Source organism: Manis javanica, chromosome 13, assembly GCF_040802235.1.
Source record: "Manis javanica isolate MJ-LG chromosome 13, MJ_LKY, whole genome shotgun sequence".
In the NCBI taxonomy this organism is placed as follows: Eukaryota; Metazoa; Chordata; class Mammalia; order Pholidota; family Manidae; genus Manis; species Manis javanica.
This window is the reverse complement of record NC_133168.1, coordinates 73,310,345-73,454,523: the sequence shown is the minus strand read 5'-3', so window position 1 is coordinate 73,454,523 and position 144,179 is coordinate 73,310,345. Positions and strand designations below refer to the sequence as shown.

At 43.9% G+C, this 144,179-nt stretch overlaps 1 protein-coding gene across 3 annotated transcripts; it reads right to left on the bottom strand.

Annotated features, from left to right (window-relative positions):
• Positions 1 to 44,143: 44,143 nt before the first annotated feature.
• On the bottom strand, positions 44,144 to 132,055 carry FNDC1 (fibronectin type III domain containing 1). 3 transcript variants are annotated; one of them, XM_037023726.2, is made up of 23 exons: positions 131,747 to 132,055; positions 107,516 to 107,710; positions 105,136 to 105,222; positions 104,641 to 104,709; positions 90,368 to 90,574; positions 85,186 to 85,284; positions 84,303 to 84,420; positions 82,256 to 82,443; positions 81,447 to 81,554; positions 78,447 to 78,632; positions 74,657 to 77,104; positions 72,840 to 72,940; positions 70,202 to 70,313; positions 68,772 to 69,347; positions 61,713 to 61,781; positions 60,182 to 60,325; positions 57,920 to 58,150; positions 57,578 to 57,686; positions 53,395 to 53,474; positions 50,485 to 50,514; positions 49,545 to 49,706; positions 48,094 to 48,216; positions 44,144 to 45,243 (listed from the first exon to the last, which is right to left on the bottom strand). In XM_037023726.2, the coding sequence occupies exons 1-23, from the start codon at positions 131,853 to 131,855 to the stop codon at positions 45,128 to 45,130; spliced, it is 5,667 nt and encodes a 1,888-aa protein (XP_036879621.2). In that variant the 5' UTR covers positions 131,856 to 132,055; the 3' UTR covers positions 44,144 to 45,127. The 3 variants fall into 3 exon arrangements, with proteins under 3 accessions (XP_036879621.2, XP_073075953.1, XP_073075954.1); XM_073219852.1 differs by lacking the exon at positions 85,186 to 85,284; XM_073219853.1 differs by lacking the exons at positions 104,641 to 104,709; positions 105,136 to 105,222; positions 107,516 to 107,710.
• Between the last annotated feature and the right edge of the window lie 12,124 nt (positions 132,056 to 144,179).

Sequence of the window (144,179 nt, the reverse complement as noted above, 5' to 3'; positions counted from 1 at the left end):
AACTCTATGTCTTTTTATTGGTGCATTCAGTCCATTTACATTTAGGGTGATTATCAATAGGTATGTACTTATTGCCATTTCAGCCACAGAAATCAGACAAAACAAAGAAATACAAGGAATCCAGATTGGTAAAGAAGAAGTTAAACTGTCACTATTTGCAGATGATATGATACTGTACATAAAAAACCCTAAAGACTCCACTCCAAAACTACTAGAACTGATATCGGAATACAGCAAAGTTGCAGGATACAAAATTAACACACAGAAATCTGTAGCTTTCCTATACACTAACAATGAGCCAATAGAAAGAGAAATCAGGAAAACAATTCCATTCACAATTGCATCAAAAAGAATAAAATACCTAGGAATAAACCTAACCAAAGAAGTGAAAGGCCTATACCCTGAAAACTACAAGTCACTCTTAAGAGAAATTAAAGGGGACACTAACAAATGGAAACTCATCCCATGCTCATGGCTAGGAAGAATTAATATCGTCAAAATGGCCATCCTGCCCAAAGCAATATACAGATTTGATGCAATCCCTCTCAAATTACCAGCAACATTCTTCAGTGAACTGGAGCAAATAATTCAAAAATTCATATGGAAACACCAAAGACGCCGAATAGCCAAAGCAATCTTGAAAAAGAAGAATAAAGTAGGGGAGATCTCACTCCCCAACTTCAAGCTCTACTACAAAGCCATAGTAATCAAGACAGTTTGGTACTGGCACAAGAACAGAGCCACAGACCAGTGGAACAGATTAGAGACTCCAGACATTAACCCAAACATATATGGTCAATTAATATTTGATAAAGGAGCCATGGACATACAATGGGGAAATGACAGTCTCTTCAACAGATGGTGCTGGCAAAACTGGACAGCTACATGTAGGAGAACGAAACTGGATCATTGTCTAACCCCATATACAAAAGTAAACTCAAAATGGATCAAAGACCTGAACATAAGTCATGAAACCATTAAACTCTTGGAAAAAAACATAGGCAAAAACCTCTTAGACATAAACGTGAGTGACCTCTTCTTGAGCATATCTCCCCGGGCAAGGAAAACAACAGCAAAAATGAGCAAGTGGGACTACATTAAGCTGAAAAGCTTCTGTACAGTGAAAGACACCATCAATAGAACAAAAAGGAACCCTACAGTATGGGAGAATATATTTGAAAATGACAGATCTGATAAAGGCTTGACGTCCAGAATATATAAAGAGCTCACATGCCTCAACAACCAAAAAACAAATAACCCAATTAAAAAATGGGCAGAGGAACTGAACAGACAGTTGTCTAAAGAAGAAATACAGATGGCCAACAGATACATGAAAAGATGCTCCACATCACTAATTATCAGAGAAATGCAAATTAAAACTACCATAAGGTATCACCTCATACCAGTAAGGATGGCTGCCATCCAAAAGACAAACAACAACAAATGTTGGTGAGGCTGTGGAGAAAGGGGAACCCTCCTACACTGCTGGTGGGAATGTAAATTAGTCCAACCATTGTGGAAAGCAGTATGGAGGTTCATCAAAATGCTCAAAACAGACCTACCATTTGACCCAGGAATTCCACTCCTAGGAATTTACCCTAAGAATGCAGCAATCAAGTTTGAGAAAGACAGATGCACCCCTATGTTTATCGTAGCACTATTTACAATAGCCAAAAATTGGAAGCAACCTAAATGTCCATTGGTAGATGAATGGATAAAGAAGATGTGGTATATATATATATACACAATGGAATACTACTCAGCCATAAGAAAAGGGAAAAATCCTACCATTTGCAGCAACATGGATGGAGCTGGAGAGTATTATGCTCAGTGAAATAAGCCAAGCAGAGAAGGAGAAATACCAAATAATTTCACTCATCTGAGGAGTATAAGAACAAAGGAAAAACTGAAGGAACAAAACAGCAGCGGAATTACAGAACCCAAAAATGGACTAACAGGTACCAAAGGGAAAGGAACTGGGGAGGATGGGTGGGCAGGGAGGGATAAGGTGGGGGATGAAGAAAGGGGGTATTAAGATTAGCATGCATGGGGGGGAGGGAGAAAGGGGAGGGAGGGCTGTACAACACAGAGAGGACAAGTAGTGATTCTACAACATTTTGCTATGCTGATGGACAGTGACTGTAATGTGGTTTTTAGGGGGGACTTGGTATAGGGGAGAGCATAGTAAACATAGTATTCTTCATGTAAGTGTAGATTAAAGATTTAAAAAAAAGGAAAAAAAAGAGAGAAAGAAAGAAAAGGGGGATTACTCCTTGATAGGATAAAACTATTGATAAATCAAAAATTAACACATGCTTTAAATATCCTTAATTTTGATCACTTAAAGGGTGTCAGATGATCGGCTATGGAGGTACTTTTTTCTGATAATATTCCTTTCTCTTATTAAAAAAAAAAAAGCAGTTTCTGTGTGCTGACCTCCAATGAGTTCTACACAGTGGTATAGAGGGCATGTCAAAGTGTGGGCAAAGGGTCTGTTTGTTTTTATGCAGAAGATCAAGGCCTAGCTTGGCTACCCAGAAAATGAACTAAGATATGATATGAGGAGGAGCTTCCGGTATCAGCACTCTCTGGAGGACTCGTGCCAGGGGATGATCATCAAAAAGCCTCCACAGGGATCTGGGCAATGCTGCAGTTGAGGCTGCGTCCATCCCACCGTTTCCTGGACTTGCCACTGGAATGAGGAGGGAGATGTCTAGGCTGGCATGTGCATACAGTGAGACAACGAATTTGAGTGGATCTGTACTGTTGGAACTCAACCAGGAGTTGGGAGGGGTGCAAGTTGTAGCGCTCCAAAATCTTACGACTATAGACTATCTACGGTTAAAAGAACATATGGGATGTGAACAGATCCCAGAAATGGGTTGCTTTAATTTGTCTGATTTCTCTCAGACTGTTCAAGTACAGTTGGACAATAACCATCATATCATAGACAAATTCTCACAAATGCCTACGGTGCCTAACTGGTTTTCTTGGCTTCACTGGAGATGGACGGTAATTATAGATTTGCTTAGTTTATGTCACCATATTCCTATTATGTTAATATGTGTGCGCAAGTTAGTTAGTAGTTTAAAACCTATACATGCTTAAGGTACTCTACAAGAAGATATGTCAAAGAAATAATCAATCCTCCTATGTTTTCTTCCATATGCTACCTCTATAGCTTTTCTTCTTCCTTCCTAATTACAACCCTTAAATAGAATTCATGCCTCATATCGAATTTACTGAGCATCATAATTCCTCCAGGTGGTAAAGATACCTCGAGACAAGTGCTGGGCATGGAAGCCACAGGGCATAAATCTGCACAGAACTACAAAGCTAACCTTTTCAAACAATATGGCTTCTCTCTCACTTACCAACTTTACATCTCCCTGTATGGCCCCGGAAGATGACTGGTTAGCCAGAGACAGGTAAGATTCCTCAAGGGAGGAACAACCTAAGACAGGCACAGTCGCAGGGGGGCCATCAGGTGAGAAATTGGGGATCAACAGAGGTGAAGCTTAGAACCTTACCCCCCTGTTTTGAGAGAAATCTTCTGCATCCGTGGATGTTTTATTGCCCTTGTCTAGCTCGGATTAACACATAGTCTACAGGCACACACCTGATCATCTACAATTGCTCTCTTACAACACTAAACTATGTTTACTACCTTTATCTTGCATCTACCTACCACTTCAGCATTTTATTAAAAATAAAAATAATAATAATAATAAAGGGAGAAATGTGGGATCCACATATAAATCAAGTATAAAAATCAAACGAATATTCATATTTGACCTGATTGTTTATAATTCATAATGCATGATCAAAACCAAAAGTTTCTGTGATGACTGCCCTTGTACTGTTCACCATGTAAGAACTTATTCACTATGTAAGAATTCGTTCACCATGTAAGAACTTGTTCGTTATGCTTCAGAAGATTGGAGACTGACGAGAATTAGGCTTGAGATGGATTAATGATTGTGCATTGAGCATTGACTCCCCTATACAGAATTTTATTGTTGTTAACAACCATTTGATCAATAAATATGAGAGATGCCCTCTCAGAAAAAAAAAAAGTCTGTCCTTATACTTGATCTTTCCCATTTTAATTACTATGTGTCTTGGTGTTGTCTTCCTTGGGTCCCTTGTGTTGGGGGACCTGTGGATCTCCATGGCCTGAGAGACTATGTCCTTCCCCAGATTGGGGAAGTTTTCAGCATCTACCTCCTCAAAGACACTTTCTATCCCTTTCTCTCTCTCTCTCTTCTTCTTCTGGTATCCGTATAATGCAAATATTATTCTGTTTGGATTGGTCACACTGTTCTCTCAATATTCTTTCATTTTAGAGATCCTTTTTTCTCTCTATGCCTCAGCTTCTTTGTATTCCTCTTCTCTGGTTTCTATTTCATTTATTGTCTCCTCCACCATATCCAACCTGCTTTTATTACCCTCCATCGTGTTCTTCAATGATTGGATCTCCGACCTGAATTCATTCCTGAGTTCTTGGATGTCTTTCTGTACCTCCATTAGAATATTGATGATTTTTATTTCGAACTCCCTTTCAGGAAGAGTCACGAGGTCCATATCATTTAAATCTTTCTTGGGAGTTGTATTAATAATTTTACTCTGGACAAGGTTCCTTTGGCATTTCATGTTTGTATATGGCGCCCTCTAGTGTCCAGAAGCTGTAGTCTCTGGAGCTCCTCAGCCCCTGAAGCAATGTCGCAGGTCACAGGGGAGCGGTACTGGTGCCTGGGGGTAGGAAAGAGCTGTTCTCCGCCTCCTGGCTGCTGTGCCTGTGTCCACTGCCTGAGTCAGTGGGCCGGTCACACAGATATGTTTTTATTCCAGAGCAGCCAGATATGGATCCCTGCTTTCCACAAGCAACCAGAATCCCAGTCTCCCCAGTAACTCTGCTTGTCTTAACTTTTCAACCTGGTAGTCATGCGAGTCTCATGAAAGCACCATGAAACGTAGGTTTGTGTTCCCAGAGAAGATCTCCGGAGCTAGGTATTCAGCAGTCCCAAGCCTTCCACTCCCTCCTTGCTCTGTTTCTCTTCCTCCCGCCAGTGAGCTGGGGTGGGGGAGGGGCTCGGGTCCCGCGGAGCCACAGCTCTGGCACGTTACCCCGTTCGCTGAGGTCTGCTCTTTTCTCCAGGTGTGTACAGTCTGACGCGTCCTCTTTCCTGTTGCTCTCTCAGGATTAGTTGCACCAATTAACTTTTCTAATTGTATCCAGTTTTAGGAGGAAGCCTCTGTCTTTCCTCTCACACCGCTATCTTTAATCATGCAAGCCCAACATACTTTTTTATAGTATACTGCTAATAAAAGCCAGTTGGAAATGGTTTACTGCACAGAGAGAAGCAATATATTTGACGTCATAATCTTAAATTCTGTATCTATTGATTCCCCCCTCCTTTCCAGTGAAGGGCTTGCTGCTGGTTCTTGGAAGCAGTCCAGCATGTCAGTGTCCCCGGTTTGTGGGAAGGTGTCCACAGCATCTGCACAGATCCCAGATAAAGCCCCTAACCCAGCAGTGGTGGCTGAGAGAGCGGCTGCCATTGAACTAACGGCACTTTTTAGGAAACAGGATGGTCACCAGCTCCATGATAGACACACTAAGACCCTGATTTAACTGGCAAGCCAGAAAGGCCTGGCCCTGTGTGTTCTTTGAGTGATTCCCCTGAAGGAGAAGGCTCAGGACCACGAGGCTTGCATCTGCAGAGGCAAGAATGTTTGTCTGGGAGAAGACAGAGCTAAGGAAGTTTGTGTTGGAAGCTGGAATTGGGACACATGTTTCTTGGCTTTGAGCAGCACCCACAGGAGGGCAGTTACATGAACCAAAGCCTCGTTGGGGCAGCAAGAGCTGCAACCAAAGCCCATTGCTTTGAGGTTCACCTCCCACTGAACATGTTGTCCTCTTGTTTGAGCAGAAGCTTCATGCATCCTGGAGTTGGCAGGACGGTTGTTTGTCTGCTTTCATCATAATTGTCTTAAGGGACCAGTGGCAGATGAGAGATGACCTTCTCCCCTGGACCGAACAAGTTGCAGGAGATGCTGGCAGGTAGCTGGTGCCCGGCTGTGCAGGCCTGATGTGCCCTGGCTCCCGTCAGAGGCTCAAGTCTGTTCTTCTCACCTGCAGAACTGATTGCAGTGCCTGCTACATAGAAGTTCCTGAACATTTTTAGTATTTTGCTGTGCCTAAAAGCCTTTCTTTTTCTATTTTGTGCTCTGAAATACTTAACCATTTTTGAAGATGATGTCTATATATGGAAAGTTCAGAATCCCTGCGCTTCTCTTTGCTGTCTCTCCACAGCCCAGGCTCGTCCTTCCTTCAGGGGAAGCTGCTGTCTGGGCCAGAAAAGTCTCCAGTGTGTGGAGAAATGGACGAATACAGTGTGAAGGCAGCAAATAATTGTAGGGGATGGTGATGTTTTTCCCTTATTTCCTGTATTTTTGCCCATTTCCTCAACACATTTTCAAATTTGGTAACTTTGTAAACATTGGCACAGAATGCTCAACCCCCTTAATTAGAAGTTTTGACATTGGGGTGAAATTGGGCCATTTATTAGAGACCCTTCTCCCTGCAAATGAAACAGATGCCATTGCACAGCCGAATACCACTCCCACTTGAAGCTGGCAGGCTTATTGCCACAGGGGCTGTTTCACTAAGACACAGTAAATTTCCACAAGACACATCAGCTTTGTGGAGCTTTGGAAGAGAAACAACAGCTGAAAGGTGCTGGACCAATTAGGATGCAGAGGAATGCTTCTGCCGTGTGTTTGCTTCAAGGCAGCCGCTAAAAATTATGTGTTGTGTTCCACAAACACCTATGTGGGGCTTACTGTGTGCCAGGAACTAGGCTAAGCCCTATACGAACACGAACTCAATTCTTGAAACAACAGGGCAGGCATTACTAGTATTCTTCCTGTTTTAGGAGAGGAAGTCCAGACACAGAGAGGTTGGAAACCTTGCCCAGGAACACAGAGCTCCTGAGTGGTGGAGCCAGCCAGGTGGCCCAGAGGCATGCTCCTTTCCCCTGCAGCAGGAGGCCCATGACCAGAGCAGCCTGGTATGATGGGGGGTGGGGGGGTGCTCACCTTCTCAGAACACAGACTTCTGGGAAAGGGTCCCAAGAGACGAAATGCAATGCTGAGCTGGAGTCACCCTTGTCAAATCTTTTTATCATGTATTATGAACTGTGACTTTCAATCCTCATCACGGGGTTAACGCCTAGAAAGAAGTATCAGAGGACCAGCAATGCCAGCAAGAGGGAGAGTAAATCTCTGGGGGGAGAGAAACCCCTGGTCTTTATCGCTTTTCGGAATAAAAAAAAGGAAGCACTGGCAAAGTAGGGTGAAGAAGGTTTGGTTTTGTTGCACTCGGAATCCTCAGCTGGAAAAGTTTTCACAAATTGGTTATTTCTTGGTTACTTAACGTGGCTCTTCCTTGGGGGATGAGACTTCCTAGGCTCAAGTTCTGACCACATCTCTGTCATCTGTTGCACATTCCGCACCTCATAGTCTTGCTGATCCCAGACAGTGATGTGTCTTGGGCCGTTCTGAAGCAGAGACAGTCTACACAACACAGAGTGCTCTGGAGCGAACAAGCACCACTGATCAGCGACAGCATCTATTGAAAAGCAAGTTTTAAATGTTGATGAAGTCTAATCTGTCAATTTATTCTTTTATGTCTTGTACTTCAGGTGTTATAAATAAGAAATCATTGCCTAACCCAAGGTCAGAAAGATTTGTCTCTAAGTTTCTTGTAGATGTTTTATACTTTTTAGATGTTACATTTAAATCTATAAGCCAATTTGAATTCTTACATATGGTTATGAAGCATAATTTAATGCTCTTTGGATATCCATTGTTCCAGCACCATTTGTAGAAGACTCTCCTTTCCCCACTGCCTTTGCACCTTTTTCAAAATCAGTTGTCCATACATACATGGGCCTGTTTCTGGATTTCCTAAGTCTCTGTTCTGTATGTTTACATTTTCAACAATACCACAGTTTTAATCATTGTTCTGCTGTAATAAGGCTTGTTAGAAATAGTGTAAGTCCTCCACTTTGCTCCTCAATTTCCAAGTATTTTAGCAATCCTAGGTCCTTTGAATGTCATCATCTTTTTACAATCATCTTGTGAATTTTTATGAAAAATCCTGATGGAATTTCACTGGAATTGCATTGATCAAATTGGGGAAAATTGATGTCTTAATTATGCAGAGTCTTCCAAGTCATGATCAGAGTAGATCTCTCCCCTTATTTGGGTCTTTTAAAATTTCTCTTCGCAATGCTTTGTAGCTTTTAGTGTACAGGTCTTGCACATGTTTTGTCATATATATCCTAAATATTTAATATTTGGATGCAATTGTAAATGATTTCTTAAACTGAGTTCAATTTTTCAATTGTTTTTTATAGTATAAAGAAATACAGCTGAGTTTTGCATATTTATTTGTACCTTTGCAGCCTTCCTAAACTCACTTATTGCTTCTAGTAGCTTTTTGTGTATTATTTCCTCTGATTTTCTGCAGACATGACCATCTTTCTTTCCCATCTGGGTGCTTTCCATTTCTTTTTCTTACCTTATTACACTGGCTAGAACAATGTTGAATAAAAGTGGTGTCTTGTTCCTGATCTTAGGGAGAAAGTGCTCAATCTCTCACCATTAAGTGTGGCATCAACTGTTCTATTTTCCTAGATGCCCTTTGTCAAGTTGAGAAAGTTCTCTTCTATATTAGATGTGAGATGTTTTCTAGTATGTTTTTTGCACTTATTCAGATTATCATGCTTTCTCTTTATTAGTTTGTTAATATGGTGAAATTAATAGAAAGATTTTTGGATGTCAAACCAATGTTATTCTTGTGGTAAAAGTCACTTGGTGATAGTGGCGATTATTTAAAAAAACATATATCGCTTATATAGTTCCAGGTTTGATTTGCTAAAATTTTGTTAGACATTTTTGTATTTATGTTTATGAAGGACTTTTGTCTATAGATTTCTTTTCCTCTAATGTCTTTGTCAGGTTTTAATATCAGTGTAGTGTTAGCCTCATGGGATGAGTCTGAAAGTATTCATTTCTCTAATTTTCAGGAAGAGTTTTTGAAGAGCTATTATTATTTTCTCCTTAAATATTTGATATAATTTACCAGTGAAACCAGCAGGGTCTGTAGTTTCCTTTCCTTTGTGAGGTTTTTAACTAAAAATCCAATTTATTTAAAAGGGATAGGACTTATCAGTTTATCTTTATTTTTATTTTTATTTTTTAGTGAACTTTGGTAATTTGTGTCTTTCAAGGAGTTTTTCCATTTCATCTATGCTATCAAATGTACTGGCATAAAGTTATTCATAATATTCGCTCATACTTTTTCTCAGTATCTGTAGTTTCTGTAGTGGCGCTCTCTAATTCCTGACATTAATAATTTGTGTCTCCGCTCTCTCTCTTATTGGCCAGAAGTTTATCAACTTCATTTATCTTGTTAAAGAATCAACTTTTCATTTCATTGATATTCCATATTGTTTTTCCTGTTTTCATTGATTTCTGCTCTGATCTTAACTATTCCTGATTTCTGCTTGCTTTGAACTTAATTTGTTCTGCTTTCTCTAGTTTCTAAAGGTAGAAGGTAGAAATACCTCTTTTCTAATATATGTTGTTAGTGTTGTTTTTCTCTAAGTATTGCTTTTTTTTGCATTTCCCCAAATTTTGATGTGCTATGATTTTGTTTTTATTCAATTAAAAACCCTTTCTATAGTGGCTGGACCAACTTATATTCCCACCAGGGTTCCCTTTTCTCCACTTCCTAGTCAATATTTATAAATTTTTGTCTTTCTGGTAATAGCCAACCTGCCAGGTGTGAGGTAATATCTCTCTGTGGTTTTGATTTGCATTTTCTTGATGCTTAATGATGCTGAACATCTTTTCATGTGCCTGCTGAGCATCTCTATGTCTTCTTTGGAAAAATGTCCATTCAAGTCCTCTGCCCACGTTATAATCAGATTGTTTGTTTTCTTGATATTAAGTTGTATAAATTTTTTATGTATTTTGGATTAACCCCATATTGGACGTGTGATTGAAAATATCTCCTCCCATTCAGTAGGTTCCTTTTTCATTTTGTTGATGGTTTCCTTCCTTATGCAAAGATTTTTACTTTAATTTAATCCCCATATGCTTATTTTAGCTTTTGTCACTCTTGCCTGGGGAGATGGGTCCAAAAAAATAATTACTAAGACCTGTGTTAAAGAGCTTACTACCTGTTTTCTTTAGGAGTTTTATGGTTTCAGGTCTTACATTCAAGTCTTAAAACCTTTTGAGTTCATTTTTATATATGGTGTAAGATAAGTTTTGTACACTGCTGGGAATGTCAATTGGTGCAGCCACAATGGAAAACAGTATGAAGGTTTCTCAGAAAATTAAAAATAGAACTACCACATGATCCTGCCTTCTACTTCTGGGTGTTTATCCAAAGAAAATGAAAGCAAATTCAAAGAGATATATGCAGTTTTGTGTTCACTGAAGCATTATTTACAATAGCCAAAATATGGAAGCAACCTAAGTGTCCATTGATGGATAGTTAAAAATGTACATACATACACTGGAATAGTACTCAGCCATAAACAGGAATGTAATCTTGCTATTTGTGTCAATGTGGATGTACCAGAGGGCATATGCTAAGCAAAATAAGTCAGATAGAGAAAGACAGATACTGTATGATTCCACTTATATGTGGAATCTAAAAACCAAAACAAATGAACAAAAAATAAAAACAGATTCATAGATACAGGAAGCAAACTGTTGTTTACCAGAGTGGGGAGGGGTTGGAGGGTGGGTGAAATAGGTGAAGAGGATTAAGAGGTACAAACTACCAATTATAAAATAAATAAGTTGTGGAAATGTAATATATACTATAAGGAATGTAGTCAACAATATTATAATAACTATACGGTGACAGATGGAAGCTAGCCTTATTGTGGGGACCATTTAATAATGCCAAATCACTATGACGTACACCTGAAGCTAATAGGATGTCATATGTCAATTATACATCAATAAAAAACTTTTAATATTCTTTTTATTTCTTTTTTGCAATTGGTTATTTATAAGTGTGTTAATTTATTTTCTGAATAGCTGATGATTTTCCAGATGGGTTTCTTTATTGATTCCTAATTTAACTCTATGTATTCAGAAAAATACCTTCTATGATATGAGTCCATTTTAATTTATTTAGTTCTTTTATAGATGAGAAATGGTCTATCTTGGTAAATATTCTGTGCACCCTTAAAAAGAATGTATATTCTGCTGTTTCGGGGTTTCACTTTCTATAACTATCAAATAGGTTGATTTGGTTGATAGTATTGTTCAAGTCTTCCAGTGCCTTCCTGATTTTCTCTCTGTTCTGTATTATTGAGATGCATATCAAAACCTCCAAGTAGAATCTTGGACTTGTCCATTTCTTTCTGCACTTTTATTCGTTTTTGCTTCATGTATGTTGAGGCTCTGTTATTAAGTGCATAAGCATTTAAGATTTTATATCATTTTGATCATTTGACCCTTTACCATTAGGAAATCACCCTCTCTGATTTTTTTTCTTCTAAAACGGACTTTGTTTGATATTAATATAGCCACCCCAGTTGCTTCTGGATGGTATCAACCAGGTTTATCTTCTTCCAGACTTTTACTTATATTTATTCATTTGTTTTACATTTTAAGTGTGTGCCTTGTGGGCAGTATATAGTTTTGGCTTTGTTACTTTATCACTTCTGACAGCTTTTGCCTTTTCACTGAGGCGAGATCTACCCAGTGCCCCAAAATGATGGAGTTTTCTGGACTGGCTGGTGAGGTTACTTACCCTGTGTCAACTCCAGGTACTGTTTCCTCTAATCCTGTTGTTTCTTGCATCCTATATTTTTTTCACATGCACAAGTTGACCAGTTCAAGTGGACTCTGCATCTGGCTGCACCTCCCTCTCTGTGAAGCCCTCTCCCCTGTAGCTGTGAGCTCTACACCATGAGCTCCTGCCGCCTCCGTCTTCCTGACTTTAGCTCCAGCATCTTTACTTAGCCTTTTCTCCAGGCTCTGCAGGTTCCCTGCCTCTCCTGCACCCTGAAGACTCTCTCCCTGTAGTAAGCGGGGACAATTGGAGGCCTCACTTCCATCGTTTCTTGTTTCTCAGGGACCGCTGTCCTTCTCTGTCTGATGCCCTGTGTTTTGAAAACAATCACTTCATATATTTTTTTCTGTTTCATTAAGTGTTTGAGGTAGAAGGGTAAATCTGTCCCTGTTACTCCATCTCAGTTGGAAGCAGAAGTCCCCGAGCCAGGGAGACTCCATCACTCTGGGGTGCCCAGAGGACAGAGGCTGAAGCTGGAAGGGGTGTGGTGAGTCTCCCACTATTCAGTTTTGACAAATGGTATGCTGTTATTTTTGAAGCAAGTCCAAAGTACTTATGAATGGAATCTGGCCACTTACTTGCTGTTTCCGTCTCTTCCATCTCAGACTTTACATCCTTGGTGATTTCTCTGTTCTGTAAAACAGATCTAAAATTGTGAGAAAACAAATTATTTTTATATAATCCCTAATAAGCAAACTAACTAATAAATAAAACCTCAAGGGTATTTGGCAAGAATTTGTACCAATTCTGGGTATATATTTTCCACTTTATAGTATGAGTCGAACCCACTACACGTAGAACTGTCATCACACGTTGCAACAGAATAAGTTGCATCCTATAATTCTGAGGTGAGGGAACATAACTCTGTTGGCAGTTTTCTTTATATATAAGGATTGTCTCCAAGTAGGGAAAAAAATGGGTTAAATCTTTCTGCAGGAATAGTAAAAACTAGATTTGTTGCAGGTTCTCTCCTATCCCTGTTGAAGAAGAATAAAAACGTTCCGTGATTTTGTAAGGACCGCAGGGGTCAGCCTTGCTACCGCAGAAGGTAGTGTGGTCCCTCTCTGAGACAAACCAGGGAGATGTCAGGTTACAGGCACTCAGCAAACCTCCTTGAGGAGGCTGGAAGGATGCTTTCAGTGGGAATAAATGGCCCACCATTAGGAAGATCAAGGATGGAGGAGTTCAGGAAATGGAAATGAGGAGGATCTGTGTTGGGAGAAGTGGCAGGAAATACAGAAAAGCAATGACTTTGACCTTGCTGGCAGTGAAGCCCAGACCTCCAATCTAACTCACTCCAGTTTCCTTTGTTGTTAGAAGTTAGACATGTAAACACAGTGTCTCCAAGGGTGTTTTACTGCTCAGAACATTTGTTTGATTTAACGAGGCACCAGGACACAGACATCTTCCATCTCAGCCTTCCACAGGGCATGATTTTTCATACCACCGATGCGGATCACACATTTCAAAGCCAGATGAGGAGAAAAGATCAGTGGGTGGGACCTCAGGGAGCTCTTCATCTGAGAGGACAGAGACGAAACTCCAGAAGGAAAATGCTTCCTGTTATCCTGTTGTTTATCAATATCCAAGACAACCTTCCTTCCAGCCCCACAAAACACGTCTGGAACTGGACATTTGTAGAGAGAGGCTAGTGCCTAACAGATATGAACAGAGTTTTGGAAGTATGCTTTACCTTGAAATATGAGGGAAAAAAAGAATGACTGCCTGGATCATTAAAATAATGACAAGTAATAAAAAAGATGTTTGGGTAGATTTTCAATTGCATTAGACTTCTAGCAAAGTCTCTTTATGTCCTGGAAGAGGAGTGTGATTCCCATTCCTCTGCAGTTGCAGCACGTCACCGCGGCTGCTCTGGGCTGGGCTCTTCCGAGATGATCCCAGATCCACCTCGCCATGGCTCAGCTCACACCTCGTCTCTCTATCCAGCTTTTGCTCCTGAACGGCTGTGTTTGCAGAAATGGCTCATCCTTAGGCGGCCAACATATCACGACCACGGGAATGGCACCAAAGGCCACTTTACAGCAATGCTGAACTTTGGGCCAGAGTCATGTCCATCTGTTTAAATAATTTAGCTCATTTAACTGAACAAAGCTGAGTGGGTATCATTAGGTGGAACCATACTCTGAGATTGCCCATAACTAGCCTTTCTCTCGATACTAGTTCTTAATCTTCATTGCTACTAACTCAGCACTCATTTCTTTGAACTACTCCAGAGGTGGTTTAAAGGTGTTGGCAGGAGAAAGTGCAAATTAGTATCAAGTACAATCAGACCTAGTGAAAACCTCACTGAAGAGTCATCCTTGGGGTGAAACGGACATGATGAGGTTTGCAAAGTCCTCTGACAAACACGACCTAATTTGGGGTAAGTTCCCTCAGTAGTGAATAATGCCAAAGGAAAGACCCTAGAAGTTCTAAAGTTTGTAGTAAGCATGTAAAAGAATGGGTAACTTGATGTAAAGACCTGATGTAAAAGCTTTTCTCATGTGATTCCCAACTTTGCAACATAAAACACATTTCAGGATATCAATAGCCACCCAGCACCCCAGATGGACACTTAGTAGCTATTCAGTCAGAAATTTGACTGTCAAATAGGAACACTTAAATTAATTTATATTTTACTCATCCTAACAGCACCTACATAACATTTGGAAAATAACTGCAGCATTCATTGTCTCTGTGGTTTTATGGACCCCCTGCCCTCTGCTCATCAAGGAGCCATTGCCCAGGGTCTGGGGACCTCTAGTCTGTTTGATGTAATATGGATGAAACTACAAGAATGGTTCTTGAAGGAAGAGAAGCCTTTGAAATTCACTTAGCTATTGCTTCTGTAATCACTGGTCCACTCACTTAAGTTAGACCTCCAGAGAAAATGAGATATAATGCTTCACCTTTGATAACTAGGTCATCTTGGTTGACATTGACATGATAGTCCTAAAAAATGTCCTCTTGAGCTAAAGATAGCAAGGAAAAGCATATTTTCTTTAGGCTGTTAGTAAGTAACAATAAGTAACAACTTCATTTCTGAAGAATATATGCATGGAGTTTCAAGTATTCCATTTCTAGAAGGAATCCACTTAGTCCAAATCTGAGCAATGTCAAGTTTGTATTTGTCTAAAAATGTTAGGCCCTTCTATACGTAAGGCCATCAGTATATTTGTGTATGAGTTGTTCTGAAATGGGCTTGGGCAATTATTTACATGTTTTTTTTTAAGTTAAGACTTTTTTTTACATTTAAATTTTTGATATCTAATATTTCACATAGAACACCATTATTCAAAGGCCTGAACATGTATATTTATGAAAAAGTCACAGCACACTTTTTTGTTAGTTTGTTTTACAGATCCTAATAAGGTGATAAAAATGGCCACTGTTTGCAATAAAACTGCTCTAGACCCTGTGGACAGAGCCCAGGATGGGAGCTAGGATTGTCTACATTCGACAGTGAAACTGCGCACACTGCCAGGCCACTTGGGGCCACATCCTCTGAGATGAGAGGCCGCTAAGATGGTGCTGGAGCATTTCACTGGGTACAGCACCAAGAACTGGCCTCGGGAGGAGGTGAGGCTGGCTCAGGCAGCTGCATTCACGGGGAGTAGGGACTTGTGGGTGTTAACTGCCCCCATAGACGCGATGTCTTTGGGAACACAGGGAGGAAGATTCCCTGGGCAGACAGCTATGTAAATACGTGTGCTCTCTGCTCAGTCCTTGTTTGAGAGGAGTGGGGAGGAAGTTGGAGATGGCTGGTGGGCAAGAACAAAGCTATCTAGATGCAAGGTGTGAGAGCAGGAGCAGAGAAAGGTAGGCAGAGGCAGGGAGGCTGGTGCAGAGGGGAGATGGTGCCCATTCGTGGTGCTGAGCACACCGTGTGGGCAGAGAGGACCTGAGGCTGCCTGGGTTCTGCAGCCGTGGGAGAGTGGAGGGTGGGGCAAGACGGGAGGCATGTAGGCATGGCCCCCCAGGCAGGGCCCGAGTGGGCAGTGGGGGGTGCCCGTGCTCACGTGCTACAGGGCCAGCAGACGCGGGGCAGCCCCTCCGTCCACCCTGACTGCCACCAGGCTAGCACTCCAGGGTGAGGTTTTGTGGCTGCTGCCGGAGAGCTGCCTGCCCACGGAGCTGTGCCCCCAAAGGCTTCAGCAAGGCGGCCCTGCTGCCCCCCCAGGATGAGAGGGTGTCTTGTTTCTAAGGAGTGGTCAGCTGTCCCTCAGCCACCTGCTCCCACTGTCCTCCGAGGGCTCTGGGGTCTTACAGGGCTGGGGGAGTGAAAAGCCACTGTCACTAGACTAGGAATTGAACAGGACCCCCTTTCTATCATGAAAGCCTAGGACACCCTGTTTGGCAGCTTGGACATCCGCCCAGGGCCCCTGCTAAGTGTGTCGCCTACTCTGTCCTGTTTCTTTTGGGAGCATCAGGGAGGGAGGGGCTCAGAGCTGGAAGGGAGACAGAAGCTTGTTCCCATTATTTCTTTACTGAAATATTTCCCTGTTTCTCACCTGTCTTGCTGCCCTGGCCCTGTGGGTCTAGGGTTACATGGGTCCCCGAAGTAGGAGAATGCCTGTCCTAAGGCTGTTCCTCATCCCAGCCAGGCCTGGGTGGCTGAGGCTCACGGGCCAGGTGAGCCCCCTTAGTCTGTGGAAACAAGAACAGGTCGAGAAGGCGAGCCCTGGGTTGGGCAGGGGTGCTGAGGTGGGGGTGGGGGGTCCTTTTTTATGTTATGCCAGTTCATAGCTGTACAATTACACCCATTCTTCTAAACCCATAGCAATCAGATCAAGAAAATTTAAAGCCCAGAGAGGGTGGCTGACTTCTAGGGGGTGACACAGCTGTGCAGTTGCAGAGCTGGGGTTAGAACATGCATCTCTTGTCTAGCTGCAGGGCACTTTCCACGTAAGCCACAGGTTTCCTAAACTAGGTGAGTGTAGAGGGGGCCTCCCACCCCCTCTCGTGGCCTCAGCAGGGCACAAGGGCCAGATGGAGAATGCACAGGACTCCCGCCTTTCCTGTGCTTTGATGCCATTTACAGAGCTCAGCATCTCTGCCTGCTTCCAAACACGCAGGTTCTGGGTCCAGCTCTGGTTAGTTCTCTTCCCATCCTCCCGGTCCTGGGACGCTTTGCGGGAACATAATCCTGGGCTGGCTATGTTCAGGATGCGGGGCTTGCAGCCCACACGGACTCAGCATGGATGTGGGAGTGTCTGGCGCCATCAGAGAGGGGATGTCTCCGCCTCTTCTCTGCCTCCTAGGCCCGCAGCTGATGCCCTCAGGATCCTGTAGCTCAGACTGCAGCACTGGGAGGAGGGGCCTGGTGGGGACAGGAGGGAACATGGACGTACACTGGTCTGAACAAGAAACCAGTGAGAAGAGGGGCTGTGTGTAGGCCAGGGCCACCTCCAGCACATGCAGCATCTTCATGGGAGTGCGGAGAAGGTGCCCCCTCCAGGTGGGTGGATTATGCCCAGCAGCTGTGAGCCAGGGACCAGGGCTTGGCACAGCTGGGAGTAGGGGCGTGGGCTGCAGCCTGTGGCGTCCCTTGACAGGGCACTCTTGTGCCAGGTGGCGTCTGCCTGAGAGCATGCAGACCCTCCAGTGACGTAGTCTCTCTCTTCCCGCCTCCTCCCAGAAAGTGGGATTAATTAGTGAAGGAAGAATCCAGTAAAACCAGAGGGATACTGTGGCAATGATTTAAAAGATAGCAACCTTACTTTTCCAAATTATGAGACACGATTTGGAAAAGTTTCCACCACTTCAACATCAGCATCCCCTGAACTGGTGGTTATGACAAGGCAGCTGGTTCAGTCACACCGTCACAGGGGACAAGGAAACACGGGGGGCATGCTCCCCTATTCAGAAAGGACCCTGTGAGCACTGCTTCTAAATATTTTGAAGCCCAGTGCTGCCATTTTTTCATGCAAGAATGCCATTAGGTCAATTTATTTTCTTCTGTACTGTCTGCCCAGGCACGAGGTTGCTTCAAAACCACCTGCCATCTGTCCTGCTGGAAAGTTCATTCAGTGATTCAGGGCCCTCTTCCCTTTAGAAACTGGTCCCACCCTTCTCATCCCCTGGACTGCACACATCTTCGCCTTTCCTGGCCAGACGGCCTCTTCGGGTGGGTGTCCCAGCTGTGGGGCGAGGGGCAGCCTCCACACTGGAACACAAGCTCTGGGCTTCCCTTGCCCAGGCACAGTCAGCCAGGAGCCAGTGAGGCCGTCTGGTGGACAGGGCCATGGAAAGTCAGCTGACGAGTGGAGGTGTTCCAATATAAACTTCCCTTTTCACCACAATTTTATAGAACTTTGCAAAGATGCACATCAGCATTTTTGCAAGTAGGGCTTTTCTCTGAAAAGAATCAAGCCTGTCAAAGCTCTAAACTTTATGCTGTTATTTTTAATGGTTTGATCAATTACCCAGCACATTATGTTCCTGTAACCCTATCCTATGCCATAAGAAGAGGGTTGGAATACCAGGGTTTCAGAAAAGTCGGTTGGCCACGTCATCCAGACTTTATGTAACCCACCCCCTGCTCAGGGACTCACCCACTACATTTTCTCCTATGTTCTCAGATACTGACCTTTTTATTTTATGCTGACATCTCATTAGCATTTTTGTAGTACATTGGAGTGCATTTAAGTTCTAACTATACAAGGTAACATTTCCATGAAATGTCTTTTAGCCTCTGTTCTTAAATCAATCTCCAGGAAAGAGGGCTGGCTTGCTTAGGCTGACCTTCTTCCTATAGGATAGGCCTGAAATGAGAAAATGTTAACAAAGTGACAGCCCTAGGGAAAAGTGCAAGAAGTTCTAGCAAATTCTAAAAATATTTTACAGGCTTTTGGTCTCATTATGGTTTCTTTGGTAAAGGAAACTTACTGTGCAACTCCTTAGCTCTTTTGTCCTTCCCCATGAAAACTCAGCACTCACATGGAAAAGTCAGTTTCATTGTCTGGACCTCAACCTTTCAAAGTGAATCAAACAGTAGTGAATGGCTGGAACACACTTCAGAATCCATACTGGGAATTTCCTTAATTATAATGTTTTTTTCATCTATGTGCAAAACAATAACTTGGTAAGAGGAATTACTCTGATTTAGAGGTATGACTGGTTTTACATAACATAAGCTCTTTGAGTGCAGGACTAATGTGTGATTATCTTTTTGGCTGGACACCTCTAAGTGTAGTTTCTGTAACTGAGTGGAGCCTAACATCAATCACTTAACGCTGGACAGCCTCCTGGATCCTACGAGGCCACAGCCTTCCTTGCCCCTGGCCTCGCTTTGTACAGCTGCCCCCTGCACACCCCAGCTGCCCGGGCAACACCTGCTCATCTTTCAAGGTCCACCTTTCCCAGAAGTCTTCTCTGAGGCCCTTCCCTTCCCTGCGCCCACCCCAGAAGATGCATTCAGACCATCCTGTGCTTGGGGCCCCCCTGACCGTCCTGACCACTGTCATGCACCTGACTCTTCAGTGCACTCACAGCTCTAGAGGGGGCTTCCCTTGCTCAGCAGTGCTTCTCAATCGCTGTGCGGTTGACACATTAATTCTGTGCTGTGGGGCCTGTCCTGTGTATTGTGGGATATTTGGCATCATTCCTGGCTTCTACCCACTAGATGCTAGTAGCACATTTACTCCATCCCAGTGACAGCCACAACTTTGTCAGACTGATGTCCCTTCGGAGGCAAAATTGCCCCAGTTAAGAACCACTGTTCTAGATTCTCAGATCAAAGGGTAATGACAGTGTTTTATTTATCTTTAAATTCCTAGCACCTAGCATATTCCCTACTGTACGGTAGGCATTTGCTAAGTATTTATTGAATTTTGAGAATCGAGTGCATCACTACACATTAATATAGTATTAATACTCAATAAATATGTTAACTATTCCACTACTATTATCTGGAACTATCACCTGTTCCCAGTTACAGGTGGTGATGGTAATACCGACTTTATAACTTTGTGGTGAGGGTGTAACTGCATGGTGTGCAAGATTAGCGGACTCTCAGCTTGGGCTGACCTCTGAGATGGGTCGTGATTACTGAAACTCCGGACCCTTGCCCATAAGTTTGACACAGACCTCTGGCAGTCTGGGCTCCTGGACCCTGTTTAGTGACTGGCTGTGGTCACTAGAGCTTGTCTCTGCCTTCTCACTGCAAGCCTGGCCTGGGTCTGCAGCCTCCAGACCTCTCGCCTCTGCTGGCTTCCAGAAGGAGTGGGCTGCTTGCCTGTTGTAGATCTGAACCACACTACCTGTTCCTTCCTGTTTCCATGGCATCTGTGGAGTTAGCCCATGTCCCACAGTGACTTGTTTTGTCATTTTGGGGGCCCTATAATCAGATTATTTGCAAACTGTCAAAACTTGCAAGATCTCTTATATTCACCCTGGCCCTGTGTGTAGCATATTAAAGAGACCCAGTCAACAAGCAGCCAGTTCTGTTCAGCAGTTGAAGCTGGGGCTCTATACCATGTAAAATAAGCAGCCTAACCGACAGTTTTATTATCCGATGGCTTTGGTGCTACGTGAACATTGCTTATGACAGAATTCAGTAATACGTAATCAGCAGTGGTGACTTAATTGACTATTGCCACATTATAAAGTCATTGCCACAGAAACTCCTGAGTGACCCTGATCTCCTTTGAGATCCAGGCTAATGTAAGAAAGACAGTGAGCCTGCCTCGCAGCTTGGGCCTGTCGGTCTCCGCATGACATCTGCTGCCCTCATTGAGCTGGCAAAGCGACAAAGGGGTCCCTACGTGGAAGAGTAAACTGGGATAAAAGTTTATGTAGTCTATACATTTCTCCACTTTGCAAATTCCTTTCTCAACGATGCTGGCAGAGATGAGAAAAGCTGTCCTGTCAATGGGGCTTTCATTCCCAAGAGCACTTCCCAAATTCACTTCCTTGACCACTTACTCACTCGTTCCCCTTTTCACCTGTTCATCCATGTGCTCAGTCAGCAGATGCTTGTTCAATAACCAGGATGTGCCTGGTGCTGTACTACCACCTGGCATGCGGGGCTGAGGGAGAATGACACAGTCCCTGCTCTTGTAGGGTTTTGGGCTAGTGGGGAAGACAGATAATAATAAACAGTCATGCAAATATGTGTACAGGGAACACTGCACCAATTCTATAGCAAAGTCATGGAAGGCTGTGCTGAGGAAAGACAAGGAAGTGTTCACTAGACAGTGGCAGAACCACACAGGCAGCTTAGAAAACATACTTATTTGTAGGAGCTGCCTTCAGAAATCCGAATTCTGGAGGTTTGAGGTGGGCCTGGAAGGTATATTTCCCAAAAGCATGCTTGAGAACTGCCTCAGATTGTGCAACCCTTACAGGAGGGAAGTTCCACGACCTTTCAGAAAGCAATATACGTGGTGCCAGCGAGCTTTAAGCATATCAGGGTGGAGGCCAGGCAGAGAAAATGCAGGTTAGAATAAGTCTGGTATGTTCTCCAGTCCCCAAACCGATCTCCCTAAGCTGGAAGCCCAACATATTGGGACTCTTTTTGACTCCACCCTTTTCAAACATAAATCCCATTAAGAAAAATATTTCTAATGCTCAATCCCTCCAGCCCCAGTGAGTGCTGCTGACATTGGTTTCCAGGCCTGCAACATTGGATGTTGGCCGAGCCTTACGTTCTTTTTGCTACTTACTAGTGTATACGTTAGGCCCTCGGTCCCCATGAGAGATCCAGTTTTTCAGAACTTTAGAGCTTGGAAAATTTGTTGTGAAAGTTTGTCCCAGAAGGGATGTTCCAGAGTTCTCTTCGGTTATTTATGAGCGAGCAATCAAAAAGCAGATTTGATTAAGTGATCTAATTTGCCTTTTTTCCTTGTATGATTCCAACTTCAAATCCAGCAGAGCTGAATCGGCAAATGGTGTGGTGTTACTAACCTGTAAATCTCCCCAGCACCCCCCAGCTGGGTCAAGGCCTACGCAACTCTAGACCCTAGAATGCAGGAGGCAAATCACCAGCTCCTGCTCTGTGGCCATGAAAGCACAAAAATTCCACTTCTCCTCTCTATGCTTTTTTACTCTTCTATAAACCATATTTGAAGAATGTGGCCAAAGGGTAAGTTTCACCGGCCCTAATGCTGACCCTGTGGCTTAAGTAAGTGCAGCATCCAAAGCATCTGTTTTATGGCTTTATGATAAATATAGCCTTTGGAAAGGCCTCTTAATGTGTTATTGAGCTGGTGTCAAGAAGAAAATGTCAAAATACTAAAAACAGACTGAATTTAAAAATCTGGCCTCCAAGCTGATGAGAAGTTGATTCATTCCTCTCATTTTATATACACAGAGGTGCTCGCACCCTGTCACATGGTAGTGAGCAAAGGAATATGAAAACAATCCCCAGACGGGTTGCACAGAAGGTCCAAAACCAGCACCTCGTGAGTGAAGGAGCAAACAGCCCTAACAGAGCAAAAGGCTGTCAGCTCCAGCTGCCCGCGTTCTCCCCCGACGGACGTAATTTCCAGACTGTTGTTGTTATCAATGCCCCGCACAATGGTTTTGAAGCAGACCCAGCTAATTTGCCTTCTTTAACATGTGTGGAGCTGGAAGATAATCTAAAGTATCTTTTGTCTAGGAGTTTTTGAAATGTGTTCCTCAAATTGCTAATGTTCCTTGAAGATATTCCAGGGGCTTCCATAAGACTGAGGTGGAGGCTCAGGGGAAGACAGGGGAGGTCAGGGCCCAGGCTGCAAGCCTCTGCTTCAACCAGGAACATTGCACTTTTGTCTGTTATTTATATTAGGTGATGAAATCCGATCATTTTGAAAAAATGCTTTAAAAACATTACACTCCCTAATCCCATCATGAAGCTCACATGTACAGAAGGGTTGAGAATTGCCCAAGATCCCATAATTAATTAGTGGCAAAGTACCATGGAATCTTGCTCTTCTGGGTCTCAATATATACATTTTGCAGATTTTAAAATTTCAATCTCAATTTCAGATTTCAAAAACCCTCTGATTAATATTTCAAGTGTTTCTTTCCAGTAGTGTATAAATTCATGCTGTGAGTCAGCTGGAAAAAATTCAGTGAGGATTCATGATGCTTTAATTCATTTGTGACCAACCAAGGCTTTTAATTGTCAAGCTGCTTTATTTTCTTAAGCACAAAACTTACAAGCACAGACCCAAATGAAATTCTCCAATTTGAAATCCATCTGAGCATTTATGTAATTTATTATGGGGATGGATAAGAGGCTTGGTGAACATATCAATACTGATCAAATGGTAGTAACTGACCAAGAAAGATCCTGGGGACACCGTTAGCTACAGAGATAATGCAGTGATTAGCAGTACCCGCCATGGACGTGGGAGTGGAGTAGTGTAGGATGATTGCCTACATCTGTCACCCTCAGTCTCTCCTGAGTACCATGGTTAGGCTTACGAATTATCTTGACATTGTCCCATTTTCCCAATTAGATTATGAGTTTTCAAATTTAGGGACTGTGACTGAAATGCCTACCAAGCTGCTCTATATAAATGTAGGTGCTAATTAGTATTAATAAGTGTGATAGGATTGAACTGAGTTGAACTGAATCAAATCAAATTGAATCAGTTTGAATTAAATGGCTTACCACCAAAAGGCCATCAAAGTAAAATATTCAGCAAGGAATACACATCCACTTAGAGGCCAAACATATTTTCAGCAATACCTAAAAACATTCTAGATTACATTTGTGATTCTCTCTCAACAAGTTAAGTTAAATTGGCACATGAGTTCTAGAAACTTTTTTGTCTGTAGGGTATCAAAGCAAGGGGTCTTGGAGTAAAATTAAATTTGAACAAAATTCAATGTATTTTGTAATTGTGCTGTCCTTGGCTCCCTAGTTATCAGCAGTCATAAAAGAATAGGAATGTAGATAATGAAAAATTGATTCTTGGACATTTTTAAAAGAATGATGAGAAACAAGATTGAATTATCTCACAGGAAGGAGCCGACTCCACAGAGATCTGGAACACCATGAGGATTACAGGCTCTCTTCGCTTGTGTTATTTTGGAGCAAACTATCCCGTCCCATTGAGCTTGGTTCCCAGTTTTCCTCAATAGTTTCCTATTCTCAGCACAAAGCAGAGAGGAGAGTATGTCTGAGTCAGTCTGGGCTGCCCAACATGATCCCGTAGATCGGTGGTTTGCACAACAAGCATTTATGTCTCACAGTTCTGCAGGCTGGCAGCTTGTGGTCAGGATGCCAGCATGGTCGGATCCTGGTGAGGGGTCCCTTCCTGGCTGACAGATGGCCGCCTTCTGGCTGTGTCTTCATGCACCAGAGGAAAAACAAGCTCTTTGGTGTCTCTTCCTAGAAGTGCTCCACCCTCACGACTTAATCACCGCCCAAAGTGCCACCTCCTGATACCATCACACTGGGATTAGGGCTTCAGCATATGAATTCTGGAGGGACACAGCATCCAGTCTATTGGAGGGAATGAGAAGAGAGGGGTGTCTAGGGCCCACCTTGGGGGCAGTCTAAGCTTTCCCAACTAACTCAAAGAGGGGACATCAGCAAAGGTGCCCAAGAGACTAGACCACAGAAGTGGGAGGGAACTGGGAGGGCACGGTGTCCCAGTGGCCCTAGAGAAGATGGGTCCTTCCCCTGCCCCTTGCGAGGAGACAGCACTCTAAGGCACCTGCCTGGTCATTCACAAGTCTGTTTACCTGCAGATGTGTTCAACTTGCTTTGCTTGTTTCCTGCATGGGTTTCAGGTATAGAATGTCTCTAGGAAGAAATTCCTACACCTAATAGATACATCTTGCAGTCCAGTATGTGCACAGAAATATAACTTTGATTTTGAGCCTCACTTTCCCAAATTCACTGGGTGACAAAAGCTGAGTCTCAGTTCATTGGGTCTGCCCTCTTCTTTCTCTGGCGTTGTGCCTGAGTTCTGTGGGATGTACACTGAACTGAGCCATAGGGCATACAGGACCCAGACAGGGGACATACTGGCCTCAAATGTTGTCCATCCCAGCAGGTGTCTGCTGATGATATCCATCCTCCCATTGGGTCTGTGGTTACGGATCCATGTGGGTTCCACTGGCCTGGCTCCTTGTAGGCCCAGGAGTGTGCTTCTTACTTCTATCACTCACCCTGGGGCATGGGGATTATTCTGTTCCTGGCTTGGGAAACTTGCCTTGTCTGTCTGTCCACTAGTCCCCCCTGCCAGGTCTAGCCACTTGGGCAGGGCTCTTGTGGAGCCACCACATAGAACCCCCTCAGATTCTTCGGACCTACCCCAGGCTTCACTGCCTTGTTAGGAGGTAGGGTGCATGGCCACCATCCAGGGGAGGAAGAAAACCACCTATGCTCTTCTGAAAGCTCTTGCCATCCAACATCTTATTGATGCTCGAACCACCTGATTCCTCACGGAGATGCTGAAAACACAAATGCAGGAGAGAGCAGGGGCTCCATTACTCACAGCTTGATCATCAGAACCAAGATCCAAGGTAGGCACATGGCTCAGCATGTATTTATGAAATGAATGCATGCCTGAATATGGGTATGAATAGATAAACCTGAATGGATATTAGCTCTCACACCACCACATCCCCTCCTGAGACAGTGAACACAAAACACTAGCCTGAGAGTGGAAGGAAAGAAGGGAAGAAAGAAACCTAGGGAAGGAGGGTGGAAGCCATAGGTTAATATTTCCCAAATATCATCCCACCACATGTACTTTGACCTGAATGTGTGAGGAATTCTAAGACCAATCTCTGCAGCTTAAGATAAATATAAATCCTAAAATATATTAGACCTTGCCTAGAAAATAGTTCCCTGTTGACTAGGATTTATAGTCAGTTGAACTGGGTGCTTCTCCTCTATGTGGTCAATGTATTAAATACAGGAGATTGGGTGAAAATGCCTTTGCCCCTCACCAGTGGTGTGAGGAGCTCCTGGGGCTTAGATTCCTCCTTTGTAGGGAAGAGTTTCCTTTGTTCATTCAGGCAAATGTCGGTTGAGCACTTAGAACTCCAGGCAGTGGTCTGGGCCCGGGGATGATGGCCCCAACCTAGTGAGGGTGTCAGACGCTAAACCAACACCTAATTACAAACTACACTGACGGTGAAAAAGCAGTCCCGGGGATGTGGGATTTCTTAGTGATTTCGACTATTTCCAATTCTGGGGTCTCCGTGTTCTCACATGGGACCTTTTTAGGAACTTGTTGACACCATTAGAGGTGTGAAGAGATCCTGGGGCCCAGTGTCCTGCTGAGATTCCCCCAGGTCACAAGTCATTATGGTCTTTCTTTTTCCTAAAAGCCTCGCAAGGAAGATGCAAGTCAGCTGTATTTAAAACATCTTCTTGGATGAGAATGCAGCAGTTCCTAGAAGAACCTTTCACCATAAATTCCTCCTCTGCTCTAATCTAAATCTCCCTAATTGCATCACATCATAAACCCATCTGCTGCGCTGCAGACGAAGAACACCTGGTTGGCAGCCTGTTATCACCACCCACAGATTCTCCAGGCCGGTCGGGAAGCCACGCCTCCGCCCTCTCTTCTGCAGAGATACTCCCGTTTCTGTGAAACTGACTTGACAGGTTTGCTTGCCTCCTCCTCTAAATACTCTTCCCCCCTGAATTCTTTCCACGTCTCCCCGAAAGGGACAAGAACAGAACTAGACCCAATCCTTTGGAAAGGCTCTCGCCAAAAATAAAGAGAATTCTGCTTTTGGAGAACCAGAATAGCAGCAGAAAAATAGCCATTAATCCAGGTAAACTCAACTGGGTCAGGGGCCAACCCAGGTTTACTCTCTGATTGATGTTGATGTTCTTGAAGACAATTCCTGAACATTCAGGAAAAGCCTGAAGGATACACCAGCGGTGATGACAAGTGTCTACTTTTTTTTTTTTTTGAGAGGGCATCTCTCATATTTATTGATCAAATGGTTGTTAACAACAATAAAATTCTGTATAGGGGAGTCAATGCTCAATGCACAATCATTAATCCATCTCAAGCCTAATTCTCGTCAGTCTCCAATTTTCTGAAGCATAACGAACAAGTTCTTACATGGTGAACGAATTCTTACATAGTGAATAAGTTCTGACATGGTGAACAGTGCAAGGGCAGTCATCACAGAAACTTTCGGTTTTGATCACGCATTATGAACTATAAACAATCGGGTCAAATATGAATATTTGTTTGATTTTTATGCTTGATTTATATGTGGATCCCACATTTCTCCCTTTATTATTATTATTTTTATTTTTAATAAAATGCTGAAGTGGTAGGTAGATGCAAGATAAAGGTAGTAAACATAGTTTAGTGTTGTAAGAGAGCAATTGTAGATGATCAGGTGTGTGCCTGTAGACTATGTGTTAATCTGAGCTAGACAAGGGCAATAAAACATCCACGGATGCAGAAGATTTCTCTCAAAGCAGGGGGGGTGAGGTTCTAAGCCTCACCTCTGTTGATCCCCAATTTCTCACCTGATGGCCCCCTGCGACTGTGCCTGTCTTAGGTTGTTCCTCCCTTGAGGAATCTTACCTGTCTCTGGCTAACCAGTCATCTTCCGGGGCCATACAGGGAGATGTAAAGTTGGTAAGTGAGAGAGAAGCCATATTGTTTGAAAAGGTTAGCTTTTTACTTCTTTGCAGAGTTATGCCCTGTGGCTTCTATGCCCAGCATTTGTCTTGAGGTATCTTTACCACTTGGAGGAATTATGATACTCGGTAAATTCGATATGAGGCACAAATTCTATTTAAGGGTTGTAATTAGGAAGGAAGAAGAAATGCTATAGAGGTAGCAGATGGAAGAAAACATAGGAGGATTGATAATTTCTTTGACATATCTTCTTGTAGAGTAACTTAAGCATGTATAGGTTTTAAACTACTAACTAAATTGCGCACACATATTAACATAATAGGAATACAGTTACATAAACAAAGCAGATCTATAATTACCAGCCATGTCCAGTGAAGCCAAGAAAACCAGTTAGGCACCCTAGGCATTTGTGAAAATTTGTCTATGATATGATGGATATTGTCCATCTGTACTTGAACAGTCTGAGAGAAATCAGACAAATTAAAGCAGCCCATTTCTGGGAACTGTTCACATCCCATATGTTCTTTTAACCATAGATAGTCTGTAGTCATAAGATTTTGGAATGCTACAACTTGCACTTCTCCTAATTCTTGGTTGAGTTCCAACAGTATAGATCCAGTCAAGTTTGTTGTTTTACTGTGTGCACAGACCAGCTTAGATATCCTCTTCTTCATTCCAATGGCAAGTCCAGGAAACGGTGGGATAGATGCAGCTACAACTGCAGCATCGCCTGGATCTTTGTGGAGGTTTTTTGATGATCATCTTCTGGCATGAGTCTTCCAGAGAGTGCTGATGTTGGAAGTTCTTCTTCATATCGTATCTTAGTTCATTTTCTGGGTAGCTAAATTAGGCTTTGATCTTCTGTATAAAAACAAACTGTTTTTTGCCCACACTTTGATATGCCCTTTATACCATTGTGTAGAACTCATTGGAGGTCACCACACAGGAACTGCTTTTTTTTTTTTTATTAAGAGAAAGGAATATTATCAGAAAAGTGTACCTCCATAGCCGATCATCTGACACCCTTTAAGTGATCAAAATTAAGGATATTTAAAGCATGCGTTAATCTTTGATTTACCATTAGTTTTATCTTATCAAGGAGTAATGCCCCTTTTCTTTCTTTCTTTTTTTTTAAAATCTTTAATCTACACTTACCTGAAGAATACTATGTTTACTAGGCTCTCCCCTATACCAGGTCCCCCCTAAAAACCACATTACAGTCACTGTCCATCAGCATAGCAAAATGTTGTAGAATCACTACTTGTCCTCTCTGTGTTGTACAGCCCTCCCTTTCTCCCTCCCCCCCATGCATGCTAATCTTAATACCCCCTTTCTTCTTCCCACCCCTTATCCCTCCCTGCCCACCCATCCTCCCCAGTCCCTTTCCCTTTGGTATCTGTTAGTCCATTTTTGGGTTCTGTAATTCCGCTGCTGTTTTGTTCCTTAAGTTTTACCTTTGTTCTTATACTCCTCAGATGAGTGAAATCATTTGGGATTTCTCTTTCTCCACTTGGCTTATTTCACTGAGCATAATACCCTCCAGCTCCATCCATGTTGCTGCAAATGGTAGGATTTTCCCTCTTCTTATGGCTGAGTAGTATTCCATTGTGTATATGTACCATATCTTCTTTATCCATTCCTCTACCAATGGACATTTAAGTTGCTTCCAATTTTTGGCTATTGTAAATAGTGCTGCGATAAACATAGGGGTGCATCTGTCTTTCTCAAACTTGATTGCTGTGTTCTTAGGGTAAATTCCTAGGAGTGGAATTCCTGGGTCAAATGGTAGGTCTGTTTTGAGCATTTTGATGAACCTCCATACTGCTTTCCACAATGGGTGGACTAATTTACATTCCCACCAGCAGTGTAGGAGGGTTCCCCTTTCTCCACAGCCTCGCCAACATTTGTTGTTGTTTGTCTTTTGGATGGCAGCCATCCTTACTGGTGTGAGGTGATACCTCATTGTAGTTTTAATTTGCATTTCTCTGATAATTAGCAATGTGGAGCATCTTTTCATGTGTCTGTTGGCCATCTGTATTTCTTTTTTAGAGAACTGTCTGTTCAGTTCCTCTGCCCATTTTTTAATTGGGTTATTTGTTTTTTGTTTGTTGAGGCATGTGAGCTCTTTATATATTCTGGACGTCAAGCCTTTATCATATCTGTCATTTTCAAATATATTCCCCCATACTGTAGGGTTCCTTTTTGTTCTATTGATGGTGTCTTTTGCTGTACAGAAACTTTTCAGCTTAATATAGTCCCTCTTGTTCATTTTTGCTGTTGTTTTCCTTGCCTGGGGAGATATGTTCAAGAAGAGGTCACTCATGTTTATGTCTAAGAGGTTTTTGCCAATGTTTTTTTCCAAGAGTTTAATGGTTTCATGACTTACATTCAGGTCTTTGATCCATTTTGAGTTTACTTTTGTATATGGGGTTAGACAATGATCCAGTTTCGTTCTCCTACATGTAGCTGTCCAGTTTTGCCAGCACCATCTGTTGAAGAGACTGTCATTTCCCCATTGTATGTCCATGGCTCCTTTATCAAATATTGATTGACCATATATGTTTGGGTTAATTTCTGGAGTCTCTAATCTGTTCCACTGGTCTGTGGCTCTGTTCTTGTGCCAGTACCAAATTGTCTTGATTACTATGGCTTTGTAGTAGAGCTTGAAGTTGGGGAGAGAGATCCCCCCTGCTTTATTCTTCTTTTTCAGGATTGCTTTGGCTATTCAGGGTCTTTGGTGTTTCCATATGAATTTTTGAATTATTTGCTCCAGTTCATTGAAGAATGTTGCTGGTAATTTGAGAGGGATTGCATCAAATCTGTATATTGCTTTGGGCAGGATGGCCATTTTGACGATATTAATTCTTCCTAGCCATGAGCATGGGATGAGTTTCCATTTGTTAGTGTCCCCTTTAATTTCTCTTAAGAGTGACTTGTAGTTTTCAGGGTATAGGTCTTTCACTTCTTTGGTTAGGTTTATTCCTAGGTATTTTATTCTTTTTGATGCAATTGTGAATGGAATTGTTTTCCTGATTTCTCTTTCTATTGGTTCATTGTTAGTGTATAGGAAAGCTACAGATTTCTGTGTGTTAATTTTGTATCCTGCAACTTTGCTGTATTCTGATATCAGTTCTAGTAGTTTTGGGGTGGAGTCTTTAGGGTTTTTTATGTACAATATCATATCATCTGCAAATAGTGACAGTTTAACTTCTTTTTTACCAATCTGGATTCCTTGTATTTCTTTGTTTTGTCTGATTGCCGTGGCTAGGACCTCCAGTACTATGTTAAATAACAGTGGGGAGAGTGGGCTTCCCTGTCTAGTTCCCGATCTCAGAGGAAATGTTTTCAGCTTCTCGCTGTTCAGTATGATATTGGCTGTGGGTTTATCATATATGGCCTTTATTATGTTGAGGTACTTGCCCTCTATTCCCATTTTGCTGAGAGTTTTTATCATGAATGGATGTTGATTTTTGTCAAATGCTTTACAGCATCTATGGAGCTGATCATGTGGTTTTTGTCTTTCTTTTTGTTGATGTGGTGGATGATGTTGATGGATTTTTGAATGTTGTACCATCCTTGCATCCCTGGGATGGACCAGTGTCTACTTTTAATAAAGACAATCATATCTGTAACAAGGAAGGGCTCTGGACATTATGGACACCCTTCTGTGATGGTCACATGAGCCTTACGTCTCATGTAGATGACAGAGCTTGACAGATCCAGGTCAACTTCTCCAGCCATAGACCAACTCAGAGGGAATGAAAACATGCCAACTGCCAGGTAGGACCTTTCTACTTCCCTCTTCCCTTGCTTTTTTTCCTCAGCAGCTACCCGTGTCTGTATGAAGATTCTCAATGCGTCATCATATCTGAATTTCCTCCTCACTCCAAAAGAGAAAAGAAACTCTGGAATTGACAAGGTCTAAGATTTTCCTTGCAATGCTTCCGTTTGGAGGAGTCCTGTGCCCCACTTGGAGCTCTGGCTGATGAGGCGCCGGCATCTGGTTAGCAGAGAGGACAAAATCAGTTGGTGGTTCTGGGACCGTTGAGTAACTTGGTATGTTTAAAAAGTGAAGTACTTTATATCTTCTGGTATAAATGAAAGTTACAATTTTGCTCCATATTCAGCAACAGGTTTTGATCATTTGCAATATGAGGAAGCTAATAGAAAGCAGAGATTGAGTTCTTAAAAATCATTTTTTAAATAGGTCTTTCCACAGTCCTGCTTAGTGTGCAGCCTATACACTATTATGTGCATAATTATGATAGCTCAGTCCACGTGCTCTGCAGCAGTTTTTATAGACACCCTCAAGCTGACATCATTAAATGTAAGTGCCTAGAAAATTCTCCCAGGGCTCAGACCTGGCTACAGGCTGTGTTTACAATGCATAAAAAAGGTTACACAAGCAAGAGAGTTTTCCTCTAAAAGACACTGTACAACTAACTTGATTTTTCTATTGCAACAGACATATAACTTCTAATTCCTGTCTTATATACAGATATTTAATTTCCATATTTAAGAAATCATTTTATGATGATGGCCAAGTTCAGGCGGTTTTCTTTCAGGTGGTTCTGTCAACAAAATTCAGTCAGGCATTTGGACGTCTTAGAGGAGCTTGGTGGCTTTTGTGGGGGAAATGAATGTAGAGAGATGTTTGTCTTGCAAAAACCAGAGAAAGTGGACTCTTCCATAAACTGAGAGCTTCCCATATTGGCCGAGATCAGAAGCTACTGAAAGTTAGCAAGGTTAGAGTTTCAGATGAATTAAGATTTTTATTATTTCCCAGTTACAAAAATATGACTCTTGCTTTTTTCAAAAGGAAAGGACAGTATTCTTGGCTCCAACTGAGCAGAATTTTAGTCAGTGACAAAGTGACAGTGACAGTAAATGAACATCACTGTAGGAACCCAGTTACTATTAATAGGTGAATGGCCTTCATGATTGCAGAAAGAGGCTGCACAAATGCCATTGGTGCTTTGATCAAATCCAAAGCCTATAAGCAATGGTTGAGAGGGATTCATCCACCATAACATGGCAAGACACGTAGGAAACAGCATGCATTTGTAAATGTGTGGCTTCTCGCGTCGGCCAGAGAACCAAGGGCAGGCTGTTCATCAAAGAGTAGCTGCAATTTGTTGAATGTTTACTACAAGCAAGGCACCGTCTAAGCATTTTAAACAGATTACCTTGCTGAGTCCTCACAATGGTCCTCTGGGTAATGGTCCCCATCCCCACTTCCTGCTGGGTAACCCTGGGAAAGTCATTTGGTTTTAGTGCATGAAAATGGCCAAGTGACATTCATTCATTCACCTGGGTGGCAGACACTGTCCCAGAAACTGGGGACATCACAGATCCCTGCCCTTTTGGAGTTCCCATTGGTGATGGTTAATTTTTTGCATCATCTTGTCCCAGCTAAGGGATGCCCGGAGAGCTGGCAAAACATCATTTCTGGGTGTGTCTGTGAAGGTGTTTCTGGAAAAGATTCGCATTTGAATTGGCAGATGGAGTAAAGAAGGTCATCCTCACCATGCAGGTGGGCACCCTCCAGTCCACTGAGGGCCTGAACAGAAGAAAAGGGTGGAGGAAGGGTGCACCTGCATCTGCCTGAGTTGAGGTCTCCACCTTCTCCTGTCCTGAGATGCTGGCATTTGCGGGTCTTGGGCCTTCGGACCTGAACTGAATTCCACTCTTGGTTTCCTGGCTTTCCAGTGTGGAGATGACAGATGGCAGGACTTCCCGGCCTCCTTGATTGTGTATATATCCTATTGGTTAAGTTTCTCTGGGGAACCCTGACTGATATCCCATTCCAGTGGGTACAGACCAGCAGTAAACAATAAATAGAGGAAGTCAATTGCATGGGGTGTTACCAGGAGGTGGGTGCTGTGCAAAACAGAGAAAGTGGAGCAAGGGGAGGAGTGTATGGAATGCTGGGTGGAGACAGAGGTGGAGACAGCAGTTTACACAGAGTAGGGGCCTATCCAGGGGAAGGGGCCTCCCTGACAAGGGACATTTGAGCAGGGACTTGAAGGAGGGGAGGGAATTAGCCTCCTGGATATCTGGAAGATTGTTCCAGAAAAAGAGACCAGCCGGTGCAAGGCGAGGCTGACCTGCCAAGGCCCATGCTTTAGAAACACACACAGAATACATCTGTTGAACACACAGGAGTCAGGGTCCTCGGGAATGTGGTGCCCAGAGCTGGCACAGGGCTACCCATGGCCCTGAACATCTGCCGTTAGAACCAGTGCTGTTTAGGGCCCCAGGCAATGCTCCTCCATAACTCTGCCCATATGTCCTTGAACCACAGGCAACTGTGTTCCAAAGCCCAGATGGTGGGCTGGACGTTGGCTAACATCAGAGGGCAGAGAGGATTGAATGGCCAAAGCTCGCAAGTAAGAGAAAGACAGACTGATTGGCTTACTAAATCCTTACCTTGAATGCAGGAGATTCTTGCATGATGAATTGTCTTTTTTTTCCTGATGATGTCAAATATCTATTTTCTTCCTTCTCTTTACATTCTAATTTTTGACCTGGAAGTTATCACGAATCAGTGTAGTATTTGCAACAGTTACACATGGCCATTGAAAAATATTTTGCAATATTGAACAATTCATCTGACTCTTAAGTTTGCATATATATGTGTGTATTCAAAATATGCACAAAACATGCGCCAGTTCTTTACACTGACAACTAGATGTTGAATCTTAGTTGCAAAATAGTTAAGTTTTTATTAAAGTATTTATGATGCTTTAATTAAAATTCTAAAACATTTGGCTTTATTTGATTGATATTTATTTAAAATTTTGATATTAATAGTCATGTTTTATATTCTCTATATAGACAACTGAATAATTTAAAAGAAAAATAGCTGTTGAAAAGTGAAAAACTTCAAATTTTCAATTATTTACATTTAATTTACATTTGTGTCATGAAAATATCTTAAAATTTTGTCTACTTTGACATAACAACACATTTTAATTTTTAATGCTTAGTTCATTACTGCCTATATAACACAAATTGTGTAAAAAATCATTGTGACATAATAATGATTTTACCAAAATGTAGGCAAGGAAAATAAACATGATGGAATGAGTATAAGAGAATTTATGAAGGTCTTTATTTTATTACCTATCCAGACATCTCCAGTCCATCAACAGAACACCAAAGCATCATGATGGTTATAAAACACAATCTTCTTTGATATTTTCCAAACTTTCAATCACATAAAAAACATAGCTTTATATATAGGCTTTATTTATATGTATTTATTTTTCACATTTGCCATATTCATTTTTGCATGCTATTTTTTAATTGTGAGGGTATATCTGTCAAGGTAGGAGACTAGCATAGATTTTGTTTAGAGTTAGTTACATTGATTTGTAAGTTCATATTTAGACATGTGGTTTGTGGGCCTCCCTCTGCTGTTGCTCCCTGGGGCCTATGGGTGTCAGTGGACACAGCCTGAAGCTGTGCAGTCAAGCCTGATCATAGCTACAAATACTTTGCCTGGCAGGCGTCCCAGGGAAAATCAGCCTCCCCCTCCACAGCAGACTTGGTGCAAAGCCAGTGCTCCCCAGTCTCTGAGGAGAGTTGCAGTCAAGGACTCAGGCCTCCCTGGCAGGCCATGCTCTTATGCACACCTGCATGCCTAACCCAAGCATCTCCATTCAGAGGCCTTTATCAGAAGCCGTTGCCAGGCCTTCCCCAAGCACCTCCACCAAGATCTCCTTAGTTATGAATTTTTCAAAATTCACTGAAGTGTGTGCTAAAACAAGTGAATTCTACTTTACATAAATTGTTTAAAAGTGAATAAAAATACTGTACAGCAAAGGAAGCCATCAACAAAATGAAAAAGGCAACCTTCCAAATCAGAGAAAATATTTGCAAGCCAGGTATCTGATAAGGGATTAATATCTAAAATACAGAAAGAACACATACAACTCAATAGGAACTAAAAATCTGACTTAAAAAAATGGACAGAGGATCTGTATAAAACTTTTTCCAAAGAAGACATACAGATGGCCAACATGTACATGAAAAGGTGCTCATCACTAATCATCAGGGAAATGCAAGTCAAAACCTCAAACCTGTCAGGACGGCTATTATAAAAATGAAAAAATAACAACGGTTGGGGAGGATGTAGAGAAAAGGGAATCCCTGTGCACTGTTGATGGGAATGTAAATTACTGCAGACACTATGGAAAATAACATGGAGGTTCCACAAAAAATTAAAAATATAACTACTATATAATCCAGCAATTCCATTTCTGGGTATTTATCCAAAGAAAACAAAACACTAACTTGAAAGATATACACACCCATGTTCATTGCAGCATTGTTTACAATAGTCACGATGTGGAAACAACCTAAAAGTCCCTCAATGAATGAATGGATGAAGAAAATGCAATTTTATATATACAGTGGAATATTATTCCGCCATAAAAATGAAGGAAATGTTGCCATTTGTGACAACATGGATGGACCTTGAGGGCATTGTTAAGTGAAATAAGTCAGATAGAGAAAGATAAATACCATATGATTTCACCTATATGTGGAATCAAAAAAAACACTGAACTCATAGATACAGAGAACAAGTTGCTAGAGGTAGTCGGAAAGGGTGGGGGTGAAACGCATAGAGGATCAAAGGTACAAACTTCCAGTTATAAAATAAATAAGTCACGATAATGTAATGTAGAGCATGGTGACTGTAGTCAGTATTGTGGTGCATGCTTGAACGTTGTTAGGAGAGTAAATGCTAAGAGTTATGTATGCTGAGGGATGGTAATAGATTTATTGAGTCAAACTCATGAAAGCAGAGAGTAGAATGGTGGTTGCCAGAGATTTGGGGATGGGGTAATGGAGAGGTGTGAGCAAACAGTAAGAGTTTCAATTACACAAGATGCGTAAGTCCCAGAGATATACCATACAGCGTAGTGTCTAAATTCAACATAGTGTCTAAACTCAACAGTTAATACTGTTGTGTTGTATACTTAAAATTTTGCTGAGAGTAGATCTTATGTTAAGTGTTCATATCATATACAAAAAATGATAATAAAGAGCGGGAGGGAACCTTTGAAGGTGATGGATATGTTGATGACCTCGATTGTGGTGATGGTTTCACGGGAATATACTTAACACCAAACTCATCAAGTTCTATACATTAATTATATACAGTTTTTTGTATGTCAATCACACCTCAATGAAATGATTCTAAGATAAAACTAAGAAAATAAAAACAAAGAATGAATCTGTGCTTGGGACTTAGTAAAACTGGCTGTTATGGATGCATGTATAGATGCATTAATAATATTGACCTTGTATTTGAACTGTGAACCAGAATACAAACTATTTTACAACTCAATAATTACCAATTAACTTAGAAATATCCTGACTACAGATAAAGCCCTGAATTTACGGCAAGGAAATCTTCTGGATTGGGCAGTAAGTTTTGTCCCTCTCAGACCACCATTTGTTCTCATTAACTAAAGCATTCCCAATGGCTACTCAGCCTCAAACGGAATGGAGCCGTTGCCACCAATTAAGTATTTCCTACACAACAAGGCAACTCAGAAATGTTGCAAATGGAATTTAGAGTCTCAAAGCAGCTGTGCTTCACATGGAAATAGAACAACAGAGATGACAGCACACAGAGAAACAAACACAAAATATCCATTATTTAGGTATAATTTTCCCAATATTTTTTAAAAGTCCAGCTTTTCAAGTATTGTTCTCACTGTGAGGTGGGCGTGAGCTGTTGGTATTTATCATTCATTCATACTGCTTGGCACCTATTGCCGTTGGGAGTTCTTTGGATCCAAGGAAGAATGGATCAGTGCCAAGCAATGAAGAAAGTCTGACATTGTTTCTGAACATCCCCATGTGCTGAGGGCACAGGCTGAGTTGCAGTTGGAGCCCCCAGGGTCCCATGTCAGGGTGAGCAGGTAGTGCCAGGGAGCTCGGCTCCACACACATTCATTCCTGGATGAATCTCACAGTGATGAGATCAGGGCTCGCTCCCATATAGAACTTTCAAGGTCCGGCTTTGAATTCCCCAGGGAATTCTCCTACGTCTTCAACCTGAGGCGAATCTGTAAATTTGCAAACCTTCCAAGGAGGTGGTAGTAGGGTGGGACTTACTGGGATCCTGCAGGGTGGGCAGATGGCCCGGCAGGAGAGCTGGGAAAGGAATGTGCCCGGCTTCACGCTGAGACAGCGACAGAGGTGATGCCATTGTCCTGGCTAGGAGGCCCCAGGATGCAGCTGCAGACAGTGCCTGAGAGTAGCCACTCCGGAGCCAGCCTGGACATGGAGGAGCAGCGCGGATGCCTTCCCCTACATTTGACTAAACTTTACATCTTTTCTCCCCTTGGCTTCCACAGCAGCCAGCACAGTGCTGGCCACATAATGAAAGCTTAATGAATCCTTGGCAAATGGAACTGAATGAAAACTTAGTGCCGTTAGGAAGCCAAATTTGTCATCTAAACCAAAGACCGGACCCTGTTGGGTGGAAAACACTGATTAATTCAAACTATCAGTTTTCCCCCTATTCTGACCGCACATCAGGGGCAGTATGTAGAGGAGTAGAAGGTTAGTTCTGGTCAGGAATCGAAAGTAGGAGACAATTCAAGCACAGTGACAAAGTAGAAGAGTGCAGAGATGGCAAGTGGGTTTGGACTTGGCCGCCGGAGCTATGCCACCAGAGAACTGCCCAGGGGTCAGTGACTACAGTGATGCTCTAGTCAAATGCAGATTCATGGGGAAAGAAATGCCCTGATTGATTAGCAATGTCTGTCAGAGGTCAAGGAAAGAGGGGTGGTGGCCCACGTCCTCATACTGTCATTGCCACTGGCGGGAACAGCATGGCCTGTAAGTAGATCTGTGACTTTGGGAGGTTATTTCAGCTCTAAGGGCTCAGTTTCCTAAACCTTAATGATTGAACTCCAGCAGCTCCAGGAAGAGAAGCGAGTTTGAAGGCCCTTTCTATTTAGCTGAGCACTCTAAACATTGTCCTTGACTCATTTTTGCCAATGATATCATCATGTGCTGAAAGTAACTAACAATTACGAGAAACATATTATTAGTTCCCAGATGTGGTGCATGCTTCTAATTTTTCCTCTGCAGATTTTCTATATTCCTTCCATCCTGCTCTCTGCGGCAAGGCTCACCTGCTTCGGTCTCATCCACCTTGGCTTCCCTATGGCTTTGGGCCATGGGGCATACTGGGGAAATAGGAGGGAGGGCAGGAGGAAGGGGGAGGGAAAGGAGGAAGCGTGGTGTGGGCCTCGAGTGAGGTCGTTACTTCTCTAAAGCTGGCCTTCCCCGTGAGACCCTCCTTCCGGACTCTGCTGACCGCTCCTTCCTCCGGCTCTCCACGCTCCTCCAGGGACAGCAGCAGCCCACGGGTGCAGTGTTCCTTGTGCTCCCCACCCCTACCTACATTAAATAGTCCCTCTCCTAAACCTCCTTGCATGATCCTAATTTGAATGAGGGGTCTGCTTCCCGTTGGGGTGCCAATCCACCATCACTGTGCTTCTCACAAGTTAATAAATAATATGTGTTTGCTTAATCAATAAAATATGTATAAGGTCTAGGACTGTGTAGTTGGTTGTATCATTGAAAAGGCCTGGCTAAGGTTGTAGAGAGACAGGACAGGGAAGAATGGTGAGCAAACAGCCTGGACCCCACAAGGATGTGGCCCATGGAGACCGTGGCTCTTCCTGAGTCTCTACTGCTTTCTAGGCCTTTCTCAGTGTTGCTGCTGAAATTATGGGGGTTGTACTCTCTCTCATCTATACCTGTCTCTCTCTTTCTCTCTCACCGTCATCATCATCTGTCTCCCTAAAGGGGATATCCAGTGGACACATCTGGAGTGTTCCTGCAGTCACCCACTAGTCCCAGCATTATTCTAGTCCAATGAGACATGAGCAGGGCAGCCAACTCTTTCTCTTTGACAAAGGTGCTTTTCTCAGAGGGACCACAGGTGGAAATGAAATTGCAGGTGCTATGAGGAGTCTACAAGCGGACTTTGAAGCCATGACAAACAGGCCGGGGAGGAGTGGGAAGCAGGCGGTCAACACAGAGACCTGCCTCTAGTCTCCTTCCTCCACCCTTCCCTGCCCGGGACGCGGCTTCCACCCAGGCCCTCCTACTGCCTAGCGTCGCCTGGCCTTCTGGAAGACCATGGGAAGGAGTAGGTTTTCAGGGGCCCCTTTTCACATGGGTTTTCTTCCCCTGCCCAATATTTTACCCCTAACCATAAGTTCTCTTGCTTCTGGACAAAAAGAAAGAAAGCAGAATAGGCTTGAGATACCAAACTTTTATAGTACAGGTCCTATGTTACAATGGCCTACAACATATTTAGGTATTGAGCCTCCAATTTCTAAATGGAAAAAAAAAATCACAAAAACAGAAAACATTGTCACAGAACTGGAAATAGACTAACTGAAGACCATTGTCAGACACCGGAGGGATGAGGCCTGCCGGAGGCGTCTTTGGGTGGAAAGGCCATTTAGTCCGTCCTTTTCCCTGCTGCTGTCTGGGCTTGAAGATGGGTGACTGCTTGGGTGGGTGGGCTTGGGTTGGGGTCAGCAGGCCCTCAGGTGGGACAGGACCAAGATGCCCTCCTTTACGGTGTCAGGGTTCTAACAACATAATGGATCTTCTGAGTTCCGAGAATAGGAAATGAGTATCACTTTATTATTGCTTTTAAACGGCAAGTCTGAGACCCCATGCATCAATGTGGAGACCCTTCCGTCTCCGTCCTTATTGGCACTCTCTCCCGCACACCCCCTTCTCTCCAACCACTGGCATCAGAGGCCACTTCCTCCCCAGAACTGAGTGTGTGAGAGGCTCTTCACTGTCTCCAGTCCCCACATGCCTAGGACACGATCCGCTGCTCTCTTGTGCTCATCCACATTCAGCAGCTGACATCGGCCTTTGATGTTTTCTGTCTGCTCCAACAGAATGCCATCTCCATGAGGGCAGGGGCCAAGTGTATTTGGTCATCCCACAGCCATGGCATCTCAAAGAGTGTCTGGCACACATTTTAGATTCGGCTGGCATTTGCTGAGGGATTGGGGGCACCAGTGACTCGTCACTAACTCTGCATTAGGCTTCCATGGCTCCTGAAGGCAAGCAGCCTCCTGCACCCATGCCGGTGGGAGCAGGCTCGGGATGGGGTGAGCTGAAAAGCTCCATGTGCCCGGGTGCAGCCTCGTGGGCTCACCACGGCCACCACACAGCACCAGATTCCGGGAGACCAGAGGGATGGCTCCTTGTGGAAGCCCCCCTAGTGACTTCCCCATCTTGGGGGACATGTGTCCTCTACCGCTCAGCTCCACAGCGACCCCAAAGCACCGCCACCCCCACAACCTCTTTTATGTATGCAGGCTTTTGAAAGAAAAATCAGAGGGAACATTGCCTTCAGGACCATCTGCTTTCACCCGGAAATTCCGAAACCCCTTACACAAGGACGAGAAGGCCTGGGTACCATTTTGGGACTGGGAAGGGACAAATCATGCAGAGAAGGGTTCAGAGGCCCTGCTGGTGAATGCTGGCAAGTGCTACCAAAGGTCAAAGCCGGGAAAGGCTGAGCCGTGTCTGCTGGACTGAGGCCCTGGGGAGACGGGCCTGGGAGAGGTCACAGGGGCTGGGCGGCGGGTGGGAGAAGGATGGAGTGATGCGTGGGGGCCTCGGCTTGGAGGGGTAGCCATGATGGCAGTGGCTGAGGGAGGCCAGGGCACTGGGAAGTGTTTTTTAATTTAAATTTTAAAAGTAATTTTAAAATGAGAAAGACTAGAGCGTGTGTGAATGTTGGGGCCAAGTCTTTGGAGGGAGGCCTGTAGTCATAGGTCGGGGTCTGTGCCCTGTGGGGGCCAGCGCTGGCCACGAGGGGCCACCTGTGGGAAAGGGCCCCCACCTGGGCTCTGTCCACCCTAAGTGAGGGGGCCTTGGACGAGGGGACAAGTGGGGGTGTGGAGTTGAGTGTGAGGACCCTGGGGACAGCCTGCTATGCCGTTGTGGGAGCTGCAGGATGCTGAGAGGGAAGCAGAGATGGGCTGGCAGGCTGGGGAACGCAAAACATTCACTGATCACCTTGGATTGAAAAACTGCCTTTTAAATTCCTGTCTGCATTTTTAGTCATACATATACCCACTTGATGAATATTTACTGGGAGCCTGTTCTGTGCAGACTCTGTGATGGGAAGGAGCAGACTGGGGGGCAGCTCAGAGTTTATGGGGTGAGCGTGTGCTGGGGGGCAGAGCACCCTGGAGGCTGTGGGGAGGACTTGGCATTCACCCTGAAGAAGCTGGACTCCTCAGAGCTCCCAACCCAGGGCACCCCCTGGTTACTCCAAAGACACTCCACTCCTCCCCAGTCAGAGTTCAGGACCAGTTACCTAGCAGGGCTTCAAGAACTTTCCATCTCTAACTAATCCACTATATCTTGTTCAGGAAGATTATTCTGATACTGGTTTTTTATTTCTTGGTCTGATAGCAAAGCTGCAGAAAGACTATTTGATTGCTTTCTTATTTCTGTTCAAAATTATGGATTTTCCTAGAGCATCTCAGACAATAAAAGGAATGCACTCATTTTTTTTCTTTAAAAACATAAGTGTAGTAGAGTGAATCTAGCCCGTAATTTAATTATGAATATATGGAAGCCTCCCAGAGAGCACAATACTTCCTAGGGCCTCTGCACAAACAAATGGCTTCTCAAACAGAAACCTGGAAACACAGGATCGCACCCCTCCACGGGAGAGGTCAGGCTAGGCTAAGCACTGGAAATAGAAAACAAATGCAACTCAAGAGAAAAGAGAACAAAGTAGTATGTGCTAGTTTTAAAAGGAGGACTTTGCTTAAACTTTTGAACCCCCAAAAACTCTAATCTATGGATGTGCAAACTTTTTCTCGTAAGTTAAGAGAGTAAATATTTTAGGCTTTGTGAACCACATACGGTCTCTGTCACATATTACTGGTTTTCTCCTTCTGTGTTTGTTTCATTTTGTTCACAACCCTTCAGATGAGTTAGAAACCATTCTGAGATCACAAGCTGAAACATTTCTAGTTACATTTAAGGTTTTCCAGTGATGGACACATCACTGTTTTCCAATGCGGCTTACTTGATAGTTGGGTTCTTCTAAAACTCTTTGTCATATTGAGCCAAATTTTCTTTCCCTTTAATTCCCACTTGTGTCTACTTCTGACCTCTAGAGCTGGCAAATTCTTTTTCCTCAGAGCCTTTGAAATGAATTTCCTTTTTCTATAGGAAAACAGTCCCATTAATTTCCTCCTAAGTTGATACAAATGGTTTTCAGGCTCATGGCATTTCTGAGATGTGGCCTCCAGAATTTACACAGTACAAAACTTGATGTAACCACTGTGGACTCGTTTGAACTATTACGTAACCTAATTTGGACAGAATATTGGTAATGATACCACCTATGCTTAGAGTCAGTGTTTTTTTCTCTTTTTGTTTTGGCTGCTCTATCATCTGAGATTTGTAGTAATTTCCATAGAAAATTGCAAACATTTATTTTTAATAAAAGTTCAGAATTCTATAATCAAATACAGTCTAAGGATCCAGGCAGGGTTTGAAAATCATTGCATGAGTGAATGCCAGTGAATTCTTAGTATTTCTGTGAAGTGAGCATAAAATCCTGTTGAGAGAAATGTGTCCTTAGTATATGAAATGAGCATAAAACCCTTGCTGGGGTTGGGGGGAGACAGGGAACATGACCTTTACTCTATGAAAAGTGTGACTTGCAAGGGAGAGGCTGCCTCCCTCTCTGTGTGACCCAAATCCCCATCTCTTCCAAAGGAGGCCTTGTAACCAATATAGGCTTGTGGAACAGGCCAACTGGCCCTTCTCTTCCTGCTAATGAATTATTTATACCCGAGGAAACACTTTTGGGAAATGTGCAACCTGTTGGTGCTCTTCCCATCGAGGGCCTCATTTTGGCATCTTTCTGTGTTTTCCAACGACAGGCTAGTGGAGGCCGAAACCAGACAGAGCTTTGGAGGGCCAGGTGGGAGAATAAAGGAAGGAAGTTACACACTTATTAGGAAAATGCACTTATATTTAAAGATCTCAACATTGGGTTGGCATTGTGAGGTATGTCTGAATGTTAATCAGTGTGAAAATAGGTGCTTTTAGGCATCCCTCTTAAAATAATCCACTTTTCATGTACGAGAGTCCTAAAAGCTATTAAAGATGCCTGTCCTGTTTTGCAAACTAAAATGTAACATATGAACTGGGTAGCTAATCTGTCCCCCTAAGGAGTTGTAGCATTTTCCCAGGCTGTCAGAATGCTTGCATTTTCTTCACTGTTGTTTACTACGGAAAAAGGACTGTGGAATTTGAGGAAAGTGCCAACTGTCACAAAGACCCTGCCAAGTTACTTGTGTCCTTGTAAACTTTACCTTCACACCTACCAGACACATCAGGGTTACTGCAGTACAGCACCGGCCCTGCAAATAATTGATTCCAGGAGCCTGGACTGCATTCTGCTGTTGAATCAATTACATAGTGGAAGAGCCCGTGGGCCCCAGAAAAGTGTTTACGTACAGCTCATTCCCACCACTGTTTCTCCTATGCTGAAACCTGTAGGAAACAAAACAAAGCCTTCATTCCACAGGGCTGCCTGAGGACACGGAGGAGCCGAGCACACGGGCAGGACACCATGCTTTACACAGAATTAGAATCACATGTTTTATAAACACCTGCTCAGGAGGGATGAGATGCTTAAATTTTGAGAAATAGGTACTGAGATAGGTAGGAAAGGGAAAAGGAGTTTTTTAAAACTGGATTGTCTCCTTGGTCTTTGTTTTGCAATAGTTTTCTGCTGGTATCAGGGCATCCCAGTCATGTCCACAGTTGAGCCGCACTCGAAGGAAGAATGCTTCCGTTGTTGACATATTACGGAGAGTACACATCCTTTGGACACTTCTAAAAGATGTTAATAAATAGCACCTGTGTTCTAAAAAGTCCCATACACATTTGTGTAGTGTACAAGTACAAATTTAGCAATTTTAATCAATGTTCTTGTAGACAAGTGTGGATATGTATATGCATATATACATATATATATATCAAAATTGAGAATTTACAAATAAGATTTGATACATTTGGTCTACCGGTGGCTAAGTCCATAGAATAAGTCTTAAGTAGGATATATTTCCTTCAGTGGTGTTTTTAGTAATTCCGTTCTACTGCATAGGAAGAGTTCCGAAGCTTACATTCAGTTTCGGAGAGTCCAAATTCAATTCTGGAGGAGTCCAGTGAGAAGAGAGAAAGCGTGTGGCATTCTGTGAAGCAAGCGCAGCATGCTTATGCTGCTCCCTGGAGATACCGACACGTCTCCGTGCGGGGCCTCCAAAGTATGAAAATCACACGGAATCAGTGGGCATGTCTCTGCCGTCTCTGTAATGTGCTATTACAAGCAAAACACGTGGAGAGGCAAGGTTAAGAGCAACATTGAATCCTGTGTGTAGTCCGGGCCAAGAAGGACTGAGTTCCAGGTTGAAGATGCCTGACATGTCCGGTGTCCACCTCGTGGCCTTGCTGTCACCCGCGGGAAGTGGAGCTTGGGACACTGTCTTTCTTTTTCTGCTCTCGGCCCCTAGGGCAAGTAAGTCAAGGGGGCCGGGCAGGGCAAGCGTTCAGCGCCATCGTCCTGTAGTTACCACTTCCCTGGAACGGAGACCCCACACTCATACCAGCCCACGTAGTAGTAGGGGGTCCCGAAACCAATGTTACCAAAGCTGACTGGCTCCTGGCGATACTGGCGATAGTACCCTGGGAAGGTAAAAGGAAAGACAGGAAGAGAAAATGCATCTGTGAGATTGGGATTTATAATAAGAAATATTTATTGGGTGTTTTTCCCCATTCCTGGCACAGAGCTTCTAAAACCCTTGGAATTTCCTAAGTGATGAGTATTAAAGGTGTCTTCATATTCAAAACAAAAACCCTGTCAGACCTCACCTGAGTTCATGTCAATGAGCTTACTTTTGGAAAGCAGCCAGGGGTGGGGGCTGGTCACCAGAGGAACCAACCACGTGATTAGAGGTCGGAACTTTTAGGCCCCCCTCTGACCTCCAGGGAGGAGCAGTGGTCTGGAGACTGAAGTCAGTCACCAAGGGCCAGTGATTTAATCCAGCACGCCTATGCAATCCAGCCACCATAGAAACTCAAAAGCACGTGGTTCAGAAACTTCCGAGTTGGTGAACATGCAGAGGAGCCGGAAGAGTCGCACACCCTGAGAGGACATGGAGTTCCGTGCCCCGTCCCCATCTTGCCCTATGCTTCTCTTCTGTTCGGCTGTCCCTGAGTTACATACTTTTATAATAAACTGGTAGTCCAGTAGTAAAATGTTTCTCTGAGATCTGTGAGCTGCTCTTGCAAATTAACTGAACCCTTTGATGGGGTAGCTGGAACCTCCAATCTGTAGCCGACAGGTCAGAAACACAGGTAACAATCTGAACTTGGGACTCGTGTCTAAATGGGTGGGGACAGTCTTGCAGGCCTGAGTTCTTAACCTACGGGGTCTGATGCTCTCTCCAGGTGGACACCCATCTCATGTTGGAGAACCGCTGGTTGGTGTGGAAAAAACCCACACTTGGAAATTGGTGTCCAAATAACAGCATGAAAAGTGCCCAAACCAACAGGAACAACTCTCATCCTGACGGCCTCCATTCAGACAGCAGACTGCTGGTAAGCTGTTCCTATGACAAATGCTACTTCCAGATAAACAGAACCATTTTTGTGGGGTGGGGGGGTGGTCACAGGAGTCTCTGAGGTTCACACCAAGCGTGAATGGTGGGGATAGTTCAGTCCCCACACGTGTGACACAGGTAGAGTCTTCATTTGTGCCCTTTCTATGTCTCTCCCCCCCGAAGGATCGTGTCAGCTGGTCTCTAGGGAGCACTCACAGCACAGTAGGCCCTGAGCCGGGCAAACAAACGGAAGTGAGATTCCCATCTGGTCCTCCCAGAGCTTAGGGCCTCCTGACTTGCCTGGCACCTCAAGCTTCCACGGTTTAGTCCCTGAAATGTGTGGTAGACTTTCAGCTCTTTCAAATACACTTTTCATAAGACAGATTGCTGTAACATTTCTGACCATTTCTCCCTTGAAGTAGAAGTGAAGCCCAACCTCCTTAAAAAAATTTTTTTGGCAACTCAACAACTGCTCTTACTCCTTTGACCCTGTGTACTTCTGCCAGATGAAACGTTACCTGACATTCTACCAGTGTGTATTCTGGATTAACCCATCAAACCATGAAGCTGCAGGAACACAGTGAAACACAAATAATGCATAGTAACCCTAGGGCACGGAAAGATCCTGAAAAAATGAAGAAATGGAATTTTTTTGTGCACTTATTGTGATGGTCAATTTTAGGTGTCGGCTTGGCTCGGCGGTGGTACACAGGCATTTGCTCAAATATTATTATAGAGATTTCTGTGAAAGTATTTTTTTCGATGAGATTAACATTAAATCAGCAGACTTTGTGTAAAGCAGATGACTCTCTATAATGTAGGTGGGTCTCATCCAATCAGTTGAAGGCCCTAATAGAAAAAGACTGACCTCAGCAGAAAAAGGAGGTATTCTGCCAGCAAACTGTCTTTAGACTTAACCCACAACATTGACTCTTTTCTGAGCCTCCCAGACACCATGCAGATTTTAGAATGGCCAGCCTCTATAATTATATGAGCCAACTCCCTAAACATCTCTCTTTTCTCTTATGGGCGCTATTTCTCAAAGAACCCTGACAAATATACTTATTTTACTGTTTTGTGTATTTACTGTATCTTAATTCTTTGAAAATAGGTAACTTGGGTATCAGCCTATGGTACTTTTTTTTCAAACTAAAACAACTGATTGGAACATCTCATTTCTTAAAAATGGCAGATCATTAAGGGTTGAATGCATAATGGAAAAAAGGGCTGGACTTCTTTCAATTGTGTTTCTTTGTTTGGGAGATTGAGGGAGTTAGTAACATATTTCAAGTCATTAACTTTTGTGGTTAATATACTTGTTCTCACCTTGAATGCCATAATCAAATAGTTGATACATCATCTCCTGAACTATATGAAGTAACTATATGGTTGGTTTGCATGTTTGTTTATCTTTTCCTTCTCTGTACTTGTGTTCATGTCATTCTCCATCCATCTGAAAAGGCTCTCCAGTCTTTGCATGTCTAGGTATCTTTATGACTCAGCCCAGATTCTGCCTCCTTTGAAAACCTTTCGGGGCAGCCTCAAGCGGCCTGCCTTTCTTGAACGCAGATGGTGGTATAATCTGCCCAATCACCTGACAATAGGATGATCACATGACACAACTCAACTCTTGTCATCATCTATAACATAAGTTCACTCTTAGTTACTTTTCGTGTATTTATTTTCTCTTCCTGGCTAGGGAGTATGTTCCTGAGAGTAGGGATAAGTCTTCTACTCCTTTGTATCCCTTCATTTCCTGGGTTCACCCCAATTCCAGAACATGGTAGGAGTATTTTGCTGATTCCTTATTTTTATAATCCAAAATGTTACCAACATCCATATTCAAATGGTAAAACAATGGCAAATCTATGGTGAATTTTCTCCTTATATTAGCTTCCTTTCCCACCCCCAGAGACAGCTTTATTTTCATTACCTTGAATGGTAGGCAGGGCTTCTACATAGGTCTGAGGCCCTGTTCTTCCATCCAGGTGTGAGTCCACAAATTGGCAGTGGTCTTCCCCTCTTCCCCAGCTGTCCCCGATGCTATAGAATGTATCTGCATAAAGAAATATAATGGGTGACTGGTCTGAAAATGCTAGTGCTGCTTTAGGAGTTTGCTCAAAGCTTTGGAGAACATTTGAGTTGGGGACTTTCCTTAAACTCTGTGTGTCATACTTTCCATGCTTGAAAAGATGGTGGCAATGGCACCAACCTCATATGTTGTAAGGATTCAGCAAGATCATGTGTGCCAATTACTGAACAAGTGTTCAATAAATAGAAATTATTAATATATGGGCAGTTTCAGTCTAAAAATGGTAGGCCTTTCTTTAATAGTCCTTGATTTTGAAAAAAAAGGAAAAGAGCAAACTGTGATAGTCAGAGAATAATATATTATTAAATAATTATGCAAGGCATGAAAATCTAGAAAACCAGAACCTATTTTCATCTATACCTAGAAGTGGGGTGTGTCTGAAGCATTAGACGCTGTCCAAGGTACTGAACCACGGCTACACAGTTGGTCAAAATTGTTTCTCTTAGCCCTGGAATAATGGAGATGGCTGTGCAACCTCTCTCAGGAAGTCTGAATCAGGTAAGGAAAGATGTGGTGGTGGAAGGGAAAAGAAAGAGAAGAAAGAAACAAATACATGGTGGGTTTAGGGACAGACATATACAGATAAATTGCCAGAGTGGAGGATTGTAAGGAAGGCTTGTTTTGACATTGTCTTTAATGATCACTGTTAGCAGGGGGAACAACAAAATACAGGCCAGCTGAAGGAAACTTTAAAACCTGTGTACTAAAAAACTAAAAGCTGCTGAAGCTTTTAAATAAATAACAAAAGTTTGTGTAGGTGGGTGAGTCAAAGCCAGCTAGTTAGAAAAGGCATTTTGAAATGTTAGTAGTTCAAGGTACTTAAATATTACTCTTTGTTTTAATACCCTACTATGATGAAAACAATGTGATTTTTATGCAGATACAGAATAAAAATACTGTGGATATATGTTCCGTCGTCTACATTTTTTGTGTAATGTGGCCACAGCAGGGAGGGTGGGGGAAGGGGACTTTTCCTCAATACTTTTGGCTTACACTCATACCTATTACTATTGAATTAGCAAAGAAAATTAGCCTTTAAATTTTCAACAAAATTTTGATGCATTTATTACTAAAATGCAGCAGATTTAAAATATATGTATTTCTGGTTACCAAAGTAAAAACCAGTAACTCCCAAGTAAAACCTGCAAAACCGGTTTGCATTTGAGCCAGCATGAGATAGAATGGGTCCACACCTCAAAAATATTCTGATGCCCTTGTTATATCAAGTTAGTTACCTAATAAAATAAAGCAATTCCCATACTTCCCATACCACTCCATGCTCAAAGACCTACCTTTCAGGTTGTCACTGAGGTAGATCTTGTACCGCAGTGAGTTACAGAGTACGACTCCCACGAATTTTCTATACCACGTCCGTTTCACATACTGCCGGCCGTGGCAGTCGGTGTAGCCAGGGTCATGTTTGAAAGCAAATGGGATCCAGATGGGCTCGCCACCTTGACAACATGAAACCCCCCTGAGTCACGGTGTTCCACAGTGTTTATTGCACAAAATATCAGAACACTGGGCTCATTCACTGCAACTTCCCCTCCTCTCAGGGCTTCTCTGAGCAGTTGCCCACCTCCCCAGTGGGCACCCTCTTTCCTTTTCCCCACCTTCCTTGGTGCTGAAGATCAGCAGGGGAGTTCCTTTTATCAAAACATGTTTAAGGTATTTGCATTTCTATAAGGGATTCTTGGAGTAAGAAAAACCCTTTTAAGCCTCAAGCAAAATAAGCTACAGTGGCATATCTGGTCTCTGGGGGCACCCCATCCTACCTTCCCCCTCCTGAAGTCCCCGAGTGTGGAATCCTACTGTTCTTGTCACTCATACGACCTATCCTTGAACTTAAGCAATAGGGTTTTCACATTTTACTTGAAAAGCAAAGTAAAAAATTTGTTGTGCACTTAATACATTTTGCTATCTTTTCAGCAATTTAAAATATTCAAAGGGGTTACATAAATAAAGTTTTATCTATTTCATAGATATTGGCCACTCTTAGTATTTTTTTTATAAATATTGGCTGCTGTGGTCCTATTAAAAAATTCCCAGGTCATTCTTCTCCCTAGATTAAGAAGAAGGGTTCAAGGAAACCATATAATTTGTCAGAAAATTATAAAAATGCAAAAATGGTCCAGCATTTCCACTTGTGAGTAATCATAGCAATTAGCAACTTCATATTCAGTATTCAGTTTGATTACTAGAATGTCAAGTTTATCAAGAAAAGAAACTTACCTGGTGGCCTCACAACAAGCAGAGGATTGTCTGTAGAGTGAAAAAGATATAAATGACTTCATTATCATATTGCACAACTATGCAACTGTTCAAATGTTTATTGTAATTGCAAGAGTTAACAAAGAGCTATCTGGAATAGATAAGGAAAAATGTAAGGTTTTTTGATAGATGCCAGTGTTTTCCTTAGCTTTTACTTTCTAAATAATTTCCTTTTGAGAAAAATCCCCTTTTCTAGTTCTATTGTTTTGTTATTTATATAGAAACTCTGGGTTCTCGAATATAATAAGATTTTAACTTTTTGTGCTACAAAGTAATTCAATACTCATTATTTTTAAAAGGGTCTATCTTGGGAAAACAGTTTGGTGGTTTCTTAAAAAGGTAAACATATACTTATTATGTGATCTGTCCATTCTACTCTTATAGTATTTATCCAATAAAAATTGGATGTTCATAGCAGCTTTATCTGTAATAGCCAAAAAGTAGAAACTACCCAAATGTCTATCAAAGGCAAATGGATAAACAAATGGCAGCCTAGCCATACAATGGAATGGAATTGCTAAGTAATAAAAGAGAATGAACTACTGCTACATAAAACCATACAGATAGATCTCAAAAAGGAAGTGTGACAAAAGAGTTCCTACTGTATGATTCCATTTATGGAAAATTCTGGGAAGAGCAAACTAATCTGTATTGACAAAAACCAGATGAATGGTTGCTGGACACAGAGGAGAAGATGGCCCAGAGGGAGGGGCGGGGGGCTGGGCTGCATAACAGTAGGAAGAATCCCTTGCAGTGGGTGATGGCCGTGTTCACTGGCATGATTGTGGGATGGCTTCAAGGGTGCAAACATACCTCAAAACTTAATCAGCTGTACACTTTCAGTATGTGGTTTGCTGTATGTCATCAATACCTCAATAGAGCAGTTTCTAAAACATGCAGCCCAAATGATGCCACTTAAGACAACATGAAGCTGGCTTTAGGAAATTCTGCTTTAGAAAAAGTTCATTTTTATAAAATGCCATGGGCTAGGTAAACTATGGGCCATTCTCTCTCTTTTTATTTTTGAAAAATGAGCATACAGTAAAATTGTTCTTTTTGGGTAAAATATCCTACGAATTTCTTCAGACATATAGATTCATGGAACACCACCACAACCAGGATATAGATTTCCATCAGCCCAACTCTCCTTTCTTCTGCCCTTTTGTACAGACCATTCATTCTGACAAAATCCACTGGTCACAAAATAAAGTGGCATCCATTAACTGTAAGGTAAGTGCTTGTCTGGCTTTCCACTGGGAAGTTTTAATAGTCTGTTGAAAAGATCCCGAACACTCTGAATGGGAACAATGGAAACAACACCACAAACAACAACGCCTTACCCCTTGTGCAGCCTCTGTCACAAACATACATTTACTTCATACGTTAGTTTTTATGTTTGCTAAGTGTCATCATTCAGTTACTTGATAATTTCCCTTTTAACCTAACCACTCTCATCAGGGTCGTGCAAACTGAAGGAGGGACTTGAGTAAACAGTGCAGGTGGCCGGAGCAGGTAATTGTCACCGCTCCACGTGTGTGTGAGGGTCTCCGGGGAGCTGACTGAAAGTGGGCATCCGTGATCCTGTTCGGAAGTCTGGGTGGGCCCTGGATTTTCATCACCCCTCTCTTGGAGGCCACAAAGGGTAGGCGGGAGTATGGTGGGACTTTTCTTGGGAGGGGGCAGCAGAGAGTTGCCTTTTCAGTGTACAGACTTGTACATTGCAGTCTCAGAGATGACTTTATCTCACTTTCTACTATCAGATAGATTTCAGGTGTGAATTTCTTGATAGCTTTCTAGATTTAGATTTTTTGCTTTTTTTCTATAGACTTTCATCATGTTAATTCTGTTGGCTGCCAAAGGTCCACTCTAGAATGCAGCCATAAACAGAGGCACATGCCTCACTTTAGCAAAGGAACCACTGATAATGGTTTTCTCTAACTCTTCTTAATTCCTAATGAGAAGCACACTTCTAAGATGAAATATGTGAAAATACTTCTGAGGTCCTTTGCCTGTATTTCCAGTATAAAGCATATTCTCACAAGAGATTTTTTTTCCATATATTTTGATTCAGTAGATTTCAAATCATTACCCTGAAAAATACCTTCCAGTAACAAATGTTCTGGGGTCAAGCTATATGGAGGAAATAATCTAACCAAAGAGAAGCTAGAGCTCTCTTAGTGTGGTGCTGGCTCGGCTGGGCTTCTGAGGGTGGCCTGGCTTCAAGCCACAGGTCGCAACTCTCCAGTGTGGCTTCGTATCTGGACAGGCTGCTAATCTGGGACAGTTTCCATGGCCAGCTCTGTGTGTACTGCTTCAGACCATGACCACAGGGCCTGAGACTTCTGTACACCAGCTTCTCCAAGTGCAAGGGCAACCTCTGAGCGATAGTACTTGTGAGACTGAACGGTATTTTAACTAAACTCTCCATATGAAGTAAATATATCTTTGTCTTCTAGGAAGGGAAGTGTCTTAAGAGATTTGACTAATTGGAAGTAGCCGTTTTCTCTCAGGCCACACAACAGTTATGCTCTTCGGCCATTTGCAGTAAAAAGTTCTGTCTGCAACAAGTCTTTTACAGATAGATTTAAACTTATCTGTCCCACGTGGTTGAAAACTAGATTTTTTTCCTTTCATTGGAATTTGACCTTTCAACTTCCCAGACAGTTCCAGTGATGACTAGTTTTAATTTTATTAGCCAAGTTTTAACCTGGCAGAAAGAAAATGTTTGTTTTATAAAGTGATCTCCAGTATGAATTCACCAAGTGGCAAAGTGAGGATTTTACTTCTTCAGCTTTTAGTCTATTGCAGTCATTATTCCAAATTATTTGTTTTTAAGAAAACGAGAGAAATGAGAATGTGAAGGCACCATACCTGATTCTGTCACAAATGAGACTGAAGGGCTGATTGGTCCATAGCCATGAGGGTTTTTGGCTTGAACTTTAAAATAATACCTAAAATTGGAAGAAAACTTTTTTTGAAAGAGGAGCTCATTTAATTTCTGTGCATTCAGATTCCCAAACTACCGACAAGTGCTATGGGTGGTCCTGGAGCTTTAAAAGTCACTGAGTTTGGAGCTTCTGTGCCTCCGGGAAAGGGAAGCAAGCCTGGGAATGGGAAGTGGAAAAGGTCTGGACAGGTTTGGCTGCAGGATTAACCTTTGTTTTGGAACAAATTTCTAGCGAATGTGCTAGACAGCACATTGTCTGAATCAGCTAGTTCATCTGGAGGGACACGGCTAAGTCAAGTAAATGGTTAGGAGTCCCAGAACATGTTGCTTTGCCCTTTAATGAGCTACAGGACAAACAGTGGTGGTTAGAGAATCCTGGTAAGCAAAGCCACAGCTGTGCCCCCTGTTTCCATGACCAATCTGTGTTTTCCTTACCTGGGGGTTTCCAGAAGTTATCTGTGCTCTCTTAGTCCTTAGCTACTTACAGTAAAGAAGGGGATAAGAAAATCCCAGAGAGCGGTGGCTCCCCCCATTTTAGAGAGTTCCTGACAAGCCTCTCCCTGGGGCGCTGGGCCAGCCGGAGTTACATGTCAATGTTACAAATTTATTTATTCGATTAAGTCAGGCACAGAGATTTATTCACAAATTTTTAAAGGGTGAATTATTGACATTCAGAGAGCAAAAATGCATATTCTGTTGCACCACCATCCTGGCACCAACCTTCTGAGCTTCTGAGATCACCAAGGGAGCCCCTGGCCTCCCACTTACACACAAACATCTGATTTGGGGTTTGATTCAACAGAGAACAAAGAAAAGCCCATTTGGTAAATTCAGTCTTCAGTTAAGCCTTCCAAGAAAGTCATTCACATCTCATTTAGGAGAGAATCCTTTTATAAGTTTCAGTTTAAAAAAAAAGAGAGGCGCAATTAAGAACACATGAGTTTCCAAATACCAATTGACTCAGCAGCCTGGGTTTTCCCAGTCATGCATACTTGTATCAGTGTTTGTGAGTTATCTAAGGCAAAACTCTGCAGGCAGTTCAAGCAGGGCGTTTGGCATATGACACCAGTCAAACTTTACAGATACTTTTTTTTCTTCCTAAATAAAAGAAATCAAAACCTAAGGAATGACACTTCCATTCAGAGGCTACATGGAGCACTTCTGAATATTTCTCCATCCGTCCCTGGAGCTGTCCTGATGTGACTTCCCATGCTCCCTTGGAAGGCAAAGGAGGAGACGGCAGAGAGTGACCAGGTGGCCTGAGAGAGACTGTTCCAATTTTTTGTTGCATCGATTTTGTCTCACCATGGAAACCTATTTTCCTAATCTACCTTCCCTGTCCATACAACTATTTTCTCTTCCGCAACACCCACACACCTAATTCCAAAGGTATTTCTGTTTGCACTTCACCTGATGTGTCAAAGTACGCTTAAATATGCTAAGCTGAGGAAACAACATGGAATTATGAAAAAAGTCAAGTCCCTTTTTTCAAAAACCCCATTAAACTTTTTCTACGGACTAAATATCTATTTCATGCCCTGAATGGCCTCTACCTCACTCAGGTAACAAAAGCAATCCATGCTCTGTCTTCTTATATAAGCTTTTGGTACCTTCTTTTGAACAGTGCCCACAATGACAAATCGGTATACTTTAAGTATGGATTAAAAAACGTGGACTCCAGAAAGTGATCTGGGGCTGAGATGGGGAATAAGATGTGCGGTGCCCATGGCAAGTCAAAAACACCATGCAGTGATAAAGAACCAGAGCTGGTCTGTACACCTGGGCTCCTCTCCAGGTCTCCCCAACTGACCTCTCGTTCTCCTGCACAGACCCGACGGTGGGTCCGAGAGGCCCAGGGCCGTGCTGACCCAGCGCATCTCTGAGGAGTAAGGGTGCCTAAGCAGGCCACTGGAGACGCCATGCACTGGGCCACGTGGGGGGCCAAGGAGCGTCCTGCATCAGAGCCGTGCTCTCCTAGCTGTTCAGTGTAGCTGCTGTCCTGATGGGTTTTGAGGAAATGCACTTTGGAGGAGCAGTTCCAGCTCTGCGTCCCAGAGGGCACCCCACATCAGAAGGATGGGGCAGGCTTCCCGGGACGAGGCTACCGTAGCAGCTGCTGCTCCCAGGCATCTACTGGGGTCTGGTCAGAAGCCACAGGGGCTCCCAAGGCCTCTGGGACTGGCCTGACCAGCCTCCAGCCCCCTCTCCCTGTCCCACCATACCAGCCTCCTTTCCTTCCTGGAACCCACCATGCTTTCGAACTTCCTTTCTGCCCGGAACAACTTAGCCTTGCCCCACCCACTTCTCCAGGTTCCCTGCAGCTTGTCTCATTTCCTCAGGGAAGCTGACCTGACTGCCCCTCTCCCCACAAGCTCAGGAGGAAGTCCCCTGTTACACATGCAGTACAATGTGCTTGTCCCTCGGGATACCGACCTGTGAACATTTACATTTATGCTGCTGCAAAGCAATCTGTCTCGACCAGACTGTGAACTCCGTGAGGACAGGGCCATAGGGTATTTTATGCTTCCCTCCCCCGTCTTGCCCCCCAGTGGCGAAGCTGGGGCCTGGTGCACAGCAAGCACTAAGTAGCTGGTGAATGAAGTGTGGGCCCTCACTCAGACCTGTTGAAAAGAGTCAATAAACCTTCATCCTATATAACAATCCCCTGACATTATTCAAAACTCCGCATCAACCTGGCAGCAAAAGCTGTGGAAAGAACATTGGAAGGTGGGGAGTCAGGAGGCTGGGATTCAGATTCTCCAGCAAGGAGATATGTCCAAAACACCTCTAAGGCCTCTTCCTGCGTTCTGATACTGTGGCCGTCGCCATGAAAGCACTGCCAGTCTGCACACAGGGAAAAAAACTGGAGGTTGACTCCGTTTTCTTTCATTTCACTGTTTTTACTTCCTTTACTTTATCAATTTTTCGTCACTATTGAGGAAAAATACAGGAAAGCGCTTTCTCAGTTTCCTGTTTTGTTACTTGTTTTTTATTTACCAAATCCTGAAATTCGTAATAGTTTATGAAAGTTCCATCAGGTCAGCCCACATGGCACATCAAAGTGACCCAAGGGAAGTTCTCAGCTGGTCCTCTCAGCACCCGTGCCTATGGTCCAGTTTCTGTCCCCTTTAGCACTTTTCTGCTTAAGGACAGTATCTTGTTCCATCCCGTCCACGTTCCTCTGACTGTAGAGAAAACAGGAGACCTCAGGCACACAGCCACATCTTTGCTATGTCAGTATAGTGGCTTAATGCGACAGTGGTGTGCCAGAGTTCATTTGTACAGACCTGAGTGAAGGCCCAGGAATTCTGCAGGCCTGCTGGTCACTTGAAATTGGCCACAGTGGGAGTATTTACACCACAGAAACTGGCAAACCCCAGAAACCAGGGATTTTTTCCCCAGAGAGCTGCTTGACTATCATGTGTTTGGTGTTTTGCCCATGTTCACCCACAAAGCAGCTTTCCCAATGACCATTACCATCAAAGCCAGATGGCATAAAAGAGGAAACGCACACTGACCCTCTTTTTACCTTTGGGAACAAGTTTTATATATTTCATGCTGAGGACCATAGACTCTAGCTCCCAGATGGTCCTCTGACCAGTCAGCCACTGCCAAGTTTAGGAAGACATGCTTGTAGCCTTTATTAAAGTATAAAATGCATCTTCCTTGAATGGTCCGAATTTCTACATCATAAGGTTTGAGAACCCATTAACTAAAGTATTTATCAACTGCTGCTCCATTAATAATTACATATGAAGGTAATGCTGCCTGATGCAGCCACATGGGTGGCTGCAAATGGATCGATTCTCTTTTAACACATAGAATGACCTTTCTTTCGCCAAAGGCAGGTAGCATTTGGTCTCTTGAAAATAGATAACAAAATACAAACACAACAGACTAACAATGACAATATATATAATAATTTCTCTATGAAAAATGCTTGACATATAGTAAATGTCCATTGATGTTCTTTGAGAAGTAAACAGAGCATATGGAAGAAATCATGAAAACATTTTGATTGATCCTTTCATTTCCAACCTAAGGGTATCTGTGACCACACACACAGGCATCGGGTTTTTGTTTGTTTTTAAATGACTGACATCGTACCTTGTGTTTGGCTTTAGGTTCTCAATGGGCAAGTGAGTCACTGATGAAGCTTGGGCGGACCACTTGTTCCTGATGAAGTCTTCATAGGATGCACTATAAACCAAGTAACCTACGATTGGAAATAAGGAGGAACCCGATGAGCATTAAGGAACCACATCACACAAGACATAGTGGAGGGTCATCTATCCATCCATCCAAATACCCATCCATCATTCAACCATCTGATCCATCCATAATCCATCCATCCATCCATCCATCCATCCACTCATCCATCCACCCCTTATCGTCTGTATTTCCCACCCATAAGTTGAGGGGAAATGAGAGCGTCTGCCTTGGACACACCTGTTACCACATCTCCCGGGGTGGCTTTGTCCCAGTCCACAATGACAAATGAGTGGCAGCCTTCCATAGCAACCACAGTGATGTTGCGGGGGGCATGCTGAGGGGGGAGGTCACTCTTCCTCATGTCATTTGGGATGATTTCATCCAGGCTCTCCACTTGGAAGTGATCCAGGGCATCAGTCAGAGAACACGGGGCTGAGGGGTCTTTACTTAGGTAGGTCACATAAGGAGCTGGGAGAGAACAGAGACACCCCGTCAGATCGCTGAAAGCTTTCTTGGAAGGCAGAAACATAATACCTGCTTCATATGGTAGACCCACCCTTCAGTCTCTCCCTGACAAGCAGGGGCTCCAGGGCCATTGGCCCCGTTGCCAAAATGAGCAGCCCATCCCTGCCCACTCCTCAATGGGTCCCCACATTCATATCTTTCAATCTGCTGATCTGAAAGATCCTATTGCTCCACAACATTGATGGCTGTGCCCTCAAAGTAATTTTGAAAGACCCCCAAACTATAATCAATGTAGTATAAGTTTGTAGCATTCTGTTATTCCTATGCTCAAATATTTGAAAAAGTGTAAATCAGGCCCAGCTGACTTTTAACAAGAGTCCACACAGTTCATTCCCTAAACCATCTTGGGACCAGAAAAAGAACATACACTGATCAAGGTGTACAGCCTCTAGCCTCCAGTCCTGCGTGGCCTTCCCTAGGGCTGCAGGGGCCTCATGAACAGTGGGAATAGTTGCACAAGGCCAGGTCTGAACAGCCTTCTCCAACATGACTGCTCAGTACAATAAAAGCTACTCACATCTATGGACAGGTTCAAGCTTTCCTACACACATTGTCTTAGTGGATACAAGGGCCTTGGGCACAAGGCAGGATGTGGACTGATATCCCATACTCCAGCTGAGCCTAATGATGCTAAGAGGGTCGATGGGAGACTCTCCTTCATTGGAGGTGCTCTGTGAGAAATTAGCCATGCCGAGGAATCATGGCGGGGAGTCCATACATGCAAGACTCCCAAGTGCTTTCAAGTAACAATTCCTGGAACTTTCTAAATGTTCCATTTTTCTATCTTTTGGTACCAGTTTCTCATTGTCGGTGGCTGTTAGAACTAAAAGCAATTTTTAGTTCCTCTACTTTTTTTATAATTTGTATAAAATTAGGCCTTTAGAGCTCATCCATGGATTGCATCAGGAAGTTTTGGGGAACAATCAACTATGCTTTATAGAGCTACAGACATATAAAAATACCAGATAACAGTAAGCCTTTCAGTCTTCAGAAGAGTTCCCTGGAAGAGCTAAGAATAGCTCTGCTGGCATTTCAATTGCTGTCATGAAACTACAGAGAGAAGAGTCGGAACATTCGGCGAATATAGCCAGGCTGCTGAATGCCAAGGCCAGATTAGGCTTTGCCTCAAATGCTACCTCAAATTAATATTCTTGTTCTTCAAGTTCATTCAGTTTACACACTCGATACTACATCCCAGCCAACTACAGTTGTTCCCCTCTTCTGGCAGAACATTTGTTTTTGGAAACAGAAAAGTGTGATATTAGTTTAAGCTATTGCCTATCTCCACTTAGTAATATATTATTTTTTTCCACTTAATAATGTATCAATCTGTCTCATTAGTGAAGTTCATTAAGGGCATGGGAAAAGAAGACGCCTAAAGAGAATAAAACATAGTTTAGTGAAATAGAATTTCCTCTTAAAACAGTTTTAGTAACTGAGAAAGAAGAGTAAAAGAAATTTCTGGATCTCAAGTTCTTGAAGCTAATGAGAATTACAGGAAATGACTGAAGGAAAACAGCTTGGGTTCTGTGACACTTTCAGAAGTACTAGCAGTTCAGTTCAGTAAACTGCTCATTTGGGGGGAAGAATTTAACAAAACTGTGTGCAGGGAGGCCTAGAGAGAGTCTCATCTTGGAAACGTCAGCTACAATAAAAATGCTCATGTTCGCTGGTTCTGATAATTTTTGGAAGTGTTTTTTACTCTCAGTCTACACAGGCGGCCTCTGTAAAGACTACGCTGTTGGATTCTGAATGTTCCCCTGCATGCTCCCCTCTCCTGACTTCTGCAGAAAGCAAGTTAATGTGCATCTATGCAAGACTGACTCACTGAATCACTCCAAGTGGAAACTTCACTCTGAGAAAGCTTCTGTCCAAACGTGCTTGCAGTGGCCAGGCCAAGAGATTAGTTATGCATGTCTTCAAAGAACAAAAGTTAAAAACCCAGGTTTCTTTGATTAAGGAAGTTCTATTTACCAACAAATCGTTTCTTTCCAGCCAGATCAAATTCTTCCTCAGGAAAGGAGCTGATGGGGCCCTCTGGTGGGATCACCTCGGGGGCGGCCGTGGTGGGAGGAGGCTTGGTAGTGGTCGGTGGCCTCGACGTCTCAAATTCATAATCTGAAAAGATATGATGAAGCTTTTGTACCTATGTATATCCAGAAAAAGGGGCACAGTTTGCAGTCTAAAGGTACCTCCTTAAGATTCAACTCCAGACTAAAGCGGGCACACATATGCCCACTCTGAAATAAATGATATGCCTGAACATAATTTGTTTCCAATAACACATTCCCTCCCCCCCATTGCAGTTCCCTCAGAAAAGCAACTGCAGGTAAAAGGAAGGAAGGAAGAAATGAAACATGTGACTAGAAAAATGAGATTTTTAGAATGAAAGCTGGACAGACTCTTAGAACTCTCCCACCTTAGCTTGTTCCTGTTGCTGGTCCAAGGCCATGCTCTGCCTAAACCATCTTCCCTTTTAGAACTATAAAAGGTACACATTGGAAAATAAACTTGATTTTGTAAAAATTTATCTTCTGTGTATGAGCTTTTTTTCCAGGGTGGGGATGAGTTTAATCGTACTAAGAGAACTAATCCTTTAACATTTAAAACAGAAAATAAAACTGCTCCCTTTTCAACTGCTCAAAGATAATAAGAAAGGTGGTTAGTATTTTCAAAAGTGCTAAGAAACCTTCCTTGGCTTCTGACATCTACCGTTTTTAAGTCAATTTTTGTTTGACTGCTGTGGGACTAAACCACTACATCAACTTTATTATGATTGCACCAAATGGGCCATCATTCCCTCACTGGTGATTTAAGACCACTGGAGCTACAGGTAAGAGCAGGCACGGTGGAGCACGGAAGTGGGAATACCCTGAGTGGGGTGGGCACAAGATGCCTGTGTGAAGTTCTTCACCTGCAGAGGAAATTATAAAGCACGCAGAGCAGTCACAGGATCCTAAGTGGGCAAACAACATTAGTTACCATTCATCAAATAACTGTTCTAGACCCAAGGCATGTTGTAGTCTTGATCTTAAAAGCTTACCCTTACTTAAAAAGATCCTATGATGAAAATTAACTCATCTATGGCATCACATTTTTATGTAATTAGAAAGTGAGAGAAAAGAGAAGAATAGGAATGAGAAAAGCCAAGAGAGAAAGCTGAGAGGTTGGTAAAACCCAGTGGTGTCAAATATGGCTAAGGGGGAGGCCCTAATGGAAGAAGCCCCAAAATTTCTAGAGGAAGGCGGGGTGGGAAGGAGAGAAGGGGGACAGAGGGACTGTCTGCAAGGCGCTCTTGCATATGGAGCTCACTGTTTTCCCTTGAGTCAAATGTGCACAGGGGCTAACGGGGGGGGGTAGGGTGCAGCCACCCTTCTCTGGGCATTACCACCCAGCCCAGAGTTCTGAAGGAAACTGCAGATAAGACCATCCACTTAGTAACTAAAATAAGATCCTCTGATAGGGAAAGAAATGGCCAAAGAATGTGCTTAAAACCCAGCAGTACCTTCATCATAGATCACGTACGCCTCTTCTGTGGGCACTGCTGTGTCGCTCTCCAACCCTGAGAAACCATCTAGTGAAAGAAGAGGGGAGGAAGGTCATCCAGTGCCCCACAGTTGCCTCTGCATTGTCTCAGAAACCTGCCAGGGCACAAGGACTGTTTAATGGGAAAGTTGCCAAGTCCGGAGGGCCTGCATCAGGACACAGAGATGGAGCCCTGGCTTTCTCGCCTTTGAGCCCAAGAGCCCTCCAAGGATCAAAGGACTGGCGCCTTGCGGCACGCCGACCCTCTGGCACAGCCAGCTCTCTGCTCTCCCTTCCCGCCACTCAGGCCCACTGCCCTGCCTGCCCAAGCACACTCGTGCCAATGGAAGGGCCCCTGGGCCAGCGTGTCACAGGCCTGAGCACAGGCATTCTCGGGGCAGCGAGGGGATGGGCGGTTGGTGCTCAGGATCTGGAGAGCCCCCCCCCCCACCTGTGAGCCCGTTCGTGACCCCTTCCTCCTCTCCACCCCCCCCGCCATCCTGTCACTCACTTGTTCTAGAAGCAGGGTGACTTCCTGACTCTCCTACGTCCTAACTCGGCAAACCAGTGACGGGACATGGTGCTTGGGGCTTTGCTGCTACCTTCTAACACCCGCCCTCTCCAGTGAAAAGCCAGCAGCCCAGAGGCCTGTGAGACACCCCCGTGCCTGCTTCACCTTTGAGGTACTGACCCTGGGTGTGTTCTGATAGGGCCAATGAATGTCAACAAGTGAGAAGTTGTACATCACTGTCCACCTTCAGGACAGTCATTTCAAGAAAAACTCTTGGACATAATTTTTCCTTAGGTCATTCCAATGTCAGTGTGTCTAGACCCAAGAGGAATTTCTTCTGGGCTGGTTCAAATCAGACAGTTTTCAAATTCACACCACCAGAAAGTATGAGACTACCTTGCCATTGTTTCCCAGAATACCATCTCATTCCTTTGTCAGTGTAACATTTTTTTCTCTTTTTTCAGTTATCTACATTATTAAATGCTCACCCCAACTAGTGTAGTTACTATCTGTCAACATAAAAAGTTGTTACAAAATGATTGACTATATTCTCTATGCTGTACTTTCTTCATCTCCATGACTAATGCATATTTTATGCTTGAAATTTTGTGCCTCTTTATCCCCTTCACCTATTTCACCCACCCACCCCAACCCCTCCCCAGTGATAACCACCAGTCACTTCTCAGTGTCTGAGTCTATCACAATTTTGTTCATTATTGTTTTGTTTTGTTTTTAGATTCTACCTATAAGTGAAATCAAATGGTATTTGTCTTTATCTGCCTAGCTTATTTCACTTAACATAATACCCTCTAGGTCCATCCATGTTGTCACAAATGGCAGGATTCCTTCTTCTTTATGGCTGACTAATATTCCATTATGCATATGTACCACATCTTTATCCATTCATCCACTGAAGAACACTTCAGTGGCTTCCATATCTTGGCTATTGTAAATAGTATGGCGATAAATACAGGGGTGCAGATATTTTTTCAAATCAGAGATTTTGTTTTCTTTGGGTAAATTCCTGGAAGTGGAATTACTGGGTTGTATAGTATTTCTGTTTTTAGTTTTTGGGGAACCTCCATACTGCTTTCCAACTTTTTCCAATAACATTTAAGAACATAGTCTTGTTTGTCCTCATTACTGGCTCATATTCATTTCTTTTCATTATTATTTTTAGCCAGGTCAAAAATGAATAAACTGATTTTGTATCCCAGAGTGAACAAGAAAGGGGAAAAGTAAAGTGCTTCCTTCCTCGATTCCTGGTGTTGAGTTTAATTTCTTGAGGTGCTGAAATACTCTGGCACATCAGCAGGCCACAGATACGATGCTTTTTACCTGCAGGCAGACATCATTTCTTGGTTGAGTGACAGTGAAGTCTTCTGGCAAAAATAAACATCCTATTGAGAAAATTTTTAAAAAAACCAAATAAAGTCAGGCATAATTTTTCTAAATTAGCACCATCTTAACTCCAAATAAAAGTAACTTCCAAATGTAATGAAGTACTTCTACAATATTTTTAAAAGGATGACTATAAGAATCTGTTCCACCTGAATGCCATTTTGAAGCATTTGGAACTCTATAAAACTAGATGTTTTATAAGTCAACTCAGCATCAAAGTCAAAAGGCTCCACCTTTTCTTATCAAAGCAGCTGCCATCCCCCAACCATGGTGGTATGGTTTGTTTTCTTGAGTGGTTTAGGCAAACGGTTGTGAAAAAAAAAAATGAATGTAAAATGTCAGAAAGGATTAGGGCCTCAGCTCCAGAAATACTGAAAAAACTATAAAAATATTCACAGTAGAAGTTTGAAGAGAAGGTAGATGACAGCCATTTGAAACGCAGAGATATTTGCAAGTTGTATGGCTGGTTGAGCTCAAGTGAATTTTCAATTTATTCTCTTTGTATTTTCTGTCTTGAGGATGAGCTGGGGCAGGTGGAACCATTTTCCATAATGACTGATGTTTTTCTGAAACATGCCTCAGGGTCAAGTTAAAAAATGTTGAAGATGTTCAGCTGGCTCATAACATTTCCAAACACACATTATATCATCTGATCTGCTGTAGAAATGGAACCTGAAACACAGAGATCCCTGGCTTTTATTTCTCAGCTTGAAAACAGAGAATGCTTACCGTTGAGGGTATTGTTGAGGGGGGATTGTTTAGATCAGATGAATAATTAGATACCAAGAGGAATCTGAGATGAAGTGGAAGACACTGTCTCTATTGCAAGATGTTTATTATTTAATGAGGAAGTCACATCAAGCAAAAAAAAAAGCATGTGTGTGTATACATGTTTGTGTGTATGTATATAAGGAAAGAGAGAGAGAGGAGCAAAACAACAACACACAGGAAACAAGCATGCAACGAACACCTTTACATACAGGAACAAACATACAAACACAACACCCATAACAAATGCAGAAGCACATAAATACTCCTTGAATTACAGGAATAATAGAATGACAGCGTTATTCCTAGAACGTTATATAAAAGTGTCTTAAAGGAAAGGGAGGGGGCATGATTTAACCTGGGGAGCCAAGATATTGAGATTTGAAAGACTATTTAAAATTGAAGAGCTAGAAACAACACGTTAAGACTTTGCTGACGAAAAGTAATGACAAATGGTCAACTACATGGGAGATGTGAAGATGGGTCTTGGGAGGGCAGGCATTCATTCAGTGATCACAATGCAGATCCTAAATCATAAGCACTACAGCAAACACTTCAGGCTACTGGGCTGCAAAACGTCATGGCCAGAATGTTGCTTAGTAAGCATTGGTTGTACACACGTGGAGCCCCTGCACTTGTAAGTGTACAGTATGGACTGAACTATATTTACTACAATAACAGGAAAGATGCACGAGAGGAAAAACAACTGTGAGAGCAGGGCAAGCAACAGGGAGACAGGGTACCAGTGGTCTGTGGGTTACATGTGAGGAGGAGCCCTGGGACTGTCCCTTGGCTGGCATCAGAGCCTCTTACCCCTCCACTCCACATCATTACAGAATTTACAGAAGGCAGTTTGGTGCATCGAGTCCAGTACAAGGTACAAGGTGTTAACCAAGAAATGGCCACTCTATTCTATTTATAGACAATACATAGGATTTTTCAAAGTAATCTTCACTCTGATTTTCAAACAAAAAGCCATCTTGAGAAGCTAATTCCCTCCCAAGATGCTCAGTTCTATGCCTCTCTCCATTATTAGCCTGGACGTGTTCCATTTCAATGAGGGATGAAATAGGGACTCGGTTCTGTACTCCTCCCAAGGCAAGCAGAGTGTCAGGCCAGTGACGGTCCATAAACGGATGTCAAGGTGGACATCTAGAAAGAAGGTGAGTGGAGGCTGGTGTAAGGAAGCCCAACAAGGAATAATAATTTGAGTGTTGGGCCAATAAGGCCAGCCTAGACATGGAGCGAGTGAAGCAAATCTAAGAAAAGTAACGGAGGCAGGGTCAGCGGGAACTGATGAGACCTGACAACGGGGATGAAAGAGCAAAAGAAACCAAAAGAGACAGAGGCTTCCAGCCCGGACAACTCTCTGGGTTAATTGTGACATGATTCTGTCTTTATCTGTCTGGCTCTGTTTTAAAGATGAACAATTGGCTTTTTGATGAGTGAGCTGTTTCTAGTAACTGTGATCTCCGTTAGACTTTAAGCCTGTCAGAGGCACAGCCACGGCGCTTGCTTTTCTGTATCTCCCACAGGACCTGGTCCAGTGGAGTAGTGAGTCATGATCATTGGGGATTTCATTTTACTTTCAAAATTATGAATAAAGTGAGAAAAACAAAACAAGAGCTACTCCATCCACTTTAAATGACCACATGGGTTTTCTCATAATGAAATCACAGTCATGATATAAAGAAACATTGATCAAATGAATTTACTCAATTTTAAATCAGGGTTTATCGAGACACAAAATTTAATCATGCTCACTTTCACTTTCACTTTAGAGCCAATAAAGTATAAAAACAAAAACTATGTCAACATCATGAGTTATTAGGGATCTGTAAATCAAAACTACAAAGAGATACCACATCACACTCATGAGGATGGCTAGAATCAAAAAGAAAACAAGTGTTGGTGAAGATACAGAGAAATTGGAAGCTTTGTACATTACTGATGGGAATGTAAAATGGCATAACCACTGTGGAAAACAGTCTGGCAGGTCCTCAGAAAGTTAAACATCATTACCACTGGATACAGCAACTCTACTACCAAGTATGTACCCAACAGAATTGAAAACAAGGGGTAAAAAAACTTGCACACAAATATTCATGGAGGCACCATTCATAATAGCAGAAAAGGTTGAAATAAGTCAAATGTATATGTAATGAATAAAATGAATATACCCACATGAATGGGTATACATGAATAAAATGTGGTATACCCACACAATGGAATTTTGGTCAGCAGATGAAAGGAATGAAGTACATATATATTCTACAATTTGTATGAACCTGTGGGACAAACTGTGCTAAGTGAAAGAGGCCAGACACAAAAGGCCACATGTTGTATGATTCCATTTATATGTAATGTCCAAATAGGCAAATATAAAGAGACAGTAAGTAGATTTGTGGTTTCCAGGGGTAAGAAGGGAAATAGGGTGTGATGGCTAATGGATATGAGTTTCTTTTGGGGGTGATGAGAATGTTCTGGAATTTGATAGTGGTGGTGGTTGTACAACTCTGTGAATATGCTTAAAACCACTAAACCATATACTTTACAATGGTGGACTTTATGTACATGAATTATCTCTCAAAAAAGCTATTATTAAAAGTGTTTGAATAAAAATAACTATGGGTAGAATTAATGTAAGGAGGAAAACAAAGTTGTTAGTGGAGCAGCAGAAATAAAACCGGAACACAGTTCATGCAGAAGCATTTAAGAATAATACGGCACATTCCAGTATTATATGGGAATGATATCTTGCTCTTCCCACAAAATGTTGTGTTGATTTATACTTATTTTGAAAACACTACCTAGAGGCAAATTATTACTACCACTTGGATACTAGTTTGGCACAGGCTAGAGAATCAGAAGAATGGACCCAAGTGAAGTAAAAATTATACATCTATATCATAATTTGCAAAGGAAAGAAGAAACAAAAATGCCAAGAAAAATACTGACTTTCTGATACATGAAAGTCCAGAATTACAAAGTCGAGAAAGCAAACGTGCTTTCCTCTCTAATGGCAGATGAAAGAAAATGCAAAATATTAATTATAATAGCAATTAAAACCATACCCATATGTCCCTGTTCAATTTACAAATAATTATTAAGTAAATACCTGTTCCGATTAAACATCAGTCTTTAAAAACAAACACATTAATGTATAGAAGTAAGAGGTGAAGGGAAGTACGCGCTATTTTCACCAGAAATCCGAAGGTAAGTTCTGGCTTGTGCTCACTGGGGCAATTGATAGTGTGAGAATTTTCCTCCCAGTTCTCTTCCTTGGTTGGTTTCCTTGTTTTTCGGTGTGATTTTTTAGTGTTGGATGTTCCTGTGTATTTGGAACTTTTCTTTGGAAAGACTGGCTTCAAACAGAATTCCCATTTTGGACAGAGTATCCGAGTTCAAACTGATTGGGCTTATCATGGCCAGCGAGGCTGTGTAATAATTCCGGGCATACAAATGATGCCTGAAATGAATGGTCTTCACTGTGCATTAGCTTAAAAAGACTTAAGCTTTAGAGCTGATATTGCGATTCATCTCAACCTGAGAAAATAAATGCACTTGCCTCCTCCAAGCCTGACACAAGGGCAGGATGATCTCCACCAAAAACACTTCAACAGGGAGCAGAAAAGATGAAGATACGTTAGCAGCACTGTGGCCTGACCGGAAGTGTCCTCGCCTCCATTCTTTAGGAGGAACAGGTCCTTCTCAGTAGGCAGACGCATCAGGGGGACAGCCCTGATGGGAAATGGTGTGGCCCTTCCCAGCGGAAAGCTTTGCTGCCACCAGAGCCCAGCCACATGAGGGTTAGCACTTCCCAAAGGGGGAGCTTTCAGCTGCCCAGCGCGCTTGGGAAACAGCTGCTCTTAGAAACTCACAATGAGACTATTCAGTGATATGCACAGTCCAACAGTAAGAAATTCATTTAACCTTGTTTAAATCACATAGCTAATCACAAAACCTTCTGTTTTTAATATAAAAATATTAATCCACTAATATCCAGTAGGACAGTTTGGGAAACACTAATCCAAACTAATCATGTCCCATGTTTCAACTAAATTTGTGACCTGTGTTGTGACAATGGTTGCCAGATAAAACACAGGACACCCACTTAGATATGAATTTTAGATGAACAGCAAATAATTTTTCATATCAAGCGTGTCCTGTGCAATTTTATTTGCTAAATCTGATAACCCTCACTGTGACACAGTACTGTCAAACCAACCTTACAAGATTAGACATGTCTGCAGTTGCTCTTCCACTGAGACCCTGCTCACCCTCCCTGCAGCCTTTGTGACCCTATTCTGAAATGCAGCATGCTAGTTACCTGGTTACCACTACAACGAAGATGATTACCTTCCTCAGGGTAGCACTCCGGGACCCCACTTGAGCCCATTATGAGATTGCCGTCTTCATCATGTCGTTCCAGGGTCCCAGGGGCACAGGTGGGAATGGGGGTGGTGGGCTCAGGGGTGGTGGTGGTGGTTGTCTGCGTAGTGGTTCGGATGGTGGTGGTTGGGCGCGTTGTGGTGGTTGTGCGGCGGGAGGTGGTGGTAATGGGGCGGGAGGTGGTGGTTGTGCGGCGCGTGGTGGTGGTTGTGCGGCGTGTGGTTGTGGTCGTGCGGCGGGAGGTTGTGGTCGTGCGGCGCGTGGTGGTGGGCGTGCGGCGCGTGGTGGTGGTAGTCGTGCGGCGGGTGGTGGTAGTCGTGGGCTGAGGGGTTGTCGTGGTGGTCCGTGGGGTTGTGGTAGTGGTAGGTCGCATGGTTGTGGTAGGAACATGGGTAGTTGATTTGATGACCTCCAAGCCCACCAAGGGCTTCCCTCCGAGACTCAAAATGGGCTTATCCTGGGCACTGGCCAGGGGTTTGCCATGCCGCCCTTGCCCAAAGAGGGGGAGGCCATCAGGGCTCACCATGGGGGTCCCGCCCAGATCTGAAACAAAAATCAAACAAAAGCTATGCAGCAAGGTGAAACAATTCAGAGGAAGTAAAAAGCAAGTGAAAAGTGTCTTCTCAAAGCTTATGCATTTGTATATTTTAATGAGCAGAAGGCAAAGGACTGATTAAAAAGGTATCTGCTGCTATCAGAAAGTTCTGGGTTTACTATGGTGCACATTACTCTATATTACTTTATAAAAATATATAGATGTTTCACCAGTGTGCCCCATTTCCCTGAAATAATTTTTAGTCTCTGGTTAGGAAAGTAATTCTTTCTGCCTCTTTATTCCTACACCTCAGGAGGAAAAATGTTTCTTTGGCAAACTTATTCTGTAAAGGGTGACAGAGTAAATATTTCAAGCTTCATATAGCAACTGCTGAACTCTACCACTGTAGGGCAAAAAAGCCATAGACAGTACACAAACCAATGAGTGTTTATATGCTCCAATAAAACTTGACACTGAAATGTGAACCTCATATAATTTTCACATCTCAAATATTATCGTGCTTTTATTTTTTTGCAACCATTTAAAAATGTAACAACTGATCTGATCTCATAGGCTGTACAAAAAAAGGCAACAGAGAGAGTTTGGCCTTCAGGACATGGATTGCTGACTTCTAATTCTAGCCGCCCAGTCTCAGCAGTGAAATTGAGGGCTCCCTTTTCTAGAGGGCAGAGTTGGTAGGAAGAGTATAACTATAGTTTCATCAGGGAAAAGGCTACATTCTGCCCCTTTTGAGGCACTCCTTTTACTGGGCCAAAGGGGCCCAACGAAAACAATGGGAGAGAGAAGTTATTCTATGGCTAATTCAGTACACTTTTGCTCTTTCAAAACCACTCTCACTTACCCACAATGGTTCGACCATCTCCTCCTAGTTTAACCCGAAGAGGATTTCCTTGGGAATCTTGGAGGTACCTTCCTTCTGCATTCAATACTAACCCACGATCAAGATCCACAACCTAAATTCATGACACAGATTAAAAAATATATTGGACATTTCAAAATGTTTGCATAAATCCAACAACATGAACACCTGTATGGTTTTCACTGAAGGAAACCATACTATGAGTAGGAAACTATTTTTGTCGCATCATGCACAAGGTTCAATAAGAAAAAAGTATAAAATGGTCATATTTCATATTATAATTGCTTACCCATATAATATGTAAATTGTTTTAAGGTTCTCAAATATACAAAAGATGTTCAAAATACTTTTACCATTCAGTATGCTATGTGTAATGCTGAAAGGTAGGAAACAACCTCAGTGTTCTGTGCTTTATCAGATTGCCTTTCAAATCTTCCATCAACTGACTAAAATAAAAAATAAGTATTTCTACTTTATGTACATTTAAGGTAACTGACTTTAAGGTCCTGGGATTAAGATAAACGTTCAGGGGGTTTTTGGTGGGTTGAGGGTAATGGACAGAACACTTTATAATGTTTAGGGATTTAAAATATTTTCAAGAAAATAAAAAAATTATTCGTAGTGGAATTCCCAGTCAAAACTTACCATTTCTAACAATAAAGATTAGGAAACCATAGTGATGGACTTCATAAAATGTTAAGTCACAGGTGATCTAAAGATACATTTTTTCATTTGCCTTACCATTCAAGCAAAATGTCCTTGTAAACAATTTTGAACTGAAATGGTATGGAGTAGAGTTCAACAATAGGCTTTGTATATAATTAAGTTTTAATTACTGAGACAGCACTGAACAAAGTGACCTGTTTGCAGGGGTTCCTCCAATGGCTGGACCAAGCAGAGTAGTGATTCTCAAATATGAGTGAGCATCAAATCACTGGGGGCTTGTCAAATATGGTGACAAGCAACTGATGGGGCAGCTTGTCAAACACCTGACGAGTTCCCAGGTGGTGCTGGAAAGTAGGAAGTAAGTTCATCAAAAGGTTAGAGATTAAATAAATCATGGCCTGTCCACACAGTGGGATACTAGCAGCCAATGAAAAGGATTTGGCTAGTCTACATGAACTGATACATACTGATGTGGACTCAGATTATAGGACTGATTATTTTGCAAAAATTAAAATATATTCCTTTGTGTATATAAACTTAAAACTGCAGAGGAATAACTCTGGATGGCTATATCCCAAACGTCAGCAGTGCTTATCTCTGGGAAGTGGTTTGCATGCTTACTACCTTTATTATCTTTTTCAGATACTTCAGCACTGTTGTAACTCCTTGCCATGAACATGAACTGTTAGTGCATCAAAACAATGATACGTTTCCACTTCGCTGTTAAGTTACTATAGCAAAAACAATTGAATGTGTAATTAAATTGCCTAATACACTATGCATGCAAATGTTTCATATTCTAGGGAATCATAACCTTGGAAAAAAGCTATTATTATCTTTGTTAAGGAACAAGCTCATGCTCTACACTGGTGGCCCTTAAAGTGGCCCTGGGCTTGTAGCTTCAGCATCACCTGGGAACTCATCAAGTACTTGACAAGCTGCCCCACCAGTTGCTTGTCACCATATTTGACAAGCCCCCAGTGATTTGATGCTCACTCATATTTGAGAATCACTACTCTGCTTGGTCCAGCCATTGGAGGAACCCCTGCAAACAGGTCACTTTGTTCAGTGCTGTCTCAGTAATTAAAACTTAATTATATACAAGCCCTACTGTTGAACTCTACTCCATACCATTTCAGTTCAAAATTGTTTACTATGACATTTTGCTTGAATGGTAAGGCAAATGAAAAAATGTATCTTTAGATCACTTGTGACTTAACATTTTATGAAGTCCATCACTATGGTTTCCTAATCTTTATTGTTAGAAATGGTAAGTTTTGACTAGGAATTTCACTATGAATAATTTTTTGATTTTTTTGAAAATATTTTAAATCCCTAAACATTATAAAGTGTTCTGTCCATTACCCTCAACATTTATCTTAACCCCAGGAACTTAAAGTCAGTTAACTTAAATGTACATAAAGTACAAATACTTATTTTTTATTTTAGTCAAACAGTTGATGGAATATTTGAAAGGCAATCTGATAAAAACTGCCTCTTCGATTCAGAGGATTTGGGTTTGCCCATTTGTTTTTACCCTGCTTCCTTTTACAAAGGATTTGAGACAATTTACAGAAAGTATGTACACTACTTAATCAAATAAACAAAACTGAAAAAAAAATTAAAAAGCTACCAGGAGCGGCAGCGGAGAAGTTCATTTGAGAGGCTAGGCGTCAGGTTCCATGAACTGCTGTGGCCTTCCTTACCAGTCAAGACAGACAGGGAGCAAAGGCCCGTGTCTTATGCTACTAGCTACGACAAGAAGGCGAACTAGTTACTCAGGAGAATCAAAAATTTTTCTGAGCACTAGAAGAAACAATCCACAAGTATAATGACATATGTGTGATTAAAACTACCGAAGAAAAAAAAGACCATTCATTGTTACTGGTGTCCACCATTTCTCTCTTCCCAGCAGCGTGAGAACAACTGGTGTGTGTAAAGAAGTTCACCCTACCCACTTTGTTCCATGAGGGCCATTGATAGTTCTTTGTCCACTCGGCTTTCCATCACTACCAGGAAGTACTTGCCCTTCTACATTTGGTCTGCCATTATAACCTACACAGTACAATAAAAAACAACAGAACCTGGTAAATTCAACATTCCTGGAAAGTTGGCTTCGTGCTGAAACTATAAGTAGTAACACATCATTTCAAACAGAAACACTAAACAGAATTCTAAACCAACAGCTCATATATTTTAGATGATAATCTTAAATTGTGATTTCTACATGACAGATAAGAATGTCTGATAAGAGGATGGGAAAGCCACAATTTTCTAACAACACTGGGGAAATGACAGTGTTCAGTATAAGTACATTTTCCAGATAAGGTTTAAGACCGTAGTGGTTGTAACTTTATTTCAGCCGGTTGGAAGTTTGAGGCAGGGAGAGTTGGAAGGATGGAGAAAATTATCTCTAGAATGTATTAGATGCTGCCCTGCTCTTCTCGGCGGTTTCTGAACCCAACAACTATTTCTAGCTGACTCAGGTCCCAACCATCAATCACTGAGTGCAGATGCAGCAGGGAGCACTCAATGCTTGCTGTCTTCTCTGTGGCTGCTTGAGAAGTATCTGCTCAGAGGACGTGGGAGGTCCGGTTAGCTGCCCCTTCAGTTGCTGTCTGCCTGCTCATTGCACCTGCCCTTTTTCTTCATCTCAGGCCATTTCTCATTAGCTACAGTTACATAAGGCCCCAATGGGAGCACTCTGTGGTCCAGCCTCACCCACGGGATGAAGTACTTGGGCTTTCCAACAACTATTTGCAGGTCAGACTCATTTCTCTTACTCAAAGAGTTAATGAGGATTAAATACTGGGTTTCTACTATATACATGGGAATGTGGGTTTCACATCTATTTTCAGGGTCTTGGGTTTCCTTAAAGGAGCCAATTTCAATGGAAAACTGACCTCCAAGTGGGACGCTGTTCTATATCTTTACATTGGGTTAAACTAACAGTACCTTGTACAGAGTAACAAATACCAACACATTCATTCAATAATGTTCTATTAGGCCCTCATTCCATGCAAAGACAGTGCAAGTTGCCAATTAACTGAACAGAGACTTAGGGTAAATACTTAGATCCTGCCCTGGGGTCGACGTAGCCTCCCTGTCATAGCTGTCTGCATTCTGTCCTCAGTGTGAGTCACACATCTGCCTGTTAGTCCCCTGGGTGACAATCATCTTTACTCTGCATTTTCTGGAGGTTTTACACAACATTCACTGATGGCGATATCTAAGCATTTCATACCCAACACATTTGAGTTTGTCTCAGAGTATGTTCAATTGAAAGTTTTATGTGCAGAATCAGCAGAGATCCAACATGCACAGGTAGCTAATTCCTTACTGTGAATCCTTTAAATAATCCACGCAGAGTGAACAACTACAAATAACCCAAAATACAGGAAGCTGAGTCTGGTACTATGGCTGCCACACATTTTGACGGGTTAAGACCATATGTTAAAGAATTCAAAGCAGGATGGACAGTGGAATGACAGGGCTGTGGAATTAGAGTGTTTGGGGTTAGAACAGCAGCTCAGCCACTTCACAGCTGAGTCCCGGTAAAGCACTCAGATTCCCAAGCCTTAGCCTCCTCTGTACACCAGGAGAAGGGGTTGCAAACCCTGAGATGGCAAAGAGGGTGAAAGCATGTCTGATTCATGTAAAGCTCTCAACAGGGCGCTTGGGCATAGTAGATGCTCAATAGAACAAAGGCTTCTCAAGAATCCCTATGAACACTGAGAGCCATAAAGAAAATGTTGAGTTAAAAAAAATTACCTTGCCTGAAAGGGGGTCTCACAGGCTGGCGTGAGAAAGGGTTCCGGAACCTGGAGTTCATCATGCGCTGGCGGAGGGAGAGCATCGGGGTGGTAGAGGCATAGACGGGAGGGGCACGGGTGGTGTACCGTGGTGGGGCAGGGGTGCCCACTGTGGGGCTTGGGGTGGCAGGGCTGCCAGGGGGCTGCCTGGGCGGGAGAAGCGAGGCCCGTGCAGGGCTGCCTGGAGGAGGAGGCGGACGCATCACCGGGGTGGCGCTCCTGTCGGCGGGGGCACTCACTCTCGGGGGCGCGAGCACTATGGCCGGCACTGTCTCCCCCTTCCTGATGTTCCCATCCGCAAACTTGTTGCCCCTAGGGATGGAGGACGAGGGCCACTTTGAAACTGAGGACAGAGCGTCCTCGTCCTTTTTTCTTTTAAAAAACGCCAGGTCTTCATCCTCCGTCTCTGCTGAGACGGACTGCTGAGACTTGGAGGTGAGGGGCTCCCGCTTGGGCGGCGAACCCCGGGGGGCCCCGTCCTCCTTCCCCGCCTCCCGGGGCCCGGCCCTGCCCGACCCCCTGGGGCGGATGTGGGTGTGGTGGCTGCCGGGCCTGCCGGGGAGTCTGCGCAGAAGGCTGTCCGAGCCCCTGGCCCGGGTGTCCACCTGGCGGTGCTTGGGCAGCGACGGGGCGGCGTCCTTGGCCCGGGCCGGGTGGGCGGGCGGCCGGACAGCTCGCGCCTCAGCCTTGGCCTCCGTGCTGTCGTGCTGCCTTCCGCCGAGCTCACGCTCGGAGTCCTCGTCGTGATTCCGGGGAGACGCGGGGAGCACCCCTCGGGAGCTCGCTGCGAGCGGAGACTGACTGCCTCGGGCCGCGTGGGGGTCGGAGGAGGCGCCGCCCTGCTGCGTGGGGTGCGCGGGCCTGGGTCGGGAGGGCGGGTGCCCCACGTCCAGGCGCTGCGGGCCGCGGGGCGGCTGTGGGGCCACCGGGGGCCTGGCCGACAGGGGCGTCTCCGCCAGGGCGTCCTTCCGCTGCGGGCTCACCCCTCGCTGGGGGCCTCGCCTGAGGTGCTCCCCACTCCGGAAGGCAGGCTGCCTGGAGGAAGGCACGCGCTCATTTCCCACGGTGGCAGAGAGGGGCTTTTCGTCCTCTGCCTCTCGCTCCTCGCTGTCCCCACGGATCCCCAAGCCCCGCCTGTGGTCAGAAGCTGGGTGGGAATTCGCCCTTGAGTGAACGCGGGGGGACACAGTGGTCGGCAGGGAGCTGGCGGCCTGTAAGCGGGGTTCCCGGCCGCTGCCAAGCCTGTTTGGGTACCTGCTGTGGGCAGCAAAGGGCTTGTGTCTGAGCAAACTGTAATGTCCAGGGACGGGTGGACCTGCGGGCAGCCGGGTCCGAAACGTCGGGGCGGTGGCCTCGGCCTGCCTTCCTCCAACTTCCGCGTCGTTGTCACCATCGCCATCAGAGGCGGCCATTCCCTCGGACACCTGTGCCCTTGAGGAGAGACGAGAGGAGACCGAGGAAGGCTTGGTAGACCGGGAAGGCGCATAGGACTTGGCAGCCGGGCCATCGTGCCCATTCTTCCAGCCCCTGGAGAGGGGAGATCCGGGCTGTGGTTCGGTGGGTAGTGGCCAAGATGAGCCCCCCTGGGATAGAGAAAGTCTCGAGGGTGGGACTGAAGCACTTGAATTTTCCTCCCCATCCCCAATATGGGGTTCCCTCCGAGCGGGCAGGGCTGGTTTTGTGCCATAGTGCACAGAGCTGTCCCGCAGGGCGCCCGAGGCCGACTGGCGGCTGGGCCCCAGCGCTGGCCGCGCACGGACAGGACTCTTGGGAGGCGGCTGCTGCGAGGCGGTGGCCTTGGGGTGCGGGTAACCTGCGGCTGGTGCGTCCTCTTCTTGGCCCATGGAGTCATTGTCAGCAGAGCTGGAAGGGTGGTTGGAAGAGGGCCCCCCTGAAGGGCGGGGAGCGCTGCCCTCGGTGGGCCTGTCGGGGACAGAAGGATGAGGGTGGGAGGCCAGGGAGGAGCCACCCCTATCCACACCTTCCCTTAAGGGCAGCACTGGCATTCGCGCTCTCACTGGAGTCCTTCCAGAAGTGAGAACCGGGTGGACAGATCTACTTGGCGGCCTCTGCTGTGGCTTCTGGTCTTGGGTCTCTGAGGGTGACACTGGTGGGTCCCCTTGGGAATCCAGCTCCTCCTCCACGGTGATTTCTGTCAACTGAAGATCCAACCCTTCAGTCTTTGTAGGGTGGAGTTGGGGTTTCCTGGGCACCCCACCATTGGCCAATATTTTGTTCTTCAAATCAAGAAGAGGGTTCTTGACATTTCTGCCCCTGGGAGAAACAGGCAAATGGGTGTGTCCTGAGGAAGCTGGAGCTTTGGGAGGCGCTGAGGGAGGTTCGGGTTTTTTAGGCTTCCAGTTCTCTGAATCTGCTTTCTGCTGACCATCCGACTCACTGGTAAGGGCTGTAATGGATTTCAAAGAATTTGCCATCAAAAGCCGAGCAACAGAAAGTATTTAAGATGGCAGTATGGAGGCATTTAAAATTAGTATTTCTAACTGATAACTTTTAATTATTTAGATCTGGGACACATATTTTCCCAGTTACAGCAATCTCTTTTTAAAGTTCTGTTTTGCTTTAAGTAATACAGCCCTAGAAAACGTGTGTGTTGAATTTCCATAAAGTGAATCAAGTTATGTCGCAGCTTATTATTTGAAGGAATTCCAAATTGAGGACTTTAAGGCATCCACTGACTGTAAATTCAAAATCTTAGGTAGGATTTTTTTAAATATAACTGTCAGGATATTACCAATGCATTATAAACATTCTCAACTATGTAGGCAAGGAACACATTTAAACCTGGTATCAAATGTTGAGTGATCTTGACTCAAAACTGTATGGGGATGTGTTATATGTGATGTGCACATGACTGGGTGAGCAACAAGTCTGTAAGTTTTGAGGCCTTACAACGAGCTTCCTATTCTGCCTACCACATCCTTGCTTGCTTCTTTCTACTTGCCTAGAATCCCTCTAATAATAGATACATCGTAATCTATTATTAGCCCTTCCATAATCCCAAAATAGGGCCTTAAATCAAAAGACTCCCCTCTAATTTACCCTGTCTTGGGAGTAGGAATTCTAGAAGGGATGTTCGAAGGGGAGGTGAATTCATAGAGCAATGGGGGACCCAGAGGATACAAACTGCATCTATTTCAGTTCTCCAGGATGGCTCGGTTCCACACTACAGTGTACTGTGGGTCCTCTGCATAATGAAGGAGGCAGACACCAGTATTTGGAATAAATGTGAGGAAGCAAAAAACACAGTCCAAAAATACCTCACTCTGATTTTGGGTTCTATTAACCTAATTAGTTTTGATATTGATCAAATAAACAAGGTAACTGAGATTCTTCTGAGAAAAGCTGTTCCCCAAAATAATAGAATACAAATTTTAAAGTTTTAATGCTATTTAGAAATTGAAGAGAGGCAACAATTAAAATGTCATGGTACACCTGTAAAAATGTTCTTTCTCTGTCATCATAAACCCAAACTTGTACAGTGATATAAGATGAAGCACATTATCAATATATTCATGTTTTCATAATTTTAAATAATTACTGTTTTCAGCAATCAATAACATTTTAGTCTTTGGGGAAGACTCATCTCCAAAGGGACTACAAAAATATTTTAGATATCAGTGTGTAAACTTTGTCCCCAAAATCAATGAAGCAGTTTTAAACCCAGGAGTACAACTCAAAGTAATACAGAAATGAAGAGAGAGAGAGAGTCACGAACACCCAGCGCTTACTTGGCATAGCGACAACGAAGGCTTTGGAGTGAGGCCCCTGTCCTCTCCTGTTCGCGGCCCGGATTTTGAAAAGATAGCGTTCCCCAGGCTGCAGACCATCCACTAGCGCAGAAGTAGTCTCTCCAGGATAGGTGAGGGACTTGGCTCCGAATGGTTTGAGAGCCGGGGCGAATGAAAGAATGTATTCTGAAATGATTTGGCAGACGGTTGGAAGGAGGAAACTGAAAACAGTCCTGTGTCCAGCAGACAGACTGTATGGGCAGGATGAATTAGAACGTGCATTACTAAAATTAATAGTCTAGCAATGCACGCCAAGTCAGCAGCTGGAGCATAAAGACACAGTAGAAGGTGAACTAGCATTCATTTAGGCTACCGGGTAGGGCTGTGTAGTTACTTAGCTGGCAAGTTTCCACTTTCAGCAAATTAAACATATGGAACCCAGGAGGCCGGTCTTCACACAATTTACCAAAAATATTTATACTATGGGTTTTTTTGCCATTATATATATTGCTAATTCACTATGACAGAATTAATATATCCTGAACAGAAGAAACCATGCAAAAAGAAATGACAACTGATGGGAACTGATTCTGAATAGCTGCTGACACCTTTAGGAGTTCCAGTTTGTTAATCTGGGCAATTTTTATTTGCACATTAAGCCAAATAAAGTCCACATTTTGAATATAATTTCATTTTTGTAGGAACTATAGAAGTTCTTAATATATGCAGATAAGGATATTTCATAGTATTTAAAACTAGAAAAGTTGCCAAGTAGTAGATTTCTGTGATGTCTAATGTTTCCATCTTAAATGGCTATATCTGTAAACATATCCTGTCCTTGAACTTTGAGAATCATAGCAAGTTCAGTCCAAGGACTTTACTATATCTCTATGCTTATATGGAAATACGGAAATGTACAGAAGCCATGTTTTAAAGCATAATTTTCACCCTCAACTAAAAACTGTCATGCCTCTTTTCCTCCCAATGGAGTTAAAATTTATAAAACTTATCAAATTAATATGAATAGGAGCTCACTAAGAAAAAGAATTTAAATTACGGAAATACCAAACAATTACCATGCTTCAGAGAGGAGCGTGGGAGATCTTTTCTTTTTCCCTAAGATTTAATCTTTTAAAATTAAACCAATTTAAAAACTTTCAACCAAAAATGCTTTTGCAGCATTTGTCTGGGGTAAAAGAAAAAAAAACAGCATTCTTTTCTTGTTGAACAAGCTAGTCATTTGTGGTGGTCAAAAGTAAGAATGAAAAGAACCCACTGTCTATAAAATTTTATAATTCAGATTTTTTTATGGATCCAATTCATCTGGAAAGCATTTAACCATGTCAAGGTATGTTCTTTTATGATGTTTTATATTTCTCATACATAAAAAACAGGGCCCCAGTAGAGTTATAATTTTCAATCCCACCACTCCCCCTTTGTGAAAACTGCCCCAGCAGGGTTAGGACATGGTGCTCTTCTGGACATAAAAACTTGGTAGCTGTTAGTATTTCTGGAAGTATTTAATCGACTACCAGTGGCCTTGTTCCACTAAAGAGCTGTAAATATCAACTAAGATGTGGGAGAGGGGAAGAAAACAAGTAAGTAGTTGCTGAAGGAGCAAAAATTGGCATTTTTATAACTAAAAAATGTGGTCAGCCAAAAAATGTCTTCAATTTTCAGAAGCCTTTTCAGCACCACACATTTAACACAGAAGGAGCCAGTGTTGGAATGGTCATAAAAAGAATAGTTCAAAGGAACCAATTAAATATTTATTTTCTTCATATGATTCTGGCTTATTCCACTGAAAAAAAAAATGGGCAAGAACAGTACAGTATGTTATCTTTAAAAAAACTGGAAAACGAGAGCATTAAGTTTAGAAAATAGGATCCCACATCTAACTTCCTTAATTTCAGTTGTTCCATGGAAAGCCGTCCTTACAAGTCAGCAAAAATAACTTACAGATGAATACAAAACAGAACCATTCAATTTTTCTTATTAAATTCTCAAAGGAGATTAGTGATAATAACTCTGGACTTCTTTAAGCTTACACAAACTTTCCATAGTTCCTGGATATATTAGACTTAAAGTTACCTTCCAAAATCAAGTAACAATGAAAAGTACCTTCAGGATACGTTCATATAGGTAATGTCAGGGAAAAACTTCAATACAGCCCATGAAAATATCTTGAAATACACTTCTGAAAGGTTCTTGGATGTTTTTGTATTAAAATGAAGTGGCCTGTGCTTTTATTTAATATTCTTAACAGACGATTTTTAATTTAATAAATAGTCACTAGTTGTGACTATTCTATGTAAATTTTTTTAATCTACAGTACTTTTTTTTTCTATTTTAAGATCATAGTTTCCTCAATCAAAAGAGTTAACTAATCGGATTAATGATTGTACATTGAGCTTTGACCCCCCTATACTGAATTTTATTGTTGTTAACAACCATTTGATCAATAAATATGAGAGATGCCCTCTCAAAAAAAAAAAAAAGAGTTAACTAATAAAAAGGCTAACAAGTGGGGGGAAAATCCATTTTCTATTTGATTTTATTACTTGATTTTCAAACTCATTAAATATTTATGGTCCCTCTGGGTTCCTATTCAGTCTTACTTTCCATGACCTTACTGGCACAGTGAAAGAATCCATAGCATGAAAAAGAAGGTGTCATTTGTATGGGTAAAGGTCATGACAATATCACACCCATCCAATCAAAAATACCCCTTCTGAGAGCTGTGCCATAATCCCTGTGTATGGGGAAGATGAAAAGGCATCTCTCCTATGCCCTGGGTCTTACTGACAATGAACACCGGGCATGAAATATCCTTGTCCACTGGGTCTGCACCCCATATACGTATGTTGCTTCCCTGTTGCTTTTGTGGCTGGTGAGCCTGCTGTCAGAACCAGTGCTCCTCAGAGTCAGCATACATGCACATCTCCATTTGGGGCATCCCACTCCTGTGCACACCTTATCCTTGAAGTAAAGAGTTCCTACCTTTCACTTTCCCCTCCGTCTCAGGCAGCGCGTCCCAAGCTACAGTCACAGCTGTAGGTTTGCCATTGACTGGCCAGACGTTTAAGTTTTCAGGAGCTGTGGTAGGAGCTACAAAAGGACAAGGACCAAGGTTTAAAAATGCCCTGAGGGATATCTAAACATCAGTGGCCGATGGCCCCTGTGTACACACTTTTAATGAAGAGCTATTGTGTTAATTTTTATTATAAGAAAGAAAATTCTACATTTGCTTTTTGTGTAATAAAGTGATTTATGTCAGTTCTACCAACTGATATAGTGAGTTTAGAACTATCTAGGGAAATGCTTTTAGGAATTCAGAATTTCTCTCATTGCTGAACACTGTAATCTACAAAGAAGATTAAAATCCATTTCCACCTTTTTTTAAAATAAAGCTTTTAAAGACATAGTTTAAAAGAAAATAATTGTAGTCTTGGATACAAAGCAAAATTCTCCCCCAGAACCAAACTCAAGTCTAGGAGAGACTCTCCTAGAGACATGTTACTCAGGGGTGCTCATGAGTAGTGGTGATTTACGGATACTCCACACTGGGGTTTAATGTGCTTCGTGGGTCAGAATAACATGCTGATGAAACTGACCAGTGAAGGATAAAACATATATCCAAGGAAGCAGTTCCTGAACTTCTTTGCATTCATACATCAAAACATTTCCAAGATTTAAGGTTAATGTTAAAAAAAAAAAGTGCCTCAGCTGCCCTTATCACTTGGCTTCTTAAATCTTATATTAGGGGTAACTCCCCAATTGAAAGTCCAAAGGCTCTTTTAAATACAGACCAGATTCTGGTGTTCTCTGAAAGACAGATGTACTCCATTTGCCATCCCTTTCGCCCTGTGAAATACGGACTGCAAATTCGTACATGGTGTCTGGAATCAGGTTCTCGATCAGCACACGTCTGTTGGAAACCTGCTTGTAGTCCCACCTTGCTGACTCCCCCTTTTCTCGATGGCGCACAGTGTACTGTCTGTAAGAGAACACAAGGCAATACTGTTGATCTGTTCTCTGCAACTCAACACTAGGTTCCTGTTCTTTCTCCTGCTGTAAAGGATGATTCTTGGAAGTAGAGAAATCAAGGAGAAAAATCTAAACTTCTAACTATGTTACGAACTCAAGGAATCTACTGAAATTCCACAGAAAGATGTCTAAAGTGGCCAGGAAAGATGGAGTTCGTGTCTTTTCAAGGCCAAAACATCTTACTACTCAAAAGATCAAGCAGAGATCAAGAAAGGAAGGGATAGAAAGGGGACAGTTTTTGTGAGGTAAATGTGTCTGTGGGGCGGGGGGTGTACATGTATGGTGTAGAAAGGGCAATATTAAGAACCAGAACTGGCCCAAGGTATCTTGGCTCTCTAGAAAAGAAAGACAAGTCTTATTTCATGCCAAAATAGGTATATTTTCTATAGGTTCTGGAGGAAAGGCCACATGTGGTTTTGAGTAGCCTTTTTACCGTGAGAAGGAGCAAAAATGTATATAAAAAATGGAGGAGGATAGAGAGCGTACAAAAGGAATTCTACTGTGTGATGATCATGGAGAGAAACTGGTGTGACCAAACGTGATATTCAACAATTAGAGGAAGAAGACATCCTCAACATTCTTAGAGTCGCAATGGTATTTACTGGATTCCTTTTCCAAGAAATTTTCTTTATGGCCACATTTCTTTAGAAAACATTTGATGTATTAAGAATGTGCTATTCATTATGATATTTAATAAGTCCAGATAAGACTGCAGTTGCAGACATGGCACACTAATTAACACAAAAAGAGTTCTGCTAAAAAAACTCAAGCCCTCTTTTGTTGTTGGAAGGCATCAAGATGTTGGAAATAAAAGTTCAGTGGTAATCTGGAACACTTCTTGTTGGGAGACCATCTGGCTAGAGAGGGGATCACTGTGAAACTTCTGAGGTCTTTCAAAACACCAGATGTCTTTTTTTACTAGCAGACAATGAAACTGTATCTAATACAAATAATAGCACATATATACAGACATATTCTTAGCATTTTAATCTGTCCACTTTTTAAAGTACATTCACTTTTCCAGGTTGCAGGTCGGTTCAAAAGTTAACACATAGTGACTAGGCCACCAAATCTTTGGCTTTCTCTTGGCTATATAAATTATTCAGTCATTTAACATGTAGAGTTTTGATGACTCTATTAATCTACCACTAACTAAAAATGGTGCTCACAGTGGGCTTTTAAACGTAGAAGTTATTTTAACTTTATGATTGGCTTTTCTTCCATTGCTATTGCAAATCAATATGAAAACCAGAGTAGCCTAACAGCATGTCTTAAGAGAAAAACAATGCGTTTTGCTATGCATGAATGGGTTGGACATGAAGCAGCCAACTTCAAACTTCAAGCAGCAGTTTGAAGAATGTCTAAAGAGGAACGATTGTGGGCAAGGCACTGGATAAATGTCCACCCCTCTACGGGAGAATCCTTCCTACTTCTTCTCTTCCTGGATCACAAAAGGAACAGAAAGACCTCCACCCCCCAGATGGGTTCACATTCTCCGCACAGGAACAGATCATGAGGCAAAGCAAAACATAAATGGGGTAAAGAAAGAAACAGAATCTAGAAAATTTCCAGAGCAAGTGAGATGCAGGTTCTGCTGTGTGCATTCCACATGAGGCCTTGGGAGCATCTAATATGTGTGACCCCACTCAGGATTAGCTAGATGTCATTAAATAGCCTACCATTCCTATACAGAAGAGGCTAGCATTCTTATGTGTCAGAAAATTCAATCATTCAAAAAAGATGTGTCATGTCAGGACCAGAAAAAACACATCTGTCATGTATAAAATAAAGGCAAATATGGAAAAGTACCTAGATGCAACAACTTTCTTCTGTTTTTCCACAAGAGGGTCCACCCAGGCTACGAGCACAGATTGAGACGACATGACCCGCACGTTGATGTCTTCAGGGACGTCCAGGTCATCCTCTTCTGAAATGACAATGGGCCACATGGAAAGGCTGTCTCTAACAACAGGCTCTTCCCTGAGTACCCACTGGCTTCCGGAATTTATTATTCACCCTATAATTTTTGAATTACTTTTGCATAATCTAGGTATAATGAAATGAACAGAAATTTAAACCAAAATTATTTGATTGGTCAATGTAGAAAAACCAAAATCTCCACTCTTGCTCTTTTTGCACAGAGTCTAAAAAATGGACAGTTCACTTGAAAAGCTGCCCAACCTTGCTGACATACAGAACAGTACAGAAGGGATGCTCTGCCTTAATCAAAGTACTCTAAGTAACCCACTGTTTTCTCAATATACACTAGAAAGTTGCTGGGAAATAATACCATTTTTATGGGAAGCAATATTTTAAGGGAAGAAAAGCTCAAATCAGAGTATTTCCTTGGTGATCATGACATGAAATGGAAATTTTGGTTCAAACAACTGCACAAATCACATTGGGTTAAATGTCCTCATATTTGAGAACATGCGATTCTGAGACAGATTAAAAGTTATATTCAGATATAAAATAGAATTCATCTTCCAATTTCCAACAGAATACATCATAGTCACAAAGCCTGTAGTTTTGTTCAACCTCTAACATAAATTGAGAACTTAACAAGATGTCTTCAGTTTTGCTTTTTATTCTCTTGGGATTTTCGTTTGTTTTCTTTTTTCTTTTTTCTTTTAGGGACCATGTGCAGTCACATTAGACCATGGCTTGAGCAGATGCATCCTTAGAAGCATACCTGAAATCTTCCGTTTTGTGAGGGCGGCCCTGTAGACTGGCTGGCTCTGCCCCTGAGAGTTCAGGGACTGCAGGGAGACCACGTACACCGACTCAGAGGCTGTGGATCGACAGCAAGGGGTGAGGCTCTGGGCTTGAAGCTCCCGGAACACACAACCCGAGGGGTCTGCGTTCCCAACCCCACCTCCCATCTCATCTTCCTTGGGCATTCCCCTTCCTTGGAACAACGGAAGAAGAGCCCAAGAACATAGGAACTGAACGCAAGAGAACACTATTACGTTAGGAAATGTGGAAGTGAGTTTTACCTATAATTCCTGAAAAATGAAATTTTTATCTCATCAGCATTGAAGAAAGATGAACAATGTTCAAAAAGGAAAAGAAGAGTATATTTATCCACATAATTCCCCCAATTTCTTTTTACCTCCAAAATAGAGAAGAGGGGTGACTCTGTATTTATCTGTCATCAAATAGAAAGGAGAGATACAAAAACAGCGAGTGACTGGTTAGCAGCCCAGAGCTGACGATTTACCCTTCTGAACTAAAATCCTCAGAATTGAGTCTTTGAAGATCTGCTAAGAGCAAATGTAAGAGCTTAAACACATCCTCTATCTCTAGATTGTTCTTCCAGCTAGTCCCCCTTCCCTCTCCAAATTGTACACTGGGCCCACTAGTATACAATTTAACCTAAACTTGAAAACTTTATTTGGGAAAAAAATTAAAACAATGAGATAAAACTTGTTACTCTTGAGTACTGTGGAATCATAGAGTCTGAGACCTGGATGAAGCCTTGGCTATCCTCCAATTGGACCTTCTATTTTACAAATAAGGACATAAAGCCCAAAAATTGATTGATTTGCCCAAGGGCACACCGCTCAGAAGGACTCATAATTTTCTGAATCTGAGGTTGCTAATGCCTAACTCCAGGCTCTACTGACTGACTGAGCTTCCTGCAGCCTTAATCAATTGAAGAATCAAAATGAGGCAACCTGATATATTTCTAAATCAGGTAGCTCTGCCATCAAGTAATACATGAGTAAAGGAACAAAGGTGACACCAAGATCCCAAAGGAAACTCGTACACAGGCGCCCTTCCTTCTGGCCTTGCTGACTTCCACAGGGCAGTGGGAAAACAAGTCTTTTGTTTTTACAAACAGCATGTTGACTTAAACATAAGAGGAGACCTGTGTTCAAAAACCTCACATACAGAACCTCTTTATGTAAAGTACGCTGCTGTAGGCTAAGCAGGTTGCAAGGGAAGGGGATAATCATTGACAACCTGCCCCGCCTCCACCTACAGGGCGAGTGAAACTCACGCTGTGGCAGGAGTAAATTATTATTTAGGCTAAGGCCCTCAGACCTTCTTCTACTAGAGAATTTTTAAACATAGGTTTCATAAAAGGAAGGAATCAAGTTTGTAACACTTGGGTTCACGGAACATCAGACTAAGCTTCGAAACAGAGGAGTCCCCTCCCGTCTACTAATTTCTTGGTGCGGTTGACAGCAGAACCACGCCAAAGGTCAACCAGGACAAATCCCTGCCATCCAACCTCACAGCCCAGGAGCGTGTATAGGCAGCTGAATGGGAAAAGCAGGAGCCCGTCACTGATCGAGAACCACCTATCACTGATTAAGAACCATCCCACAGTCAACATTTTTACACATCTGTGATGTATTCGTTGAAGTTCTCCATTTTTTTTTTAATGCTCGGATTCTTGATTTACTGTGTTCTCCAAACTGAACTTGGCCCAAGACGGTCAGGAGGGAAGGGCTGTGTACCGCAGTAGCCACAGTAACAGCCCGGCTCTGTGGGAACTTTCGTGTCAGTTCTTCATGGAGTCCTGACGACAGCGCCCGCCAGGAAGCTACTGTCATTGTCTCCTTGTCATTCGGGGAACCGGGTGCAGGGGTGAGCCGACCCCCGGAGGCCAGGGACTGAGCAGCAGGGCCGGGTCTCACACCCAGGTCAGTGCGGCACTCAGTGATGCAGGCGCGGAGGGCACGGGGCCCCCAGCTGACCACGCACTCTTCCTGGACCAAGACAGTGCGCACCAGTAGGCTGTGCAGCACCCACCTTTATCACAGCAATGTAACGAAGACACAGGTGTGCACAAACAGACTTCTTTGGGTGCCCCTGATTATTGAATAAAGGGTGGAAATAAAATTTCCAAAATGGCCATGGCCTCCGCAGCCCAGTGACTCTGTAGCCCCAGGCACCACCCTCCCTGTCAGGGACACCATGCAGGCTCGCTTCCCAACCTCAAGGAGTGTGACGTGCGGGGACCCCCAGGGGCTCCACTTGGGAAGGTCTGTTGTGCCTTCTGGGAGGACTCCACGCTGACACAGATTTGTTCTTGATTACAGTCTGGCTCCCAATCTGAGCTCTTGGGGCTGGTCATCTCCTCTCCCCTCCCACAGCCCCGTCCTCTGGTGGCCTTCTCAGACCCCGTGCTGTGCAGCAGCACCTCCTGCCTCCCGGGCCTGCTGGAGGGATTCCGGTGCCCCCCGTGGGTGAGCTCTGTCTCTGTTCACTGCCTCTCTGGGAGGGACAGCTGGGGCCCCAGGGCTGGGCATGGGGCCTGCCACAGAGGATGCCCAGTAAGACGTGTTTAATGAAGGACTCAGAAGGGGGCTTCTGCTGACCAGACCTCAGGCCCACTTTTCTCCACGTCTCTAGAATGTTTGGCCATTCTCTGCAATACCACATTTTGAATGGCTTCTCAGATACAAGAGGAATTTAAACTCATCTGAGGATAACATAAGGAGATAGGCATCAGGTAAGGCGGTAGGCCTGCTCCAACCTCTCTCTGGGGATTCACTTTATCCCCTGCTCCCCATCCTGGAGGGGCACACGTGCAGGGAGACCCCTTCCTCTTTCTGACAACCTCTTAGGTCATCCACAAAGGCAAGGTCATTGTTTTTTACTTGGTGAAAATTCAAAAGCTAACATGCCGTAGCAGAACTGCAGCAAAGACCTGCACTCTCCTTCAGGCTGGGGCTGGGGCCAAACCCTGACCTCGGTTCCACCATTTGCTTAAGTGTAGGACATGCAAAAAAAAAAAAAAAGAAACCCTTCTGCTATCCTGCAGTTAGTCAGGGGCTCACTACTGAGGAAATGAAAAGACGAAAAGAACAAGCCAGTTGAAAAACTTGTCAACATTAAGTGACACTTTAATGTGGGACGTCTATGAAAGACTCACAACAATGAAAACTTTCCACTTAAAAATGCTCTCCAGCACTATCAGAAGTGCAAAAGTGGCGACTCTGTTCTTCTGCCAATAGTCTGGGTGGAATTTGGCCTGAAACACCAAAACAGAGCCCTATAACCTGCACAGGACCCCTACTCAGGGCAAGGGGTGGGCTCAGGAGTGAACAACCAAAGGATCTCCACATTATCCTGTGGCCCAGGTGACTGAGCCTCTAGCTTGAGGCCTCGCTGCTAACGCTGCAAAAGCATGGACAGCTCGGGTTTCCCCACTTGCTTCTGCAGTCCCTCATGGCTTCCCGAGGCAGAAAGGTGACTAGCCTCTTTCGGCTGGAAGAAGTCTGAAGCCTTTGTCTTGAGATGTCTTCACTGCACTGCCTGGCTCACTGCTGCGTGTGCCATGGGGAGTCCACAGAAAGCCCACCGCAGGCCACAGCTGACCCTGTGCCATGAGCACCCAGTGGACTTTTCCAGGAGTCTCAGCAGGTGGCTGACTACAGTGGGGACAGCACGGTGCCTTCTGAGGTTGCTTGCAAGGGGGAGCCAGCCTGGCCCTCCTCACAGTGTCTCCACCAGCTCAGATCTGCCCCGGTCAGTGCCCACCACACAGCTCAGGCAGCCAGCCTGGGGCCCTGGTGTGGGGCTGCTTGTCCAGAATGTGGGGTGGTTGTGCCTTTGGAGCAGTGGGCTGCACCCCCAGGGCACCGGCTGGCCTCCGCACTGCAGACCATACCCCCCACCCCTGGCTGCTGTCTGAGCTCCCTCTGAGGTCCACCCCTGCACAGCTCTGCTGGGCTCCGCCCTCTGTCTGGTCCCTCCAGTCTTTGTTCCCACCATTTGCCTGCCCCTCGTCATGTCTGAGGGAAGATTTCGCCTTGGTAACTACGGGGGCGCCACAGGCACCCTTCTGGTGGCAGCGCACAGTCCTTCAGCTCATGGCCTTTGCCTGGAGCCAGGCCTCCTTCCTGTCTCGGATGCTGGAAGCTGAGCCCCACCTGAGTAAGTGCAGAGCCCGCTGGACCTACTGGAGTCTTCCGGGAGGGCCCAAAAGATGACACCCTCTTCTTTGAGTACTGATTCAATTGGGAAATAACAGGAAAGGAAGCAGCGGGGCCAGAATTTTTATTGCAGGTGCCAACTAAGTTGGAGAACTGGGGGGCAAATATACTTTCTAGTACTGAAACCCAAAATTGCAGGCCTTGCTGCCCCAGCAGCTCTGGGCTCTGCGTGACTTGGGGCAGAGTGTTATCTCTGTGGCTGGGCTTCCCCCCAAGAGGAGATATGAAGGGGCCAACCCGTGCTTACCCAGTGCCTCCTGCCAAACTCATCAAGTAAATAAGCAGGAGTGAGGGAAGGGGGAGTAAGTCAGGAGCATTGTAACTACTGGATCTGGTCCACACTAAGAAAGTGCTAAGCATGAGGGATGAGCATTGCCCCTTTTGGACCATGGCCTATGTCCACTGTCCAGACCTGTCAGTGAGTAAGGCCAGCGAGGGACAGGCCTCAATCCAAGCTGGAACAACATACATAATCTCTCCCACTCACAGCAAATGTTCCCTTCACAGTTCCAGGGCCAGCACCTTTTCACCCAGTGAGGGTTTGCAAAGAGGGAGGAAGGCAGGCCTGATTTGCAGGTGTCATCATCTGCCCCCACATTTCATCTTGATGGCACCCATCCAATACCCTAGGATCTAAGACAAAGTTTAAAGAGCAAAACAATGAGAGCAGAGTCAAGATAAGAACAATGTTCACCCCCTCTCATGTCTGGAAAAATGGCACTTGGAGGGCAGCCTTGTCCTGCTGCTAACTGAAGGTTAAAAGGATGGGGGCACGGACAGAGGGGAGAATGAGGAGTAAAATGCTGAACAGTTGTAATACCTGGAAAATGAACATTACAACTGAAATGCAATGATCTTTCATGAACGAGTCTCTAAATATTGAAATGATTGCAAAACATTGAATGCCAAGAACATTAAACTCACCCAGCTTCTTAATTTCATGTGTTCGCTCATCTCTTGTCAGTGGAACATAATTCATCTTCCGGCCACTTTCTCCATAGCCCAGAAGAAAACCTCGTGATCTGCGTGGACTCTTGACTCCGGACAGGCGTGGTGCCTTCCACGCAACAGACAGCCGGTCGTCTGAGGATCGGACGCGGACACGCAAGGGCTTGTTTGGCACTTCCTTTTCTTAAAGAGGACACGACACAGAAGCGATTACACACCCCTTAGAGTTTACCATCGAGAATAGAACACCTGTCTAAAGGCAGAGATGTAGCAATTAGTAGCCGGGCTTAAAACATGTGTTTCTGGGAATCAATTCCAGTAAGAACATTTTCTTCCCAAGGGTATCGACACTCCATGCACACGCTCTGTGCCTCATTTCAGACCAAGAGGTCTGAAGAACTTAAAATGAAAACATACCATGTGTGAGACCACCAGCCAGAAGTCTGAGATGTTTCACGATCTTTATTTTCATCTATTTCCTTTTGCCTCCTTAAGGCCAAAACTATGTATTCTCTGGTGAGAGCTGCAGGTCAGCAAAAATATACAGCAAACACATTTGTGTGCTATTTATAGCTGTCTTCCAAGAAGCGTTTCCACTATAAGGTTGAAAGACAGGCTTTCTTTGTCTTTAAGGTGGATCACTAAAGTCTAAATGTTAACTGATTTCTGGTTTTGATCTTATTCTTTCTTACATGTCTGTCTTGCCCCTCCAGTCAAACCATGCTGTTATCCTCAACCTCTATTGTTTCCTTCTTGCTAAATTAATCAGTTTTGAGAAATCCTTTTGCTAAGTGACTCAATCTCAAGAAACACCCACTGTTAACTTTTCAAAGCACTGCACCCTGATGGCCCATACTTAGTGTTTGAAGTTTTGCTTTTATATCAATGAAGAGCTGATAGGTTTGGGGACATGGATGATGAGACAACTACATTGCCCATTTCTGATGGAGGGGTCTCGTTCTAGCCCTTATTTGGAGAAGTTAGGCTAATGAGCACCTCTGTGTTAAGCAAACCAGTTACTTCCCAGGCAGGCTTCCTCCACTATATCCATTAACTCCACCATCAAACCTGATTTAATTTAATCAAATCTAATTTATTACACTGGAAAATTCCCAGCTACAAGACATAAAAACAAAATCTAATGTCATGAGTTAGTGTGAGCTTCAATTAGCACACTACATAAATAGCCATTGGAGATCATTACTCTGAAAAACCATATACCTGGCTGCATGTCCTGAGTCTAATTAAAAGGAATATGTCCTTTTGTACATTACGGGGAGTTACCTGATCAGTCACTGGGCACTCCCATTCCTAACAGTTACTAAGAGAATACTGTCATGGTTCAACAAATATTTTTCCCAATATTTAAAATAGGAATTATTAAGATTTTTTTGTTTTTAATCCAATAGCATATACGGTGGGCTAACTATATAAAACTCTGCCTACCATCCTGGAGTTTTTGGTGTAACCACTTTCACGGGTTATACTAAACTGATCTCAGTTTTGTTCCAAGTTAAAGAGTTGAGTACTCAATTTCAAGGTCTAGCCTCTATAAAAATTAGGGACCATCCAGCAGTTATGGACATGACATATATGCTCATTTATATAGTTCAAAAGTAAACAATTTGCCTGAAGTGTTTAGTTCTAAAAGTCCAACTCATTGGTAGCCCAGCATTGATTAATTGGATGGGTTAATATGGATATTAATCTCATGAGTTAATAGATCCTGTGAGTTACCATATTAATCTTCTGATTTGATTTTTCTTATGCCTTCCCAATGGGGATCTCTTGCTTCATATTTATAACAGTGTGATGCCCAATGTTTCTAGAAATCCAGCTGCCAAATCTTCAGTGTCTGGGTTGCTCGTGGGTGATGGTGTCACAGAAGTGGACATGAATTTTCTTCATCAGCATGTGTCACTTATGAGTAGAACTTGTGTGGGGTTACGGTAAGAATAACTTCTTTTTAATATTGAGGAAAATGTGTTATAAAACCTACTTAAGAAAAGCAGAATCTGGACAAGGAGCAGCACGTATAGTCTCATTTATCAACCATGACATTTTGGTTTGCGTTTTAAAGTGAGCAGATTTTTGGAGGACATTCATCAGAACAAAATACATAACCAAGTTTAATTCTGCAGAAATAGTGTTCATGTCATTTTCAGATTTATGCAAAGTTATGAAATAGACTTTACATGAGCCAAGAGCCTGGGAATAGATGTTGAGAGAAAAAAAAACTTAAAGGAAGCAACAAGCTTTTTACATCTCCTAAGTCATTTTTTCCCCTCTGTGGGCCTCCAATACAAACTACCACCTCACACACAAAATTCAGTTTTAACAGAAGACCCTCTCATGGATGATACCACAGACTGCCTAAGGGTGAACTGCCTGAGGTTGGGGTTTGATCTCATGGGGTGCCCAGCTTTGGCCAAGCATCAGAACTATGTTTTAAAAAAGTCTCTAAGGTGCAAATGACCTCTGCCAACCATATATGGTGTTTAGGTTACTTTTATGAGAAGCTCGTACCCCCTCATGGAAACCTGCCAGTGATGTGGGGCTGAGACGGGACTGCTGCTCAAGCTGCCCCAGACCACACACACCTGGCTGCTCAGGTGGAGCTGACAGGGTCACCACCCAGCCACCGCTGCCATAGTGTTTCCCCAGGGGCAGCAGGAAACAGGACAGACGTCCATGGTGCTGTCATTGGCTTGACCGTCCTCAAAGTCACCCTCCATAGCTCTGTTCTATAGCCCTTTGTGGCCCACAGCCATGCTCTAACCCACTGCAGAAAGCAACCCGCAGCACAGGAGTCCTGGGATGATCTCCAGCAAAATGGGCAAATCCACCGAGAACACACATGTGGCTGGGTCTTACAGGAGTCAGCTAGAAAATAAATGATTGGACCAAGACAGTGCTCTCTGCCTTGTGGCCCTGCTCCAGCCCTGGGACGCTTCCAGGCATGTTTGCTGCCATGGAAAGTGTTCCTGGGTGTGCAGTGTCACCCCTGGGCCCTGGGGAGGGCTGCAGGTCTCTGCTCCAGGACCAATGATGCCTGACAGGCAACAGTAAAATGCTGAAACAACAGCACAGAGGAGAAAGACCACTAAAGTGTCCTTACATGGCAGGGTCCCTGAGGAGGCAGAAGGGGTTTGGTTCGAAGGACACGAGTAGGGTCCTGGATGGCACAAGTTTGGTTGCCTGAGGTGCCCAACCTCTGGCTCTGTCCTAACCCATGCCAGGTCCACCAAACACCCGCCACATGGCCCAGTGGCAGGGATGGTAGCTGCCCCCTCAACTTTAATAGCTTCTGAATCTGGGTTTCCACCGGTTCTGAAGTAAGGGTGTGAAAGAGACCACCCCAGGCCCTGGCCTGCTCTCCGTCCACTCCACATCGGATCTGAGAATGCAGCCAGGCCTCTCCAGCAGGTGTGGAAGGGAGGCTGAGGCCAGCCCTTACGTCCAGCTGCACACACTGCCTGCCTTATGTAGAATTTCAGTTTGTCACAGCCCTCATGTGATTTATTTTAATTGTCCTTATAAGAGCTCCCACTTAAGTAGACAGATGTCATAACCCCCATGAGAAAACAGGCTCAAAGAGGTGCAGTGACTAACCCAGGGCCACACAGTGAAGTGCCAACAGGGACCTGAATTCAACATCCATGAGTCAAGTACCATTCGCATCTGACTAGGCCCCTTGCATTTCTGCTCTCCCTCCGGGTATCAGCCCAACAAAGCGTTAGCAGAAAGATTCTGCCTGACCAGCTCTTCAGAGTGGGCACACAATGTCTGGCACAGTAGGCATTATATTTGTGTATTTTTTTAATAGGCCAGACAGTATACTCAGTAGGTGGGAAATGAGCAACATAGGTCCTCTCCCCAAGACTGCGCCCTGGAACTGTTCCCAGACTGCATGGAGGTCACTGATGAAAAACCACACAGTCAAGTGAGAGTACCACCCCTCTAAACACAGCCTTCTTTCAGGCCTTTGGGTTAGAAAAGCCAACCACAATCTTTTTTTCTAAGCAATTTGAAAATTTCCTTTCTTTAATATTCGGGGTTATACATACCATCAAACATCTTTGATAGATCATCTGGTAATCCCCTTTTAAGCCAAAGGGCACATTAAGAAAAACTATCCATATGGTTCAAATTCACTTGCAATGAAATTATTTAAGTGTTTTCTCTAAGTCGCATGTGATAGCCTCACAGAAGCTTTCTGAAAAATTTCCAATAAATCTCTCTAAGTCTTTTATCTTGAAAACAGGAAGTCACAATTGCCAAGAGTAATCATGTTCACATCCACTAGTGCCAAGTATACTTTCAATTTGGGGGAACACATTCCATCCATCGCTTCTGGTACAACAGAATCAGGCAGGACTTACTCAGAGCTGGTTAGTAACCAAAGACTTGCAGGGATAAATTACACACCATCCGCTTGGCAGGTCAGCTGGGTGAACCAGTCACCATCTAGATTGCAGTGGACATCAGCAAGCCAGACAGGATCAGGACACCTCTCCTGATTTGTACCTCCAGCTACACTAATTGGTAAATATTCTGAAATTGTATGCAATCAAAATATGTCTTTTCCACATAGGAAAAAAATCCAAAATTCAACATGATGCTGTGCCCATTTACAATTCAATGCTAGTTAAACATGGTATCTTCTGAGTTGGGCTTCCACAGGCTATAAGGTCAGGGTCTGAATGTGAGTCTACTGCTCACTGGCCATGTGCCTCACTGACCTGTTCTGTCCTCTGTAAAATGGTGGGTGGCATATCAAGTTTGTAATATCTACATAAGTGATTTAATGCTGGGCTTGGCATATATCAAGCCATTAATTGCTAGTTGTGTTTGTGGTTGTGATAAAAATGAAATCTCTCATTTATCAGGGTCACTGGAGGGGTGGGTGGCCCCCTGTCCATGGTCACACCACAGAGCCTACCTTGAGGACTTTCACACTAAGGGGGTACATCAAAAGTGATGGACTTTCTGCCCCAAAGACTCTGTACACTGAAAACCTCTTCAGATAAGAGGTTGTCTATATCCAGGTGACTTCTTCTGCACCATAAGCTAAAAGTGCTATCCTTTGTCTTCATCAAGATCTAACAATGATCAAGTGCTCTGAGCAAGCCCTGTTCTCCTGGGTATAAAAGAGTATGGTGTCTGCTGTCTGGTGGCCAGGGGTCTCCGCTAACAGGACATTTTTGTTGTCCAGCAGCATGCGAGGTATCACTCAGTGCAAAGAGAAAGTGGTTTGTCCACCGGCCACCCTGACGCCCCACTGTGCTCACCTCCAGGCTCCACAAAGATGGCCCTTAGCCTCATCCCTGCAGCCTGACAGGGCAGGCCTGCTTGCTCACTGAGTTCCACTCACCCATCTTCTGCCCCAGGCAGCCTCCCCACCATCCCAGGCATCAAACATCAAGGCAAGCAGAGACGCTGTTCTGTAAGGGAGGGGGATGTGCAGCCCATGGGGCTACAGTGGTGGCCCTCACACCGGAGTGTCTCAGCCGGGCCAGGAGAGATGCCAGAGCTGACATGCACAGCTGACGAACAAGCATAAGGACAGGGTGGGGGTATATGCTAGAAAAGGAAGAAGGTAAGCTGCAGACTGCCGGACCAGATGGGCTGCGTGCTTTGCTGTCCCTGCTCTGAGGCTGAATCCCCAACCCCGATGACCCCAGGGCTGACTGACATCTGCCAAGGTACTTCAGCAAACACCTCACCAGCTCCATCTGCCAAGGGCTCCTTCTTCCTGGGCAGTCCTGACACCTGCTCCTCCTGAAACACCTTTGAATGATTCACAGAACTTTTCTTTCACAACACTGATATTTGCAATACTTACTCTAAAATCTCTCAAAGCCACACTTTGCAATAAACAACCTCAATACTTTTAGCTCCTGAGTTTATGTGTGACTATTTCACAAGGAGAAAGGGGATCTTATTTCTTTATTTTGGAATAGTGTCTGTCACAGCGTCACAAACTTTCCTAGTTATTGGATCCCTACCAGGTATAAGGCATTTTGCAAATATCCTCACAATAACCTGATAACACCCTGTTTACAGACAAAAAAAGGGAGGCTCGGAAAGGGTAAGAGAGAACTTGGAAGCCAGGCAGCAGTAGATGCTCAGCTGGAGCTGGAACCCAGGGCTGCCCGGTCTGTGGCCCTGCCTCTGCCCGCTCATTTTCATTCCAGACCTCCTGGTGGTTGCAGAGTCGTGTGGCCAGCATCCACGCTGTGGCACAGGCATGGTGCCTGTTCCAGGAGAAGGCCCCCTGGTGCCTCACAGACCCCCCTGTGAAGGATCTGCTCTACAGCCCCAGGAGTCACTGTGCAGACCTCCACGCCACGTGTACACCCACTTGCAGAAGAGACTGGTCAAGTTCCCCAGGACCTGGCACCCTTCAGGGAAAGTCATGCCCCTGTCCCATCAGGAGCCACTCATCACACTGTTCCCCTGACTCTTATACATGTTCCAGTGCTTCAAGGAAAGACCATCTGGTGAAGAGCCAGGTACCTAGTTGGCCACACCCATGGGCCAGATGCCTGGGAAGCTGTCAGGACCCTGCAGAGACAATCAGTGCAAATGCACATGTCACCATCCTTTGGGAACATCAGAACAGCACCCCTCAGCCAACACCTGCACTCCGTAACACCTTGTTGCCTTCCCAGGGTTGCGAGAAGATAGTTGTTAAAAGGAAAGAAAAAAAGAAAAAACCCTTGATTTTCCCCAAGCTAATCAGTGCCAATTCCTAATAATATTAGACTATGGAAGCCCAAAGAGCCTTTATAAAATGCTTAAAACTAACTCTTCGAACAAACTAACAAACCTAAGTGCCTTCAGCTCAAGATTTCTGCTGCCCACTGGACCTGTCCAGTCCTTTACACTCTTCTTTCCTACTTTCTAGGGTCAGGCAGTGGCGTTCAGGCTGCCACCCCATGAGGAAGCCACAGGCAATCCTTCTTGACATGGAGTACAGAAAGGGACAGAAGCCAGTCCCTCAGGCCAGGGTGCGGAGGCCAGCATTTGTGCCCCAAAACGTGGTCTGCAGAAGCCCGAGGACTGTCGCCAAACACAGCAAATACTTGCAGCCATCCTCAAACCACTCAAGTCTGTCTGTTTTGTTTGGCTGTTTGCTTCGCAAAAGTGCTGAATCATTTTACCACTTAACAGAGCCCTTCAAACATTTCACCAAAGCTTATCAAACAGCAAAGAACATGAACTCAATCCCCAGAAGCCAGGAGCATGGCGATTTATTCACAATCTCAGTTTTATCTCAAAACTGTCTTTGCATTTTGTAGAACACTGCTTATTATTTTGGTGTTTGTTTTAAAGTAAACAGTAACATTTTAAATGACTGAAGGTGAAGAAAACACTGTCTGTTGGATGTGGCTAGTTTATCCAATACCTTCCTGGACTCCTGGAAGGGCCATGTTCTCCCAAGTTCTAGAACCCCAGTTTGAAAAGCTGAGAACCACTATGTCAAACAGCCGCGGGATGTCATCCAAAATGTCCATCAGTGGCAGACCCTGATGCTGGTATTGCTGTGAATATCATTGCAACTACTTCATACCATTACTTTTAACCCAGAAGACAAGGGCAGCAAAAGGCCAAGTCACCTTGTATTGGGGGCCAGCACTACATTGATGACACAGGAGAACTCTGCACAAGTTGGCCATGAGCCTGCTACCAGCGCAAGAACTAAGAGCTTCTGCAACCACGTGCAGAGACATGTCCTCAGTTCTCACAGAAGAAGAAGCCCTTGAGGGGCATCTCTCCCTGCGATAAGCCAGCAGTCTTACTCCACCTCTGTGCAGGCAGGGATAGGATCTCTGAGTCCTACTCATGGCTGTGGCTCATCTGTAACCTGGGAGACCAATACCGATGTCCTCGGCCATCTGCTATGGGGGCTTGAGGTGGACCTCCCCTGGCCCACTGGCAGTCTGGACAGCTGGGAGCCTCTCCAGACGCCAAGCTGGAAGGTCTCCTCCACTGGCAATGTCGAAGTGCAGGCATTAGAGCATCTGCTCCAGACCCATCTGGTGGTGCAGCCGTGATCAGTGGTACTTCTTGGGGACTCACGAGGGCCACAGAAAGCAAAGGAAGCTATCCCCCTTTTCCCCTTCAGTTGCTGCAGACAGCTGGCATTTCCTCATGTAACACAGAGGTGGCCTCACAGACTAGACGAGTTAAGAGGCAGGAGGGTTAATGTTCTAAGGAAACTGCCTCCGTTTGGGGGTTTGGTTGGTGGTGTTGGTCTAAAGTTCCTCCACATCATCTCCCTGGAGAGAATAGCAAATAATGCACTTGTTTTCTGGAAATGAAAGACCTTGTTTTGTTAAAAAGACATTGATTAACTCAATTTTTTACTGTTGTGCAGGACTACTCCCTGAGTCAGTGGCTGAACTAGACAGAGGTGAGCCTGACCTTCTGTCTTGACTGACAGCTCTGCCTCAGTGGTATCTCAGCTCTTGTCAAGGCTCATGTGCTGTACCAGAGCAGACATGAGAAGAAGTCTCCAAATGCAGTTCCACTTAACATTTATTGAGCACCTACTGTGTACTTGTCCCAGGCTTTGGAGAGATAAGATGAGTAAATCAAAGCATCCTACCCTTGAGGACCTCACCATCCAGGCCATGAACCAGAAACTGATTTTTGCCCTGCAAATTAGACACTTAATAAAACTTGTAATTGCATGAGGAAGTGACTGAGAAAATAATGCCACAGACATTATTAATTCCCCATTGGCAAAAGACTTTAACTGAAACTAGTAATGTGAAAAGAGGACAGTCTGATTCATAATTCATTTAAAATTTTGAACACTTTAAGCAAAAAGCAGGCACAGAGAAGCTCATGGGTAAGGCTCCAGGATTCCCTGATGGCATCTCTGAGGCAGCACTGGGATTTGCCCACTGGTGTACTATGCCAGCACCTTGTACCTGAGAGACGCTGACATGTGTCAGTTTCCATAAAGTAACGTGGCTATTTCCCTGGCTTGTTTGGCAGAATTCCTACCATTGCATATGGTGAAGCAGAGGGTGGCACAGACAAGGGGGCCATTGAGAGAGGTCCTTCCAGTGTATCGCTGGGGACAATTCTTCATTTTGTGCACCTTTGTGCAATACCCAGAAACTACACCTTGGTTTCTTCCTTCTCCAAATAATTTTTGGATTTGCTGACCTAAAACATTTAAAGTAAGGTGGAGAAAAAGACAGGTAGCCATTTCTCAGTAATCCAAATGGCTCCCAGCTGCTTGCAAAGCTTAGAATCACTCATTAAAAGCGACAGAACTAGTCCACTTAGTGTCATAAGTTCTTGAAATTTCAAAGCTGAAAGGAACCCTAGAACCTTAGATTTGAACTTGAACCTTGAGATGGTTCTTGCAAAAGGGCCTAGAACCTTCTTGTTGAGTCCCAGCATTTTGTGGCTGAGAGATCTAAGCCCCGAGAAGACGGGCTCTTGCTGATTGATGGCTGAGCTAGCTGCCTGTCAGGGCCACGCTGGAGCCAGAGCCAGGCGTGCACATGTCAATGGTGGACGTGACTGTCGCTTGATGGATTAATGCTGCTCTTACATCAACAGATTAGGGAGGGAGCCCATCTCAGGACACCATGGTTAGAGTTTTCAGAGTCCACATCAGTTGCATTTAATTAAACAAACTGGGCAAGAAAATATTTCCAAGGGTTGGTGCTCATTTTTGATGAACTATTGCTGGAAAAGGCCAAAATTCATGATTCCAGCTTATGAAAATGCTGTTTCTCATATGGCCAAAGATATTTCCTAGGAAAGGAGTGCCAGGAAAGAAAGCAAAGATGCCAGACTGTGGTTTTCATAGTTCCATTGTTTCACTGTCAAATAACTGGACACCTGCCCAACAGGAGGTATCAGCTTTTTGAGGAGGTACCGTGGCGAGTGGTGGTGTCCAAAGATGAATCCGACCCAGACCTGCCCTTGGGTCTAACCGTGCTGGCAGAGAAGCCTTACAGATATGAAGCCAGCCTTAAAGAGAAGTGGGGATGACAACTTTCCTCAGAGCCAGGAGGAGGAAAGGGAGAGAAGAGGGTTTCAAAGTCATAAGAAATGAGACAGGGGGTGTCATGCTGATGACATTTATCGCCAGAAGTGAGAGGAAGACAGGTGGAGGAAGGAACTTAAGTAAGGTGGCAACATTTTGAACTTCCCACTGTGGAAGAAAGAAAGGGGGCCGAGTGAGGACAAACAGAATTGTCAGGCAGCTCTGAGGACCCAGATGGAGTTAGGAAGCCAGCTATGAAGTTATAACAATGCTGACCACTTTAGCTTTTTATTTTTCCCCAACGCTCAGCAATTAGCATGTAGGAGGGGAAACCAGGTAGGGTGGGCGGCCCTGGCCTGGGAACCGGCTGGCCAGTGAGGCAGCCCCAGGGGTGGCCGGGGTGAGTGGCTGACATGGGAGTGGTTGAAATGCTGGAAACTGGATTAAGTAAAGAAGAAACGAACCAGAAGACAGATTCTCCACTCTGAAAATGGGAGGGTCTACAGATCTAAGGCCTGATGAGGTCTGAAAGCAAACTGATGATAAGAAGGGGGATGGAGAGGTGAGAAGGGGGGTACTCCGAGCTTCTCGGTGGTGGAGAAGCAAGTCTACCGCAGGTGACAGAGGAGCAGTGGGAAGCCACAAGGTGAGGTCATGAAACAGGCCAGGGTCATGGAGGCCAATGGCGGGGATGGGCACATTATGAGCCAAGTGCCTACATGCTGTTTGTATTTGGGGAGCAGCCTGGGGGTCAGGGGGTGACCAGGGGGATAGGAATAGCTTGATCATGCCAACATTCATTGAGAATGGCCAAGAATTGTGAACTCTATGCTGACCTTGAGTCCGAGCTCTAATTTAACTGTCAAAAACAGGAACAAGCTTCATGAACTAAAACATAATGTAAAGAAAACATGAGGCAAAATCTGACTTTTATTTCAGTGCTGTGCCTGGTTTGGGCTCCATAAGAAGCACAAACAACTGGATTTTTAGAAAATCATATGACCTTATTGAGAGCAAACATTTCCCAGATGAGGAGCTTGGTGAAAACAGCCTAACTACCCCTAGACTGCTTGAAAACAGGATTGGCCATGACCCTTGTCCTGCTCCCCCAGGGTCTGGCTCTGTACATCCCAGATAACCCCATATCCAGTCGCAGAAAAAAAAAACTAGAAAGACTTCAGAAAAGTCTACAGGAAAGGTAAATAATAGAATTCCAGTATCTGAAGGGATATTCCCTGGGGACAAAATAAAAGGATAGTGGCTTTATATCTCAATAGGAGGGATTTCACATTTCAATACAAAGAAAACTTCTAACTGAAGAATATGGAATGAGCCACCCAAATATGAGGTCAGAGCTTCCACTGAGGAGTTGCCACTGGGCTAGTCCTCGCACTTGCTCAACCCTAAGAATTGTTATACTTGGGTGCGTGACCAGCCTGAGAAGCACTCCAGTCCTGCCAGCCTCCTGGACTCCCTGCCTGCTTGTCGTCCTGCTCCCGTGGCCCAGTGGTCTCAGCCCGGTGCCACCAGTCATCAGCACCTTCCAGGTGTCCCACCTTCTTTATTCCATATCATGGTGTTGTTTATTTTTCAAAGAATTAATGTTGTGGGCTGAATTGTGTCCCTCAAAATTCCTATGTTGGAGTCCCAACCCCAACTACCTCAGAATGTTACTGTATTTGGAGATTGAGTCTTTTAAGAGGGATCAAGTTCAAATGAGAAGACCATCAGGTGGGCTCTAGTCCCATCTGACTGTGTCCTATCAAGGAGAAGAAATTTGACTCACAGAGAGACATCAAGAATGAATGCTCAAAGGGGAAGACAGACCAGAGACAGACCTCAGAACAAATCAAACCTGCTGACACCTTGCTCATGGACAGCTAGTCTCCAGAACTGCGAGAAAATAACTTCCATTGTTTAAGCTACCCAGCCAGTGGCATTTTGTTTTGGTGGTCCTAGCAAACTAATACAGATCCTCTGCATGGCTTTCTGCCCACATGTTGATCGTCTTCCTTTCCCACCAGCATGTGTCTTCATGAAGCAAGCCCTTGTGTATCTTACTCACTCTTGCATCTTTAGCACCCAGACCTGTGCCTGGAAAATCAGGCACTGAGTGAATGAATTAAATAATAAAAGTCCTATTTTTAAATAAAGGCAAGGAGGTGGAGATAGGTCTCAGCAGCAAAGGAGGCCTTCTGGGATTTGAACTGAAACCACTGCTTCCAGCAGAATAAAAGAGTGGAGTTTCTTCTGGTTTCTAATGAAACCTGGAAGAATACAAGGTGTTATCAGTCAAAGCACCAAAGCAAATCTTGGGGCTTTAAACCAGGTGCTGATGCTAATGTCAGCATTTCAAGGACAAATCCTTACTTTGAATGAAGATACTTGAAATTCAGAATACTTTTTTTGCTTAACAGGATAATCATATAGTAACCATTCCTAAGAACAACAGCATAGCATATTTCCCAAGCCTTATAAAAAAGGTATAGATGTATGTTGATCACTTATTGATAATTCTCATAAATCATTCTTATTTTTATTAACAATGAAATGTAATTTCTTTCTGGAGCACTGTAACTCACTCTATGCATTCTGGATATTCAAACTTTTTTTTTTAATCTGCTTTGTATCACATGCCGCAAATAGTTTCAGCTAGCAATTTCTTCTAGTATCTTTTTTATCATTATGTATGACAAATATAGAATTCTGTATCATAGCAGAGTACTCTTTGACAACTAGGGCCTACAGAGGCTCCTGCAGAGAAAGGTTAAATGATCTCACAGTACCGAAAATCAATAATGAGCTGGAGCATGACTGTTTCTGACGCCCAGTTCTCAGGATTTCTGTAACACATGCTACTCGGAAAGGTCTCACACACACACACACATTTCTATTAAAGAAGGTATGAGAAATTAATTACTTTAAAAAATTTAGAAAATTATTTTTTCTAAAACTGTCATTCAGAAAACTATCAGGAAGATTATAAAAATAAAATGGTCATTTAAAATACAAAATACAGATTCAAATACAAGGCACAAAACATTCGTCAGGAAAAGGTTTATGTAAATGTTGACCTGTGCAGACAACCTCTGAGTTACTCCTTTCCTGTTGTGTACATTTCCTGGGCGTACTACCTTCCTGACTATTTTCTGCCAATGTCCTCCCGTGTTTGATCCTCGGTATTCCTCTTGTTTCTCCTAATTTTCACTCACTTTACGCTACCTCTGCTTCAGCTCTCACTGTAGCACGACTCCTGAATCCAAGTCTGCTTCTTTCTTTTCTCTCCAGCTCTCCTTCCCCCATCACGAATCACCTATAAGGCATCTCAAAACAACGCCCATGGTCTCCTTAAATCCAACATATCTGAACAAGAACATATCACTTTATCTCCAAAGCCAGCTTCCTTTTCTGTTTATCTTGCTCTTCCACCTCCTTTTCATTTAAAAGGGACTTTGAAAATGGCCTACACCCATCAAAACAGACCTGAGAAGCAGATTATGGTTGTGGTTTCAAAGTACTCACCTTCCTCTCAACAATAATACCACATTGATGTATTTAAAAACATGCTTCATGAGAATAGAACATAGCTCCTCACCATATTGCCTTTGGGATATTGCCCAACCATGCTCTGAAACAACTTCATTCATTGTGCATTATTTTTTCACCATTGATTAAATATATTCAAAAAACACACATGAAATGTCAACACTTCTCAACAAGTAAAACAATATGACTGGACAACATCAACATCCAAATGATAAAACAAATATATACAAATATGGAGCAGAGATGGAAGGCAGGTAGGTAACGCATCACAAACCATCCCATGGTTATAAGAAAAGAGAGCAAGACTAGATGTAGCATATTAGCCAATAAAAGCCCCTGTTTGGTGGTTCCATTCCATTATGCCAACCACAGGTGAGCCTCCTCATCGGGCCAGGACTGCCATCTCAACCACCATATTTGCCTGTTAACAGCACAACAGAATCCCCAGATGTAGACACAGACACTTCCCCACGCCAGGACATGAAAGAACAGTGAGAAATGAGCAACACTGGCTGCGGTCTGGTCCATCAGGTGCAGAGCAGATCGACTCAAACCGTGTGGCATGTGTGTTAGTTTAGCGATGGGAACTCGATGAAGGTTTGTGAGCACATGTGTGTGACAGAAGCACAACCCCCTTGAGAGATGGTGCTTCAGTGAAGACACGAACTGGATGAGCAAATAGTACCTGTGATGGATTCATTAAATGGTCCTGGACCCTTAATGGGAAAACCATCAATCTTGATCCATTCACCTCCTAAATTAGGAAAATGCAACTTGATAGTTAGAAAAGAGAACTATGGGATTTTCCACATTTCAAAGCATCCCTAACATATATTTAAGTGGTCTTTTCAAGAGTCTTCAAAAGGATCTGCTCAGGCTATACTAGTGGCTGAGCACTCAAGCTTTATGAACAACACACCTTTTTTATCTTTTGCAAATGGTGTGCTAGCGAGTACACAAAAATTTAGGACAAAATGTTAACAACCTACACTAAAATTATTTTAAGAGGAGGGATAAATCTCTCCTACTTTTCAATCTTTCAACTTGCTATACAAGTCTAAGAGTTTCTTACACAGGAACTCTTTAATGATTCTAATATATTGACCTGAAGAAGCAAGGAGGGATATTTCTCTCAATCTAAGTAACAAATATACAGCGTCCAATTCTAGATGAGACTTACCGGGTGGACTTTCAGCTCTGTAAACTGGACGGCTCACTCCACTGTGGTTTTCTGCAGTAACCAGCACAAAGTACACTACCCCCGGCTCTGAAACATACGGTTTATATGAAGCCACCGTTTCAAATCTCCAAGAACGACAGTTTGATTCGCTAACTGTCTTCCTTATACCAGGTATAACCAAACATAAAAATCTGAATTAAATGACAAACCTAGTTGTAGCCTTCTCTTTTTTAAAAAATCAAAATCACTAACATTCCTCTCATGCAACTAAAACACAACTGAATAATAGAACACAAAATTTATTTAGTACAAAGTACAGAGCATGTGTGATAAACCTGGGTCCTTGAGCAATTCAACAAAAAAGGCTTTTGAGCTTTTTAATGTGAAATCAATGTAGGAAACAGGAAGTCACTGTCTACTAAATAGGGGTTTCAACCTACAGTGTTAGTAACTACAAATAATTCTTCCCTTTGGAAGTTCCAAATAGAAATCTCCAAAAAATAGGAAGAAAATGTCAATATAACTCATAAAATGTAGTACATAGAATATTTTCATTGCAATATATAAAGGTTTATGAAATTTTCTCCTTTTCACAATAAAATATTCCCCTTACTATGTCTGCATGTCCTTTGACTATTTCAACAAAAATCTAGAAAAATAGTTCCTGGAATCTTGGATATGTTAATCTTGAAATAACTGGGCTTCACTCTTTGACTGGCATCTAGGGGTCAAGGTCAAATACCGGTGGTCTGTTTGGCTGGGCTTCTGAAGTTGCTGGGGTACAAAAGGAAACCAAGACACCAAGCTACAAAGTGAGTGTACCCTGAACTTGCAGCTTCGAAAAGCACAATTCTGTGCTGCTGGATTTTGTCCAGATGAATCACTATCCTGTGAAAGGTAAGTGAAGCTGCCAGTTTCTTGAAGAGCTGAAAGCTTGCAGGCATTTGAGGGGACAAAGGGCTGTAGTGGTGAGTTACTTGTGTCAAAGGTCATATGGTAAGTGTGTTTCCCAAAGTGAAGAGTGTTCCTTTAACAAAAGGTCAGTTCTCAAGCCAGAGGTGACACAGCTGATGCCATGTAGGATGCCTGCTGCGCCCAAGGCGGGTATGACTTCTGCTGACTGGCAGGGCATGGTGGCATTTAGGGTTTAGCACAACCTGCAGACTGACTGGGAAATGCCCTAGGTCAGACAGAATGCAAAATCATGCACTTTATCTTCCCGTTCTGATCATACTCAAAGAAATACAACCCAATCCACATGTCTCTGATTCCCATTCAGTTAACTCATCAGTAAGTTGCTTGAGAGACACTATTTGTTTTCAGTGAGTTCTAGGGCTCTCTTGTTGCATGTGTTTCTCCTCTAAAGCAATCATAACAGTCCAAGGTTTGGACAAGCAAATATGACCCTGTTCATGTCTTCCTTCAGTCTGATAGAACCTCCCTTTAACCTCACAGCCTGACTCTGGGGCCACATGATGTGAGAGAGACTCAGGGAAACATGTTCAGCAGGAACTATGTGGAAGGGAGTCTGGTCCCCTTTACCTCCTTCCTATCCTTCCTGCTCTGTTACCCAGAAAGCCTAATATTTCAGAGCAGGAGCTGGAGAGGAAGTAAGTGTGGTGGACCACAGCCAGGCATCCGAGGAGCCACCAGCATGGTTTTGGAGCCATGAAAGGAAAGTGCAGGGAGACCTGGTTGTCGCAGATCTCGACTTTTTTTTTTACTTTCTTATGATCCATCTTAAGACTGAACCATGGGCTGATGGTAGAATAAATAGAGTTTCTGGCTACTGGGATCAAAACAGCAAAAGATAGAGCAACCCTAGGAAGCTACTCAAAGCTTGAGCAAAACCACCTATACCTGTGCTGATAAAACAATGTATTTAGGAAAGACTTAAAATACTCCAAGCTTCCAGAGTCAAATTTAATGGGGAAAAATGTTATCTTTGAACCAGATGTGGCTAGGCATAACATAATCACCCACACCTTTAGACAGACACTTTACTTGAGTAATCTCTAATTGCAAAATGGTTTATCAATTACGAATCTCAAAATGAGACTACAAAGTTGTCCACTAGTGAAGTTTCTATGAGACTAAAAAGGACTAACATATTTTCCAAGAGAACATGCAGAAACTAAAAATCATTTCCTATATGAATTTGGAGAGCTATCCAGGAATACTTCAGTTCAAAGGCAGGATGGGGAGCCTGGGGCGCGAGGTGAACACTACTGAACAACAGCCCCCTGACCTTGGCTACTTATTCCCAAAGAACCTTGAGTCTGGCCTCACTTTGCATCACAAGCAGTCATCCTATGGGTGGAACTGGGAATGTTGGTGTACAGTTAGTTCTGACTGGGAACAAGACTTGAGTGTCACTTACCCACATCCTCAATAAGGAAGGACTGCGTCTCCGCATTCACCTTGATGTATTTAAGACTTTTCATTGACTTCCCATAGGCAATGTTGTAATGCTCCACAGGTCTACTGGTAGCATCTTTGGGTGGGTCCCACGTGACTTTCAGGCCCATTTTAGTGGACAGCAGTTTCACGTGCCTTGGCTTCAGTGGGTGGTCGGCTATGCAAACAGGGTAACTATCAACTTATGGGAAGGGCAGACTGGGAAAACGAATATTTTTCCAATGTTCTCTGATACTGCTATGAAAAGAGCAAATGACTTTAAATCTGTCTGATCCTAAAGAGTTTAAGTATGGTTGTGTTTGGACATCATTACAGTATAAGAGCAAAACAAACACACCAAACCCACAAGCTTTTATGTAGTTTGGGTAACTGTGGGTGGTAAATTTACAACAAAAGTGAAACAAATCACAGTAAACTCTAGGCATTCTCCAACTTGATTATGTTGCCTTGCTAGTGCAAGAATAACAAATTAGTAACTTGACATATTCTCCAGAGGCATTCATATATTAAATAAGTTTTTAGTATTCTGTATGAAAAGGTAGACAATCTTCAAAACACCTCTGGGAAGGATAACATGTAGCTCTCAGGATCAGGAGGAATAGTCACTGCATCCAAAGTGAGATAACAGAAGCATTCATTCCCACAGAACAAAACAAAAACCCAAGACCATCAATACCTTAAGAGGGAGGTAAACCTCTGGTTTTCCTGCATGTAGCTAATTCAAGTGTTTCCATATTTTGTCTCAGAAGAAGAAAAACAAGTTATTACAAAGCACAATTACACGTTTATCTTCAGTTATGAGATTCCATAAAAGTAGTCTTGATTTTCAAAAATGACCAAAGTGAGACAAAACATTTTGTCAAACAAATATCTCTCCACTCACAGTGTAACCGATAATGCAATGTAAGGTAATATAAAAATATGCTAAATACTCACGCAACAGTCAAATAGATTTTACGCAAACCTGGATCAGAAACTGATTATTCAATGATGTGAAGAACTCTCAGGGAAGAGAAAAGTTACCTTAAAAATCCAGAAACTTTAAACTTAGCAACATTAGGAAAGATGAATTTGGCATCTCAGAAGGAGAGAGGGGAAGGAGAGTTCCATGGCGCCATGTAGATTAGTTAGCATTCAATTTTAGTACAAGTGAAGATCCTGAACAGAGTCGGTACAGATGATTCTTACACACATCACTTAATTCTCCTAACTTTTCCCACTGTCTCACAAGGAAAACGATCAGAAAAGTAGAAAACGCCTGTGACCCCGCTTAGAGGAATCCAAGAAACGAAAAGAAGAGCGTGAATATAATGATCTTTGAGGCACTAGAGAAAGAATGTCCATTTGGGAAACAAAAATGCGATGTCAAACTCTGGGTGCAGACCAAATACACAAAGTATTGCCTCCCCAATTCCAGAGGTGAGGTTCTTGTAAACCCATGACAGGACATTTTGAAACCTAATGTTACCTGGGACATTCTGGGTTGAGAAAACTATAAAGACAGCACACCAGTGACTCTCTGGGCACTTACAATTAATTGCTAATCATGGCTACTTTTCAGTGATTCCCATTTATCCTTCCTCAGCTCTCAGAAATTCTGCAGGATTTTCTTAGCCAGATGACTGGGGTTCCCTTCCTTTATTTCTGTAGTTTCACTACAAAAACCTCTCCTCCTTCTCTGCCATCTGTTTGCCTAGCTTTTTCCAGTTGCAATCTCTATTTCCCACAACAGCAGAAATCAATCCCAGGAATCTGGTATTTCACACTGACCAAACGGTGTGAAGAGGCAAAGCAAGATTTCCAGAAACTACAAAGGGAAGCTCACGGTTGGGTAAATCTCCCAAGGAAGAAAAAGAATGAGTGAAGATGTGACAACACCTCTCGTTACCGTTCAATTCCAAATCCACATTTCGGAAAGTTAGATCTTGGATAGACAGTTTGAAATAAGGGATCTGTGAAACCCAAATGCTGTCACTTTTTCCACTGGCCCCTTGTGATTCAATCAGTACACAACTGGCTAGGCCAGAAAATGAATTACTTTCATTACTGATATTCTGAAAAGAACAATTTATAAATACACTCAATTGTTCTTCCCTGTGTCCAAGGATAAATGCTATGCCTTGCATTTATCCTTGGACACAGCATAGAATAATTTCTAACTCACATAAGAAACCACATGCAATTGGTGGCATCACTTCAGCATAAGACATTCAAAACCTTCAAGGAGCTCCAAGAAGATGAACAAAGGGAAGAAGGGTAAGGGGCAAATACCTCACGATTGCCAAACCCTAATGAACATCGTTTTATTCTGCTTATGCAATCAGTTCCCAACTGTGTCCATACTTGAGTTTGTTTGTTCTCTTCTTGCCAATGATCATGTACCATTAAACAGTGTGTCTCAACTTGCTAACTCCCTGAACCAGCATTTGGGCTAAGAAAAGGGCCATATGGCGTGAAAGTCCTTAAAGTACATAAAAATGGGGGAATGCAACTGACAGGAAAAGGGGGCTTCCCGAGTGTCTACCATCTGCCACCCACTGCTCTCAGCTTGCATGAGACCCTCATAACACACACAACCTGGGAGCTCTTATTTATTCCCCCCGTGTTACAGGTGAGGAAGAAGGCCTGTGGCAAAGAGGTTCGGAGAACGGCCCAGTCACCCAGATGCACCAGGCATAGAGCCAAACACAGACCCTGCTTTGTCCAGCTCCCTGCCCAGCTCCTCTCACAGCTCGCAGACCACAGAACCTGTCCTTGCTCACAAACGGCCCGCAGACACACCTCCTGCAAATTAAGTTAGGCAGCCGTGACTCCTAAACCAAAGTGAGGCCTCCAGAGATGAATTTGCCTTTTCTTCCACCATCTACCCAACCTTCCCCTCTGTCTTCTTTTCTGGGGGATGCTCCTGCCCGCCCCCCTGCCACCCCACCTCTCTCTGGAAAATCCTCATCCTCCCCTCTCTCTGGAAGGGATGGAATAGTGAATGAGGTACTCTCTCAGGGATATTTGCATTCTGACATCTAAGCCTTAGACCAGACAAACAGCTTTCTCATAGGGACCTTTAAGGCCTTCGAGATTTATTCAATGAAGGTCATTTTTTAACACAAAGACTATTAGGAAGCCTGAAATCCTACCTCCGAGGCAGCCTTCAGGTCAGTCTCCTTGTAAGATCAGACCTCAGTTGGACTTCCAAAAGACTTGAGCAGGGTTTTCCAAAGGCCTTAGGCCAATCCTCCATAACCCCGGCCTCCCAACCCACAGAGATTGGGCCAGCTACACAAAGCACCATGGTGACTTGACTAGGAGGTATTTTCACTCCCTGGATTCTCATCATCTTGATATTTAAAACTGATGTCATTTTTAATGCTTCCAAGTAAACACCATCCATGTCCTGCTCAGAAAGAATTGGACAAAAAGGGGAGGAAGGCTGAATAAAAAGCAATCCTATCTCTCATCCCAGCCCCAGGCTGGACCCCCGGTGCCTGAGCTCTGAGTGAATTCATCAAACCAGAATCTCTCTAAGGAGTAACCATTCCAGGCTATCAGTGTGCATGAATTTGGATTAGTTGACAAAGCTTATTCTTAGGGACAGAAATACGACAATTCGTTCTGTTCCTGATCATTGTTTTGTAGGCCCCATGACTTCATTCCTTAAATGTGAAGTAAAGGCATAAAGAGTATGAAATTTGGCTTAGGGTCTGCAGACTGCAATCTGGGTTCTGTATTTTGTGGGATCTGCATTCTGGCAGCACAGAGATGAAATATTTGGGCTCCTTACGTATTTTAAGTGTTCCTAGAAACTTAGACTAGACGATCCTCTTGTAAAAGTCATCAGTATTTTCATCTAGTGAAGATGATACTGGGTACATTCTTGAAAGCCATATATATATCCCATGAACCACTTCCCTAAAGAGGGAAAAGGACAAATCCGTAGTCAATGCAATTGGAATTATATAGCTGAAAGGAGGGAACACTGGGAGGTAACCTCACAGAGAATACATGACATGTGAAGATGTTTTTTCTTCTCCACAGAGTGTAAAATGAGGAAATGAACTTAATCTGCAGCCTAAAGGATCTTAGGTTAAGCAAAAGGAATTTCCTGTCCACGTCCTCCCCCATCTCTCCCCATTCAGGGTTGTCTTTGAGTGGAGACCAGATGGTACGGTGCTCCAGACAAAGGGAAGCCAGTAGAGTCTGCTATGACTCAATTTCATACCAAGGCAAAGTCACTTCCATAGTTCATAGGAGTAAACATTGTCCAGGTCCAAGAATATTTTTCCAGGTGCCAAGAATAAAAATGATATTTTGGTGATCTTTCAGATACCTGGCAACTGCCAGATGAGGCATTTCCGTGCCATGGCTCCCTGGAGATGTCTACTGATTTGTTTGGGAATGGAAAATAAGGGTGCAGTACTGACCTGGAGTTCTTTCTTACTTTGGCCTAGATCCAAACTTCAGGTCTTACCCAAGAGGGCCCTCGGAGGCCAGTTTGATTCAAGGGTGGAAGTATGGATCTGTATCTGCTCAAGGATGGACACAAAATTCCCATGGCTCTGCATTGTCTGTCCTTGGAGGGGCTCCAGCTTCTGCAGAGTGACCTCCAGGGAGCCTCAGGGCTGGCAGATGCCCTCAGGAAGCCTGAGTGAAGAGCTAGGTCGCAGGGCCAGCCTGGCCTGACCAACATCTGCAGGGCCTACTTATCACAGTGGACAGGGACACGATACCTCATCTGCCCCTCTCTACCCTCCCACTCTGGCATCTCTCTTGGCACTGGGTACTGACCACACTCCCAGTGCTCACTTAAATGGCTGATAAACTGAAGAAGAAGATGTTAGGAGGATTTAGACTAATGAGGTTCACAAAGGGGATCTACCCCAAACACTTCCAAGGACCAGGAAGATCAAGGAAGTCAGTGAAGACATATTAAGGACTTTATACTCTGCCTAAAGGCACAATTCAGTGTAAGTTTAGGTACAGACTTGTTCAAGGACTCAGACCTCACCCCAGACCTCCCTCCCTCCCTCCCCTAGTAGACCTAAAGTCTCTGAAAGAAAAAAATGGCCTGGGCTCCGAAGGGGTCAGGAAGATCCATCCCAGGACGGCTTCAGGAGCGTGGGAGGCTACACGGGGTCAGCTGCGAGCAAAACTGAGCACTTCCACATGTCCAGCTCTGGCCTCACCATTCCAGAACAGTCCCTGCTGCCTGTTAACAGTCCCGTGGGAGGTCCAAACTCAACGTGCTCAAAATGTTACCTCTCTTACTGCTCTCTCTCCTGGTTCAGACATCATCACCCATTCTTAATGTGCAGACTTACACACAATGGACAAAAATATGTTCTCAGAAAGGGAATTCTGTCAAGGGCTATTTCTCAGACCAAAGAGAAGGAAAGTTCAGAATAAGCCAACAAAACGAACCAGTGGTAGAAGTAATCACAAAATGATATAGTTCATGGAGAAACAGTGCTTAGAAGACTCTGATTCAGGCACACAGCTGAATCTTCCTGGATCCAAAGTGTTGTTTTTGCTTGTTGGTTGTTTGTCACTTTGTCTTACTTTTTAAAAAACCACATATGGTTACTTCCTTATCTTCTCCAGACAGGCAAACAGAGGAAGGATGATGGAGGGGTGGTTGACAGGAGGGAAAGGGGATGTTAGGAGACCCAGGGGATGAGGAGAAACTGCAAGAGGTGCCTCATCCTGGCGCGCTTCCCTCAGGGCTCCTGAGGTTGAAGATGTTAGCCAAGTACACTATGCACTGGAGTGTTGGCACGGGGTCGGAATTCAGTAAATACTGGGTGGATTAATGGCCGCTTTGTTTGATATACAGTCAACCTGCCATCTAGAAACAAAACAGCTGCTAATAAACATGCTTAAATCTTTTCATCTCTGTGATTGCCCTGATCAGTGCTACCATTCACATATATTGCGGACTGTGAGGCTGAAACCCACAAGCCAGGGAGGAAAATCCACTGATGAAATGCTGCGTAGGTAGAACCACACGTTTTCCAAAGCCATAACTGCTGCAAGGGTTGCAAGAAAAATAAAGGTCATTTCTTCTTTGGTTTCTCACTGTGTACTTCCTGAAGACGATCACGCCAATTAAATGTGAGTTTGATTTGATTTGAAAACCAAATTTGAAAAATAGATTTGGATCTCAAAACTCATGGTCATACTGTACTACACAACTCATAGATTGTTAGAACCTATGTGTGAGCTCTAAAATAGCAAACGGAATCTATTTGGGTGAGCAATAAAAAGGGCCTCCCTGTTCCTAAACAAATCCATATCCAATTTATTTCACCTCACTGAGTGGTGTATGAAACAGATGGAGCAGATTTCCCTCAATCGGAAGCTCAGGGCACAAATGTGCTTATTATGAACATCTGCATCAAAGCCAATTTGAGGAAATAGGTAAGGGAGTCAGAAATCAAGCTATCCAGGTTTGTGACTGGTAAGGTTGACTTGGAGAAGGTGGGTGTAATGTGTGACCACCCTCATGCTTCCCAGCCCTGCTCCCCTCTGTGATTCTGGACCCCGGAGTGAACTAGGCAAGGAGGCCTGAGCCTGCCGGGCACACACCTGAGGACACTGCCTCACAGGTGGACGGGAACAACAGGCCTGGGCTTCTACCCAGTGCCCTTCCTGGGGAGCAGCGATGGAGCCCTTTGCAGCCTTCCTACAGGAAGGCAGACAGAGAGAGAGAGGAAAACAGAAGGCCCCGAGACATCCCTGGCAGGAGGCTCCCTGAGCCCACTGGGCATGGCCAACAGCCTGAGGCCAGCTTGTGGCTGCCTCTTCAGAGCGAGGCAGGACCACATGCCCTGCCTCCAGGAGCCTCCCCTGGTACTAACCACTGTCCTACCAAGTACCTCCTGCGTTACAGGTGGGGGTCCGCCCAGGGCCCAAAAGGCTCTGAAAGGCTGGCTCACTTCGCCAACTCCAAAGGCAAGTTGACCTCTAGGCTGAAAATCCACTCCTGGCCTGCTCCTCCCCAGCTCACGCTGTCCAAAATAGCCCGCCAGGGTTTAAGCAAGGAGATGAAATGACAGCACACAGATATTCTGATAATATAGGCCAGCAATCATAAAAATGTCCCAATTTCAGTAAGTCCCTTCCATTACAAAATTCCCAAGGAAAATTTAAAGTTCACGAATGACTTTAAAATCTTTCAAGTCTAAAGAAAGGAAAGCGCAAATTTCTTTCCTTTCTTACTTATGCCGTTTAGCCTCAGCCTGAGGAGATTCATTCAATGCCCAGACGGGGTCAGGGTTCCCTCAGGGACTGCAGTCCCTGCCATCTTTCACTGGAATTTGTGTAGATTCCTGGGGATATCCTGAAGGAAAAATAATTGAATCCAAAGTCTCCCACTTGCCTAAATTCTTAAAGAGTCCCGAGATCCTAAAATCACTCTCAGGCAGGGAATCCAAAATGTGGTGTATAAAAGACACGGTTTTGTCTACCCAGTGAAGCTTTCCCCGAATCTTCTGGTAAGAGACCTGTGGCCACGTGACACCAGCTGGCCCAGGCGACTTCCCTGGCGTTATTCCACCTGGAGCTGAACCCTGGGTGCTGCCTGATCTCCGGTCTGGAGGCTGGGAAGGCAGAATCCTGGAATTGCTGGGGACAGCTCTCACTGTCACAGAGAAGAGGATAGAAATGGAGAGAGAGTCTGAGCAGGGGGTGGGGCATTTAGAGCCCAGGCTCTAGGCATCCCCATGGCCAGCCCACCCCCGACGCTTCCCAATGATGGCTTCACAAACCAAAGAATTCCGGCATTTAAGTTAGTCCAAGTTGGGTTTTTGCCACTTGTCGTCACACCCTGATGGATTAATCAAGATCTTTTGTGATCAGTCAAACAGTCAAAAATAATTTTCTGAAGCCACCCTAGCAGCCAATACATTCAGTCACAGAGGCTGCCAGCGCAGACACACCCAAAAAATGAAGGCAGATCCCAGCCGGGTGGGCTGCCGTGCTTAGCCGGGTACTCCGCAAGCCCCGAGCCTGGCAGTCAGTACCGAGGAGCAGGGGAGGACAACCCGGGTCAAGAAGACAGCCCCCAGAGGAATGTGAACAGCTTTTGAAATAAACTAGTCCCTTAAAACCCCAAGAATGCTAAAACGGTTTCTCAAGTATACCAAGGCTTGCTCTTTAATGCAACAAAACTTTATGTTTATGTAAGTCTCCCTACTTGATCTTTGTTTGAAATTCAAGTTCTACTTTCCACTGGAAACTGCCAAATACTTCCCAGACTCTGAAATGAATAAAACACAGATCTCAGTGTAACCACGAGCATTTGACCAAAACTCCAATCAATAAGCCAAAAAAGGTTAGGATATACTAAAATTGCAGTACAGGTGGGGTGGGAGTAAGGGGTAGGAATCAAGGTGATACGCAACTTTGAGACTATGTCTGAGGAAAGGTGGGAAAATACAGCTATTCTCCATAAGATACGAGACAGCACAGAAACATTCAGAAATGTGGAAACATCCAGATGGTTAGCAACATGTGGGTGAAACACTGAAATGACTGAGTGAGGTTTAAATAATTTTTAAAATGGATGTTGGAATTATATTTGCCAAATAATGATAGCCCTCCCCTGAAAACAAATAATAAAAAGCAACAGAGAAAGTACAGGTTGTTTTGCAATTGCGTGAAGTAAAACTGATACTAGGAAAATTGACAGATGCTTAATCATTTTCCACCTGGAAGGCTGGGGCCGGGGAGACACAGTCTCAGCATTATGATAATGGCCTGGCTCTTCTGACATTTCACAATGTGCATGGGGGTCAGTGAGAGTGTTCTCTGCAGTGGGCACGGTTCTCCAGGCATAACCATATAAATATAAAATGAAACCAAAAGGTCGCTGGAGCCCTCAAATCTAGGACACACTCCAGGGAGTTGGAAGAGCTTTGCAAACAGAACCTCTGACCCCACGATGGGGAAGCCACGTAGTGCTGTTCTCATGGCAAAGGGAAACACCCAGGCAACCAGATGGCCCTGGTCCCTTGGGCGATCAAGGGCAGCCAGTTCTCCCCAGACTTTATCCCTGGTTCACATTCCTCAAACCCAATCAATTTGCCTGAGTCACTGTCATTTAAAGGATTCAACCCCTGTGGCCAAAATGTGCTGTCATATTTACCCGGTAAGGGTGTACACGAGGACAGTGCGAAGCTACAAGATTCAAAATGTGCTGGCTGCTCTTGGGTGCACCTGGAGCTCCCAGCCCCTGCTGCCCAGCTAGGCTGCTGGGCTTCTCCGGGGTCCTGCTCGCCTCCCCCTTGGCTGCAGCTAAACCTGAGGTCCCTGTGCTTGCTCCCAGCCCCTCAGGCATTTCTCAGTATTTTTTTATAACAACAAAGCATCATTTTATTCAGACTAAAAGGCCAAATTCACATGTGTACATGCCGATGTGCTTATGAGGGTGCTAGATGGTCACTGAATACAATTGTGAATCGCATTTTTTCTCCATCAGCTCAAAGAAGCCATATGGTGAAGCCTCCAAATCTAAACTTAAGTAGAGTTGGTCTGAGCCTACTTCCACCCTCTCAGACTGCTGGCCACTGCCCTGATTCCTCTGTGCGAGCACTCTCCACCCTGGGCGAGTTTCAGGTGGCCCGTGTCATGTCCCCTTCTCCTCAGGACTTGCCCCCCAACCTCCCGACCCAGACCACTTGCTGCCTCACTGCAGCCACAACCCTGTGATGCTGTCATTCACATGCTCTCATTCCCCCCTAGGGACAAAGTTTGCCTAGAATGTTCTAGATTCTAGGTTATTTATTTGTATTTGGAGAGAAACTGGGGTGAAAAGAGAAAGAATATTTGTTTACCTTACATTTTTCCCTTTCATTATCTTCCTTCTTCCATCCCCCACCCCCAACTTGGGAAAGATCTACAAAGCAGAAAAACACAAAAATGGACAACCAAATGAAGCAGCAAGGACTTTAGTGTCACCCAAAGGATACTCTAAATGAATCTGCCTCCTCTCTCAGGATATTTTCTGAGATGTTTTAAGCTTTTATTAGTCCCATTCAAGTCAAGTTTCCCAACTCATTTGTAACATTTTAGCAGCCTACACTGAACAGAAACTGCCGTGGCTGACGCTGTGGGCTGGGTACCTGTTCCCAGCTTCTTCCTCCCTTTCCTTCTATAGGACAGGCTGGGATACTAAATAGTCAGGACCCTTCAGCATCCCCGGTTGCTAGGGGTGGTCATGTGATATATTCTAGCCAATGACACATATGAGGAAGCTTTATAGAGTCCAGGAAGACTTCAGAAAGGGGTCACGATCTGCTGTCACGTGCTCTTGGCCTTCTGTATCTTTCTCCTTTCCCCACCCTGGAATGTCAGCATGATACACAGAGATGCCATCTTGGAACATGAAGTGACAAGGCCTGAGCATGGTGTCCAGGCCTGGGGTGGCAGAGTGGAAAAATGGAAAGATCCTGGGTTGCTGCAGCCTCTCTGCTGCCCAGTTTATTGGTGAGGGAGATAAACAGTTCTCTTGCCTGTCTGGTCACATGTTCGTCAGGTGGTGTGTCATCAGCAGCCCAAGGTCACATGTTCATCAGATCCGCAGCCCAAGCCATTGCTACCTGATGTTATCATTTCTGGATCCATAAAATCAAGTCACATTTTCTCTTGATTCCTAAATGAGACCTGCTTTGTTTTAACTTTAATTTCTTTCTGTTTACTGTTTATAAGGGATCTACTTTGGAAATTTAATTCCGACTATGTTGATGCTTTATTTGTCAGTATGCCACTGACTTGAGTAAGTACATCTGTCTAGAAAATGATGCAGCCAGAAATTACAGCGAACTTAACCAGCAGAGCTGGCAGAATTTGGTCATTAGGATTTAAAGTTTGAAAGCTCTTGGCCATTTTATCCAGGAACCAATGTAAGCAAAAGCTACTGTTCCAGAGAGGAGGCAAAAGCGTTTTACCCCATCTGAACCACCAGCTTGCCAGAAGGGCTTAAGGAAATGCAACTGGGGGCATTCCATGGATTTATTTATTTGTAACATCCGTAAAAATACAAGGGGACCCTAAAGAAATGAATACATATGCATGGGAAGGGAATGAATACAGAACTCAGGCCTGCTGTTGGCCAGCAATAGAGACCCCACTAGAAAGTAGTACTTGCAGGTTTTTGTGGGATTTTTTTGCACATTCTTCAAATTCAATTCCCTACTGAGAAACAGTTTAAAGAATTACCATTGTTTGCTGGTCCCGCTTAAACTCGGCCTACTAGAAACTGCTTGAGATGCCAGCCAAAAAAAAACTCCCTGAAAACTCATTCCTTTTCCCAAAATGTGAAAGTCATTGTCTAACTATGTTAAATATGTGGGCATTCCCGTCCCTGAAATTACCACCCATCTTGGTCAGAAAGCTCCTTGAAAAAATAGCCTTCGAAGACAAGCCAAGCAAATGTTGGGAAGAGGTAGGCATGACGCAGAGTAAAGGAGACAGAGATGCCCCAGAAGCCAGGCCACGTGGACCAAATAACAACCCTGCTAATGATCATTATTTTTTTAAATGTTTTATATGTAAATTTTTCTTAACATTTCAGATAACCACTTAACAGTTAACCATGGGCATAGGCAAATAATCCATCAGTGAAGAAGAAAAAATGCACAACACACCTAATGAGCAAGGGGTTTAAGTTTTGCAGTGGTAAATACAAATTACGTGGAGAAGTAAAGGAGAAGAAAGGAAGCAATCAATTTGAAACACCAGCCATTTCATGACTTCCGCAATAGATACCTGTTGAGTATCTACTATGTGTGAGATTCTGAGCTGGGCACTAGGGATCCAGAGGTGATTAAAAAGAATTCTGCATTATTGCAACGATTAGCTCCTGAATCTCTGTAACAACCCTGAAAACTGTCTTTGGAATCCCCATCTTTGTGAGGAAACTGTGTCTTAGAGGGTTAAGTGACTCACTAAGAGCACACAGCTAGCAGGTGACAGTGGTCAAACCCAGATCTATCCCAAACCATCTTCCATGCTCTTTCTGCTATACTTTGCTGTCTCTCAGCTGTAATTATACTTAAAAGGCACAAATGTAGGCCTGGAGATAAATCAGAACTGAAGGTATAAAATTGAAAGCAATCAGTGGTGGATGAATGCACAGGGGTACATGACCTCACTACACTGAATGAACTCCTGTGAATGTCAAGAAGACTCCATGCTGCTAAGCGCCCCTCTCTTGAACTTTGACTTTGTCTGCTTCCAACAACAGCTGAGTGCTTTTCCTGGAAGCACCCCTTCACCTGTCTTCCCTGGCCCCACAGCCTCTACCTTCCAGGACACTAGGCTTGCTGGTTTCTCTCCCACAGCCTTAGTCTCCTTCACCAGAACTGGAACATCAAGGTGCCTCCGAGCCCAGTGCTGGCCCTGCCTCCTGGCATGCCCTCTCTGTTTCTCTCTCTACATTAGCGCCTCTCATTCTTTGCTGCAAATACCATCCATACAGGTACGGCTCCCAAATCCGTAACTCCAGCCCTGGCTTTTCCTTGGAGGTCCACCATGCTCAACTGTCTACTTGACATCTCCAGTGGGACCGGAAAAGCACAGGGGCCTGGAGGGTGACTGGGGAGGAGACCTTTTAAATCTGAAATGTTAGTGATAAAGAGAAGAACCAGAAAACAAGTTGCCTGGTGGAAGACAGGAGTGGAGTGCTTTTCAGGAAGATGGGATTGTCCGTCAGTGTCAAGTAAAGGCTGAGAGGGGCCCTTTTTTCTCCATTAAGAATTAGAAAATGTCCACCCCCATCCAAGGCCCCCTGAAAAAGCAAATGTGCCACCGAAGTTTCTCTCCACACATATCAAATTTAATTAGTTCCTTTTCTATAGCTACCTTCAAAGCATTGATACAAGAAAAAAGTGAGGAAGAAATCACAAAACATTCAACAAATGTGAGACAGAGTAGTGAGAAGAAGAGCCACAGAAGGACTGATGTCACCAATTAAAACCCAATAGAAAATGATCTGGTGGGATTCCCAGGACCTCGGCTCTTGGCCAGTTCTCCTCCATAGCAGGAGTGGCGTTGGGTCCCCATATTCCTCAAATTTAAGAAATGTACTTGGAGTTAGAATTTTAGGATCTTGAGAGTTGGAAGGAAACTTAGGTAATCTGATCTACCTTCCCCTTCCCAATCTATCGATTCTGTGTCTAAAATTATCTTCAATACTTTCCATGACAAGACAGTTCCACCCAGTCAAATACAACACATTCCCCACCTCCAAAGAAATTTCTATGAATCTGATACTCAGTTGGGTAACAGAGAGTTACTAAGCAAGGCATTGATCTAGGAATACAAGTGAATTAATTCACAGAATTAAGAAAGGGAATGGTCTTCTATCTCCTGTATGAAGCACTATATTGGCTCTTAAAAACAGCAAGGGTATCAGACATTCAATATCAGCTGAGTGACGCCAACAATAGACATTTTCAGGGCAGCAAAGGCTGAGGAAAAGAATCCTCCTCGAGCTAGGATGATCAGAGAACCAAGCATGGCATTGGTGGGATTCAAGAAGGGCCTTTGCTAGAGATTTCTCCACTCTTTACACAGGCCACTGCTTCCCACACCTTGAATTCTAAGAGGATTTTTAATCAAGCCTTCTGTGTGACTACCCTGGCTACCCCTTTACACTCAGAATGCTCTGAATTGCTTCCTTTAATGGAAACTCATTACATATCAGAGCATCAGGGGACTATATGGAACTCATCCCAGAGACCCCAAGTCAAAAACCTTCATGTTCTATAAGAGAGACAAGCAATCTGCTGAAACAATGGCCTGTGCCTGGTCTCCCAGACCTTTCCCTCCATAGGTATTAGAATCAAAATGTAGTCAAGACAACAGCTGTAAAATGCACTCAGCCCAGGTCTCAGACAAGTCAAGGAGCTTAGTATTCTCTGCCCCTCATTTCTCTTCCTGTCGGCTATGGTTCGCTGGGAGAACTGTAAGTACACTCGTGGATTCTGAGAGTTATTAACCACAAGAGGATGCCTCAGTTCTCCCAGTTTATCAGGAAATAGCAGAGGGAAGTTGTTGGGTGAGGTAGAAAATGGTAAAAAAACAGAGCAGGGCCAGGGCGTGCGTCACAGCAGAAAGAGCATGGTGGCCTTCCAGAACATGAAGAGTGTCAAAAAGAGTCAGACATTCTGTGGGAGAGCAAGGCTGCCTCATCTCATCACCTAGAAGTCTCCTCCAGAGGATACAATCTAGATAAAAGAAAGATAGTGGCACATCCCGAATTCTACTGAACAGGGAAAAAATGCAGATTGAGTTAACATCAAAGTGTGCACACCAAAGTCCCCAGATGAATTTGGTGATTTCTCTTGCTGATCTTACAATTCTACGTGTGTCGGTGTAGAAACACCCAGAACTTAACACTGTATCTGGCAAGGAGAGTTGAGTAAAACATTCTAGATGATCCTACATTGCTGCCCTTACCACAACCAATGCCATTACTGCTTCTTCATCAGTCCCAACTTTGTAGCCTGTGCCTGGGAGCCTAGCACAGTTACTTGCCCACAGAAGATCTGAGTTAGTTACTTAATTACTCACTTTACAATTGAAGGCATGAGACAGGCTTGATCTGTAGATCAGGCCCACAGAATGTGCATGGGTCTTTGGAACTCTGGGGTGTGACGGGTCAATACACATAACGCAGTGCAGTGACTCATATCTTCCTACATCTCAACTACAGCCTGGGATCAGAAGCTACATGAATTCTTTCACCTACTGAAAAGGAATCATGTTGGTAGGCATACCATTTGTTGTGGGTTGAATTGTGTCCCCCAAAAAGATATGTTGAGTCATATCATCCAGCACCTGTGAATGGGATTTGGAAATAGGGTTTTTGCGGATGTAATCAAGATAAAGTCATGCTTGATTAGGGTTGGCCTTAATCCAATATGGCCAGTATCCTTATAGGAAGGCACACAGGGAGAATACCAGATGACACTGGGGACAGAGACTGCAGCGACCCACCTAGAAGTCAGGGAACATCAAGGATCCCTGGGAACCACCGGAAGCTAAGAGGCAAGAAAGGATTCTGCTCTTCAGAGGGAATATGGCCCTGCCCTTCTGCTTTCAGATTTCCAGCCTCCAGACCTAAATTTCTGTTAAAGAACAAATTAATTTACTAAATTTACAATAGGATAAATTTCTATTGTTTAAGGCCAGCCAGTTTGTTAGAGCATAAATATAATTCTTCATTCCAGCAGCAGATTGAACCTCCAACACTAGCCAACACTCTTTAGAGCTCACATACTGACCTCACAGAGCCAGGCTGAGAGATGCAGGAAGCGGTCTCACACACCATCCCCATAGGTCCTGCTGGTGTCAGGCCAGCATACGTAAATATGTGTAATGCACATCACATGTAATTAATCCCAAAGAAAGCACATCCAATCGTTCAGCAAATACCTACTCAGCATCTACTGTTTGCAGGCAGCATTCTAGGCCACAAGTAGACTTCAGTGACTAAAACTAACAAATGCCTTGCCCTCATGGAGTTTATGTTCCAAAATGGGAGAAGACAGGCAATTATCAAATACAAAAGTGAAATCCTCAGGTGGTGATAAAGGTGTGGAGAAAAATTAAGCTGGGGTAAGGAGTACTGGGGGTGGTAGGGATGGAAGCATACTGTTAAATGGGGGGAAGGGGTCAGGTAAGACTTCATGAGAAGATGATGTTGCATAGAGACCTGAAGATGGTGAGGAATCAACCCACAGATGTTTACGAAAGTTGTTCAGGCAAGAGAATAGTAAGTGCGAAGGCACTGGGGCTGGAAGATGCCTAGCACTTTAGAGAACCAGCAAGGGGCCGACGGGCTAGAGTTGATAGTGAGGGAGACTGTGGTGGAGAAGATGGCCATGAGCAGCCTTGAAAACTTGTTAGGACTTCAGTTTTTACGTACCATGAAATCTTAGCACATCCAAAATACTTGTCAGCTAACTGCAGTGATCTCAAGCAGAATGGGCCAAAATAAGCACTTCTTAAAAATAAGCTTTTACCAATCTCAAAAGGTTACATATTGTACAGTTTCATTTATCTGACATTCTTGAAATGACAGATGAAGACCAGATCAGTAGCTGTCCAGGGTTGCGGTGGAAGGATAGAAGGAAGGTGGATGTGGCTGTAAAAGAGAAGCACGAGGGATCCTTCTGATGAAATGCTCTATATCATGATCATGGGCCCACACAATCTACACACATAACAAAAGTGCATAGAAACACACACACAAGCTTGCAAAACTGGTGAGATCTGGATATAATCAATGGATTGTGCCAATGTCAGCGTCCTGATGGGGATATTGCACTATGGTTACGTAAGATGTTACCTTTAGGACAAACTGGGTGAGGGGCACGTGGGATTACAATTGTGCGTGAATCTACCACTATCTCAAAATAAAGACTTTGAAGCCATTTTAAAAAATAGCCCTTTATGCCTATATTGAAGCCCCAAACTCTGACCCGTAATGCCTGGGGGGGAATAGCACATCAGAGTAGACTCGTATAAATGATCACTTAAAACAGTCTTTGAACCTGAGCCACAATAAACCACAAGGTTTCAGTGTATGAAAGGCACACCTAAGATTTCCATCTTCTAAGAGGGAGCTTCATTGTGATCACAGCACAACTGTACCACCACTAGCCCAGAGAAACTGAACCTTCTCTGTAGAGGCATTATATCTTAGAAAACCCTGTGAGGAAGAGGTGACACTGCTCCGTGAGACCATGCCACTAAGGCAGCTTGCGCCTCCATCCTGCCCTTAACAGCAGCCCCTGGCCTGGTGCTCCAGAATGCAGCACACAGGGATCACCTGCCCTGGGCCACCCTCACCTGGCCCAGCTAAGATTTCATCTCCAGGCAAACGTGGTGTCATCTCAAATTGGGAGCCATGATTACACCACCTGCTCAGATTGTTTATCGCACACTAACCGGCTCCTGCCACAGCATCTGTGGCTAGGGAACTCATCACCCACCCTTCCTCCAAGAACAGCATGGGTTCATGCCCAGTGTGTGTCTGCTGGCTTTAACCAACCATCTGACCACACGGAACAGCTCTCAAACCCATTTACAGGTAACTGCAGAGTGGAGCATCACTATTAAGACTGTAAAGTCTACATAAACTGTATCCACTGATTTCCTCTTTAATCCTTTTTTCCCTTAGAAACTGCACTGAATTCTGTCCATAGACCTGCCCTTGACCCTAAAGTCATTATACACCTACCTTAACAATGAAGTCTACCAATCTGCCCGTATGTGAATTTGTGAGACACATGGTACCCTGGAACCCACTCCAAAATGGATTGTTCTAGAATATATGAACCATTTCAGATAGAACTGAAGGTAAAAAAAAACAATAGTTAGGAACCATCAGCTTGGTCTGTGTTATAATGAAGAAGGCCTCAGAGCTCCAAAAAAGTAAGCATATATGAAAGAACTCCTGAGCACACTGAATGGAGATGCCCCATCCGGCCCGGCGCCAGCACTGTGCTCCGCTCAGCTGCCCAGGTGACCTCCCAGGGACCCAGAGATGTGCCCGCCGCAGATCCTCCTGTTCTGGATTACAGCCACGCCCGAAGCTACCTGACAACCCCTCAGCCCCGCGTACCGCGGCTCCCTGGGGGCACCACCTTGCAGTAGCCACCTTGAACACTGATGTTCCCACACGTGTCACGATGCTTCTCACCTCTGAGCCTTCCACAGTCAGCAGGGCGCTGGCGCTCCTCCTCAAGGGTAGTTCTTCCTTCTCTAACCAATGCCACCCCCTCGTCAAAACCCAGCTCCAGCACGGCTGTCCTGGCCCTTCTAGCCTGACTCCCCGCAGAGACTGTCCTAACGTGCCCCACACTGTCTGTCTCCTCTTCCCCACCCCCGCCCACCTGTGTATCCCCGCAGGAACGGGGTTTGTTGGACTTGGCAGCCCCGTGTCCAACACGTACAAATGATTGCTGACTGGCTGGATGAATGGATGGACAGGCTGCAAACGGAGACTCACACAGAGTTAGAGCCAGAAGGTAGGTGCCTTAGCACCTCTACAGTCCAGTCCCCTCACACAGTGCACATCAGTGGCTGGATCAGGACGTGTGACGTGGATGAAGAGGTGTGACACTGTAAAATAATCCCTAAAAGCAAATCCCAGCATTAAAATGACACATTTCTCCTGAGAAGTTCCTAATACATTAACTATTAGTTTACAATCCCACCACCTCTGTGAGAGGCAGGGCTCTGTCAGCCCCTAGATTAGCAATTGCTGTTTCTCAGTGTGGTTCCTTGATTTAAATGGTCCACTGCAAACAAATTTGAATTCTGAGAACCTTCTGGTTCAAACAAGGCTGACAGGTTCAAAGCTCAGAATTCCATCGTAAGGATCAAACATTCAGAGAGAACCACCGTGTTAAACCTGAAGGGTTTATGTAACAAACTAGACCCAAGCACCAGTGTGAAGGGCATGTTTTCACAGGATCCGCTGAGCAAGGGTCTTGCTTATACCCAAAGGCCAAGTGCATTTTTAACAGGGAACAGGGTTCACTGCAACTTCATCTTAAGCCCTACTTGAGTTCAACACGCTTCAGTGTGTGACAATCATTTCTCAACAGCCAAGGGCAATGTTACGAGGGTGTAGAATTGAATCATCCCAAGCAAATCAGAAGTGGCGTTGCTAGCTCCCACTGCCAGCCTAGAGAAGAAAAGGGAAATATTTAAACGCCCAAACCAACAGGATCCCGGGTAGTCTGCAGGAAGAATGCAGAATTATGTAGACTGTGTACAATTATGTAGGCCTGCAGAAACACTAGAGGTGCCCCAGCGGCTAAAGGTGTGCGACCAAGCTTCAGGTTAAGGCTTCAAATTATTTTTCACCAATTTCCAGTTGAAAATTACTAACATGCAGACATTTCCACTCTCAATGAGTGATTTGTCCTTCCTGCTTGATATGAGTAGCGAGATTAGAAAAAATCAGATAACTGAACGTCTGTCCCAGTTTTCTTATTTGAAGCCACCGCTGCTGGGGCGGGATGCCTGGGGCCAGCGGGCAGTGGAACCGCCGGAAGGCCAGGAGCGCCCTCTATGGGCCGCGGGGGCGCCAGAAAAGGCAGGAGCTGGGAGAAGTGCCTTCCACAAGAAGTTGCCTAACAATCAAAATTTCTAAATTTTAACCATCTCGTCCATATCGGAGAAGTTTCCTTAATGAAATAATAATAATAACCCGATTCCAATAAATTGAATTAAATTCATATTCTTTGTAACTAAGACAAGGAAGACTTCCAGAAAGAAAAAAAAGAGGATATTTGCTCATATGTATAACCAATACCCCCTGACCCAACTGCTCTGATATGTAAACTAAAACTGGGTAAAATAAATAATGAAATGGTATGCCTCCCTACCCCGCCCCCAGCTAGCCAGTTCTCCCCGAAGGCACCTAAGGTTTCAACTCTGGGTGCATCCTAATGTGAATATATTCTGTGGATTTACAAGTATATATATATATATATAAAATAGCTCCTAATAAGTTTAATTATAACTCAAGAAATCCTTTAGTTCCACTAGAAGCAATGGAAGGAGGCCTGATCCTAAATCAGGTAAGGATGATGGGAACCTTCCTGAAATGTTCACAGACTCCCCCATCCACACCCTCACCCCCTGCTGTAAGCAGAATGATGACCCCCAAAGATGTGCATGTCCTAATCCCCAGACCTGCAAATATCTGATCTCATATGGCAAAAGGAACTTTGCAGATGTGGTTAAACTAAGGATCTGGAGATGGGGAGATTATCTCGGTGTGTCCAATGTACTCACAAGGATCCTTATAAGTGAAAGGGGAGACAGAGAAGATGACGTGTGGATAGAGGTGGAGTGATGTGGTTGTGGCAGAGGGCCGTAAACCAGGAACTTGGCACCTCTCAAAGCTGGAAAAGGCAAGGACCAGATTCTCCCCCAGAGCCCGCAGAAGGAACATGACCCTTTATTATAGCCCAGTGAGACCCATTTCAGACTTCTGACCTCCTAAACTATATAAATTAATAAATTTGTGTTGTTTTAAACAAGTACATTTGTGGCCATTGTTACAACAATAGGAAACCCCAACTGTTTTCAGAGAATGGGCCTTCATGACTTAAATAGAGATTTTAATGGTATTGGTAAGACATTGATAATGCTCTGGAACTGTCTGGTTGGTAGTTTTCCAGGGACATGAATTGTCACTCTGCAATTCTCTTACAACTCTAATCCCATAGTAACAAATTTCATGCTCAGCTGATGAATAAAATGGTCCTTTCACTGGGTGGGCACCAATGAGCAAGATAAAAGGAAAGAGTTTTCACCTCCTCCTCTCAAAGAGGATAGAAGTAGGAGGGAAACCGTATAGAGCTGGACGTAGGTTGGGCCACAGAAAAGCCTCTGAGGGCTTCCGGAGATGGGAGGATTCATTCCATTTGCTCTGTCTACTAGGGATTACCTAACTGGCCCAGAGCCACTTGGCAGGGAATGACAGCACTGAGACTCGAACTCAGGCATCTTGATGGTCCCTTACTTCCCTTCCATAAACCAGGGGTTATCAAACTATCTGTTCTCCAGATTCCTTTCTCCTCTTAAATTAATCAGAACCTCATGCATTAGAGGTAATGTTTACTTGAGTTTTATCTACTGAAATCTACTGACCAGAAATTAAAACTAGGAAGAGGTTAAACTATGTATTTATTAACTCATTTAAAAATAGCAATAGTAAAACATTAAATGTTGACATGAAAAGGCTGTATGCTATGAATAATAACTATTTTAAAAAACAAAAAGAAACAGTGCAAAGAGTGGGCATTGTTTGTATTTCAGCAAATCTCATTAATAGGAGACATCAGGGTCTCCTCCAGTCTTTTTTGGGTAAAGCACCTGAAGAAAATCTGGCCTCACACAGATATGTAATTGGAAAAATATTTTAACAGCCATATGGATAATTTTTGGAAAACTTTTGATACTACACCAAAACTCATCAAGTAGTAGTTTCTTAAAGGTTAGTTACAAAGTAGAATCTGAAACCTTATAAAGAATTTTTCATATTTTGTTACATTAAAAACCCATTGGGCTATCTTGCACTTTGGATGGGTCTTGTAGCCAGGCAAGATTTTGCAACCCTAAGTATTGGTTACTTGGATTTACTGGTGCACTTGGTTATACAGACCATCTAAGTGTTGACACATTTTATACCACAGAATTTTAAAATCACATTTATTTGTATCACCATCTATCTTGATAGATAAGTTTTTACATATGGTGAAGCTTTCAACTTACAATGGCAGAAATAACTTGGCAAATTTCCAATTTTCACATGAAAGCTCAAATGTTATTACTGGCAAGGCATGCTAGCAGTTATCTTTCTAGAAGTGATGGGCCCCTTTATTCATATCTGAGAAGATGTCTGACAGATACCCAAGTTTGAATAACTAATTTGTCTGTGATCATGCTTTCTCGTAAATACAGTATTTCATGAAAAAAAAAAAAGCAGTTGGTTCTGCTCATAACTCAAACTGTCATGTAAGTGCTTTTCTCAGGATTGCCATTGAACTTGGGTAGTCAGCAGACACGCATCATCTTTTCACACAGAATATTAATAAGATATGCATTCAAGGGTAGAGGTTTGGTAAAATTAGTAATTTTTACTGTTGCACCAAGGACATTCTTTATTCAAACTGGCATATCTTTTCTCAACTAAAAGGCCTGAAAAATTCAAAGACTACTAGTTCATTATGGTGCCAATGCCTTGAGTCACACTAAAGTTCCAGCAGTTTTACCCACCAAGCTAAATAGTATCTTAATATTTCTTTGAAAATAGTTTTGACCTTGGGATTCCCGGAAAGGGTCTTTCACCTTTATGGAAAAAAATTTAAATCACCCATAATCATACTAAGATAACCACTATAAATGCACGTGAGTGTGTGTTTCCCCACATTTTTAGAAAAATGTATCCTATCAGACAGGCAAGCACCATCATAATTGTAATAGTTGATAGTATTTGTTATAGGGATAGATTGGGGGGTGGGGAAGCATCACTTGCTTACTTTGTTTTACATTTTAATTGACTACTAAGTTGAAGGGTTTATTTAGCTCTTCAGCATGGCCTACAAATCACCTCTGTTTTAGGGAAAGTCCCTGTGAGCTCTGGTGGTCTGCCACTATTAATGTGGATCAGGGAGACTTCCTTACAGGGATTCTGGTCCCAAAGATTTGGTGACTAGGAGAGGCAGCCTGCTGGGCTCATGCACTGGTTCAGTCAGAGGGGGTAGTGTGCGCAAGCCCTCGCTGCCAGACCCAGAATACAAGTCTGGCGCAGTAACTGTAGATACATGCGGCAAGACAGACAGGAAATCCTTCTAGAGGAGCAGATGAAATAAATTACATGTCCCATTTCTTGTACAGCAGTGAGGAGTTCTCCACAGGTTAGTCTGTTTCTTTCCTTCTATTATTTCATTTAAATGCAGTAGATATTCATTTCAAAAGGTGCTTGTCCTCTTTTGTCCATTTCAAGTCTGGCCATCATTTGACTGCAAAACCACGTCAACACAGTTGAGAGAAGTGCCAACAAGTGTCCCAGCTCCAACATTCCACAGCCCAGTGATTTACAGAGCAGAAGGCAAGAGAAGGAAAAGCAGGGAACACAGCAGGACTCTGGGGGCTATCACAGACAGCCCTCACTCCGGACACACTCAAATGTAGCCCATCGGGCAGGTGGCGGTGGAATCACATAGGAATAAAGCTGCAATCATCAGGAAGCCAGTTTAGTACTAGTTCCACTGTCAGTCCACTTTCTGAAACAGAAACTCTCCCAACATTCAGAGATTTTTTATTTAGAAGGGGGAAAAAAGTGCCATGGGTTGTACGTTGGGAAGCTGAAAAGCTTTGAAGTAGTTTTATTCTTAAGTTCTGTTCAAAATATTCAGTGAATGCTATCTTACAGATGGCTAACAGAGAAGAAAACAAAACTCTCAACTGGCGCAGGCTTTTATGAAAAGTGGCGTTTGGCATCCCAGCCCTTGGTGCAAACCTGAAGCAAACGTTATGCATGATATACACGCCAAAAGGAGTCAAAGACAATGTGACCCCCAAGTTTTCTCCCTTTCCCTTGTACTAAGAGGGCAATAGAGACACGAAATGGCATCCGTCCTAAAACAAACAGCCCTCACTGGAATCGCATCCAAATTTTCAGACCCCAGCTGGGAGTGAACAGTATCAACAAAAATGTCAACTTCTTGGATTCCCACAAACAGATGACATAAATAAAAGCCACACAGTTTCAAGTGCGAAAATGCCTGCACAGGAGGTGGGAACAAGGGCCACCAAAGGCTTACGGATGAAAAACCCACCACAAACTTGTTTTCTCTCTGCGGGTAACGTACAAGGAATCTGACAGCCGCAGCTGGCATTTTCTGAAAAGCGTTGCTCACATTTCAGCCCCAGGGAAAAGCATCTGTCCTCAGCCTCAGGGCGAGGGTGAGCTTCTGCAGAAAGTTTTCCCACTTCCCTGTCCCTCCTCTCAAGACAACTGTCATCTTCCAGCTCCAAAGTTCCCACCCGGACGCCCCGGCCTCTGGGAGAGCGCGGCTTCTCCTGGGGCGCCGGGGTACCCGACCGCCTTGGTGGCCGCAGCCTCCCGCTGGGCGCTCCTAGGACCGTCCAGCCTCACTGCCTCCGGTCTGGTCTCCCGAGGGCCGCGCTCCTGCAGGCTGCCTGCCTCAGGGCAGGTGAGCTGGAGAAAAGGAGGATGCCCTCGGAGACGCTCCGGGCCAAGGAAAAGCTCTCGCCCACCCTCGCCGCAAACGAGAAGCCGCTTTCCTTTTCCGTTCCCTCCCTTTGCCTGAATCCCCCCGGGAAGTTGGACGCCCCCGGGCTCTGGACTGCGGGACGCTCGACGGCCAAGGGGAAACCGAGCGCGCTGAGGTCCGCAGGCACCGACGCTCTCCCCGCGCCCGCCTCCCGCGCGCGGGGCGCCACGTGCCCAGGCCCCGCGTCACCAAACGCCCCTCCGCGCCCCGACTCTCGAGCAATGAGGACACGCGTGTCAGCGACAGGACACGCGCAGGTAGGTGCGGCGCTCCCCGAGCGACAGGCAGGGCTGGGCGCGCACGGGGGCCGGACAGGGAAGCCGCGAGGCGGGGCGGAGAGCCGGGCGGCGGAGCGGGGCTGCGCGTACCTGGAAGCCCCGCCGACGAGACGACGGGCAGCAGCGCGGCCAGGAGCAGCAGCGCCGCCCAGGGAAGCGGGCGCCGCGCGCTCGGGGGCTCCCCGGCCTCGGGCGCCATCGGGAGCCGGGGTGCGCGGCGGGCTGGTCGGGACGCCGGCCGGTGGGCGCTGGGCGGAGGAGGGGAGCGAGCGCGGAGGTGCAGCGGTCGGGGCCCCGCCGTCCGTGTGGGTTTGCGTGCGCAGCGCCCGCGCGCTCCAGCCCCGCGCCGATGGCTCCGACGCGCGCACCGCCCGCCGCGCTCCGCACTGAGGCCGCCGGCCACCGGCCGCGCCTTTTAGCCGCGAGCGGGCGCCCCCTGCTGGCTGCGGGGCGGCGGGCCGAGGCGGGCGGGGCGCGCGGCCCGGGTCTGAAAATTCGGGGATTCCTGTGTGGGAAGCGCCCAGGGAAGTACCTCCTATGGTCTAACCTCTTGTTCTCTGGCTCGGGAAATGGCTCTGGGTCCAGTGGTTGCCAAGCCCAGTAAGGCCCTGTCTCCTTAAATAAACACCTCTGGTTTCCACGTTGGGAACGGGAGCCAAGCCCTCCACCTCCCTGCGCACCGCGTTAGTCCTGCCGCTCAGCCTGGCCTTGTCCACGCCCCGCGCCCCTCGAGAGGGGGTTTAGTGGTCTTAGACGCTGCTGTCCCGGCTGCCATCTCTGCAGTCTCAGAGGAAGACGCCTGCCTCCAAGTACGCGCAGAGCCCAGGCTGAGGACTGATGGGCCTCACTGCTTCCAACTTCCCTGTTGTCAGCACTGCTTAGGGTCCCCCTGCTCCGAACTCCCACCTATTTGCTGTAGGCTCTCGGCCTTGGAAGCCTCAGCACTGCTCCAAGCGGGCTGGGAGCACCTCCGGAGTCGACAAGGACGCCCGGGCCAGGCCGGCCCGCCATCCTGGTGCCACGGGCTTCTGTCCGCGCGGCCGGTCCCTCGCACCTGATCCGGCGGAAGCACAGCGCTGACATTGAGTCAGCTCTCTGTTGTGATAGCCCAAAATGTGACCAGATTTGTGGCATTTTTCACAGAGGAACAGATTGGTAAATGAATGGTAGATTGATGAAAAAGACAGCATCTCTTTTCTGAAACCACCGCCACACATCCAGGCATTACGTAACATCCATGGAGGGAGAGCCTTCCTTTCGGGAAGACGTTCTTCTGGTTCCCGGTGAGGGTTCCTTCTTCATTTATCTTGCAAGCTCTGTGCGCAGCAGAGCTCATGTAGTGTGCAAGCACTTCAATGTTTAAATAAAGACCCCCTTGCTGCGATGTTGCACTGTTTCCCTACACATCATGTAATGGCAGCCATGGCTTCCGTCTGCCCAGCCACCTCCCACCCCTGAGCTCCTTTCGGAAAGTAGCCCCTTCCCCCACTCCACCCAAGGAACTCCAGTGGGATCTGTCTCCTTCCCACCACCCTCTTCCCCACCCCAGCTGGCCCAGGGATCCCCAGTGGCCTAAGCTGGGTTAGAGTTGGACTTTTCTAAGTGCAGATGGAGAGAAAGTCTTCTCTTCTTTCTCCCATGACTTGTGGATGTTGAAGGATGGTAGCTGTGGTAAGCTGAAAGATGGTGCCCCAAAATGTCCATGTTGTAATCCCTGGAACCTGGGAATGTTACGGAGGGAGGATCTTTGCATATGTGATTAAACATCTTGAGATGGGGAGACCATCCTGGATTATGTGGTGGGCCCTAAATGCCATCACATGCCTCCTTGTAAAAAGGAGAAGGAGATCTGATGTGCAAGCAGAGACGACAGTGTGTGCACAGGGGCACAGGGGCAGCAAGGCAGCCCAGACGCCAAGGCTCGCTAGCAGCCCGGAGAAGCTGGAAGAGGCGAGGAGGGGCTCTTCCCCAGAGCTCTGCTGGGAGCACAGCCCTCCCGGCACCTTGATTTCAGTCCAGTGGAACTAATTCTGGTCTTTTGGCGTCCAGAATTGTGAGAGAATAAATTTCTGTTGTTCTAAGCCCACAGATTGGTCATTGTTACAACAGCCACAGGAAACTGAATCAGTAGCCAACAGGGGCTTGTGTCCCTGGCTCCTGCCTTGAGGGCCACCGTCCAGAAAGAATGAAGCCAACACGTGCAGAACCGGCAGATGGAGAGAAAGTGCCCTACAGATATGCAAGCCTGGGCTCCAGCCCTGCCTTCCTGCAGACCGCCGCTGGGAGACTTAATGCCCTTTGCTAAGTTGGAGCAGGATTTCCGTCCTGTCTAACCGAAGAGTCCTGACCATGAGATATCCCCCTGTCCTTAAGAGGGTGCAATTTACCCTTACTTCCTATCATGCATCCAAAAGAGTCCCTCGAAGTACCAAGCAGTAACTTCCAGGAAATGCTCATAGGTTAGTTGCCATTCATTTGTTCATTCAGCAAGGATTTTCTGTGTACCAACCCCCTGCTTGACACTGCTCCATAGAGGCCCTGGGATCAGTGATAGTAAAACTTAGTGCGAGATAAGAGAGATGAGGAAAGGCAGTGATGAAGACCTTAGAGGCCACAGTAAGGACTTAGGCTTTGAGAGGGTGTGGGGGTCTCCAGATGATTCTGATCGGAGGAGTCACAGACAAAATTGGCCTGCAGAGCTGTGAAAGCAGGGAGATCAGCAACCAGGCTCATCCACATGAGGGAAGGTAAGGTGGTGCCTGCACCCAAAGTATGGCTGCAGAGGGGACAAGGACTAATGAGACTCAGGTACCACGGGATGATTCTCTCACTGATCAGATGCAGGGGGAGAAGAGAAAGAGACTTGGCATATGATAAGTCACACTCTTTTGCCCTGGTCGTTACCTCCCTGTTAGGACTTTGATGATTTCAGGATATCACATGGCAGGGTAGTGTCCTTCCTTCCTTGTGAAATATATGTGTACTCACTTCCCCAGTATGTAACTTGTTAGAGCAGCTTATGTACTGGGTATTTAAGCGTGAAACACAATGCAAAATTAACTCTACCTTTAGAGTTCTGAAGACTAGATTGGAACAGTTGGCCATAGGTTGTCAGAGATTAAATGAAATTACTAACACTTATGACTCTGCATTCTGATTTTAACTACAAATTTGAAAGTGTATTTCATTTGTGAAACTCCTAAAGGAAACGTCAAGACTATCATTACTTTTAGGTTTAAAAGACCTCAAAAAACCTGACCTAAAATTAATAGTCATCTGTCCTGATCCTTCTAATCAATGCTTTAGTTCACTCTGTTGCTACTATTGTCCTGATAGATGTTACTATTTTTTCACATAATTCTTAAGCTCCTGGTAATTGCTTCTATTTTTTTGATCAAAACAGAAAAGAGTGGATGTTACTCAGGCTAGAGAGATCATCACTATTTAATTGGGATGCTTTTCCAGCTTGCCTCCAAGTTATTTCTCTGATTTATTTCTAGCTTTACTAATCAATCTGCATCCACATACACTACGTCTGGTTCTAGTTATTTTTTAAATAACCATACGTTCAAAGAGTTCAACACTCCCCATACACATTGTCATGACATTCCTATGTGGTAGAGTAGATTGAAATGCTATTCTCATGTGGATACATGGAAACCAAGTTCAAATGACCATCCTGCACACACTCCAGTAGAGTTTGGAAAGTGCGTGTCTTGTACCATCATCTGACATAAACTCTTGTTCAGGCTTCAAATTGGCTCACGTGGCTCTTTAATTCCTTTCTAAGTAACAGGGTTGAATATATCTATATGGTGTGACAGCAGCAGGACATTATGCAACCCCCATCACACAATGGTGATGTGCATGCTTTTAAAAGAATCTACATAGAAGCAGAATAAAGGAGAGGTAGTGTCCACAGTGCTTGGAGTCATGGGGGTGGGGGCAGAGATCAGTAATTCAGGCACAACGGATCTCGAGGAAAATAGCAGTCTCTAGAATTTCATAAACAGAGGGGAAAGGGGAAAGGAAAAGGAAAATACAGGTAGGCAAGTAGACTTCACCTTGACATGGAGAAAAAAGAAATTGCTTCTAACCAACAGTCAAATAAAATAACGCTTTACTAAACTTGTCTTGAGCAGTAGCCATCTGTTGTGATTCATGCAAGCTTAGAGGCACTGCTCTACATTTACAGAGAGAAAACCAACACTCCGAAAGGTGGTATGGCTCACTCAACTCACCCTGTGACTGGGGAGGGTGAGAGTCTCACCCAAGCCTCTGACTGCAAGTGTAGGTCTTTTCCCACGGCACATGGCATTCCCAGCATCTACCAGATTTTCAATAAAAGCATCAGGATCAAGGCTGAGAGGGCAGGTAACAGTATGCTTTACATGCCCATGTCCGGTACTCTGTCATCCAAATGTGAGCCATCTTTCTTAGCAAACAGTTACACAAGACCTCAGTATTATATCACTCATCTTCTCAGGGTTCGGAAGTGTGGGAAAGAAAAGGTGCTCCTTAAAATTTTGCCATAAATCCATCATTGCCTGAAATGTGCCTCCTCTGCACAGTTCTAACTTGTTTCTACTGCAAGGCAGTAAGTACCAAGACAAGTTCTCTTTTGTACAAATATACTGGGAATTAGTGAAACATAAAGGATTAAGATGGCACACACCTAACATGGTATATGGATTGTTAAGGATTCTAGTTGAGAGCATTTCTATTGCCATGATATACAAGACCACAGACCTATTTCCTCAGTTTCTGTCTGGCGGACCAGGTCATAAGGCATGCATACTGCAAACAGAAGTAGCTAGATATTCCAGGGCTATCATCTACCACTTGCCAGTGGGCACAGGGCTGGGGCTATATTGAGAGAAATCATTCATTAATCTATTCCTCCATATGATATTTGTTGAACACTTATTTTTGTGTCAAGCAAGCAATGTGTTAGGATCTGGGGATACAAATGTGACAGGGACCCAAGCAGCCATTGCCTCTGAGAGCTCACAGTCAAGGTGAGGAAAAAACAAACAAAACCAAACCAAAACAACAAAACCACCTTCCAGAGTGGGCTACTTAGGCCATGGAGCTTGCTGGAATTGTTCTGCATGTTGTCTATCTCTCCCCTTCCCTTATTCTTTTTTCCCCAAGGAGATTTAAACCCTATGTGTACTTTCTATAGACATATATTAGGGTGCATTCTCTCTAACTCTGTGGAATAAAAAGAGCCCAGTTTGGGGAGGAAGCACTAGTAAATTGGGTGGAACAAAAGCTCAGAATGTGCAATCTTCCAGTTGCAGCTGGCAGTTCTAGAAGTTGGCCCCAGCCTTATGCTAGGAAAACACATGTCTGGCTGCTGTCCAGCCTGCATTTGCCTGACCCTGCCTCCTGTTGAGAGCAGAGCCCAGCGGCCAGCAGTAGGCACCACAGAGGCCTTGGGAACGGAGTTCTGTGCACAGAGCCAGTCCCCAGCCACACACCTCAGACCCCATGCATGTTGACAGACACGCATGCCCCAAATGGGGGCATTACTTGTTCGTTAAGGCTTTAATGAGCTCCTATTGCATACCTGGCCTGTATTCAGGGGCACACAGACCTGTGGTCACTTCCTAAATGGTATCTGGGACAGCTGACAGGGGCTTTGCTATCAGCTTCCGGGAGCTGCCCCCAGGCAAGCCACAGGAGGGTTCAGTGAAATCCTGGTGCCTGGCAGTGCCCTTCTTTCCCAAAGGACACCTGCCTCTGGCTGGTAGCAACCTGCCACCTGGTGTAGCCTCCAGCCCCTTTCCTCCTGGGTGGCATCCCCTCTCATACCATGTACCCAGGCACACGGTACCCTTTGGTGCTCATATCTGCACCCCCCACCCATCAAGCCTTCCTTCATGGAAGGCTCTAATCACTTCCTTTTGGCTGAAATATGAGTAAATGACTGATAAGGCTTCAGGCAGGCTTATCTGTAAGTAGGTGGTCTTTGCAATTCCCAAAGCATGATCTAATTCATCCTCATGAACCATGAAGGAGACAGACACATTGCTCTACCTGTTTTACAGAGGTAGAAACTGAGGTTACTTGCCAGCCTACACTGTTCCTGTTAGAAGTGTCAGGGCCAGGAGGCAAATCCTGACACTCCTTCTGTAAACCAAGTGTTATAGGCCAATGGAAAGAACAACTGGGTGAATTAGCAGCAACACATTATCAGCACTTTAGGACTAGGGCCTCTCACACTTGCACTTGGATTTCCCTGACTTTAGAAAAGGCACCATTTTCTGCATCAGCATTATAAACAACTCTTTCAGGCCACATTTGAGAAGCAAAGTAAGTCAATTTTCTTTACATCCTTTAGCATCCACTCCAAAATAGGCATCTAGGCAAAAACATTTTATGATTTTGTACCATTCAAATCTGTGTGCATCTCAAGAGTTACTCTTAATAATTATTTATATGATCTTTTGAAAAGTGTATTGAACTAATATCCCAGGTTACCTAGATGCTGGGAAGGGCCTTACCTCTGTTCCTGCTCACGCTACTTTCATGGCCCTCAGCAGCATTCAGCCCCACCACTTCCGCCTTTCAGAGGTATTCCTTCCTTTGCTCCTGACCTTCAACCCTATCCCAGCTTCTCTTCTGGGTCTTCCACCACTCTGCCTCTATCTCCTTTGCAGTCAGAGCCCTTCTGTCCTCTCCCTCTCATCCCTCATTAGAAGACTTATCTGTGCTGGGGGCTGCAATAGCTACGGGCTGCGTTCCCCAATCCCTGGCCTGAGCTGCCTTCAGTCCCTGAGTTGCCATGCTGCCTCCTCCCACAGGAATTTTGCACCAGCTGATTCTTTCCCCTATTCCTTTCTGCCCTCTTTCCTATCTTTCATAGCTCAGTTCATATCAAAGTCTCCCTTGACCTCTGTGAGCTGGTGAAATCACCCCTCTACATCCACTCAAAGCACCATGCAACTTTCCTCTGCAGTCCTTCTCATGGCTGTGTGTTTGCACTTATCTCTCTGCTTAATGATTTTGCATCACCACAGCTTGACTGTAGGCTCCATGAGTGCAGAGACCATGTCCAATTTTGCTCACTCCACAGCCCAGGACCTGGCATAGGACCTGACTCATACAGGCACACAGCAAATGTTTATTGAGAGTGCATAGGCATGCATGAGTGTCTGAAGGATTTCTGTACTCGGTAGGGTGAGCTTGGTAGAATTGGCCTCTGCAAGAATGAAGTATAAGCTTGGGCCTCTTCCTTACTGCCACTCCATTCCCACCCAAATTCTGGCTGTGTTGAATACCCTCCACACATAACCATCAAGTCAATGAACCAGTGGGAAGATGCCCTCAGGCCAAGAGACACTCCAGCAAACACAATTTAGAAATACCAGACTTTCCATTCTGGACTGCTGGTGTAGTGAGTCTGGTAATACGCCCAATGGTTGGGAAGTTCTAGCTTCTGACTGGTTGGGAGTTGCAGTCAGAATGTCAGCTTGGGCTGCTGTCATCTGAAGGTTCTACCGGGGCGGAAGGACCCACTTCCAAGGATACTTGCTCACATGGCTGGCAAGTTCATGCTGGCTGTTAGATGGGGGTCTCATCTCCATCTGAGCCTCCTACAGAGCTGTGTGTCCTCAGAACACAGCAGTTGGTGTTTTCTGGAGCAAGCAGGGCAGGAGTCCAAAGAGAAGTGACAGTGCCTTCTATGACCAGACTTGGAAGTCACTCTCAGCCACTGCCACCATATTTTATTGGTGACACAGATCAACCTTGATTCAGCATGGGAGGGGACTACACAAAGGTGTGAACACCAGGAGCAGCAGATCATGGAGGGCCCACCTGGGGGCCAGGTAACACAGGCTACTGCTGTCATTGTGGTGATACGCCTGCCTTTGTACAAATCCTTGGGTTCACTGACCAGTGATTTCTTTCTCTCGAATCTCCCCTGCAAGCTCACTTACCCTTGTTCCAACTGAGGCCATGCTGCCGGGAAAGCAGACCACCTGAACAGGCCCTAGCATGCTTGCTCCTCGGTGTCACAAAACATGACACCCTGCCCACCCTTGCCTTCCCCCCTTATTTACACCCTTGCCTCTGCTGCCTTTTGTTCATGTGTCCCACTGTCCAAGATCCCTGAGCATGTTTTTAAAACAGATGATGACCTTCTCGTTTGCTTTTGTAGCAAGGACCCTTCTCATGTGCTTATAAAACATGACATGTATAGAAGCTCATAAAGTCTGTGCAGTGGTCCATCCAGGATTCCATTTGCAGCCTCACTGCACTTCCTGGGGCCCCCTGTAGAGCAGCGCAGTGTTTCCTCTTCACAGTTCCACAAGGCCACCCCTCTGCACTCTCGCACACACCTATCTCCCTTAACCTAGAGGTCCCCACCCATTCTCCCCTTCACCTAAGCAGTTGACTTTAACAAATGTTTTTTGCAGCATATATTCAAATCTTCTGCTACCTCCTTCTGGGAGCATCTTGACTAGACCCTCAAAGAATGTTTCCCTGCAGATTTCTTTAGTACTTCTGGTCTGCATCACACAGTTTATAATCACGTGTTCTTGTCCCTGGATTGATGGCAAATTCCTGTTCCTTTTCACTATCCCATAGAACCATGAAGAATGTAGAGAAGACAAAAGGTCTTTGAAAATAATTTTTAAATAACTTAATTGATTTTTCAATAAACATTCATGGAATACCTAACTATGTGTCAAGCACTATAATAAATACCAAAGGCACAAACATAAGTAATACAGTGTCTGGAAGATCTTTCAGAAGAATGATATTTTGGTAGCAAGAAAGCATAATGTCCAGTCATGTATCATTCACTTCCAAGTGTGATTTATCTGTGTGGCTAAGCAAACTTTAATCAAATAGAGGTTCCAACCAAGTTATCAAAACGTGGTCATTTTGCATGTTGTGATAGTTAGCAAACTCCTTCACAAGGCTAATTAATCAAGCTGCACTTTCTCTTTGAGCACTTGTTAGTTTGGTTTATAGAGCCTAACATGAAAATGTCATTGAAATGTATTTTTAAGAGTAGGATATCTTGTTATAACTGTTAGCAAGAAATAAAATATGCAAAGTTTCAAGTATCACAAAGAAAACTTGAAATTGCTGAGCCACCAAATGAGGTGGCTGTTAGTTTCTCCAAGAAGAAGACCTCCTGGGCTTCTTGAAGGAGCAGGGCAAGTCTCCTTGGCAAGCATGATTCTCCAGCAGAGGGACTGAGGACCGGCTCCGCTCACTAGGTGCCCTCTGCCTTTCCTCTGATACCCTTCTGCACACAGACACTGCCACCAGCCCTGGGATCCACTCATTCATTCATTCTGAGTTTTCCCCCCTCCTTCCCATATAAAACACAAATCAGTAGAAAGCCTTTTTAGCCTTTTAGCTCTTCCGAATTAAGTCCTCTGAAATCATCCACTGAATACACCCAAATTCCAGTCCTTTCTCCATATCAAAAGCTTTCAGGGAGCCTATGGGTACAGTTATGCAGGGCTTAGCACCATGGTCTTCTCAGGGATGTTTCCACTGTGCTTCCCTTAAAATGCAGAGAATCTTTTCAGTACGTTTTATGTTTAGTTGAAGAATTATTAAAGATGGGGTTTGAGTGAATAAGGAGATTGGCTACAATATGAAGCAGAGAAGTGAATTCATAGGCAGGAACTATGTGGTAAAATTAACTGAGTGTGGTATATGTGTGGTGGGAAAGAAGCTCTTAAGGGGCTCCATGATCAATCTTTGAGCTTACCCAAGGCAGAGACTGAATCTGAGCACTCTAACCTCCACATCAGCCTGGACTCCTGAGTGTCCTGATCAGAGAAGTCGTCTGTCCCTGGTTGAAGGAGATATTCCCCAAGTTAGGCCCTCAGGACTTCTACAGTTCAACATTAATCACATATGAGACCATAAGCCCTCAAAGCAAAACACCATGAGAAGAGTCAGCAGAAACAAGAGTTGGGCTTCTAAGTGCTTTAGAGTTAGACTTATTAAGTTGAAAATACAAAATAATTATACATCACATGTTTAAAGAAATAAAAATAAATAATGATTTTAGCAACAGCTAAAATGACTTATAAGTGAAAAAATATTCCATGGATAATAAAAACTGAGTGGACGGTTAAATAGTAGATTAGACATGGCAGAAGAGAAAATTAGGAACCTGGAGGGTTGGTTCAAAAACCTTAACCAGGAGTGTGGTACAGAGATGCAAGCAGGGAACTATAAAGAAAGAAAATATATGAAAAGAAGAATTGAAAGGTCTAGCATCTGTCCAAAGTCTCAGAAGACAAAAATAAACAGAATAGAGAAGAAGCAATATTCAAAGAAACAGTGGCTGAGGACTGATGAAAGATATAAATCTAGGGATGTAGGAAGCACGGCAAATACCAAGCTGGATAAAGAAAAAGAAATCCACACCTAAGTACATTGTAGTGATGTTGAAAGCACAGAACGTAGAGTGATGATTAAACACAGCCAGAAATAAGTGAGAGAAGACTTACAAAAGCATAAAGTTAAACAACAGTCTTCTCAACACAGGAGGTTGGAGATGGTGGAATAAATAATATGTTCAGACTTTAAGAGAAAATAACTACAAATCTAGAATTGTGCATCCAGCAAAATTACTTTTCAAGAATTGGGTAAAATAAAGGCATTTTCACATAAATAATCTTTGAGTGTAGCTACTGCCTATAGACCTTTCCTACAGGAACTTGTTAAAGTACTTCAGGAAGAAAAGAATGACCTCAGAATAAAGGTCTGGGATACAGGAAGGAATGGTGAACAAAAGAAAATATGTAGGAAAATCTAAACAAACACCAGTTATACAATATAATAAAAATAATGTCTAGTCATGGAGTTAGAAAAGGAAACAACTAAAATACTGGCTCTCAAAAGAGTAAAACAGTTGGGGAAATCATTATTAGGAGTGTTAAAATGAATCTGTATTGTTCAGGAAGAAGGTTGGGAAATTAACTTTGGACTTTTTTATTAAGTCTGCAAAAATTTTAAGAATAACAACTAAAAACATATAGTGTATAACTTCTCAACCAACAGGAGAAGAGATTCCAACATTCCTTCATCCATTGTGGGTATATAAATCAAGTAAAGTAATAAATCTATAAAAAATTTGGACCATACAATTACCAAGATTGATTTGGTGCTCATATATAGAATACACAGTATTCTCAAGCACACATGGGATATTTATCAAAACTGGCCATGAATTATTCAAATCTATCAAAATTAGCCATAGGAAACCATCCCAAATTTCAATAAACATAAGTATTCTACAGACTATCTCTTGCCATACTGTAATGAAGTCAGAAATCAAAATCAAAGCAATTTTATATCTACTTTTATAAGTTATCATACACGAAATTATAATAGAAATTTTTAAATGCCCAGAACTGAACATATCATAACTTGTAGGATGTTGCAAAACTGGAAAATATATAGCCTTAAATATTTATATATGAAAAAATAAATAGCCTTAAACCCTTGTATTTGAAATTACAACATTGAAAATAAGCTGAATATCCAATTAAGAAATTAGGAAAAGAACCGAAGAAAAACTCTTTAAAGGAAAAGGAAGGAGATAGTGAAGAAATGAGTAGATGTTAATGATAAGAGACATGAAGTTATAACACAGAGCATAATTCCCCCTAAAACTGGTACTGAGTAAAGACTATTACAATAACCAAATCTTTACTGAGGTTTAACAAGAAAAAGGAAAAGAAAGCACAAATAGAGTAATAGGAATTTTTTTTTAAAAAGACACAACTACACAAACAGCAGATACTAAAAGGAAAAGAGAATATTATGAAGTATCATAATTGCTTCATCTGCTCATTATAATTACTTGATCTGCTCATAAATATAATGTTAATAAATTTGAAAACACAAGAAATAAGTTCCTGAAGAGCTATAACTTACTAAAGGACTCAAGAAGAAAGAAAAGGTCTAAATGATCCTACAATTATTACAGAAATTTAGTCAGTAGTTTAAAAACTTCCCATAAAGAAAATAGCAGGTGCAGCCAATTTTATGAGCAAGTTCTACATAACTTTCAAAGAAAAATTGTTCGATCTTCTAAAAGATGGAAAATGAGGACATATTCTCCCAGCAGCCTTCAGTGAGGTTAACAGAACCTTGATGCCAAAACTAGGCAGAGGGTACGATGAAAGAAAATCAGACACTCTAGCCGGTAGACATTGATACAAAGCTCCTAAACTACATTACCAAACTGAATCCAACCAAGCATAGAAACAAAAATGTATCTTGTCCGAATTTGCTGTATCCCAGGAATTCAGGGGAGGTTTAAAATTAGAGTAAATGTAACTTACCACATTAATAGACTAGGGGAGAACAACCATCTGGTCTTCTCATTTGACTCAGAAAAAGTATTAGATGAAATTCAACATCCTTTCGGGTCTAAAAAATTCTTAGGAAGCTCAAAATACAAGACAGATTGCATGACTGGATGAATAGTATCTATAAAGAGCTTCCACATTCAAACACCTTTCTTAATTGT

Coding starts and splice junctions, on each gene's coding strand:
- FNDC1 (XM_037023726.2), bottom strand. CDS start 131,855: ATGGCGCCCGAGGCCGGGGAGCCCCCGAGCGCGCGGCGCCCGCTTCCC. Junction 69,348..70,201: donor AGATGGTCGAACCATTGTGG/GTAAGTGAGAGT, acceptor TTTTTGTTTCAG/ATCTGGGCGGGACCCCCATG. Junction 57,687..57,919: donor CCCGGGAGATGTGGTAACAG/GTGTGTCCAAGG, acceptor TTCCAATCGTAG/GTTACTTGGTTTATAGTGCA.